The sequence below is a fragment of the Corvus moneduloides genome, chromosome Z (assembly GCF_009650955.1).
Source record: "Corvus moneduloides isolate bCorMon1 chromosome Z, bCorMon1.pri, whole genome shotgun sequence".
Classification (NCBI taxonomy): Eukaryota; Metazoa; Chordata; class Aves; order Passeriformes; family Corvidae; genus Corvus; species Corvus moneduloides.
The window spans coordinates 53,887,172-54,018,072 of NC_045511.1; the positions used below are offsets into that span (position 1 = coordinate 53,887,172).

At 40.5% G+C, this 130,901-nt stretch overlaps 3 protein-coding genes across 7 annotated transcripts; 1 reads left to right on the forward strand and 2 right to left on the reverse strand.

Moving 5' to 3' along the window:
* Window positions 1–755: 755 nt before the first annotated feature.
* ARSK (arylsulfatase family member K) lies at window positions 756–20,891 on the reverse strand. Its single transcript, XM_032096055.1, has 8 exons — window positions 20,731–20,891; window positions 16,916–17,045; window positions 14,846–15,005; window positions 11,941–12,223; window positions 7,676–7,847; window positions 5,586–5,810; window positions 2,546–2,770; window positions 756–2,463 (listed from the first exon to the last, which is right to left on the reverse strand). Exons 1-8 carry the CDS (start codon window positions 20,866–20,868, stop codon window positions 2,195–2,197), a joined length of 1,602 nt encoding a protein of 533 aa, XP_031951946.1. The 5' UTR covers window positions 20,869–20,891; the 3' UTR covers window positions 756–2,194.
* Window positions 20,892–20,957: 66 nt separating this feature from the next.
* Window positions 20,958–71,847, forward strand: TTC37 (tetratricopeptide repeat domain 37). Of its 5 annotated transcripts, none has more exons than XM_032096045.1 (42): window positions 20,958–21,047; window positions 21,402–21,512; window positions 22,394–22,491; window positions 23,002–23,145; window positions 24,205–24,296; window positions 24,943–25,018; window positions 26,671–26,811; window positions 29,372–29,470; window positions 29,567–29,675; window positions 31,386–31,526; window positions 33,002–33,103; window positions 35,931–36,064; window positions 36,715–36,801; window positions 36,890–36,993; window positions 37,105–37,231; window positions 38,393–38,572; window positions 39,005–39,129; window positions 39,604–39,857; window positions 42,825–42,927; window positions 43,656–43,832; window positions 44,665–44,809; window positions 44,970–45,048; window positions 45,162–45,223; window positions 45,345–45,401; window positions 46,461–46,529; window positions 47,433–47,507; window positions 48,121–48,262; window positions 49,480–49,573; window positions 50,162–50,239; window positions 51,518–51,642; window positions 53,303–53,426; window positions 54,807–55,025; window positions 55,822–55,894; window positions 56,634–56,687; window positions 56,794–56,905; window positions 58,175–58,303; window positions 58,904–59,025; window positions 60,795–60,953; window positions 63,287–63,439; window positions 65,190–65,320; window positions 66,564–66,687; window positions 68,095–70,997. In XM_032096045.1, the coding sequence occupies exons 3-42, from the start codon at window positions 22,402–22,404 to the stop codon at window positions 68,170–68,172; spliced, it is 4,689 nt and encodes a 1,562-aa protein (XP_031951936.1). In that variant the 5' UTR covers window positions 20,958–21,047; window positions 21,402–21,512; window positions 22,394–22,401; the 3' UTR covers window positions 68,173–70,997. The 5 variants fall into 5 exon arrangements, with proteins under 5 accessions (XP_031951936.1, XP_031951938.1, XP_031951937.1 ...); XM_032096047.1 differs by lacking the exon at window positions 20,958–21,047 and adding an exon at window positions 21,072–21,171 and having other exon boundaries at window positions 21,402–21,537; window positions 68,095–71,847; XM_032096046.1 differs by lacking the exon at window positions 20,958–21,047 and adding an exon at window positions 21,072–21,171 and having other exon boundaries at window positions 21,402–21,516; window positions 68,095–71,847.
* On the reverse strand, window positions 71,706–93,074 carry FAM81B (family with sequence similarity 81 member B). Its single transcript, XM_032097107.1, is given in 10 exon segments — window positions 71,706–71,802; window positions 74,140–74,221; window positions 74,224–74,332; window positions 76,440–76,572; window positions 77,226–77,383; window positions 84,615–84,842; window positions 90,356–90,531; window positions 90,534–90,580; window positions 91,486–91,498; window positions 93,062–93,074. Coding segments are annotated over 10 exon segments (1,056 nt in total).
* Window positions 93,075–130,901: the final 37,827 nt, after the last annotated feature.

A 130,901-nucleotide genomic window follows, 5' to 3' on the forward strand; every position in this document is an offset into this window, starting at 1 on the left:
TCCTCCCATGGAACCCTACAGGAAGGCCCTTCCTGCCTCTTAGCTGTCGACCCATTTTAAGGAGCTGTCCGTGTGTGTGTGTGGGTACACGTGTGAGTGTGTGGTGGTCCTGCCAAGTGGCTTCGCCTTGGAGACGCTTTTAGGAAGGCTGTGACACCTCACCATCCGGCACCACCAAGCTGGAGACCGCGATAATGTACGAGCTTCTATATTAACTCCCGCTGTCACCAACATTTATAAAGTTCTAGTCTCCTGGAAAACGAATCTTTCTAGTTTCTCTAGAGTAACAGATACTAAAACTCTTCTAAATACCACACTAGCAAGTGCAGCCTTCTGTTTTAATAATTTCTCTTTCATCTTTCTACTTTGTGTTTTTGGAGGATACATATTCCATATTACCGTCAGATTGCAAGCCATGTGACCCAGCAGAAAAATGATTTTATGTGGTGTCCTGAACAACAACAAGCTCTGCTCTGTGAGCTGGCACATTCCTGGTGTTTCCTGAATTGTCAAGAAGCCTGCCCTCGTGCACTGGGGTTCTCTGGACAGTCTGTGGCACAAGATACTGTTGTAAGGTTTTTTCCTATTTGTTCTTCCATTTCAGAGGGAATCACAAATGGCACTTATGTAAACCTAATATTAGTGAGTCTTAAAAGCTCATCTCTTCAAAGAAAGCACTGTTCATAAATGACAAAATACAATCTTCTCTACATTTTAAACATTCAGTCATTAAAAAAAAGCACACACAAAACACATCCAGTTGGCCATATTTTTATTTGATTCCTTTTTGTAAAATGTACTGCATTCTGTCCAGATGTCTGGAAAGTGATGGAATTACTTTATGCTTTTCTCTTTCGAACAAACTTCCAGCCCATTTATTTTGTTTAAGTAATTTCAACTGTACCTGAACTGATGTCAATAAGAATTATAATGGCATGTGCTACAGGGTTTGAAGATTTTTTTAATTCCATGTGGTAAGTTGCTTATGAAATGAGCGTGTAGCCGTCAGAAAATACGTCTTATTTTTATGTTTATTGTTACTGGCTTACTGCTACTACTGAGCATTCAAAAACAGATTCCAGAAAATATTTTACGTATGAAGTACAATGTCATTCTGAACTGATACTATAGCAGCAATGATGGTGACCAGGAATAAGCGAATGTAAGTGCTGCTGTAATTACATATTCCCTTAAGTGGAAGAGTTACTACCTAAATCTTACCTTCTTCCAAAATTATTTTTTTTGTGAGATCACTGGAAAAAGGGAAATAATATTTTTACGTTAACTCTTCCTGCAAGCTTCAATTGTGTCTCCTCTGTGTACATTTCAGGTTTCAGTTTGCCACTCATTGATGCACATTAAAGCATTTACTTGCAGAATCTAACTGCATTCAAGCAGTTTTTATTTTATGTCATGCAAATCACACTATCACTTTTCAGATAACTGCTCTATTTATAGCTTTGGAAAGAGGTTTTTGTTTTGTTGGGATTTTTTTAATTTCTGACAATGACCGGAGATCAGATTCCTCTTCACTTGTACGCATGTTCAATTAGGAGCCTAATGCATGTTACGAAATTTTAAACAGCAGGGAGTGGTAAGTACCAGATCCAAAAGCAAGAGGTTAGCAGGCAGATCTTGAAAACATGGGGAGTCAATCACATATAACACAGGAATGCTGACATAGTTAAGTACTTGCATAAACCACATCTATGTTCAAACCGGTACTGGTTACCAACTTTTTGATTATATTTTAACTGCTATAGCTTCTCTAAAGTGGATGAATGTGCATTCAATCTAGACTTAAAACACAACTGGTAGCTTACTTCACTAAATTTTATAATCCCTGCTTCAGTCTGTCCTTATAAATGGAAATTCCTATTGAGTTTGAATACTTAATACTCTGTACTTTTGCAATCAGCTAAATATTCCATACACACAATTAGTACTTGCATAGTACCCTTTCTATGTACATTTATGTGTTATAGAACTGTAACATCTAAAACTCTAGTTTTGTTGTGCTGGCTAGTTATATAAAATGCTCCTGGCTTTCTGACACAAAGCAGTAATTGTTCAGGAATCTTTACTTTCAATAGGTTATATAAGAAAATAATTCTAACACTTGATATGCAGTGTAACATTACAAATGCATAATGTTTTTATATCCTCATTCATATTAAATCCAGGTTGTCTGTATCTACTTACCAAGCCACTTGTCAATTGCATTCTCATACTTTTTTTGGTCCTTTAACCAGTCTTGATGCCACCTAAGGTTCGCAATAACACTTGAATAATTGTGACCCAAACTTTGTTTCCAACTGATAAACTGTTGTTTGTTATACTCCTGAACAGAAGAAGAAACCTTTGGGTAGTTTACTATAGAGCGAAGTACTTTGTCCAAGGAAAGTACAATTACTGGGAATGTTATGGCAACATTTGTAAGCTCATCTGGATCAGCAGTAAGGTCTGGAACAAACAAAAAGTCAGTCAAGATTCAATTTGCAATATAGTAAATTAATGAGTTATTCAGGACATAAAAGTAGCGTACCAAAGAGCTGGGGCGGTACTGAAGAGCCATCCGAGTATGTGATGTATTTCCACCTGCCAGCTCTCAGCATATACATGGAGGAGTTCACATTGCAGCCGTGGAACTCACTCAGCACCCATGAGGGTCGAGGCCCTCTGGGTGACGCTTGGCTCTCAGCCTTTTCATGTAGCAGCGGTATAAGAGAATATCCACTGAGGTTCTGTGGGACAGGGATTCTTGCTATATCTAAGGAAAGATATACAAAATCAAAATGCTACTGCAGTTATCATGATTCAAAAAGCCTAACAAAATTCTACCAGTGTCTGAATGTAAGTTTTATTTTGATAATAAAACGTGCACTCCTAATTATTATCCTAAAATACACAATAAAAAATACCTTAAGGAACTTCCCAAGGCAAGCTGCCCATCATCTTGATCAAATGTATTGTCTATCTGTATAACTCAACCTTTAACAGAAGTTTGTGAAAAGGGATCACAATAGCCTCCTTTGATGGATGGTGCTGTTTTATTTCTTAATCATGGGTGCAAAGATTTCTTTTTTGCTCTGACTACATAAGGCAGGAGAAAAAGAATGTCATAGCATGAAAAGACCCTAAAAGCTCCACATCCAACATGTTGTAACCATTTATTTCTTTAACAATAATGGTGCTAAGCTTCTCTGTAGCATTCTTCATTAGTGAATAATTAAATGCTTTATAAAAGGTGGCCATTATGGTTATCACGTACAACTGGTGGAGACACTTGAGGAGCAGGGCCACTTGCTTCTCTGGCAGGACTGGAGATAAAGATGATATCAGAGGTGGTATCAACATAGTGCATGTACAGAAAACACTGGATGACTCCATAGCCTACCAGACGGCCACTAGAAGATGCTGTTATATCCATAAGCCCCTTTAGCACCAACTTACACCACAAGTTTCTCTAGCTCCCAAAAATCAGGTTAAAAGCCTGCAAAGGTTTGTCAGAAACATTCTGAAAAACATAGCTGAGAATCCCAAGCATGTCCTAAAAACCATGTATGACAGTACTGCTATTTTTAATCCTCCCACTGAACATCATCTCTAGTAATTCAAAATTCAAAGCTTTCCATTTCACAGAGCGCCATGGTAGTATTTAATGTGTTCTGTGTTGAGTGGTGATACTGTATGCATATAAATCGCTCATAGGTGACTCTTTCCTTCATCAGCGCATGTCTTCCTTTTTGTCCTCTATCCAGCCAGCATCTCACTAAGTACTAGGAAGGCCTATAATGTGTAGTAAACCCAGCAAGCACCTCCCAGGCATGCATGGGCAAAAAACTTGAACAAATACATACTACATTTGAACAAATGAAAAAGGGATATAGGCTGTTCTGTCATCCTAAACCAGTAATGCTATTACTTGCAGTAACTGCATTCTCTATGCGCAAAGAATGTTCCAGCCACCTTCAGCAGCTCCTTCTTTTCCAATAGAGAGCCAAAGGTACTTCCATACAGACCCACAAAGCTAACGCTGCCTGCAGGAAAGATGATGCTACATCCTGTTACAAAATGCAAGAGCTGTTGCACTTTTGACTGTACATCCGTATGACACAGATCCTGCTGGAATCAAAACATTTGCACTTATTCTTAAAACTAGTGCAGGAGGCAGACAGGAGAAAAGCATTTGCATGGCATCTTAAGACATATTATTTCCCTGAGACAACGCAAAGCAAAGGGATTAAATCTGTCACAAAAATAGACTCAAAATCTGTTTCCTCAGTAGTCAGCAGCAGCATGCAGACTGAGGACACAATACATGATACAGATGGCTCTTCAAGTTTTCATTTTCATCACACATGCCTTTTTGACATTCAGAGTACAGGGAAGGGGAACTGCCAGAACAGAAGCAATGGATTATGCACACAAACTTCTGGGGGAAAAAAGCCCCAAACACAAAAAAAACCCCAGGAGGAAAAGATGGAAGGATGCTAAACCATCTGACCAAAGAAGAGATTTTTAACATTTTACATAGGATATCATAATTTATATAAGACCCGTATCTAGTACAGATATATATGCATAACAATTTGATATCAAAATTTGGAAGAGAAAGTCACTCAGATTTTATATCTTATTTTTAACTGGATAACTGATTCAAAAGTTTTGAGAACACACAGACAGATAAATAACTTCTGTTTAGTTTTTAGAAAATCAACCTAAAACAATTTAGAAGTGGATTTTTCACTGACATTTACTGCTAGAAGTACAGTTTTATTTACTCATGTTCTCAAGCTAATTGCAGTGACACCTCTTAGAGAGCAAGCCTTCCAGACTGGCTTGAAAACAACATTTTTCTGATTGGTAGCCTAAAAGATCACAGATAAAGCCTCAAAAGGTAACTTCACCTGATGTATAGTTCCAATCAGAATCATCTCTTGCATGATTAATCACAGATAACTGTTCAAAAATTCCCTTTTAGAAGTGATTTTAGTTTTCTATTTAATTCCCTGTCTCATACTGAGTGTTTTCCTATCTCATAGGGTAAGAATGGATATCCATTATCACAGCTTTTTATGCTTGCCCTGATCAATTGTACATTTCCTATACAAAGTTTTCATCACACTTCTTCCACATGACCCTTTACAAAAGACATTCCTTGAAGAAGCTAATGCAGCTAAGTTAATGAACCTGTCAACCTTTTGGATTTAATCTCATCTCTGGATGCACTTACACTGTAATATCTATAGTAAACGGTTGGGTATGAAGGCTAGCAAGGATTATTCATATCTAAAATGGGTTTTATCCCCTTTTTTTTTGGTAACAAATAATCCTGTATGTAATCAGTCGGTGTAATTATGTGGGTGACAGTAACAGTAATATGGAAGATCATCAGTTTATTTTATTTTTTCATCAATTTTTTACTTTTCCTATTAAGTCCATATATATGCTCCGCAGATAAATTATCTCCTGTTGTGTTACAATATTGCCTCAAAGTGGAGACATAATTCTGACTATGATACAAATGCAGAATAATAATGGTAACTGGGAAAAAAATTGTCATCTGAAATTACTTAACTCACCAAGCATAGTAGGATATATATCCACAAGAGATACTACATTTGGTATTTGCTGCTGTTCCCTTACACCTGGCCCCATAACTACAAGAGGAACATGGGAACTTCCTTCATACATGCTCATTTTATAGAACTGACGGTGTTCCATAGCAAGTTCTCCATGATCTGCAGTGAACATAATGATTGTTTTTCCAAGAACCCCAGTATCTCGCAGAGCTGAAAGGATCTCACCTGCAACAACAAAAAGATACTGAAAAGGATACATTCAAAATACTGTTTCTAAGGTCTGTACTTGTAAAGTAGCATGCAAACTTCAAGGAACCCTCGTAGTCAGAGGAGGAAACTCCTCTCTTGTTGCACATACATTTGTGCAATGAAGACACAACATATACTCCTCTCTTTTTGTATGTACATTTGTGCAACAAAGACAGGGCCAAGATCAATGAAGTTGGCAGTTAAGCAAAGCACTTAGGCATCTTAAATATTAAAACTCTAGGATGATTCAGGCCTAAACATACTGGTTAAAATATGTTACAAAATTAAAATCCCAGTGCAGTTACGTTGCAATCCCTTCATCCCCTAAAGCTGGTAGGCTTCCACTGATCTCTTTTCATTCATAAAATGAGGAAGACTAATTCTGTGTCTTTTACTTTACCAATCTAACATGCCTAAAAGATTAGCTTATTTAATCACGAATTTCATATTAGTATGCAAGCAAATTCTCGTTCATTCATGGTCACTTTTCAAATTAAGAAATAAAATACTATAAATTAAGACCAACTTGCATTGTAAATTTTCTATCTGTAGACCTTCCTGCAAACCCTGAAGAATTCTGAATGTACAATTAATTATTTCTTTAAAACTTTCAATAATATGCTGCTAAGGGACACTCCAAATGTAACCTTATTGCTCAGTTGCTGTGTAACAGCTGTTATCCAGTCTACCCATTTGAAATCAATCTCTAAGGAGAACTACTTATGCCCTAAAATGCATCTTTTCTTCCAGCTCGGCTTTTACAGTCTGTCCCCTTCACAAAAATGTTTCCATTATTTCAGTTAGCACTTAATCAAATAGATTTAGTTCCTCTTGTACATGGGTGTCCTGGGAACAGAGGAAAGGAGGGGTGGAGTTTCCAGCACTGTTTAATAACATACCACTTATGTCATGGAGGGGGCATGGTTTTCAGCAGGAAACACCAAGGTGCGAAGTTGATTCAGTCTTACCTCAGTGAAGGAAAGGTGTCAACTGCTCCCTTAACTGTTGCTGAAGCCACAGGAAGCTCGACAAGCTGTAACTATTTTGCAGGAGCAGCGGGAAGATGAGACAAGCCACTGCTGCCACCACTGCTGCTACTACTTCTGCTGCCACTGTCAGGGCCAGCACTTTTGGCAGCAGGACCTTTTCTTTGGATGAATTATCTTTCCAGGTTTTGTTTTGTCCCTGTTTTCCATTGTTTCCAGGCTGGGGGAAGGATATCAAACTGCAGTTTGCTTCATTGCTTTTGTTTTCCTGAGCCTCATGGTCCAGTGTGGAGGGGATGGGGATGACAAGCACCACCTTGCCTTTGTCTGGGTAAAACCACACTGGGTACTCTCTTTGGGGAGCGTTTTTGCTTTTTCGTTGGTGAATATCCTTCCTTTGGGTAGAGCACTCTCCCTTTGTGTCCTCTTTTGTACATAGTGTTGTGTTTATTTTGAGTGTTTCAGCAAAATTGTTGTTCCCATTTGTGGTCTTTCCTAGTATTTCCTGTGCTGTCAAAAGAGGATAGGGGAGGAGGGGCAGCTTGTGTGGGGTTAATTTTCCCACTGGGTTTTAAACCAGTGCAATGGGTTGTGCAATGTTTTGCTGCAGTTACTGGTTTTCTACAGAGCCTCTGACTGCTGGCTGTGATTACTTTTCAGAGTGCTCTCAATTCACCTAAAAGGCTAATCCATCATTTATCATATAGACTGATGAAGCAACTTCCATGACTTACTCCCAGATCTGAATTGGGGTGTTTTGTTTTCTACTTTTTTCCCCCAAAGATCAGCCCTATCTGCATTTTCTTTAAAGACATCAGAACTAGAACACCCACTGTGTAATAAGACATTTCCTACCCAGCATGGCATCCGTCTCTGCACACATAGCATAATAAAATGCTCTAATATTTCTCACTTCTTCCTTTGTAAACTCTCCTGTGCAATTCTTGGTGTACGATGAGTAATAGTCTACTGGATGCATCTCTGAAAGAGAAGACCACTTGGGTATTTTAATAGCTTCATAATTTACCTAAAAATAAGAGGAAATTAACATCACTTTAGCAACTGAATTAAACAAGTTTTCTAACACAGATTTAATTTCAAAAATTATAGCATAAATTCACAGTTCTCAATTTGTGGCCCAGGAAACACCAGCTGTTTATTTGTTACACAGTACTGCTACCTCCTCCATACTTCCCCACAGCTTCCAGAGGTAAATGGTTTTTTAAAAACTTATAACAATCAGCTAGAAACTAAGGCAAGGAGCCACAAATATGTGCTTCACCAGCTGCTGCATATTTTTAAGAGAGATAGCACAGAACAGTCTTCTAGAGTAAGTACAGAATATTGGCATAGAGTCTTCATAACTGTGCAACAACTATAAACCTCATGGATCTAAAAGATTGGGTGTTATGTGGGACTAGAGAACAACATGGAAAATCATGTATTCCAGGAAAGCTCCAGGACAAGTCTTGGCATCTTGATAAAAAGAACTGACTATTTTAATCCAATTTTCTAATACTTTCTACATGTTTCTACAGATGTCAGTTCATTTAGTTATAAAGAAATGCAAGATCAGTGTGATACTAAAATCTATTTCAAGTAGTATTGGATTTGTATATTCAAATTAGGTATAGTCACAGATACTGCCTGCTTCAGTACTAGCTTTAGAGTCTTGAAATTTGACATACACATTTAGCCTTGGCTGTCATACTTGTAAATATTCCCTTAAATAAAGTGCTGCATTTAACAGTTAATTACTTGTATACTGCAGACTTAAAGCACAAACTAACACAAAGCAGAGAATATGTAATCCTAGTATGGAAAAATTAAATTTATTAAATACTAAACCCACACCCATTGCCCTCATTTACCTCTGAAAATCTCTAACAAACAGACCTGAGGACTAGATCATAGCACAGCAACTCCAGTGTCTGTAAAGCACATCCTAGGGCTGCCCCAGACATGGGCAGCTGTCTGGGGAGCTAGCAGTACGATGTCTGTCTCTTGAGAACATGGTGTATCTTTGGCCACCAGAAATGTTAATGGCCTTGAGTTCCCACAACATTCCATCTCCCACAACAGACAATATTCTCTCTTAATATCTAGTGAATATATTAAGTCATAGAATCACAGAAATAGGTGAAAGGTTGGAAAAGACCTCTAAGATCATCGAGCCCAAACACTAAACCACTACTGCCAAACCCACCACTAAACCATGTCCCCAAGTGCCTCATCAACATGTCTTCCAAATCCTTCCAGTGACAGTGACTCCATCAGTGCACTGGGCAGTCTGTATCAATGCTTGACAAGTCTTTCAGTGACAAAATTTTTGCTAATATCCAATCTAAATCACCCCTGGTGCAACTTGAGGCAATTTCCTCTTGTCCTCTCGCTTGTTACTTGGAGGAAAAGCCCGACAGCTAAACAAGTTGATAAGACTGCAAGAGTTCAAGTGCCCACAGCAATAACACCTGTCTTTGTAACAGTCAAATAGAAACACCAAAATGTAAGTTTCCTTAGGATCTACAGGAAACACACTGCTAGAAGAAATCATGAAGATAAAAATAACACTGCTTCAGTCATTTTCTTATTGCTAAAGGTCCTTGGCTACATAAAGTTACATTTTGGACTTTGCAAATGGTATTGATTAGCTGCTTAAGATATGAGAGGAATAAGCGTCCCTCTCCATCCACGATTCTTTTCTACAGGACTACAACCTAGTTTTAAGGATTCACAAAGACACAGTCCTTTTGTCTGTCTATCGTAATGTCCTGGGTAACCCAAAGTGTTACTGTATTCCATATCTATTTGTCATTAAATTGTCACTGTCTCTTTAAGACCTGCAGCAGGGCTGGAACCAGAATTGGAGGGCAGTCGGGAGGTGCCAGTCCCTTTTAAATGTCAAGGAATGCAAGCTGACTTCCTCTTTTGCTGAGGGGGGAGACTCCCCTTCAGAAGGGGTTGATTCTGGTGGGTTTCTGGGCCTACAATTGTAGCAATTCGGAAAAACTGCATTTAGCAATCAGAAACCAGGTTTCTGGTGATCTTTGCAAACACTGTGGCAGTGAAGCTTGAGCAGGTCCCTGGGGTTTGGGCCACCCCACATCAGTGTCCAGAGACCAGTTCCCCCACTCCCTTCCCCAACACACCAGCAGGTCAGAAGGCACCAGCACCAACACCAGCAGAGTCCGGCGGGCAGCAGGAGGAAGCACCAGGCAGCGGTGCTGATCCCACACGTGTCAGCACTTCCCATCTGCCACTAGAGCTTCATAAGCTCCAACCTTCCCAGAAGGGTTGGCTGCCATCCTTTCCCTTTTTTTCCTGGAGTGCACGGTCACCCATGGCAGGTGCCACCTTGGAATGGGTCTGACACCATTGCCCTGCAGGCGGTCAGCAGTGGGGGGATGTCAGATTGGAAGGAGGCAGTACCCCACCAGTTTGGGGGTCTCTTTGTTCCCGTGGAGCTTCTGAGATTCAGCAATTTTGTATCTAGTGATTATTCACTGCTATTTTTTGCATGTTGCTGTTTCGCTTGCTAGTAAACTGTTATTTTTTCACTTATATCTACTGGTATTGGTTCCCTATTGGTGGAAAGGGATTGGTTGAAACCAAGGGGAGGACCTCATTTTAGAGTGTCGACCTTTTTGAATCGTCTTAAACCAAGACACATAATTCATAACTAGGAAAGAGGCCACGTGCCCTAAAAAATGACAGCTTGTGCAAAATACAGGGGACCATCTGCTTAACAACCCAGAGTTTCACAAACATACTATGTTGATACTCTGTCCTGTATTACAGCCCCAATAAACAAGGTATTTAATTCAGTTCTTCATCTATGTGGTCAAACTTCATGAGATTATCTTTGTGATTTTAAAAGACTGTTTCTTCCATGACCAAAAAAGAGCTACATCACAGAAAAACCAGCCAATGGTCAATAAATGGTGGCCCACACAACGCAGTATGTACACATAGTGGTGGGAAGGACCCCAGCAAACTGTGAACTTAAGGCACTCTGACTGGATACAGGATGACAAAAATTCATCAAAGATGTTATAATTCTGCCAGTGATTTGAAAAAAAGTACCTATGCTTCCCAAGACACCTCTAACCTAGCAATTAGCACCCAGCAAGTTTTTCTTAATAACTAAGCTAGACCTTACTTTTTGTAAATGAAAGGGGCTTTTTTCCCCATGCTCTTCCTCTCCCCACAAACTTCTCACCATTCCCAGAACAACCCACAACCCTCACGATTATGAAAAAATTCAAATCTCTCAATATTCATTGAAAATCCTTTTTTTTTCTAAGTATTTGTATTTTTGGTACACCTAAATAAAGAGATATAGCAGCTCTCCAGTGGAAAAGGCCATAAGTCATATAAATTGCATATGGAGGGGCTTTTTGAAGTATAAAGTCTTATCAACCTAATTCTAATTCTGCAGCTGCAGAGAATATTAATGCCTTTCTGCAATGAAAACTATCGTAATACATTTATATTTTATGGCAGATAATGGTACCTGGGGACCATACAAGACAGAGAAAAAGTATTTCTTCTTTGGAATGGCGTGCTATTTGTTAGCTTTACACATACAGACATAAGGACACTTTCTTGTGCTTGAAAACCTACAGTAGCACAGAAAATGTTAACAGAAAAGAAAGACTTCGGTTGTGTCTTATGTTGCTTCATGTTCTAGGTTCATACTGCAGAAAAAGTCAATCTGTCACTGTAAAACTCACACAAAATTATTACATATAACATCATTTCTAACAAGCAAAATACAGAATGTTCGTAACAATGAACACTCAGACCATTAGCAAAATTAATTTACAGCTAAGAAGAGCAACAATCTTATTTTTCTTAATCTGTTTCTAGCCATTGAACTCCATACTTATTTATTGATTCAATGAATACTGCTAACAAACCTTTTTCGACAACAGAGAGAAATTCCTCACTTCTTTTTGCTTAGCCTTTAATCAAAAATCTAACATTTCACTAATCTCATACTTTCTTACTCTGTAGTGAAATATCAAAACTGTGTCTGTCTTGAAAATCAGGAATAAAATACTATTTGTTAGTAAGTACAGTTACTAAAAAAATTATATTTAAATTTTGTCATCACATACCTTTTCAAGCCAATAGGGAGATGTTAAAAAGGTAGAGGATCCAAAATTTTCTCCCGCATAGGGTGATGGATACGGATGTGGTAAATTTAGTCCCAAGTAAAGAATAAATGGTTGAGTAAGATTAACAGCTTCTTCCTTTATCCAGTTTACTGCTTTATCAGTATTCCACCAATCTTTTTCCATCACTCTAACATGCTTCTTATGGCCTGTAAGTTTCACCATGGGTCTTCCTTCTTGTCGGAGCAGGAAGTCAACATCCCTAGTCCAAGCTTCCACACGGTTACTGAAAATACATACACAAGTCACATACTCAGCAGAAAATGCTTTCCTCACTTTTTCGCCAAGCAAAAAGCATTATGAATTCCTGAAGAACTTCCCCTATACTTTTACCTGTAATCTATTTGCAATTCCTGCATGAAGGAGAACTGTTATTCAATTGAGCAATAACAATTGCGCATCTATTTTATACTCAGACCTTCAGCTTTTTTATTTCTGCTTCTGAACCTTCTTTCTTATTTATTACCACTTCATGTCAGAATGGCTCTTCTCACATCTACAAAATAATACTTAGAAACAGCACTCCATCTTGTGGACTCTTCTCTGCATTCAGGCGCAGATTCACACACCATTTATTTGTAAACTGGGCCTGAGATTTTTATTTGAAAGAGTCTAGAAGGAAATAACTTGCCTGGTGAGGCTGCCTTTAGAAACAACATTCTGGATGTGGATTGTACTATTAATTAAACACACTTTAGGCAAAAATCTGTAATAACGTTTTCTCTTGTATAATTGCTTTAGATGTACTCCATAAATCCTATCAAAGGAATAACAGAAAAGGGTGTAAAGAAAGAAAAAAGGGGGGAAAATGGCAACATTTTAATGATAAAATATTTTTTGAACAGATTTTCGAGTATCATGGCAATTGTTATCTCTCTAAAACACTAGAAAATCTGAGCCGCAAATGTCCTTGTTTCTATGCTACTGTGAATGATGGTAGACACTGCTGAGAGGCAGACCATCCAAAATCTTGACTAATCTTCATCTTGCTCATGGCAATTTCAATATAACCAACCAAATTATAAAGGAAAGTATAAAACTGCGCAAAGTTTGATCACATACTTTTAACAAAACACAGCATTATTATAGTTTAAAGAGCATCTAACGAGTTTTATCCCCAAAGGAATTTTACCAGTGCACTTTAACTTCCAGAGAAGCTATTCAGAATTATCTATAACAATTCTTTTTATCATTTTAACTCCTTGCTTAGGCTCACACTTTCAACCTAAACAGGCTTAAATAAATTACTTAGAATAAATTAAGGTATCTGGTTTATAGAGAAAGCATGTTGCATAAACATTAAAATGAAATTATTATAAAGGAGTGTGTGTGTGAGTGTGTCTAATGGCAGCTAATGTCGTAACACTAATTTATAGAGAAAAAAACATTATGTAGGCCATAAGCCAGTCTGGTTATCCAGTCAGACTGAAATTAGGATCATGTTTAAAGAACAAAATCCCCTCAAAACTAAAAAACGAAATGTTAAGTAACTTAAACCTGTTTCCTATTAAAGAAAAAGCTACTCAACACTGGACATCATCATTAATCAGTGAGATAGAGCACGTTCATAAAAATGACACAGAATGAAGATTCCCCTGCAAGCCCATGGAGAAGATCTCAGTGTGGAAGGCTGTCCCTCTGCATGGACAGTCCATGGAACACCTGCAGCCTGTGGAGGACCCCAGACCAGAGCAAATGGATATCCAAAGAAGGCTGTGATCCTGTGGAAAGCCTGCACTGAAGGGGACTTCCAGCAGGACCCGTGGACCTGCAGAGAGAGGAACCCATGTTGGAGTAGGTTTACTGGCAGGACTGGGGGTACCCACACAGGAGAAATCTGTTCCTGAAGGAGCGCATCCCATGGAAGGGACCTATGCTGGAGCAGTTTGTGAAGAACATCAGCCCATGGGAAGGACTCACTTTAGAGAAATTAGTGGAGGACTGTCCTTTCAGTGGGGCAGGGACCACACACTGAAGCAGAAGAATGTGAGGAGTCCTCCCCCTGAGGAGGAACAAGTGGCAGAGACAGTGTGTGATGAACTGACCATAGTGCCCACTCCCAAATTCTTGTGCTGCTGACAGATGTGGTAGAGAATTTGGAAATTGAGCCTGGGTACAAGGGAAGTGTGGGGGGAAAGCGTTTTAAGATTTGTGTTTACTTCTCATTGCCTTACTGTGGCTTCTAATTGGCAATAAATTAAATTAATTTTCCTGAGTTAAGTCTGTTTTGCCTGTGTGCCTGAGCGATCTCCTTCAATCCTTATCTTCACCATTGAATCATTGTTTTTACTCTTTCCTGCTCAGTGGAGGACATGGAGTCATAGAACAGTTTGTTCTATCATGATGGCCCTGGTGTCCATCCAGGGTCAACCCATCAAAACAGCACAAGTCTGTGAACACTTATAACCTTCAAAAAAATCCCACAAAACTGCTGACACTTAACATTTTGTGACAGTAGACTTAATATTTATTATTAATAGTATGGGTTTTTGTTCTGCTTTCCTACACTGTTAGTAAAACCAGGAAGTCAGGAAGTCTTAAGGCAAGGCAAAAACAGTCTATGAATTTCACTTAGGGAGCAATACCAGTGATAGAAAATAACCATTCATGTTGGGTAAAACCAGTTTTTGTATCGCCTTTCGACTACAGGTAAAAGTCAAAGTGCAGCTGCATGTGATATGCTTGCTTCTCCATAAAGTTGCAGGACAGATCTCTGCTAGGTACCTAATACAATTTCTTTTAAATTAAAGCTACTGTAATTTCAACTGGAGACTGAAACTACATGACAGACCACTACATGATTTGTTCACTGCTGTCCATTTCATAGCAGGAGACTCCACCTGATTACCTTACTGAATGATGTCCAGAAGTAAAGTCCAGTTTCCCAAACTTCTGTGCACGGTAGCCATGCCTCTCCATGAGATCCATCCATGTTACATAATCTGGATCTAGACCTTTGAAGTTATTCCAAGATTCTGTTAGATGAGTGAAAAGACCACTCCACATAGCTGGGGGAAAAAAAAAGATGAGTGATCAGTATCCCCTAGCTATATGATTGAGAAGGGATTAATCTTCTCATTGTTATAGAGGTTAAAAGTCCAAAGTGTGATACAATAGAATAAGGACTACAAAGTATTACTCTTCCAAATCTTATTTCATAATCAATACAAGTAACAAAGTTTACTCAAATAATCCCCAGAATTGCAGAAGGTTCTATCTTTCCAGGTGCTATTAAATCATTAAATCAAGTTGTAACTAGATCAGAAAATATTCTTTTTGATATCTGAAAGAAAATGGCATGGTAGCACAGATCCTGATGAAATAATCCTGTATTTACATGTGTTTCAGAGTATTATTTCCCCTTACCACAGTTAGATTTAATGTGAGTTTATTTGTGGACAGAATTACAATATAGTATTTTCATAAATACTATATGCCCTTAATTTTATTCTTTTTAGGTAATCTACTTCACTACCAATTGTAGAAACAAAGCGAGAATATTAAAGAAGATACCAAGGAGAAATGAAACCAAGGGAAGAGTTGCAAAGGAACTATAAGGGAAGATTTTTTTAGTGAATTCCTATGTCTTTGCAGCTTATCAAGAATCATTCACTCTTTCCAATGCTAATTTAGAGTTAAAGGTAGTCCTAAAATGAAACTAAGTCATTCTACAAGCAATAAAAATATCCCGTAATCAAAGTGCATCAACCCCACATGGCAATACTCCTCCTTTCCCCACCCCGAAGTCCCCTTTCCCACCATCTCTTCTGGTATCATCCCTGACACCTCCACAACAGACGAACCCTCAGTTCCTTGCAGGTGTCCAAACTACTGGCTAAAAAAGAGATATCCTGCTGGATCAGAGCCCCACATATGAGCTCAGTGGTCATGGCTACCTATAATGCTACACATTATTGATGAATTACTGAATTCATTATGCAGATTTTTTCTCACAGGAGTACTAACCTGCCATTTTCACAAACTTATTAAAATTAAATAACTTAACACAAAGTTATTGCTCTTAGCAACAAAAATTGGCCAAAAGACTCAAGCATAAAGAAAAAGAAAAAAAGGCTGACAGCTTGTTCATGTAACGTCACTCACTTAAAATGTGACTGTGACAAAAAGAAATGGGGACTAGGTTATCAATAAAAGGAATATTAAAAATGTAACAGTATATTTGACAGCCTTTGCCTGCTGCTTCTTTCAGCATATGCTTTTAGAGAAAGGGGGATCTCTTTTTATAGCTGCAGATGAAGGTCAAGGAGCTGTTGCAAAACAACTGAAAAAGGTAAAAATGTTTTAAGATGCAACATTTGGTTGAATAACATAGTTTCCTTCTATCTTTCTAGCAAATTCTGCAAGTGTGAAATTGAACAGAGAACAACAATTGCATTAAGTAAAGAAAAACATGGAAGTATTCAATTAAAGCTACCGAAAGATACATCGTGTGTCTAGAAGACAGTGGTAACAGCTACCGCTTCTTTCAGTTGTTACTATTTCTTGCTCTCTGCTGAATACAGGAAAGATATTTATTAACTTTGTATTGGGAAGAGAGAGTAGTTCTGAGGGTAGTTTCAGCACTGCAGCAGAACAAATCAATAATCTCTCTATAAATCCTCAAGATTTTCTAAAAATCTGAAGCTTCAGTGGGGTTCATAAAAAGATTTGTGAGCTTACACTTAACTGAGAAAAGGAGAACAAAAAAATAGAAAGAAAGAAGGAAACAGAAGAAACAGAAGAGATAAACAGATGAAAGAGAAGAACACCATAAAAATCCAGGCACAAACAAAAAAAAAAATGGATCTTACTGAAAACCAAACCAAATCCCTCCCAATTAAATAATTACCCTCCCATCATTACTGTATGTTTAAATTAACATGTGCAAGCATTTATCTGATGTTTTACTTGGTTCTACCTGCGCGGGAAGGACAACAAATTGGAGAGTTGGTGTAGGCATTGAGAAAGACAGTGCCGTGTCTTTTCATAAAATTTATGGAAGGTAAATCCACAGTCTGATTCCCTGGAAAAAACGTCAAGCGTCCATCCTGCAATTAAACAGACAAAAGCAACACATAAACAGCATCAGTGCAAACTATCAGCTGCGTTAATTAATATACTTGTTACCTTGGACTTGTGTTGCTCAAATGCTGCCAATTCTACACAGGTATGGAAAACAGAGTTGAGAAGCTCTAAGTAGATCAATATAAAATGGATCACTTTTGAAAAAGTGCAGTGGAAAAGATAACCGGGCTTCTTTATAGTTAAATTAATTCCCTTGTATCACTACACATATTCCAAGCTGCAGTTCTTCAGGGGTGGGGTCCTACAATGACACATTCCATGGGAATAGGTATGGTGAAAGGTAACAAGGAGTAAGGCTGAATCCCAATGTAGATGTGTGCACTAGCACATATTTCTGTGAAACCACCACTGAACCCTCATCCTTTTTAAAAGTTTATCCACACCATTTCTTTGTGAACTTCTTTGGAACTATGGACTGGAAAAGTGATCAGAAAGCTAAAGGAAGGCTCTTCTTCCACTGAAATGCCACCCACAATGATTCCCTTTTGACACTTTCACAGCGCTAATTTCATTTTCACCTATTTGTTTAGACAAACAGATAAGTGACAGTGCATCTGCAGTTTTAACTGCAGAAAAAAGCAATTCCCACTACTGGTGGTTTCCCACTGGCAGAAATACTCTTGGATAACACAGCATTGCAGAGAGTCACTTCATTTGGCACCAGTAGAGCTAACTGCAGCATCCCAGCCTCTGAAATCAGCTCATATCAGAACATGGTAAATGAGCAATCACCTAATTTTGTATACTACTACAAATGGCAACTTGAACAAGGACTCAGTAGGACAAACCAGAAATAAAGCTGTAATATGCAACAGGAACTTGAACGAAACTTTGGGCTGAAAGCGCTCTTTGGAAAGTTGTCCTGGCTCCAGCCAGGACAGGATTGTTTTTTGCAGTAGCCAGGAAGGGACACAGCTACCACACGGAGGTTATTGTGTATCTCATGTCATTTTCCAGGAACAGGGGAAGGGGTCCCTTCCAGGTCAGGGGAGTATGGTGGCAGTCAGGTACTGTTGGGCTCTGCACGGTATAGGGATGAGGGTTCAAATGTGAATCACTCATCTCCCTTGTACATTTTTGTTACTAATGTTGTTGCTGTTACTGTTCTTTCCTTATCTCATTGCTGTTTCTAGTAAATTGTTCTTACCCCAACCCATGACCCTCATCTTTTGTGCCTCCAATTCTCCCCTCCAGCCTGCTGCAGTGGAATGGGAAGATAGAGGAGCGAGCAAGCGGCACATGGTTTGGCATGAGTTCAGTGGGAACACTAAACTGGAAAATACCATTCCTAAACCATGACAAAAGTACACAACTGCTGTACAGTCCTGTCAATAACATTCTTAAGTTTGTCCAACAAAGTCTTGTTTGAACAGCTGGAGATAAGAGTTCCTTAACTGATACTGTGATACAATATTCAATGACACAGTAGCAAAAGAACTCTGTATACTTTCTGTCACAGTATGCTTGGTATACTGCCACACGACTATTGTTTCTATAGATAACAGGGTAGTCCATGAAAGTAGTAAGCGTCTTGAATTGGCTGAGAAGGTGGAAGCTCAACAGCTATTTCTGGAAATCCATCCTCTAAGAAGGATTGTGTAGGATTTCCAGGTTTTGAAATACCTAAGGAAATAAAATTTCTTTAATACAAACAAGCACCTTTCATCCAGGAACTTGAGTTGCATTGCAAGAAAAGCCTGTCATCCATCACACAGTTAATTTCAACAATTCAGGAGTTGAATTGCCTACTAGAACATTTCACCAGGAAACCCTTGGAATAGCACAATGCCTGATGTGACACAGCAGCAGAAAGCCAGCTGTTCAAGCAAAAGGTCTCTGTTCTGCAGGCCGAACACAGTCTGGTGTCACTGAGAAGAAAATTTTTGTCCCACTTGGCAAAATAGGTGTGATTCCTTCATAGGGAGTGTGACCCACAACAAAGGCAGGCACACTGTCTAATAAAAGTCCAGATCTTTTAACAGCGCGCTGAACTTAAGCTTTTTTTCCCAGAAAAACTTTTAGTTTCAACAGATCCTTTCTATCCTTTACTAGTGATATAATCAAAACGGTTCATCTACTTCTACCTTCAAATCCATCTCAGAAAAAAGCTTACACAACACAACATTTTTTTTACCACATTCTTCTTTGTATGCACTATGTAAATATGACACTTTGCAAAAACAGTACTTTGTTCTTATTTGTTTATGTAAGAATACCACAAACATTGTGGGTTTTACCTCTCTTTTTTGTAAGGGTTTCCTCATTAATCCCTGTAATATAGTTATGAGAATCTTCCTGCTTAAAAGGGACACACAGAAGTTCACTTAAGGTTTGTCTGCAGCCTCTATTAGCATCTGAAGATAAAATGGACATTGACTAACCCTCCGGACCTTAAATACTGTAATTTTAACTATTGGTAAGTAAGACTTCTAGTAAAAGCTGAACATTTGGAGAAAAAAACATGCATTATTTTGGAATATTAAGAGACACGATTTACTCATAATAAAATTAACAGAGAATAGAGTTAAAGGAAGGAAAGTCAATAAGGAGCTATGACATTAATAAAGAAGAAGCTATTTCTTTATCTTTGAAATCACAACAAATGTGTTTAAAGACAGGGTCTGAAAAAAGATAATACATGTTTACCAAATATTTAGGAAAAATTCATCCCAAGAAGGACAGGCAGCAGGCAAGAAGTCACCTGCTCTTTTCTGTGCAGTCAAGGATGGAATTCCAAGAAGGCTAAGAATCAAAACTTCTCAATAGTGAATGAGAAGTGATGAAATGTGAGAGCACCTGGAGCTTAACACCACAGAGCTTATGTTTGATTCCACACCAAGGAGCATTCAGTTGAGTTAGAAAAACCAAGGCTCCTCCGAGTAGAACCTACATTAAAGTGTTTCCAGTAACTGTGAAGATACACGCAAGGATTAGTATCTGTGAGTGGAAAATTTTCTATGTGTCTGATGATTAAACCAAATACATTAAAAAATCACTGTAATGAAGCCACTAGTTACCTATGGCTATACACATCTGACAAATTTATTGCGTTGTTATAAGAGCCTGAGTAAACCAGTATTTGATGCCAAATAAGTCAGTAATTTCATCTCTTATTACAGAAAATGTCTATGCCATTCCTTGTGGAGACCTAACATACTTAGGATTTACAATGGCAAGGATGACAGGGGTTTAGTGACCTTGCTTGCCATTTGGCTTTTCAAGTTAACAGCACCGCACTCACTTTGCACACCAGTCCTCTCCCAGTGACGGCTGCCCTGGCACGCCCTGCTCCCGCCTATTTTGTGGTGACAAGCCGTATCCAGACCGCGGGAGCCACCTGCGCAGAGGTTTTCGACTACTGTAATGCCTCTGATGCGAGAGTGGCGCACCCGGCTGGGAAGCAAGCTGCGTTTGGCTTGGAACACTCGAGGGCGCGCCCGCTGCCGCCGCCCCCGCCGAGCCTTCCGCCCCGCGGCGGAGCTGCGGGTAAACGCCGGCCTCGTGTGCGCATGTCTGTGGCTCCGGCCTGGGCAGTGCATCCGTATGGGAAGGGTCTTTAATCCTCCAGTGGTTCCGTCCAGGCCACCGCCGAGGGTTTCCCCGCCCTCTCTCACCTGTCAGGGTGCCCTTCCACGCCCGTTCACTTACCAAGGAGTCGCAGGCCACCAGCACCACGTTAGACCGGGGCTGGTCCCCGGGGGCAGTAGGCCGCGGCCTCGCTCCCGCCCCGGCGGCCATGAGGAGCAGCGCCAGCCTGGCTCGCCCCAGTGGCCCGCTGCCTCGCATCGGCCCGCCACCGTAGCCCCAGCTCCCGGACCGAGAGGAGCAGCGGCTCCGAAAGCAGATTCCGGAGCTCTGTCCACAGCGTAAGACTTGACCCGCCGCACGCTACCGCACATTGCGGCCTACAACTCCCACAGTGCCTCGGGCGGCGGTCTGCAGTTCCCAGCGTGCCCTGGGAGACGGTAACTATATCTTCCGCAGTGCCCCATGGAAAAATGAGGGTGGGTGTTGCGCGTCACTGCCCTGCAGCCGAGTGCGCATGTGCGCGGGCGGCGGCTGAGGTGGCGAGGCCGGCGGTGGCTGCAGGTGCGGCAGGAGCGAGTGCCGAGGCGCCGTGGTCGCCTGGCTGGGTCCGCCGCGGCTTTTCCTGGGGGGCTGCGAGCGTGCATTGCCTCCCCAGGCAGTCCGCGGCCCCGAACCCCATCCGCGGGCCCCGGACCCCGCCCGCGGGCCGGGCTGGATGGCCTCGCTCCAGGGGCTGGCGGCCTCCCCGGTGCTCGGGTTTGCGCCGAAGTGGTATTTTGTGGTCTCTGTAGGTGACAGTGGATCTCATGCTGGACAGTGCCCGCGGTGGGGTGCGTTTGTGATGGCCGAAGCGTCTGTTCCCTCGTAGGAAGCAAATTTATCTCCAGGAGCTGCTGAGCAATGCAAGTCCGACAGGTTTCTTTATAGGTTCTGAGGAAATCTTTGAAATTCGGTCTCATCTTGTGTCTTTTCATTGCTAAATTAGCACTGGGCTCTTAAACGTTGCTTTATTTTTGCTTTTAAGCTTCTAGAAAGTTTTTTTTTGTCCTTTAGCTGTTTGCTTTTTTCATATTTTTGGGTGCTGGCAGCAGCACTGTTGTTTCTCAGCCTCATCCCTCTCGGCAGCTTTGACTGTGGTGTTTCTAAAGTTCGTTTTGGTGTACCACATACACCAAAACAGTGCATGATTGTGTTCAAAAGCGCAAATGCCTTTTTGGTGTGTCCTTAAATGCTTTTTCTTTTTTGATTCATGGCTGTGGTCAGAAGCAGAGTCTGCCGTAAGTGTGTGTGAAGGGAGGGGAGCAGGGTGGGCCACACCAGAGTGTAAGTGACAGATGGCCGTGGTGCTGCTGTAGAAAGCACACAAGAAAAACCCTGATTCTTAGCAGCCGCTGGAACACGTCTCGGCAATAGGGTTCTTAAACACAGTTTACTGCTTAGTTTCTTTTTAAAGAGGAGCTACTATGTGTAGGGTGTTTTCTCGTAAGTCTAACTACAGGCTCTGAAAACACCTCTCCTCCTACTTAAATTTATCTTAACCTGTAAGAAAAGTTTCATTCTTGGATACCTCCTTTGTATGATTTAACTGTTTGGAATAATGACTTAATCCTGCATTGGAGCTAAATGTGAATAATTTTAACCATGTCATTTTTTTCATCAGTTTCTAGTGCTGTGTGCATTTTGGCATATTGCACTACATTTCTCTGTTTAAAATAACCTCTGTGCAGTAAAAGTATATACATTTTGTGTCAGAATATACTGATGATATGTTCTTTGTATTTAGTAGCCACAATGTCAAATAAAGAAGTGAAGGCAGCCTTAAAAAGTGCTAGAGATGCCATAAGAAATAAAGAGTATAAGGAGGCATTAAAACATTGCAAGGTAATTAATTTTATACTTGGAAGGTAAGTTTTGGGCTCTTTGCACATCTTGCTCTCATTTCCATACCCCTACAGCTGTATGATAGTGCAGAGTGAAGAGTACCTTGTTGATGTGATAGTTGAGATGGATTTTCAGATTTAACTTAATTGATTATTTGTATTAGTTTCCCACGTATAAACTTTCATTCCTCTTCCTTTTGAATTTGCTTACATGTGGCAATAAGAGTATTAAGTCAAGAATGATAGAGATAAAAATCCATTTCTAATCCAAACCTCAGGAATGCTTTAATTGCTGAGCTGCAAGTACAAGTTACTAGCTCAACACTTCAGGGATGAAGCATCCTCTGGCATACGAAGTTGAATTTACTAATCTCAGTCTCTTCCTAAAAAGTACATAACTTCTAGTATTGCCGTATAAAATAGTCCACCAAACTGTAGTGATAAAGCTCAGTATGTGGATCTATAAGTTACATTTCTTTCATCAGTTTTACTTAAAATTGTGTGTTTTTAGGCAGTCTTGAAGCAAGAAAAGAATAACTACAATGCTTGGGTATTCATTGGCCTGGCAGCTGCTGAGTTAGAGCAGCCTGATCAGGCCAAAGGAGCATATAAGAAGGCTATTGAACTTGAACCAAACCAGTTGCTGGCGTGGCAGGTATGTGAATGTCCACTTTTTGTTTCCCTCAGAAGTATCACTATGGAGTTAAATATAGGAACAAAGCAGAATTAAGAGCTGTATCTTGTTTTCTTGAGGCCCTTAAGTTCCACAGAAACTTTGGAGTAGCTGAGGTTCATATTAGTTGTGTGTCCAATGTAAAACCATGGTGAACTTTATTTTCAGTATATTTGAGTTTGTGCTTCTTGTGTTTGTATTTCTACATAGCTGTGAGACATGCAGTGGAGAAGATGAATTCAAACAAACACAGTAAATTTGTCCATATAAAAATTTCTGTGCTTGTAGCTCAAGAAACACTTGACAGTTCTTCTCTTATGGAGAGAAAATGTTTTATCTAGTAATGTCTTTTTCCAGCTTTCAGCATCAAGCGAATTGTTAATGAATTTTGTCGATACTTGAAAGCAAAAGTATACGTTTAAAGTAGCTGTGTGCTGGGTGGTGTGTGCATTACACACACCTATTGTAGTATAGATTTACAACATACAGTTGTGTTATTTATTGGTTTATGAAGCATAAGGTTGCATATTAAGTCTGTTGCTGATAACAATAATCAATGTTTTTCTAAGGTAGTAAGGTTCTTACTATTTTCAGTGTAAATGCTATTTTAAAGTATAAATGTGCAACATAACCTGAATTCAGTGTATATTGACATTTCCTCACTTTTGTAATCAGATTCTGGCTTTCTTGAAACAGTACTTGGGTGTTTATATATATTATTATACATTTTGCATACTATATATATTTTTTTCCATATGGCCTAGTGAACTTTTATATTGTCTTTTGTGCAGACAAGGTCATGTATTATATACAAGTTTCAAAGAGTTGTTGGTATTAGTTAAGAAAGTGAGGAAAGCTTTTCATTTAATGTAAGTAGTGAGTGGGCTGTGCAGAATTCTGCAGTGATTACTGCATTAACACTTGACCCCCTTGAAGGCAATGGCATCATTTTTGTGGGCAGAACAGGTAGTGTTCTCATAAAACATGACTGTTGGCATAAAATCTTATTTCCTTTATTTTTTTTTGCTTTTTTCTGTTAAGGGATTAGCAAATTTATATGAGAAACCCAACCAAATAGATGTCAAAGGAGACTTAGCACATGTTTACCAAAAACTCTTGGAACTCTATGAAAGGTAAAGGATATCGAATACATAAATTCAGTCTTAAGATTTCTAGTTCAGTGAATACCATTGGTGATACACAGTATAGACTTGGATTTTTTAAAGCCTTCTCATATCAGTGGTTTAGCCCTTTTTACTGAGGTTTTCTCTGCTTAGGTAAGGTTTCTTTTTCCTGTCCCTTTTGGTAGAACAAAATCTCCTTTAGTTTAATTGTACTTGAGGCTAGTAGTTTAGGGAATTCCACGTCATTCTAGTTATATGTCTAAACTCACTACCTTGAAGCATTTATCTCTGACAGTTCACTGCCTGCATTAATAAGAAGGCTTATTTTTCACTGCTTTAAGATCACAGAATATGTGTCATGCAATTCATAGAGGCACAGTTCTAAACAAATCTAACTCAGCTGTCACTGTAGCTGACTAGTGTTTGGTTGTTCCCTTATGTTGAAAATTGATCAGGAAGTCCCTAAAAGTAATTTTTTTTTTTATTCAGAGCAGCAATGAGTAAAACTTCTAGGGCTATTTGTAGATTTATTCTAAATATTAGTTTGGCAACTGAACCTACTGAAAATTATTTGTCAGAATTTGAATAACATTATACTATTATATGAAAAACTTAACTTACCTTGTGTTGGGCGGATTTTCTTTCTCCTTTCTAGTGGTGACAAGCAGAAATGGTGCGATGTATGTAACAAGCTGGTGGAGCTATATTATCAAGAAAAGAAATATTTAGAGGTAGGTCAAGCACTTTCTTTCTTCTAACAGTAATTTTCCATTTGATCTGGCTACTTTTTTTCAAGGAATCCCTACTTTTATGGGCCACAGACCACTTAAGATCTTGTGGACCCCAACAAGGAAGAACTGATTTTAACTGTTTTTTTTTTCTTTTCTACTGGGTAAGACTTGGATGCAATCCATTAAACTAACAGAACTGGCAAGGACGATTAGTATTGAGGCTGAAAGGGCAGAATATAATTCTTCTGTTGTATTTCTAGGAGTCAAAAATGATCCCAGATGTACATTTACATGCCGTATGTGTGAGTCAGGTGTCCCTTCACCTGGCTTGGCCAGTACTAGGTGTCTCATGAGCCCTTCACTGGTGGGGTGATCCCTTCCTAGGCTGTTCCTGATGCTTCATTCTAGAGGCTAAGGTGGGATATGTACACAACCTGAACTCTGTTGCCTGTGTCTTATGTACTGCATTCCCAGCTCAATGATAAGGACACGAAAAGTCTCTTCAGAGCATCACAAGCTTTGCAGAAATCATCATGACTCTGGTCAGTACCACTAGGTGGAGTTGTTAAATGCTTGTGTGGTTCAACAGTAATGTTTCCTGCAATCTCTATCATAATATTACAGAATGCATATTTTGGAGGTATGCTGTTCACTTTTCCTTTGCTCTTTGAAAAAGCTGTTTTCTTATAGGGCGGTGCATGGTCATACTCCATGTCATCTTCCCACCTTTTCTCCAGCAATGGAAAATGAAAAATTTTACGTAGCACAGAGCATGGGGCTGAAGACTATTAGTTAGCTCCAAAGCCTCATTGTATACCATCTTCTTAAACTAAATTTAATGCTAATAGTTTAGCATATGAAGCAGACTTACTCTCTATGGAACAAGAAACTGAAGTTAGACTTCCGGGTCATATTTTTTCTTTTCAGTTCGGTTGACTTTTCCACACTGGAATTTCAGCATGGACTGCTGCTTTTGTTCTCTTTTTGTTTGTAGTGCTATAGATTTTTAGGTCTACTTTTACTGTCGATTTCCTCCAGGAACCAGAGTCAAAATTCATATACTCTTGATGTTCTCTACCTTACTTACTGTACCTTGGAAGGTGGAGAGGTCCCACACAGTCCTTTGGGACTTTATTTAATCAGAAAGCAGATAAATCTGGATTACTCTAAATATTACTCTGTTGTCTACCCTGGTGTGATAGAGTTTGATACCAAAGGGTTAATCCAAGAATAAGGAGTTCTACTGTGTCTGCACTTTTGGCAAAGAAACATGGTGTGCAGGATCTGCTTTCTAAGTAAGGACAGAACAAAGATAACAAGAGGACATCTGCTTAGGAATATAGCCACAGCCTAATAAGAGTATAAAAAGACTGAACCAGGGGAGGGTTTTATGGTAATAAACAGTTATAATATGTATGTCGTGACTGTATGTAAGCAACGCACTTGCAGAGGATCAGAATGCACGCTAGGTGGAGTAGTCCCTCATGCAACCCTTACCCAGTAAAAAATGCCGACTTCTTAATGCTGCATTGGTATAAAGGAGTTTTATTTACTCAGTTTTTGGTGAATTTTGGTGACAAGTTGACTGGACTTGTATCGGACCTCTAGCTCTTTAAAGAGTAACAGCATTGGTCATTTGTTGCTGTTGACAGGTGGCTGAAACTTGGCAGAAACTAATACAGATGAAACAGGAGGAAGGTGCAGAAAAGGCAGAGCTTCATCAGCTTTGGAAGAAGATGATCCAGTTACTGAAGGACAGTACAAGGAACCAGGATAATAAGACTGGGCAGTTGGTAATGTTTTTCACTCCTTGTTCAGCTAGGTACATATATAGGTACAGTGCAGCTAGTAATTGAAGCCTGTTTGTCTGAGTTTACTGTCTCAATGTTCAGAGGTACTAAGCCTCTCAGGGAAACGCTGGGCAATTTTACCTTCTGACATAAAGAGCAGCTGTGCAGCAGTCTGAGATGAGTCTTAGCTGTAATGAGTCACATAAATTCTTCACCAATTTTTCCAGCATGGTTTGTCCCACAGGGTGTAGTCCTTCCGTAACAGACTTCTCCAGCATGGGTCCTTTTCTTGCTCTCACATATTCTCACTCCTCTCTCTGCCTGTAATTGCTGTTGCACCAATTTCTTCTCCTTCTTAAATCTGTTATGCCAGAGGCACTACCACCATTGCTGCTGCTCTCGACCTCAGCCAACAGTGTGTCTGTCTTGAAGCCAGCTGGGATTGACTCTGTGGGACATGGGGGAAGTTTCTAGCAGCTTCTCATAGAAGCCACCTCACTTAGCCTCCTGTGGGGTGTGCCCAGCCCCCGCCCTGGAGGGACATCTGCTGAGATAAGGAGAGTGCCTAAACCTCCCAGCAGAACTCCCCTGGAAAGGGAGCTACTCTTCAGTTACGACGAGAAGAAGACAAACCCAGAATCCTCTGGGAGACCCTATACAGATCCTTTGTAACCCATTGGCCCTTACCCTCTGACACCCACCCCCAGTATCCCTATAAAGCTAGCCCCTGCTCCTGCAAGGGCAGAGAGAGCCTGTCCCTGGCCTCCCCTTTGCCAGACTAATAAAGCTGTCTCGTGCGGAACAGCTACACGGGCCTCTCATCTCTCTGCCTGGTCTGGACTGGAGGCTGCCCTGCAGAGCTGAGCTGAAATCACAAGCTGACAATCACTAAAGAGCTGACAGTCTCTGCATGGGCCCTCCTGGCCAGCAGCTGAGGGAAGACACTGGGCCCTGGGAAGACGATCTCTTTTGGGACCATCTCTCTGGACTGGTCATAGCTTCCTTGGTCAGAGCTACTGACCCCACACCAGCTGCCATAGCCTCCTGCTAGCAAAACCTTGCCACACAAAAGCAGTACAGACGTTCTTCAAAACAGCAAATTTCCCTTTGCTGTCATGCAAGTTAAAAGAGGTGGCTTTGTGAGGTTTTTCCATTTCGTTGTGCCTATTCTTTATCCTAGATAGAAATGTTTTGGTTCAGATTTTCTTTTCTTCTCGAGATGTTAAGCTCTCACTTCTTAGGAAAGTGTCAAAGCTGATTGAAACAAACAGAATGATCATGAATTATACTCATCCTGTGTTCTCTGCGGACAAAGTTAATTTTGTTTTATCTGATTGATCTGTTCTTGCAAGCTGAACCTCATCTTCAACATGAAAGGTGGAAATTTCTCATCTCCAGTCTGCTTGTAGCAGTGTTTCAGAAACGAGAAAATACAAATTGAAGTAATTTCAGATGGCAAAAAATTTGATCTGGATCTCTGCTTTTGAGAAGGCAAAGACCTTAACTTACAAGCTGTTATAGAAAAGAGGTACTGCAGGCAGCACTGCTTTCTTTTTTGGAAAGAAAAAATAACTTGAAAATAGAGAAAAAAAGGGCATAAACATCAGGAATAGGTTTCACATGCAAACGTAGAGTTTACTGTGGTCTTGAGTAAAGCACCTGAACCAGGAAGGATGTGGGCCTGAAGGCAACACACTTCAGTATTTCTCTTGTGACAAGCTGTGTACAACTTTTTGTTTAGCATGCTTGTTTGTAAGCCTGCACTCCGGTGTCTTTGTTCTCCAATATATAAAGAGTCAAGAAAAAAAAGATTAGATTTCTAGACTAGAGCAGAGAGAAGGGCTGACAGCTAATCCTATAGGATAGTAACCTAATTTACTTCTTTGAACTGGGATTAGGTTTGAGGAAGAATGTATGTTCTTACAAATTTTACCTTCTTTTTACCATCTTATGTTACATGGTAGCATATTATTGCTTCATTTTGTACTAGAAAATTTACATGCTTTAGAGGCTGAGTGCTGCTTCATGATAAGGAACTTGCTTCATGACTTTCTCTGTTCATAGCACTAGTGTAAACTTAATGACTAGGACCAAGGTAATAACATGTAACTATCCACTTTAATATGGGAGGGCTGGAAAGCATGTCCTCTTTGGATTTGCGTGGTTTGGAGAAGAGTGAGGAGTGACCTCTACTGTCTGCAGCTTCCCGAGGAGGGGAAGTGGAGAGGGAGGCACTAAGCTATTCTTTCTGGCATCTAGTGATAGAATTTGTGGGAATGGTTCACAGGACTTGACACGTGTCAGCATTTCTTTACCAAAAGGGTGGTCAGACATTGAAGTGGCCTTCCTAGAAAGTCAGTTGATGCCTGAAATCTATCAGTGTTCAAGGGGCATTTGGTCAATGCTCTTAATAACATGCTTTAGCTTTTGGTCAGATCTGAACTGCTGAGGCGTGTGGACTAGGTAATTGTTGTATGTTCCTTCCAACTGAAATATTCTATTGTATGAAGGTAACATTTCCCTAATTTTCTTTTTTCTCACTCCTAATTTTTTCTTATTTCAGCTTTTGACCGCATTTGAACATGCGCTGAACTCTGCTGACGTGGTTCCTGGTGAAGACCACCAAAATCTTTACAAAGACTTCATACAGTGCTTGTCAAAAGTAAGGTTGTGTTAAGGTGTCTTAGTAAGAAAATAGATGTATTATTTCATGTCTGAGAATTCACACAATTAACTGTTTACTTTTTTTCCTTTCAAGTTTCCTCATGAAGTAGCTAGGTTGGAAAAGGCCTGTCATGATATGATGGCTTTGTACCCTACCATGAGTTATCCTTTGGAAGTACTTTGCTTGCACTTTATTCATTCAGGTGAGTAGGATGGATTTAGGCATTTCTGGGGCTTAAATTTTGTCTTTTGTAGTTGGTTTTGTGACAATCTGTTTACAAGTTTTTACCCTTCACAACCCAGTACAAATACACTCTTTACTTCTATGTTATCTTTCTGGAAATAAAGTGTTTGGTCTGATCCTAGCCCTGTAACTGAATAGTGACTCTAACTGCTCTCCACTCTTAACTCCTGTGAGTCAAGTCCAACTCTTTGAAGTCTCAAAGAAAGAATCCCTTACTTGAAAGCAGCCTCTCCAGATAAAATGGAGATTAGCTTCTTGACCTTCTAAGAAGAAATGGAAGAGTGTTAGCGAGTGCTCTAAGTCTGAGGATGGACTACACTTAGGTTATTCTTCACACAGATTCTCTTTCTGCACAAAAAAACCCCCAGATAAACATTTGTGAAACTTTGTTAGAAAGTGTGCCTTGTGAATAGGGAATAAACAGATCTTTTTAGCTGCATGTTCTGAGTAGAAAAAACCAAAAGGGGTGTGTTCAGAAGTGCAGGGATCTGAAAACTATGCATTACTATTTTGAGTCATTTATGAAACAACATTGCAATAGTGTTGGACATATTCGCATCATTTTCAAAGGTAATTATTGGATTTTGGCTTTTCATTTTATTGTTTAAGGCATCAGAAGTTGATTTATTTATTTTTAAGGCAAGGAAACAACATCAGAAAAAAAACCTCCAGAAATAATTTTCAACTTAAGAGAAAAAGGCCTTTTCCTGTTTTGGAGAAATGGAATAATGTAGCAAAATAAAGCAAGTGAGAATTTTTCACTTTGATTTGAAAGTATGAATACAAATGAGGCCCAGACTCTAAATTTGTAAAGCATTTGAAAATGCTTTAGATTTTGAAGAAACAGGCAGAAACTAATTTTCAAAGGAAAAGGTTGGCACAGTTCTTGTGTACCAGTGCTCTGACAACATCTCGCCATCCTACAAGCTTTTGGAGTGGGAAGGATGCTGCTTATGCTTTAGTAAGGCTGTTTGTTTACATCTGAGTCATACGTTTTAATCCTTCATGTCCTGCACTTCACATGTTTGTTAACTCAGATGCATTGTTAAGTCACCTTTACCAAATGCAGATCAAAGCAACTGTTACGCCATATGATTCAATAATTTCTTTAAGAAAATAATAGTTTGAAGGTTTTTGCAACAAGTCACAAAGTTCCTGTAAGCATTGCCAAGTCTACAGTCGCAGCTAAACACAAGTGTCAAAAGTTAGTGGCATCAGTTAAAATTAAGCTGAAATATTAAATTATATGGTTTCACAGCAAGGTAGTTTCAGCAAGCTCATCACATCAAATTGGTAGGTACACAACATCTGTTCTGGAGGGAAATTACTTTGATTTATTTGTGGCAGATTTTGACATGTGGGCATTCAGCTGGACTTACATGAAAAGCATGTGAAAGAATATTTATTAATAAAGGAAGTATACCTGTAGTAATTTAGCAAAAGTGGTTATTCAGGTTTCAGCATGTCCATTTATTTTGTTTCACAGTGCTGAGTATTTAGATTACTTCTTGGGTTTCGTTTTTTTTATATGATAGAGGATGATAGGTAAGTAGTGCCTTTGGAAAATCTTGTACTCAAAGGATAATGATCATTCACACAGATAAAGTGAGATGTTGCAGTTGCTTTTTTAATCTAAAACTCTGTAAAATGTGTCTTTTTCTGAAACCAGGTACTTTGTCGGAAAAGGCCCTGCACTGTTTCTCTAGGCTTTTGGAGATAGATGCGAGCAGTGGTCCAGGCATCATTGGTTTTGGTATAAAATGCCTCAAAGAAAAGAAATACAAGGAGGCTGTTAAGAGTCTTACTGAAGGTAAATGTGTAATATGAGGTGTAAGTAGTCTGTAAGTCGAACACCAGCTTTAGTTCATGTTGAATAGTTAGGGAATCTTATACTTGCATAGTAGTTTGCCAATTCTAAGACCAGCTAGAATTTAAAAGAATGCTGAACACTTTGACTGTGTTGAAATATTTTAAGTACAGCTTTAAGTATAACATCTCTGAAGCCTTTCATTTGTACTAGAGTCAGCTCTGTAGTGTTTTAAGGTAAACTATTTTTAATCCTGCTGTTATTGGGGAAATAACTGTAGGAAACACTATATGGAGCAATAGCCATAAATGAAGGAATGTGGAATTTATGAAGTAAAATGTAATGCAACTTCTCTAGTAGAAGTTGCATTACTGCATTTCTCTGAACAAAGATGACTTTTCTCTGAAGTTATTTCATTTTAAAATTTCTTTAACACTTACACTAGGTAAAGACTTACATTGAGTATCTAGAGAAAAATATTGTAAGAATTTCTTCCTTTTTTTGTTGTTGTTTTACAGTAACGATATTTGTTGAGGAGTTGGCTTACTCATCTATAAATTAACTTGCTTGTATTGAAATGGTAAAACTCTTTGCAAAATACTCATCAGTATACTCGTGGGAAAGCAGGACTGCCCACTCTAACTGTGCTGCTGTGGCAGCTTACAGTGAAAATTGGGTAAATAACTGGGATGTAGGCGTTCATGAGTCAGTCAGACTATGCTGTGATATCCTGCATCCATTCTCCTAGGTTTAGAATAAAATTGTTTCTGAAATGGAATTTCAGAATATTCTACAGTAGTTTACAGTGGAACAACAACTTGCCTAAAATATGAAATAAAAGTTTCATGTGCCTGAGAGCTCATGAAGAAGAAAAACTGTTCCTTGGAAAACAAATTCTTCTGGCTTAAATGGCCATTGTATGTTTTGACAAAACATACATCCTGGTTTTGACCAAAGATAATACTTTATCTTAGATAATATTAAGTTGCTTTTCTATTTTTATTTTAACACATAGACTTTGCTCACTGCAGAGAGAATGCAAAGACAAGGGTCTTGGTATAATGTGTAAATATATAGGTTTGGGAATAGTGTCTTTTGCAATGAGATACGTGTTTGCATCTTAGACATTGAGACTTCCAGGCATTACTTAGTAGTTACATATCAGAAGGCAGAAATTCAGTTTTATTGGTGAGTCTTTAATTAGGGCGGGTTCATCAGAAAGTTTCAGTGTATGTAATGTTATATGCAAAATTAAGCCTAACTGAAACTTACATGCTTTCTAGTTTTTGCCTTGTTGCGTGGAGACCTCTATGTCTAAAACAGTCTAAAATAAGACTCAGAAAAAATTAACTGCAAGTCTTACTATCTGATTGATAATATGTTTTTGATGGCATTATATGGAAATACAGTATCTACCAGCTGCAGTGTCTGCAAGCCTAAGCAACTTTTTAAAGTGTCTTTTTTAAACTCTTTACTAGGTTTGCAGAAGACTAACCAGTGTCCAGCAGCATGGCATTATTTAGCAGAGGCACAGATGAAGATTCACGAACACAGGAATGCTGTCCTGTCCTGCAATCAAGGTAACTGCCTGCTAATTGGAAGAGCAACTGCAGAGGTACACTGCTATATGTAGTCCAGCCAATGTGGCCTTTGTGTGGTAGGTCTGAGTTAGCGGTAGTCACAGTCCCTTGCTTATTGCAGTCTCAAGCTTGTGCTACCTCTCTTTATGATAGCTGAAAAGCACCTTATGCTGCTTAGTCTCAGGAACAGAGAAAATACTTGGCTAAGTGGATCCAGAAAGCTGTCTGATGGTTAATATTTAGAAGGTTTACATGTTCTGATGTGCTGCTTCTGCTGGTGGTTCACCAATCCTGGCAAGCAACAGATTGCCTGAAACCACAAGGGTAGGTGTCACAAATATTTAGTCTGGTAGATATCATGTTTCAACCTCTAAGACAAATTTTTAATCAAGTTAATGTAAAATGCAGAGGTTATGTATAGTACAGCCGCATCTGAAGAAAACTCACTAAGTGTAAAACTTGATCTGTGCTAGCTGGCAGTGAGGGCAATTATTGTGATCTAGTGATGCATATCTCAACTGAACAGAACCACTCTCTGGTTGTTAAAAGTGAAGGGGAAGATAAAGTGGACTTTTTTTGTGGCAGGGACAAGTTCAGTGAAAAATTTCTCAAGAAAGACTTGAAGACGTAAAAGTATACAGACCTGGCTAAACAGTCATGGGAAATCAAGGGAAAAGTACTTGCTGGCAAGAGAAGTTCAAAATACCTATAAATTTGGGTGGAGGAAAAATGAAAACTGAACAAAGTAGGTAAAAAAGAAATTTATTGCAGAAAGAATGAAAATGGGGTAATTCTTTTCCTATCTGTGTTCAGTGTGGAAGAGCTCAGGGTAACTTTGTACCATGACCCTTCTTTTCAGTAGATTGATCTAATGACTTGTCTGTGATGAGTGTTAATAGCAGTGTCTGTAAAACAAGACAAGGAAACATAGCATTAAGGAACTATGAGATACCAACTTAGGAATTCACTGAGGAAGATAAAGATAAAAATGCTGAAGTTTTAAGGGGTTACATAATTGCGTGCTGAACCTGTCTTGCCACCCAAAGGCTTGGAAGTAGATAGCATGGCTCTAAGTTTTAAAAAAGGTTCTAGGAAAGTTCAGGGAAACCACTGACAGGTCTGGTATATTTAGTGGTCGAATTGGTTAAAACTGAAACAACAGAGTTAAAGAATTTGTGTAGAAAGATATTTTGGGGGTAGACAGCATGGCCTTTTAAAAGTTGCATATTTAGAACTCCTTCAAGGAACTTAGGAGCACTTGGATAAGGGAGATTTCCAGGTGGTAATTTGTAAAATCCCTTACATACTGTTAAGGAAACTACTTCTTAACCCAAGGCTATTTAAAGTTGTAACATTGAGTGTTGAGTTTTTTTAAGTAAGTTAAAAAGTAGAGCAGGGTATAGTAATTACATCTGTTTTCAGGCTGGAAGGAGGTGTCCCATGCATTTTCCCTAATACCTGTGCTGTTTATGAATGCTGAGTAATAAGGTTACAATTTGCTGCTATGCAAAGCAGACTGCAAAACTTCGAGGTGATTACCAGAGTGCATAACTAAGTGTTAAAGCTGTAGAATTTTACGTATTATTTTCAATGCAGAATGATAGTTGTGGGAAGAAGTGTTCTTACAAAGCTGTCCTACACTCTCGTTGAAGTAGAGTGCAGAAAGTCCCTGATCTGTATGAAAAAATAGGACTTTCCTCTGCTCTGCTTTACGGGCATGCCAAATATTAGCAATTTCAGAAAAGGGAATGGTTAGTGAAACATACCATCCACAAACAGTAGCTTTAAGAACTTCAGCAGCATAATAAAATCTGTGTGTAGTTTTGGTACCTATGCACCCCATCTCAAAAAGAAAATAAGAGTAGAAGTTAATAGACTAGAAATAAGGTTGATCAACTGTATAAAAAAAATGCAGCATATGAGAACAAGTAAATAGCCTGACAAGTCCTTTTCCAGCCTGGGGAAGAGATAATTTTAACTCTGTGAAGATGCAAATGGTGTGGAATACAAATGAAGATCAAGTGTTTTGTTTTCCTATGTGGGGTCTGGCTAGTGCCAAATACAGCTAAAATGGCAAGCTCAGAGCAAACAAAACAAGTTTTGTTTTTCAATGCAAAGGGTAAGTTAAGGTGTTGTTCCTTGCTAAAAGATGCTTTTGATGCAGAAATTTTTCTTAAGTCCAAAGCATATGTGGAAAGTTGGAGACAATTTTGGGGAAACATCGCTTTTTACTTGTCTTGTGTAAGTGGCTGTATCAAATCAGACAAAAGTTTGTCCAACATTAAAATAAAGAAATAAAATTAATTGAGTTATGCAGGAAGTTCTTCCCTTTGGAGAATGGTGATACTCAACAGAGAGGTCTTCAATCTCTAGGACTGAAGATCCCAGAGATTATTCTCTGTATTGGAAAAGTAATCAGAACTGCGTTAAAAGGTACAAAGTACAGGCACGAAGGTAAATCCCTGGTTGCAGTAATATTCTTTTATTTGAACACTGAAGTGCAAAACAACTTGTTTGTTGAATGGAGCTCTAAAGAAGCGATGACCTGTGGAAAAAATGGTGACACTCTGTTTGTAAGGCCAGCAGGTAGAAAGCAATCAGTATCCATCCATCTCAGCATCTGAGACAACCTCCTAGAATTGACTTAATTTTTAAACTTGAATGAGTAGGAATTTTACAGGACAATTTCTTATATATGGGTGAGAGCACTCTGAATGGTGTTCTATTAGACAGAAAAGGAAAGATTTTAGAAATATTTGGAAGAGTGCTGCTCTCTGTACTTCTTCTTTTCTCATTTAACTTGGTGAAAGGTTCTTCTTGTCAACAGCTCTTGAGGCTCTTGGAACTCCTGAGGGTCCTAATCTTCGGTGGAAGAACCTTGCCCTTCAGTTGAAAGCAGAGACTTTGATTAAAATAGCTGATGCTGATGCTGCAGAAGAAGCCATTAAAGCACTTGAGCAGGTATTTTTATTGGCAAAAAGGTCTGGGGTTTTTAAAATATTAAAAAGTGCTCTTATCTTTCTGTACTTAAGCTGAGTATTTCTACTCTGGCCTCCTTTCAGCTTTGTGGTTTAGACCATTCCTACTAGCTGTTGTGTTATTCAAACATTTCTTCCATCCCTGCTTTTTCAGGCTTTGCTGCAGCTCTTTTTAATTTGCAATTCTAATTTTAGAAGCTGTCACTTTTGACTTTGTCCGGTCTTGCTCACTGTTGCTGGGTTCTTGCTAGTTCTGTGCTGTTACTCATCTTAATTTTGATTCATGTTATAATTCTGCCTCCCATGTCCTTCACCCACTTGTCATTAGTCATGAAGAACGTACTACCTTAAGGTTGAATGGTTAAGCTTTAGGGGAAGTTGCTTCCCCTTGTTTTTGTCACACCGTTTCATTCTTTTTTGTTGTTCTTCATACTTCTGTACCTTTGTCCTTGCTCTTTACAGTCTTACGCTTGATCCTCATCAAAATTATTTTGAGTCTTCTCAGGGGTAATAGAGAAAACATTTAAATGCTTTCTTGTCTATATCTTCATGCAGTCTGTCTGCTTTTGATGCCTTTGACTTCTTAATGTGGGGACAGAATAAGTTAATTGTGTTTATTACATGGTTTTCTAGACCGTAGATGCAAGCAGTGACCCAGTGGTTTCAGCTCTCAGGGGTCAGGCTTATCTAAACAAAGGTTTAATGGATCAGGCTTCAAAGGTTAGTGCTTTTTGTCATTCCTGTAAGCTAAGCACAATTCTTGTTTTCATTGAGGAAGTAACTAGGGAAAAATGACATCGTTTTGCAGATTTCACAAGAGCTTCTGTTGTCCCACCCTGATCTGGCTGAAGCCCATGCTTTAGAGGGTTTCATCCATTATTCCCAAAAGAACTATGAACAGGCAGAAAAAAGGTAGACTTTTTTTTTCTTTCCTCTAACAGGGAAGTGTGGTGGGAGAGTAGAATATAGTATTTTGCAGCTTTTGAGAATTTGTCTGACCTGACCTGTGTTCATTTTGTTCAGTTTTCTAAGTGCTATTGAAAAAAAGGCTGGAACTGCAGAGTATCATCAGTACCTGGGACTCACATACTGGTTCATGAGTGATGAGACAAAAAAAGACAAAGGAAAAGCACTCACTCAGTTTTTGAAGGTAAAGACTACTTTAACTGTTGATGTAGAATTAGTGTTTTCCTGCATCAGAAGCCAAATACGGAAAATACACTGGCTGGAATGAGAGATTTGAATATTCTCCTTGTTACAATGTGTGAGCCTCCAGAGCCTGTAAGCTAGGTTCTGCTGTGCAAAAAGGCATTGCAGGGAACTGTGCGGTTACCTGGAATCTCCCTGCTTTTGTTTTCAATTGGTTCTGGAGGCCTTTGAATTAGCAAAACTTAGTGATGATCCTCTCCATCTTCTGTCCTTGGGGGTTGGAAAGTGGAGGCCTCTAGATAGATATGCAGCATATGCCTTTGAAGACCTTTTGAAATGAGGAGGACAGAATTCAAATTAGAAAAACATGAAGAAGGAAAAAAGTTGAGAATGGTGTTGGGGTTTCACTGTCTGTCCAAGGATGTGAGTTGGTAAAGCCCCATAATTTATATTTAGTGACTGTGGCTTTTTTTCTGAACATAGATCATAACATGAATCAAAAAGATTTAATTTGACATCTGTATTAGTAACTTGGAAGTATACGAAATAAAACTCCAGGCATTGTAAACTCACCATGTAACTTTATGTTAGGTTTTGGCAACTCAAATCATTGCCTACTGTCTGCACTTCAGTAACAGCATAGTATAGTGGCAAATGTAGTTGAAGGGAACAGTTCTTTTGGTTCTAAACCATTTTATGTGATCTTTATTATTATCGACAAAGCTGTTTCCTGCTGCTTGGAGGCTGTGGGTTTCTTAACTTTAAGCAAATCTGCCAAGTGCATCTAAGAAGGAACTGAAACTTTAGAAAAGGCTGGAGTTAATTGTGGTGTAATATGGTAAGACTATGAACATAATGACTGAAACAGAGTAGAACATGAAAATTATGAGATGTCATAAAGATTTGCTTTCTCCTATCACAACTATTTTAGTGCTTTTTATACAAAATGCTTTGTGTCATGAGATTTGTAGCAGATTTTCCAGCTATTTAAAGCTCAGGTAATCTGTGCAATTTTAAAATAAAGTTTGACAACTCAGATATATCACAGAAGGGGCTTAAAAAATATGATAAGCAGAGACTGAACAAGCAGTTATCACTGGACCTGTCTGTAAGTATAATCCTTCAAAATGCTGTCTGATGTTGTGTTTGTATTTCCTTATAGGCGGCAAAATTTGACAGCTACTTGGGAAGTGCCTTTTGTTACCTAGGTAACTACTACAGAGACATTGCTGGAGACAAAAGTAGAGCTCGTGGTTGCTATAAAAAGGCTTTTGAACTGGATGAGACAGATGAAGAATCTGGAACAGCAGCTGTAAACTTAAGCATGGAACTTGGAGACATGGTATTGTACATTCAGAATGTCAGATTACTGCTGGTTTGTTCTATTAATCCTCCTCTTTGAGGAATCACTTCAGGTTTCCTCTGTATTTAAGATCTGAAAACAAATGTTTTGTCATTGCTTAGCAGCTTTTATAGTTGTACCTGCTTCAGTTTTATGTTCCAATTCCAAATTAAATTTGGAGAGAAGGGTGAGAGAAGATTAATGAGAAGAGTAGGAGAACCAAGCATAACACTGGAGTCATCACGTGTGATATAGATGAAGGATTTTTTCAGCAGGAAACATAAAGAGAAAGTTAGGGGGTTTTCCTTATTTAGCTTTTGTTACTTCTTTTTTTCATTCTCCACCTTGCTACTTTGAGGAAGGCATAGAAAGTCATAAGAATATTTTTTAAAAGTTTCTTGTTTACTAACTTGGCATTTGGTACTTTGTTAGGACACTGCTCTGTCAATCCTGAATGAAGTAACTGGAAAAGCAAGACCTGGTACAGCAAAATGGGCCTGGCTTCATCGTGGACTTTATTACCTGAGAACTGGTCAGCCGTCACAAGCAGTGGCTGAGTAAGAGAACTGGTGGTTGGTTTAAATCCTTTTCTACAAATCCCAATGAACTGGTCTTTGCTCATAGCAAGTTTTCAAAATAAGTTAGCTGATTATAGCTTGTACTAAACAATGGGAAATGGGTCTGAGCAAGCTGCGTCTCTCTTCAGTTCTAGAATTCACAGAATGTATTCTTGTTAACATAGCAGTGTTTTGTACTAACAAGCCTGGTGACAGGCACAGACAAGCCTGCTGTAGTGCTGAATAGCCAGGGTAAGGTACAATGCCTAAAACTGTATAATGCCCTCGGAAGATGAAAAAGCTACTATGCTGTCTTTAAAAGTTCTATGTAATTGTATGTTTGTGTTCTGAAGAGTATATAATGCAGAATTAGTGTCCTGAGCATATACAGTGAAAGGAAATAATTTATGTTAATAATTTATGTTAAATTGTATCATATTTCATTTAAATAAATGTATATCTTGTTATCTTCAGTTTGCAGGCAGCTCTCAGGGCTGATCCAAAGGATTCCAACTGCTGGGAGTCTCTAGGGGAAGCTTACTTGAACAGAGGTAGCTATTCAACAGCTCTGAAATCCTTCAGGAAAGCAAGTGAGCTGAACCCAGGACTTGTGTACAGCATTTACAGAGCTGCAGCGCTTGAGCAGATTCTAGGCAAATATGAAAATGCTATAGCTACCTATCAACAAATTTTAAAGAAGACAGAAAACTATGTGCCTGCACTGAAAGGTAACATGTCTGAAAGTGTTCACTTTTCCTCTCTTTACATGCTGTAGTGTTTCAGACTTGTATTGAGGTTTTCTTGCATGGAAGGATAGAATTTATTCTAGGTATGTAGGGCCATGTGGTCCCTTGCATGAAAGCTAGTTTGTAGTAGCACAAGTATCTGAAAAACTCTTCAATCATGATGAATGTGAGTGATTATTTCTCTTTCAAGTAAGTATGAAAGGTAATTAATCCTGTGTGGCTACCAAGCTGAATGAGTAGAAGAATTGAAGATATATAGAGGAAGCCAGCTAACGATGCTGTAGTTTCACCTAAGCAGTAAGACACTGGCTCAGCAGGCAATGGAGTCAGACTGCCATTTCAAAGACATGGGCTTATACTGATTTTCTTCTGCTCCTGACCATGTGTTCCTCACTTCTCGTGTTAGTGTGGTGATTCAGACCCCTCTGAGCTTCTCAAAGTAATGAAAAATAGCAGTAAATCCTGAGAGTTCTCACAAGTGTTACAGGTGGCAAGAGTAGAGACCTTCAGGATACAGGTAGGAGCAGAGAGAAGTGGGGCAGTTGGAACTTCTTCCTGTTGCTGGAACTGTGATTCTGAAGTTACATAATGCAGGGAGTATTTAAAATTTTGATAAAAAATGAATAATTGCTCTGTTTGCATTCTCCCTGCCACTTAGTCTTCAATCATTCTCACCGCGTATACCCATCTGAAACAGGTGCTGTTTGCTACTTGATATTGGTTTGAATTTTTAATTATTTTTTTCATTGTATGTAAAGCCTTTTGATTTTTGGATGAATCTAGACTGATTCTGCTAAGACTTAATTCAGAAATGGTGGGTTATTATTGCAAAAGTGGGGTTTTTGTCTGAAAAAGTTACAGTGTGGTTGACACCTCTACCTCCTCTGTGAAACTCCATTTGAATGTTTTCCAGACTAAAGTGACATGGCAAAAGGTCCATAGTGGAGTTGGAGAGTATTGTATTGAGGCAGTTTTACTGGTTGTTGAGCAAGAAGGCAATAGCTGACTGCAGCAGCAGTTTGCAAAGGTGCTGTATAGATGTGTGCACACACGTATGGCTTTCTCAGCGTCTGTAGGTAACAGTTGACAGTGTTACTAGGAATAAAATGCTTTCAAAGTACTTAAGTCCACAGGACCAAGATTGCCCCCATAGCTGCCGTTATACTTACTCTTTTCTTACATCTCCCAAGTCTTCTTTTGTCATTGCTCACATACAAATCTCTAGTTTGTTAGCTCTAAATCCTTTTGCGTCTCCAAACAGCCTTCAGTTTCTTAGAGACTTTTTATGATGTTTGGTCCGATTCTTTAATTTTTGTGGACGTTCTTAAAACTCTGTGAAGTTCTTTGGCTGTCCCCATCAATGTTCTTTTTCTAGTGTTCTGATCTATTTAAACAGTATCTGTGTTGAGTTATTGGAAGCATAGTCTCCAGTAGTTGAGAGAATAACTGGTGTTACTTCAGTGCATCTTTTCAATGTGTTTTGGTGTTGTGCTACTAAATGTTTATTCTGCCTGTGTTCTAGCATATCTTTTAATGAGTAATTTTGGGGAATAAAATCAATTGTGTTTTTTGATTAAGAGCATCTTGAAATCTGATAAGCTCATGATCTTGGGATTTCTGGGGGGGCCAAGATAAAGGTTCCTGCAAAGCACTATTTTGGTATAGGTGCAGAATTACAATAGCATGAGGAGGATAGCTTCAGAACTGTCAAAATAATACTGAAAATGAATGGTACTCATACCCAGTGCCTTACTGCCAGACAGAATCACTGCTGGTGCCAGCAAATATATAAACCAAGCAGTTGTTATTTCCAAAATGTTAGCAATTGTGGCATATGATGCAGTTCTTTTTTAATAGTGGGAATTATTTCCAGTTGTGGTGGGTTGACTTTGTCTTGACATCATAAGCTGCTCACCAAGCTGCTCTGTCACTTCCCTTCTCAGTAGGATGTGAACAGAAGACAAAATAAGATTGAAGAAACTCATGGCTCAAGATAAATGCAGTTTAATAAAGCAAAAGAAAAGGCCCCGTACAGAAGCAAAGGAAAACAAAATTTAATCTCTACTTCCTATCAGCAGGTGACATCCAGCCACTTCTCATGAAGTAGGACTTCAGTCTGCCTAGTGATTGCTCCAGAAAACAAATGTCATAACAAGTGCCCCCCCACCTCTTCCACATTCCTCTCAGCTTTTATGGCTGAACAGATGTGATATAGTATGGAATACCCCTTTGGTCAGTTTAGGTCAGCTGTCCTGGCGGTGTCTCCTCTCAGGATTTTGATACCTCCCCCAGCCTACAGCTGAAGCAGGGAATGTTGGAAAGACTGACTTGATGCTGCTCCAAGCACTGTTCATCAGCAGCCAAAACACTGGTGTGTTATCAGCACCTTTCCAGCTATCAGTACATAGCACAGCACTATGAGGGTTGCTGTGGGGAAAGTTAACTCCACCTCAGCCAGACCCAATACACCACTGGAAGTAAATTCCTATATAAATAGGATTAAATAATGTTGGCTTCAAGTTTTCTTCATTGAAGACTTTCCCTTTTGCCTACTCTGACATTCTTTGTTCTTTTTGGTTTTCAGGATTGATTTTTGACACATGTAAACTGGAAGTTGAAGTATTTGTCAAAGACTTAATGCAGATTTCTCAGGGGGGTTTACTTAATATTTGAAGACAAGCCCAAGCTTAAATGCTGTATTTTTTATAATTAATTAGGTTTATTTTTAATAGCCAAATAATTCTACAGTTCACACTTGACGAGATAGATTAAAAGCAAAGGCTCTGTTGTGAGCATTGTGGATCTTTTGATTTTGTTACAACATATGCAGGGTATCAACTTTTGCATAAGGCAGAATGTTGACCAGGCTTCCAGCCTCCTTCCACACTGGACTTTAAGCATATTATAAAAGCATTTCTTTTCATAGGAGGTATTTTCTCTTACTTTCAGGACTTGGTGAGTGTTACCTCATGCTGGCAAGATCAGCCCTTGATAACTATTTGGATAGGAAGGCTGTGGATTACATAGAGCAGGCCCTTGCATATTTTACAAGGTTGGTACTAAATATTCACCTGTTTAATTTTTGATGGGACTGTGGGTTGACAGGCAGAAAAATAAGATTCAAGCATTGGAGAATTTTCAGTTAAACCGAATCAAATGGACTAGGGCTTCCATTCTAGAAATAAGAATGTGTTTATTAAAATGGTTTCAATAACAGATTCTAGACATAGGCTGCTTAAATCAATTGCAATTACAGAGTTTTGGTTTTTTTCTTTTCAAAGATACAGAGTCATTTCATTATAACAAAAGTGTGAAATGACACAGAGTTCTCTTGTGTAGTCCTCGTGATATATGTGTTTGAGAGGAGGGTATTCCTACCATAAATAACAGATAAGAGGAAAATAAAATATTCCTTCCTTCTGTCTTTTTGTTTTGCATTTCGTACAAAATGTCCTAAATCAAACCTTTCAATAACTGCTGTTAGAGGAGAAAGTCCATTAAGTTTCTGCAGATGAGTCGTGTTGTAATATGACAGTGCAAGAGTGCATGTAGTCAGCTGACATGTTGGGGTATTTTTTGGTTGGTTGGTTTTTGTTGTTCTTTCTTTTTTAATTTTTGATCTTTTAGACCTATAGGTTGAATAGGAAGAAACTGGATTAAATCAAACAGCTCACAGATTAATTGCATGTGAGGTGGTGACACTCTTCAAAAGTGGCACTTCCAGAAAAGGATGTTGAAGTGTCTGAACGAGTGTTGTGTGTGTTTTCTTTGTAATTGTAGGGCAGTAAAGCACCGTGCTGATGTATCTTGCCTCTGGAAACTGTTGGGAGATACCTGTACTAGTGTGCATGTTATTTCGCCAACCAAAGTGAATGTTCAAGTACTAGGATCCCTTCTGGGTAAAAATGCAACCAAACAGATGCTGAAGAAAAACGATCTTCTCGTACTGGGGGGAAGGTATTATTTTTTTATTATCAAGAGCTTCTCTGCAGTTTAAGACTCTGTAGGGTCTCAAGTATTTTAGACTATTTAATTTGTAGAAAATAAAAGACATGCTGATCTGTTGATACCTGCATATTGGGTAGATAGAGTCTCATGCTTCTTCCAGGTTACACTACTCATTTCAGGGTATGTTTCCTGTATTGCCACAGTGCTGTCAGCACCTGCTCTTCTCCCTTCTGTCTCCAGGCACATGACTTCATTCTCCCTGCTATTCCACAAATCACACCTGTTTAAATGCAGTGGTTGCAGTATTTGCTAACTAATTCTCCCAGGACAACTGGAGTCTTTCAGCTTTCTGTGTGTACCTCTTTCTTGTAAAAATGTCATCAATTCACTCTGCTGTGACTCCCTTTGAGCTTTTTTCAGCTGGATCTGTAAGGCAGGAAATGCAACTGCTTGGTGAATCTCAACCATGATCCGTAAAGTCAGATACTTCCTAGGGGAAGTCTGAACTGTAAAAATGACTCATGTTTGTTTTAAGTAAAAGCATGCATAATGTAGCTGGCAGAGCTTTGATTTAATGCACACCTACATAACCACACCTGTGGCTTCATAAGTGGTGGGCACTATAGATAGCTTTTAGCCCAGAATGATTCTGATTCAGATGCAGTAAGTGTCTGAATGAAAATGTGTTATTTTTTTTGCTTTCAGTTTTTGTCTGGTTTTGTTTGTATTTATGCATCTTTACGTGGTTTAGGTTTTTCATCGCTCTTTTGAACGCTTTTTCAGCTTTCTGCTCTTTGTGTAGAGACTTGGAATAGTGATTCTGTGATTCATGTTTCTGTAGGTGTTATGGCAGAGCTTTAAAACTGATGCCTTTGCCTAGCATATGGTGTGATCTTGGAATAAATTATTATCGACAAGCGGAGTACCTCACAGCAGTGGGCACTGACATGAATGAGATCAGTGAACTGCTAGAGAAGTCTTTGCAGGTATTGTCTGTATTTCCTGGTGTATTCTTTAAATTTATGTTCATGCTTCTTTGCATACTCTCTCTTACACAATAAAACCTACATCACTGAGTAAGTAAGCACATAAAGTCTTAATTTTTGCTCTCCTAATCATCATAACCCACATTTGATTTTCTTCCAGTGTCTCAAAAAAGCTGTGAGACTTGACAGCAAAAATCATCTTTATTGGAATGCACTTGGTGTAGTTGCTTCTTGTAGTGGTAAGTCTTCAGTGACAGCCCTAGATGTCTAATATCCTAAATTAGGAGGCAGCCTGCGTAATGTTTTGAAAGTCAGTTACATCTAACTCTCTTTTTTTTCTTTCTCCTTCCAGCTATTGGGAATTATGCTCTTGCTCAACATTCGTTCATCAAATCTGTTCAAGCTGAGCAAATTGTAAGTGCTGGAGGCAGCTGCCATCTGTTTCAAGTGGGCATTTAAGACTTTTCTCCTGATGCACTGTTATTTCTGAAGAGTGTAGTAATATATTGGTTTTAACTTTATTTGTTCTATTTAGAATATTGTTGCCTGGACCAACTTGGGGGTTTTGTATCTGGCAACTGGAAACATTGAGGTAATTTATTTCCCATCCTCAAGTGTAATTTTCCTTTCAGTTTTTTTTTAAGGGTGTATATGGGGATGGGAAGGTCCCTTTCAAATGTCCCTTTCTAATTCAAAAAATGTATATCCTTTGAAAGAAATTAGATTGGCACTTGAGGAATGCAGATAAATTAAAAATTTGTTCTGGCGGGGCTAAGGTTAATTGAACTGTGAATTGTGAACTCCTGCTGAATTTGCAAAGCTGCTTTCCAGGTACCTAGCTGGAATGAAAACTTACTGGAAGGACACAGAAATGGTTAGTCAAATCAGGGCATGCCAGGTTTTGCCAAGAACTTTTAGTTGTACGTCACAGACTGAACTTCCAGTGTTTGAGTTCATCTCAATCAGCAGATGTATGATTTACTGTAACACTCTAGTCTTCAGGGTTTCTATGGAGAAAAATTAGAGTACATTTTAAGTGAAGCCTGGAGCCCTCATGCAGCTGAAGTACATCCTGTCCTATTTGCTGGCTGGATTTACAGAAATTTTGTTTGATTGGAAATGTGATGGTCAGAATTATTTTTAAGACAAATAACTTGATAGTACAGGCTGCTTACTGCTTAGACTAGTAATGCTAAGACTTAGCTCACCTTGTGCCAAATTGAGGGAGGAACTCTTAAGCATATGTAGGCCACAGGGAGCTGACTTGTGGGTGATCATCAGTTTCATCCTTTTGAAAATATGTTTGTATTATAAAAGCAAATTTTCAAAACTGGATCCTCCAAGAGTAAGATTTTTAAATTGTTCCAAGGGTTGGTTCTGAACTCTTTAGCTGGGAAGGAAGTGTCTTTAGAAGGGAGGGAAACTTTGATATTGTGAAGTCTTCTGGGTTTTTTACATTTTCTTTAAACTGGTTTATTTCTCCGGGTGATGCGTTGTTCTGTGTGGTACAGAAGATGTTTTTAGTAGTGACCTAATTCGGTCTATTAAATCTCTTCCAATATGAGTGCATGTTAATGTACCTGTGTGTGCTCAGACGTGCTCTGTTACTGTGCCAGGCAGTTCAACAGCAGTGTTATCTTTGGTTCTACAGCAAGCTCATGAAGCCTTCAAGGTAGCCCAGTCTCTGGAGCCTTCTTACTTGTTGTGTTGGATTGGACAGGTAGGACGAAAAATCATAAAACTGCGCACAAAAAACAGTTGTTGAAGAGCAGACTTAAACTTCATCCTAATAACTGGCAACTTATTCATGCTCCTAAAAATTGTTTAAATAAAGGGAACTTCTACTTCCTTTGTTTCCATATGGTAATACAATGGAAGCTACTATGTTCATCAGACACACTCATATGATGTTTTTGTGGCTGATACTGTGAGTTCTCTAACAAACTATTAACAGTTACTGTGCTCTGAGGCTTTTTATAGACAACTGTCAACAAATTGTCTTTATTATGTCTTTATTATGTGATAGTTATTTCAGCTTCAGCTATACCACTACTTCATTATATGGCACTGCCTAACTCTCTTCTCAATTCCCCTTTCTAATGCCACTGTTAGACCCGGTAAGTTTCTAATGTATGTTCTCATTTTCTGGGAAGTCCCTTTCTCCCCTGCCACTGAGAGCTGATGTGCTCCTTCAAATATCTAGGCCATCTGTGAATAGTTGAGACACTTTTACGATCATTATAGGTGAATTTCATAATCCCACACTGCTCACCTGCTAATGTTACCTAATTGAAAACTGGACTCTAGGAAAGAACTAGCACCATCACATGTTGAAATGCAGCTCCTGTCAGATGTTGCTATAAATTGTCCTAACACACACAAGTCTTTGTCCTGAAGAATGCAGAGTAGCAGCCAAAGACTTTAAATTACTGATACAGTGGAAACTACTTGTGTTCCTTTTGTGTTAATGTTATTTTTAAAACCAATCTTGCTTGGAGAATATGAGAAGAAAGTGTCTTCATGTTCAGTGCTTAAGATACGCCTAACATAATATGTGTCAAGGTTTTTGTCAATGTCACGATTTTTGAAGTACATGACCACAGCAGCTCTTGCTTCTCTCTAGGCACTTATTGCAGAGACCGTAGGCAGCTATGATACTATGGATCTCTTCAGGCACACGACTGAACTCAATATGCATGTAAGTGTAACAGGTGTATTTTATCTGAAGTTTTTGTATATCCAGTCTCTCTACTTACTTAAAAATAGGCATGTCTTGAATAGTGAAACTGCTACAATTATGTTTCAGGTGAGATTGTCTGACTTCCATATTGTTGTTTCTGACTTAAGCTGGTATTGTATAGTAGGCAGTTATTTTATATAATGCTTTAGTCCCAAGGGTTCAAGAAATCAGCTCCGTAAGTCATGAAGAAACATTCTCCGTGTTCCACAGAGTTGGACGTAGATCAAAGGCATAAATTATTTCTGGAGAGAGCGAAGATATTGCCAGGACCCTGATTTCTAAAACAGTGGAGGACTTACTCTTTCATAGCTTTTTTTTTTTGCCTGTCATCCCTACAGTGGTGCAGCACATTATATGAATATGTAAGAGTTTGCTTTGCCCAGAGGGAAAGTTAAAAGTATGTGTGGAGTAACTCAATTTGGTATATTCTTCTCCTTAACACTGATGCAGATTTTTAGCCAAAACTCTGTCCTAAAGCATAGAATTATTATTATAATCTGTGATTATTTTGCTGTATTTTGAGCAGGTTTAATGATTCCTATTTTGGGGGGGTGTCTGTTTATTTCTTGAGACTGAGGGAGCAAAAGGCTATGCCCACTGGGTATGTTCAACGCTGCAGGATAAAGCCAACAGAAACACTGAACTGTATCTGTACAACATTGTTCAAATGAATGCTATACCAGCAGCCCAAGTGGTCTTGAGCAAATATACAGGTAGGTGATTTAAATGCCTCTCTAACCTGCCACACCTAACATGCATTCAGAATTAACAGATACGCCTGTAATAGTTCTGGACAAGGGAGGTCTGGCTGAGTTGGGGAGAGGCTTTTGAGCTGTACAGTTACTGAAATAGGATAAGCAGACCATTGTCCAATTTTTAGTATCACACAAAGATGAAATAGATGTGGGTTCTGTCTGCCTACTCATTCCAGCTGTTTCAAAGACCAGCGAAAATAGGGACCAGAGCCTTATCATGCTCATCCTAGAGTGTTTGCTCTCAGACTCCCTTTGCATGTGTCTCTATGCATAAGTGAAGATAAATGCCAGATCCTCTGCCTCTTTGGTGTGATGCTTGGCAGAAATTTGTTCCTGTGTGCTGTGTAACTCTATATGCTCAAGCATGTGATTTTGTTAACCTTCAGCAGGTGATGGACTCTGGTTTTATGCAGGGTTCCAAGCCAGCCTCCCCACTGGATATGTCTAGCCTGGAAGGTAGATAGAGCAAATGCAGATTTTCATTAGTCTGCAAGTATTCCTGTAAATAAATCATTTGAGTAATCTGTTGCTGACTTTTGAGTGCTAGAAAATACATCTCACTGTAAATGAGATGAATGTAAGACTGTATTTCTTCCTGCCTTGTTCTTAAGGGGACTCTGGAGAGGCTTCTTTCCTAGTCTGGGAAGAAGAGTTACTAGTCTGAGATGAGTTGACAGCTGACAAATTTGTGCCTTGTCAATTAATTAAAATGACAAAATGACTCTGGTTGGAAGGGACCAGGTCATCTGGTCTTACCTCCCTGCTCAAGCAGAGTTACGCTACAGCACATTGTACAGAATTGTTTGAGTGTATTAAAAATAAAACGTAAGTTTCTACTAGTATTTTACTGAAGTCAATGCAAGATGAATACTTTCCCATTTCATGACAAAAAAAAAAAACCAAACAACTGCATGCTGAAAAAATACATTGAGTGCATTAATGTTACATCATAATATTTTAAACATTTTGAGCCAACCTGATGTCATGTTTTGGGTCATTTGTCTCTTCTCTATTTGTCTTCAAGCCTGTCAAAATTATTCTAGTGAGCAACTGACAGAAGCATTTGGCAAAGGGTTTAGTGCATACACTGTAGCTTCCATGTAGCAGTGTTTTTGTAATGCTTTTTCACAGCTTACTGATGTTGTTTTCCTACACTGTCAATCCTAATTTTCTAGAAAGAAATCCAGATGATCCTTCTGCTTTCACAATGTTTGGGTTTTTGAATGAGTATCTACATCTAAAACAGCAGGCAACCTATGCCTATGAGAGGTAAACTGCCCACCCTTGGAAGGCTTAGACAAGCTCCTTGACCTCTTTTCCATGCACCAGCTGAAAAACTTAAAGGGTTTTTCTTTTCCTCAGATAAACTTTACTTTCTCAGTTCAACAGTACGTTTTAACTAAGTGTTTTGTAGGGGTGGGTGTGGGGATGCTTCTATACCAAATTTGGAAATGCAGAACATAGAACTGAAAAAGTAAAGATGTTCTAAGTCTTGTATGTCTTACTAGGACATTAACAAGTTCATTGTGGGATTTAAATTAAATTGTAGAAGGCAAGCTTGGTTTTAGTTTTATTCTCTATCCCAGTCTAATTAATGGAGGTGGTTGGCCTTCGGGTTTGTTTGAAGTTTTTTTTCTTCTCTCTTGTATTTGAATAGTAGGGGAAGGTGGTAAATGAAACAATATTTGGTGAACGTGTTTGTTGCTTCATTAAAACAGTAAAATAGGCTCTGTTTATGTTTAATTAGCATAGAAGAACTTCTGCATAAAACAGTTGTCCATTTTACTCTGAGAACTGTTCTCAAAATATGCATGTTACAGTCAGATGATAAGTCACCCTCATTGTGGTTAATTTTAGGGCAGCTTCACTGCTGAAAAACTCAGAGGATACTGAGAAATACAACACAGCAGTGCAAAACTACGGCAGGTCACTGTGGTAAGTGTCTGTTGACATTTTCTGAGCCTCTCACTTCAGCTTTGGAGGTAGTGAATGCAGTGATACAAAATATGGTGAGGCTTAAGGTGAAAGACGGTTTCTAAAGATAATATACTAAACATTATTCTTAGCTGTAGACATGCTTGACTGAACTTTGTATTTGCTCCAGAAATGGGTAGTATAATAAAAAAAATCATATTGCAAGAAATTGCTGTAGGTCTTCACAGATGTAATATATCAGTGATTCCTTTATTCTTTGCTTGATACTAATGTGCCTTAATGCAGTCTATATATGTAGCTGTCAGATTGTCTCTGCAATAAATTCTGGGGGCTTTTTATTTTTTCTTTTTTTACAATCTTACCCTTGAGCCATAACTCAGGCTTAGTCTGAATAAAATTGTTGCTTCAAGATTTATTCAAAATCCCTTCTACCTACCCTTTGAATTTGTATTGACTTTCACAACCTGAAGCATGTGAGGTTGGGGTGTTGTGTACATGTGTGTGGTTTTTCTGCTGTAGTCCTACTCACAATTCTAAGTCGCCTTTGTGATGCCCTTCTGGTTCTGAGGGAATGCAGGACACAAGTATGTAGACTTTCAAATTTCTCTTTGATATGAGGTACCTCAAGCTCTGCTAATTAAATATTTGTTAGCTCTCTAGGGAAACCTCATGTATTCTTAAGTTTCTGTACATGGCACTGAAACTTCTAGCCTGTGACAAAGTGATAATTCATTAACTTCAGGGAAGATTTTAGAAGCAACTCTTTAGACTCCTGAAGTCTTGCATCAAAGCTGTATGTGTTACTGCATGTGTGCAACTCAGACAAGACCAAATCTCTTGTAACTAATAAGTAGTTCTAATAAACACAATCCTGTATTATTTTTTCCATAGTGGTCTTAGAACAAGAATGCTGTAGTCTGTCTGTGTGTGCATTGTGTGCCTATGCACAGCTTGATTTTCTTTTTTCATATTTTTCCCTTTGCTGTTTTTTCCCTCTGCACTGTGATGACCATTAAGTAACGTCCTTGTATATAACTGTCGTGCAGAAAGGAGGACTTTCCCTATCAATTGTTCTCCAAAAGATAGTTGGAGAGAGTAACTACTGTAACAGGAGAAGGGTGGGGAATACTGCACTTTCTTGTCGTAATATTCCTGTTTTCTAGGTGTCTACTTAAAACTGCTGTGGAATAGAGGACACCGGTCTTCAAGGACATTTAGTCTGAATCATAGCAGCTATTGCTGCATCCTTCATACCAGTGACTGCCTTTTTTTTCACAGTGCTCTTGGGCGGTGTGATGAGGCCATTGAAGTTTACACATCAATACCCCTAACTGAGTTTGATGGCATTGTGGGGCTAGCGTTAGCTTACTTCAAGAAAGGTCTATTAGAAGAAAGTATCAAAGGTAAAATTCAGAGCATTATGGAACTCTTCTCTTATGGTTAATCTTAACAAAATTTATCTAACCAACTTAGCTGACATTCAGTTTATTTTGCTATTTCAGTCCTAATGCATAAGTATAAACGCCACTACTGTTTTAATACCTTGAGTACCATGTGCAGTTTTGGGCACTGCAATAAAGAAAGACATTAAGCTGTTAGCATCCAGAAGGGGGCAGTGAACATGGTGAAGGGTCTGGAGGGGAAGCCTTACAAGGAGCATCTGAGGTCACTTGGTTTGTTTGGTCTGGAGAAGAGGCGACTGAGAGGAGACCTCATTATGGTCTTCAACCACGAGGAAGTGAAGGGGCAGGTACCAATCTCTTCACTCTTGTGACCATTGACAGGACTCAAGGAAATGGCATGAGTCAGGGGAGGTTTAGGTTGGGTATCAGGAAAAGATTTTTTTACCCAGAGGGTGGTTGAGTACTGGAACAGGCTCCCCAGGGAAGTCATCACAGCACCAATGCTGTCTTCTGTTCAAGAAGCTTTTGGACAATGGTCTCAGGCACATGGTGTGAATTCTTGGAGTGTCCTGCGTAGTTGTACTTCATGATTCTGGTGGGTCACTTCCAACTCAGACTATTGTATAACTCTGTGAAAATCATTAGGCTGTTCAGTAGGGTGCTAGAATCATTGAAATGTAGTAAGGAAAGATAAATTTCTTCAAGTGTTTAATTCTTGTCCATTAAGCTGTTTTCCTCTGAGCCTCCCTTGTTCTCAAATTATTTTCCTGGAAGAATCCATTAGTCTAGAGAAGAGAAGATTGAGAGGTGATGTCATCAATGTAAATTCCTCAAAAGTGGGTATCAAGAGGATGGTGCTAGTCACTTTGCAGTGGTGCCCATCAACAGGACAAGGCATAATGGACATCAGCTAAAACACAAGAAGTTCCACCTCAACATGAGGAAGAACTTCTTTACATTGTGGATGGCTCTGGAACAGGTTTCACTGTGAGGTTGTGGAGTTTCTCTCCTCTGGAGATATTCAAAACCCACCTGCAAAGGTTGTGTGTCACCTTCTCTAGGTGGCCCTGCTGTGGAAGAGGGGTTGATCTCCAGAGGTCCTTTCCAACCCTAATTATTCTGTGATTCTTTAACAGGAGATTAATGTGTTGTTCAAAGCACTTTATATAATTGTACTTCATGTTCTGTGTTTCTGAGACGTGCAACTTCACGAAAAGGTATATGCAATAATCAGTGTAGAAGTGTAAGCACTCACAAAGGAGCAGTAAGCTCAGTGTTTTAAATAATTTTATATTTAATTGGAGTGAATGTACCCATCTGAAGTACGATTTCATAAATGAACTATCACAGGAAAGTATTTATATGGTGTTCTTGCAGGCTTTTTCCAAATATCCTGATGCTGCTTTTCATTTCTGTTTCTACGTGCTACATGTTAAACAATTTCCAGGCTCTAAACAGTAAGTGTGGTGTTTCCAAACATAGTTACTTCCGAGGTCTTAGTCAACTTTTTTTTTGTCTTCTGCTTATGATTTGAGGTGGGCAAATACAGTGAACCTGAACCTAAATTGTCTCTCTGTTCTAATATCATCCTATTCTAAAGGCTTTACAAAGGTTGTATTTTTTCTTGTCCCTCAATTCTGAGTTTTTGAATTTTTACCAGCCTATGAAAAAGCCTTGTCTGTTGCTGAGTCTGAAGAAGATAAAGCACATATCCTGACTGCCTTGGCAATAATAGAATATAAACTGAACAAAGTGGATGCTGCAAAGACACTGCTGTTTAAATGGTGAGTGAAAGAAATAATCAGAACATGATATTTTATTGTACTGTTGAATCTTCAAATTTCCTTTTTGTGGGAAGTCAGGTGGATATTTTCTTTGTCTGTTGCAGAATGAAAGTAGAAATGGATGCAGTTTACTTATTAATGTGGTATGTCTGTTTCTGTTTTATGGTTGGTGTCTTTCACATTGTTAAAGCAGTATTGAGTGGAAGGGCTGGGCAGTTTGGATGTCCAACATCCTTGAATGGTAGTCTTAAAAACTTTATCTTTAAAGATAATATTACTTTGTAGTTGTCCTGAGCACTAGGCAGTATTTTTGCTCTTTAGCTGTAATGAACTCTGAATGACCAATGAAAATAATTTCAGTTTAAATAGTCAGAAATCTCCAAAACTGTTGTGTTCAAAGCAACGTAAACCAGGACAATCCTGTAGCTTTCCCATGAAAAGAAACAGATCTCTAGTAGTTGTGCAATTAAATTGTGAATGTCTGTTATTTTTCATATCTGTGGAGGCTAGTAGCCTGTGCATCATTGTTAGGCTCCTGTTAGCTAGAGATTAAGAGTTATCATCTCATCCTCTCAGGGGCAACTCTGTCAGTAGAGAACTGTAGTAGTGGCAGTACAGCCCTCATCTTACCAGAAGACTTCTGAAGTTACTGAAATAGTGAAGGTCCATTACTTAATACACTCTAAATCCCAAGTTATCGATGATTAGCTGTCTAGGAAACTGATATTTCCTACATCCTATAAATCACTGGAGACTTCTGTTTTTGTCATAAACATGAACAATGAGAGTTTTCTAATGACGTTGGTTTTTACAAAAAAAAAGATAGTAAATGCCTTAGAAAAACATCGCAGTGAATATATCTAGATCTGAAATGGAAACAAAAATGGTGCCTTCTGGTCCAATAGTCAGATGTCTGTCTTGACTGGAATTTGTGCTAGATGACTTAAAGTGCCTGAATAGGACCTTGAAAATGAAGCCACCTTCTTCATTTCTCATAACCGGCTTAGCACAGAGATTTTTAACAGTGAATATGTCTGGATAGCTAGTATGGTAGAACACCATTTCCTGCTTGTCAAACGGTCCTTTAGCTGGCTGTTCAAGTTTGCTTAACAGCTGTTAATTTTTTCTTGTAGGGACTGAAACCAAAACATAGAATTCTTGTCTTTTTTTGAAGGCAAAAGTAATCATTAAGAGCTTGATTAGGTGCCTGTAGTCACCTGGTCCTCAAGAATATAGATCTAGCCTGATCCATGATCCCGTGGCAAGAGTCTGTTAATTCTGTATACCTTTCATGATACATAGGAGCAAGAACTCTAATGTTAGGTGAGTTTAATTTGTGCTCCAAAATAGTTGTCTCTTTTCCTCTTTCTGATTCAACAGCTCATTAAAGGAACCTAGTACGGAAAGTCTGAAGGCTTTGTGCACACTGGGATTGGTGAAGCAGGATGCAACACTTGCAACAGCAGCCCTAAAAGAATTACTGAAGCATGAAAAAGGGAATGGTGGGATTTATGAGAGATGCCTTATTGCATCTGCTGTTTATGCATTACAAGGTAGAAATGTGGCAATCCAGAGGGAAGTCTCCAAAGCAATACACAGGTATATAGTTTGTCTTGCTTTAAATTGCCTTGTAAATGTATTGCTTTGATTACATTGAAGAGTAAGCAAACCTGTTTATTTGAATCATTATTCTAAAAAAAAAAAAATTTAAAACTCATTTTCAAAGGTGAAGTCCTCACCTAAGGTTGTACCTTTAGTTGACAAGTTTGCTTTCTTATTTATGGAATCAAATAGCAGAAGTTCCATGGCTTGTTCAATGTTTTCTGATTTTGTTTGGCTGGCTTCTTTGATAGGTAGGTTAGTTTACTCTTCCATGAAAGCATTTTTCATCCTATGTAGCATAACCTTCAGCCTAGAATAGTCTCTTGGGTATTTATTTCATATTTAACAGCCTTTGAAGCCATTTGTTCCATTAGCTAAGTGTCTTTGTTTAAATGTGATTTGATTAGTCTTAGCATCCTGAGCCATTCAGGAAGGGACACAGCATAGTCTCTTCAAGTGTTTTCAGAAACTATTTTCATGCAATTGTTTTTTTCCAACTACAATTAAAATGCCTTGTTCTTCATATTATGAGGAGAAGACCTGTAGCCCTAAAGTTTGTTTTCTTTCCATGAATATTGATATGCATGCTGTATGTTTTATTTCTTTAGCTAACAGTATTACTTCAGTATTGTGTTGTTTATTTTACTTATTACCCATGTCTATCTTCTATTACGTTGCATTGTTTTCTTAATAGAAAAAGGCCTGCTTGGTATTTATAGCATGTGCCTACTAAGTCCTGGAAGACAAGGTGCATATCTAAACCAGAAAATCTAATACTCTTTTCTTTTCCTAGTTACCCTGATAATCCTGCCCTTTGGTCTCTTCTGTCTAGACTAGTTCCACTGTATGCATCAAAAAAGCCAGAAGTAAGTGCATTGCTGTAACTCATGTGTGCTGTTTACATTCCAAGTAGTATGTGCTGTTTCTTAACTTAAAAAACCCCACCCTTCAGTTGTGTGAACTTTCCCCAGTTAATAAGAAAACTTAAGGCTTACATACAAAGCAGTGCACAGCCACATACTGAATTTATATACCGTTATTTGCATACTTCATGAGGTAACAGTTCTTGAAATAAACTTATAGGAAAAATCTGCTAGAGTTATGCCAAAAATAAAAGGCTGTACGATGTATAATTTCTTCTGTTTAGTTTTATAGAACTGTATTTATGTAAATAAATATATATTAAGATTTACCTGTGTTTAATCTGGTTAAGCTAGTCATCTTCACTTTCCACATTAGTCAGTGTTTCCTTGCCACTTTTCTGCTTTTTGTTAGCTTTCCTCCAAATAAATACTCTGTCTTAATATATGTTAATTATATAAACAGAAAGAGCACCTGAAAACAAACCCTTTTCAATATGGGGCTAAAACTGGAAGCCAATCATAAGGATAAGATCTAGTCTGGAATGTCTCCTGCTAATTTTTTATAAAAAGATTATGCTGTAAGCATAATGTTTTTATTTTAATCTGTAAGCAAGGAAATTCCCTTATTGTGCAAATTTTGTACTTGTGAATAACAAAGATAAAAAGATTTTGGCATTATATTTTGCATAAAATTAATTATCCATGTAATGAAATAAATTGTTTGGTTTTTTTAATCTTGCAGGGAGGAGCTGTGGCAGGAGGTGTTGCACATACACTTGATGTAAACTGTGGAAAGGTTTGGCTTTCTTAAATTGAAGATTCTGTAATTCCATAAACAGTCCTAAAATTAATTCCATCTGATCACTCACAGTGTTAAGTAACTCTTATGTTCTGTTTTATAGGAAGTCCTGCTGAATATTGCAGTTAATCAGCTGGTAGCAGGATGTCACATGTTAGAAGATAAAAAAAACAATCCTCTGAAAAATATTCAGAAGGCCATCCATGTCTGTCCAGGTTACTCTTGTTCTCAAACACAGTAGTGATTTCTGTCTTTTTATCCATCAGAAGCAAAAATTACTGGACTAAGAAAAAAATCTACTTTTGTTGGTTTGGTTTGTTGTTTAGGGTTATCTGTGTATGTTTTGGGGAGAATGCTTAGATTGGAAATTTTCATTGTCATTCCAAATTTAGTGGAATGGGAATTCAACCAGACAATGAGAAAATTATCACTGGGTTTTAAGGCTTCTTCTAAACTATAAGCAACTTCTTAATCTCTCAACAGGAAAAGATATAAGTATTATTTCATATACTAGACAAAATTGAAAAACACATTCCCTCAGTATGCAACATCAGACAGAAGAGAATTATTCATCTACCTTGAGATTTTGGATTAGAAAGGTTCTGTTAAAAAGTGCGGGTTATAAACTATAGACAATTGTTCTCTTACTAAATGGTTTTCTTCCTTAAGCATATCAAGTGCAAGCCTAGTGGGGTTTCCAATTGCTAATTTGTACTTGATAGTGAAATACCAAAACATTGCTTCTTCTAGAGTCATTTAGCTCTGATAGATAAGGCTGGTTGCAAGTTAAAAATTTCAGTTACTTTCCTACAGGAAATACAAGGGTATGACTGCTATTTAAAAGCAGAATACTTTACATTTTACTTTGTTAGATCTTCAAGCTTTGTTTCATTTTGCCGGCAAAATTAATTATCTTAGGGATGAAAATTTACATAAATAAAATATTTAACTGAGCTCTGTCCAGTTCAGGATAGAGATTGCTCTTACAGTAGTAGGTGTTCTTCACAGGGCTAGTTAAATGTGAAGCTGACACAGGAATTAGCTGGCAGTGGAAGTTGGCACCTATTGCTGAAAATTTCATGCTGGTGGTCAGAACAGACTGAGTCTGTATGACTGAAAGCTGTGGATGGCGTCTAGGAATTTTTGCTGCCACTTTGTGTTTTGTTACACTTTAAGTGATAGCCAAGATTAATCTCTGTAGTCATAAATAAACTGGCAGTTTCAGGTTAACACACTGAAGCTATTTATGAAAAATACATTAGCTGACTTTAGGAACAGCATCTTCCTTTTATATCTGATGAGTCTTACTAATTAGAAGCAAGTAGTTACCGCCTTCCTTGGTTTGAGCTCAAATACTTACTGCTGCTCCTATTTACACCATATGGTTCCGTTGGTAGCTATGCTTTATCTGGTAAAGACCCTTCTAAGTGAACTACCAGCATTTTTAGAATGGGCATGAGTTCCCTTTGACCCTTCTTTTCTAGATAATCCTGCTGCTTGGGCAGTGCTAATGGCAGCCTGTCATGCTGAAAACACTGTTGTCTGTCTAAACAACACTGAACCGAAACGAACAGGTCTAGAGATGACACTTGTGTCTACAGTTTCAGCCAAAAGTAAGCTATACAAGTTTTCTATTTTAAAAAAGTAAAATAAAATTGAAATTATCTAAGCTTGCAATGCTCTTCTGAACTTGCAAATAGGCTGAGGATTACTCAATAGTGGCTTGAGCTGTAACTGTATTTTACACATAAAAATATTAAATTCTAATGTACAGCTAGGGTTAGATACTTAATGGCAGCTTACTTCCCCTTCCAAGGCTTCAAATGATTTTCTAAAATAGTATTTTTGAACTCTGATGCCTACACCCATGAAGGTTGTGGGTGTATAACATACTTACAAGGAAGGGCTAAAGTAACTTTGAGTTCTGTAACTCTTCCAGTAGATGCTCAGTCTTGCTTAATGTCCATAGTGTTTTGAAAACTGGAATTAAAATTCCATGTTTGATTGATCTCGAGCCATTAACTTAAATGGTGTATACTTTTTTCCCCTCATGCTTTTAATTTTGCCATCTTTCAATGTTGCTACTAATGACAGGAGCCATGTCAGGTTAAAACTCATAGAAGTTCTCCCTTACCAGATCTAGATCCTGTGACCATGGTATGGTACTGCAGCATAAACGCTAATCTGTTTAAGTGCTTTGTCTGTCTTTGCAGCTGGAGAAAGTAACCTTCCGCATAATTATGTCCATACTCTTGAAGACTGGTGTCTGTGTCAAGCTATTACCAGTCTAGAGGAGACTGGTAAACTGTCAGAAGCTGAAGCTCTTTGTAACAAGGTATGATGGTGTCACACTGGCAGACTGCGGTAGAGTTGTATAGAAACCACTATTAGTGTGCATTTTACAGAAAGGTAGTGTTTGAAGTGGCAACTGTCTGTCCCATCAGAGCTACAAAATACAGTAGTTCACAGAATCACAGAGTATTTGGAGTTGGAAGGGACCGAAGAAGACCATCAAGTCCGGCTCTGAAGTGAATGGCCTGTATGGGGATCAAACCTTCAACTTTGGCATTATTAGCACCGTTCTCTGACCAGCTGAGCTGGTTGGGTTCTCCCCTCCACGGTGTACAGTTTGCAACACCAAAACTGTGTTAATAGTTGAAACAAGTAGTGCGTGTCATGCTAAATCTTAAGTCTGTTCTTCCTGCCTAGAGCTAAGCAAAACATTACCAAAATTCAAGGCGAGAAGTCAGGGTAGGAGACATGCATGGGACTTTGATTTCTTTTGGGTTGTGTTGGTACTTTGTTTCAGAGCCCCAAGTAGAAGCTACAAGTTTAATTATGCAAAAGAAAGGTCTTGAGGCAACACAGCTGGGCTGTTAACAACATTCAAAAAAGTGTTCATAAGCAGAAGACTTGGCAGAAGATAAGCAAAAAAGCACACATCCCTGATTTTCATTAAGGAAAATGGTTAATCACAAGCAAATGTGATTCTTGGTTTTGGTATATTTTGTTATAGTGGATGGGAGTTAAAAAAAAACCCAACCAACAAAAACTCAAACCAAACAAACAGATTCATTGAATGTGCTGGTTTTCAGGAAGAAGTTCTTTTTTGTCTCTTTGTTTGCTTCGTGAGGTGTTTTCCTTTTCTGGCCAACGTGTCTGCTGACCTATCTTATATTAACAATGATCAGAGATTTCGAGACATTCAAGATCTGTCCTTCCCCAAATCTGGGTATGGGGGAAGGATGTGGTGTATTTTGTTGATTTTTGTTTGGTTAAATAGCTTGGGGAGAGCACAGTCAGTGCCTGCAATTAGTGAAGAAAAAAGGATAGTATTCCCTAGTACCACAAACTCTCAGTGGTAGTTTTGGACCCCAGAGTTCTCAGAAAGCAGTATAACTGGGGGGTGAGTCAGACACTGCTGTCATTCAGTTGTGAAGGATTCACAGGAAACATCCTTTGTTTTTTTAAAAAATGTGTGAAAAGTACAAGTATAGTTTCTTAAAACAAATCTGGTTTGAGTTATAATTCTTGGAATTACTGTGATTTCAGCGGGGAAAATAACATGCTGTGAGGCTTGCAAAAGCTTCACATGCTTCATCTGAGAAGGGTAAAGCAACAGATAGCTAGTTTTCTGTCTTTGCTTTTTTGTGTTTGTTCAAAGAAATACTCTCTGGATATCTGCTGTTACTGAATAGGAAATGTTTAGTGAAGTGCTTCTGAAAATAAAGCACCTTATCTGGGAGAACTGAAATTGCTTGAAGCATAATCAACCCTTTTAGCCCCAAGATGGGCTTTTGCCTCTGTTAATAGGCCCAAAACTTGTAATAATTATCAAACCAAATGTGAGCTGTTTCAGAAACTTGTAAAAGTAGGAAATGTTCAAAATTGATCTTAGACTTCAAATGTATTTTGAAGACAGAAAAAATGTTACCTGTTTTTGTGGATCAGTCCCTGGAACACTCCTTTGTGCAGAGGTGGAGAAAAATGCTATGTTCAAGCATCCTGAGAATGCTTTCAATGTTGTTTTATGTAAAGGACAGAATGGAAAATCTAAGTATCTTTGATATTGGGGGGTCGTAATTCTGATTGTTTTGGTTTTAGGGTCTAAAAAGCTGCCCTGAGCACCCAACTCTGTTTTTGCTTTTGAGACAAGTTCAGTGTAAGCAGCTGTTGCAGACTCACAAAGAACTTCCAGACAACATCGTGGAGGAACTTCGTAAGACAGTCATGTCCAGTTCATCCTCAGCCGCAGCATGGCAAGTAAGTGTGGATCCTTCCCCTGACTGGTGTGCCACTCTCACACCTGCTGTAAGAGGGTGAACATTTGTTTCACTGCTTGATTTTATTTATCTGCTGACAGTCAGTGACAGAAAAAAGAGCTTAAATTCTATTTGTTCCACAGTTGAAACATTATGTTAACTTTATATAAAGTTGAAATATTAAGGGCTGCTAGTAAGACCAAGCAGACATGGAGGTAGGAGAACTAAAAACTTGAGATGAATGCCTTGGTGTCCCTGTCTTTAGAGATCTATGATTTGACATGGGAGCGGAAACCAATTAAATATTTCATAACCCGTAAGAATAAATGGAAGTAAAGAGTTTCTTAATGTAGTAATATACAATTTCTTATTTAGGGTCTGAAAACCTGAATAAGTCTTTCTCCATCATGTTCTGACTGCAGGTGTCACTGTTCTTTTGAGTAAGTTGATTCTGCAGAGAATCACGTCCAGTAACACTGTTCACTAACTCCCTTCCGTGGCACGATGAGTGATCATTTTTAGTTGACATGAAAGTGCTAAAGCTCACTGCATATGCTGCTTCTGTGAGTCGATCTGAGAAGTCTCACACATGCCAAGAGATCCTTTTGGTGGTGCAGCACATATATTTATCTTCGAACAGCTGCTTTTTAGTTATCAGTTATTATCTGTCTTTACCAATGTAAGTAGTGCATTGTTTAGAAAAATTCTGTGAACTTTCAGAGTCCTTTATGTAGCTGAAGGATTTATGATGCTCCTCTGCCTGTTGATAAAATAAAGCTCTGCTTGTAGTAAGAATCAGTGAAGTTGATTTCACTCTTAGAAGATCAGTGCAATGCTGCTGTATAGATCATTATCTCACTTCTTACAGGGCTCTGGATCCTCTTCAGAAACACAGGAGCATTATTTCTGGGGAAGGTGTTTTTTTGATGCATTTTTTTGTGATGTGTGAGGCTTCACCTTTTGAATATAGAACTCATTCAGATGGAATTTGCAAAATAGGGAGCATGCAAGACACGATTGTATGCTCTATTTTAATAGCATTCTTCAAATTAAATTAGGGGTTGTATACGTTCTTCAAGCATCCCTTGCATAGCCAAGTCATCTTGCTTACAAGCAGGGACAGTAGGTGAACTGAGTGCATGTGATGTGGGGAGTGGGAGGGGATGATTTGTTTTGGTCTTCTTAATCCAGGCCACAGATAAGATACCTCTGAGGAAGATCTTTTTAGTCTTCAGTTAAAGGAAGTATTTCTCAGGGCTTAGATAGCAGTCTGAAAATGCCTGGCTGCTACATCTCTTCCTAGTGGATAAATTTATGCTTTTATGTTTTCTGTCTCTAGACTTCCTAAGGGTTTGATTTATCCATTGTGATACCTTACAGTTTTACTATGTTAGAGGGGCCATTAACTTTTCTTTTTGGTTTTTGTCTAAGTGGTTGTTTTTTGGGATTTAGGAGTGCTGCTGAACTGCTGTTCTGATGGCTGTTCTACTTTTTGTGCTGTGACTTACCAGAAAAAGAGAGAAAAGCAGATCTGGCAAAGCTGCCTTGTGCCTTTGCATGAGGGTTCTCTTCTTTACTTCTTGAGTGCTAGACATCTTCAGCTGCAAAGAGTTGAGGCCAAGGGAAGTTTTTTTTTCCCGCCACATGAATGAATGTTTTCCTTTAAAGAGCAGGTCTGCAGCTTGATGTCAAGAATGCACAATCTCACTAGTGCTGATTAGTACTTTATAGTGTGTTTCTCTTTGTAATTTGAAGTAACTTCTGTGCACCAGAAAGGGTTAATAATTTCTGCCCCCTCTAACACCAGGCAGTCTTTAGCTAGCAAAGGTCTAGAGGCCTTTGCTCAAAAGTAAGGGAATTGCTTTACTTGGTGATCCAGAAAAGAATATTTCTAAATATGGCTTGCACATCTTCATGCATATCATGTACATGTCACGGCTTTGCAAATATGGCTGCATCTGCTTCAAAAAATGTGTGATGACTACAGAATTAAAGATAGAATCCTTTTCCTTCTCTTCATGAGGAAATCCAGGACATCTTGTGCTGGCAGAGAACTTACCAAAAAAAGCAGCTGAGAGAACTTATCAAAAAAAGTCCATGAGTGGGCTAGGGAACTCCCAAAATAAGTTACTGTAGTGAGGTGTACTGCCAGCTCTGCAGCAGAGTAATTTTTCTGCAGGGCAATGCACAGTATGTTGTTGGACTGAGGACTGGGTGCATGGTTTTAAGTAATAGTATGCTGTGGTACTTTCATAAATTGGACTATATGATACTACCTAATGGATGTGTGTTTTGGTGGCTCTATAACTGATTTTGTTGGATGTTTATTTTCAGTGGCTGGCAAAAGTATATCAGTCTCAGAGAATGATGACAGGAGCAGAGATGTGCTACAGAAAGAGTCTGCAGTTGGCATCCCAGCAGGGCAGCTGGAATGGGAAGTTATCCAGTCTGCTCAGGCTAGCTATGCTCGCACTGGAAATCTGCATGGTAGGATAATCAAAATAACATAACTGCATGATACAACAGAAGTTGATGGGATACAGGGCTTCTGTAGTCTTTAAATGAAGTCCCTGTTTAAATGGCTTTACATTGTATGAATGACAGCTAGAGAATAAAATAGCACTTCAAGGGGCAGTGGAGTATTCTTAAAATGTCTCTTTGTAAGAGAGGTTGCAGTGTAATATTCACATAGAACCACTTTGTGCATAAGAGGCTTACTTGCTCAATAAGGCTTGTCTGTTAACAGCTTCAGTTTGATCATCCAAATTGACATACCTTTCAAGTTTCTGTCCTCTTGTTCAGACAACTGCCTCAACAGACATTTCTTCTTCACTGGTGCCTGGAGAAGTCCGTCAGTCACATTTCAAATGTTTTTATGCTGTATGGTCATTTCCAGACATGATGCCTTGCACTGAACTCTAGAATTGTATCTTCTGGAATAAAGAAAATAACTCCATTCCTTGCACTGCTGGGCAAGGTGAACATACCTTAGGGTGTTGGCAAGTGTTTATCCTCTTCAATCAAGCAGTGTCACTAGAAACTTGAAGTGCACTACTAGAATTCTAAGTCTGTAGTAAATTGTAGATCCTGCTGTGATCTTGGCTAATGCTTTTTCACATTTTAACACATGACCCGGCTTTAATCAAAATCAGGCAAAGCAACCCCATATATCCTGAGATCTTGTGTAAGAAAAGGCAGTCAGATTTACTGAGGATAAACCTGCAATGCTGTTTCTCCTTTTTGGAGAAGAGAGGTGTCCTCAGTTTTTCTCAGAAGCCCATTCCTTCCAAAGGCAGAATGTGTCAAGCAGCAGTATTTTTCCTGCTGTTTTTCTGTCAGTTTTCTAGTGTTCTGGTTTGTTTCCTATTGCTCCTAAATGCTTCCACAAGTCACAAGATACCTTCTAGCTTAATTAACACTATTTGTTCAAGGGCTGGCCTGAAGTGCCTAAGAATACACAAGACTTTTGTTTAAAAATGTGATCAGTATGAATTCGATTATCTCCTCTCTACTTTTTGAGTGAGCAGAGAAGCCAATAAGTGGATTTTTTTGGGCATTTCTAGTCTGTACTGGTTTGTTAAATGTATAAAAGCCAGGTGAAAAACTTGATCAGGTCCAAGAAAGCTCTGTATTTGAAAATTGCTTGTCTTCTAATTATCTTCCGAGTGAAAATTTGGTCACCCTTTCCAGTACAGTAATTTGAATGCTATCCAGACACAATGAGGATAATAAAGTTTTTCTTAAGCCAGTTTTTCTTTCTTTGCTTGTATTCTTTAGATATATGGCTTTGCTCAATAATTGTTCTATTAGGTAATTACCATCTAGGTTTTGACTTCTGGTAAAAAATTATGTCACTTCTGGGGATAAATTCTACATTCTAGATGAGTTTTATGTATGGTACCAACAGGAGTTTCTGAAGCACTACTAAAATTTGTATGGAAGAACAAAAAGATGTGTGCATAAATTAGCAAGTGGAATGCTGGCAAGGCTGCTCCTAAATAAGTTAACATTACTTTTCCAGGCACTTCTAACAAGTGTTAGTCTGGGGTTTTTTTTAAACAAGTATCTTTCTAACCTGCCAAATACTCCTCAGAACAGCTTAAATTAAACCTGCTTTCTAGAGAGATGCAAATACACTACAATAAAGTCCTTTTGTTCCCTGGTTTTTTTTCCTGTTTTTTTTAAATTTCTTTTATTACTATTCTCTTTCTTTCTTTTATTTTTACTTTTATAATAGGCTAATATCTCAAATGAACATTGGCCCTCATTGGTTCAGGAGGCAACAACTGAAGCTTTGAAACTTTCTCCTTGCCCCTTGGCAGCTCTGCTTCAAGCACTGCTACAGTATAATCGCAAAATGGGAGCAAGGTATGCATGGTCTGTTAAGTTTTCAGTGGAATACAGTGTCTAAAAATACAAGTGGTCATTATCTGCAGATCTCACTTCAAGAACTTAAAGAAATTTGAAAACGGAAATTAATTCTTGAAATAGTATGGCAATTAAAAGGGGGAGGGGAGAAGGGGTTAGTAATGTGGGTAGCAGCCAAATCTTCCATTATTTGTCAAAAAAAAAAAAAAAAAAAGACCTTCATACCCAGAAAAAAACAGCTGTAGGATAACTTTTATTTTAAAAGCATGTTATCTAAATAAATTCATCAAGAAGACTATACATTCTGAAAAATCTTCTAAAATAGCACAGTGAAAACAGAAATCACTACCCTATCTACTGCTGGGATTAATTTGGATCCTAAATTGGTCTCACAGTGAAAGTTCGTGCCCATTCCTGAACAGCCAGGTGGTCATTGTGGCTTTTCGGGGAAGGGGGGAAATATTTATGGAAGGGATTCTTGGAATCTTCCTGTGTTGTGAATTTGGTTGTTATGGTCATTTTGTCTTTTATAGTATTTTTGCTTAAGCTATGGAAAATTTGAGGGTTTATGGTTTTGTTCAATAATTCACCTGTTTTCTAGGTAATACTAACAAACTGGCTTACTCTTTTTGTTGGCTCTTCAGATGACAGACTAATGTGATTGTGATGGTTGTCATTTATAATAAAATTAAGATAAAAACTCAAAATCAGTCTTACTACAATTGTAGATATTAACTTACATGAACAGTATATCACAAGATCTGCCTAGGTGCTTCAAAATCCTGAAACAAGAAAATCTTAAGTACAAATAGAAAACAAAACCATGTAACTTTTCAACAGCCTATTAAATTACAGTGTACTGGAATATCACATTGGTTATAAAGGACAGAGTTCTTGGAACAAGAACCAAAGCTGATAGAGCACCAGTGAATGAATATGACATCCCTGCATGTAGTTGCCAGTTTTTACCAGATTTCTAATGACACTGTGAATTTGAAAATCCCTTTGTTAGGTATATGGTGTGTTGGTGTTAGAAGGTAGTATCAGCCAAACAGAATTTTAGACTTTGTCTAGTACTCTATTCCAATTCTCTTCTTCAATTTCATATATTGTCTCTGTTTGCAGGAAGTGCAATCAGGGCTTTCCCATATATTACTTCTGGCCATTGTTGCTTGCTTTGTTATGTTACATGGGGCCTGTGCAGTTGAATTTGATTTGGCTTATGTTTTGATTACATTTCCAGGGAGACTCGGCGAATGTTGGAGAGAATAGTTTATCAACCAGCGAATCCCAAAACCATTGTGTCGGTGGCACGCTGGTATCTCCTGCAACATCTGTATGCCAAAGATGATTGTGAACTAATAGATGTAAGGCAGTCCATCTCATACAGAACTTCTATTTACATTTAATAGTATACTTGCAGCTTGGAAATGGGGTAGAAGGAGACTAGGAAGGTGCTAGCACACCTACTCTTGAAGTGCAAATGTGCTTCAATTTTTGAAATCAACACCAGTCTGTTTGAATGTCTTCCATTCCTCCATGCAATAATGAAAAATAAACAGTAAAGTCTCCAGTCCGAACTTGCAGGAATTCTACTGGTGACTGTTCAGTAGACATGAGGACCATTTAATCAAAGTTTTAGCACTAAAAATGTTAATTCCCTCTAGCCTGGCTGGAACACGTCATGTCCCTGACCCAAAAGATCTGAGCAGTAGAATGCTGTATGCTCTGTATTGAAGACCACATCTGTAGTGGTACATTATTTTCAGTACAAAGTAAATGGTGCATTAGTTTCTGTTGACAGTACTTTGCTGATATATTTGATCAAACTCAAAAATCCACGCAGCTCTTTCATGTAGTGTGAGTGCGCTGTCATTTATTTTAGCTTACAGTGAGAACCACTTTGCTCCTGAAAATCTGAATACACTCTCCTATTGTCAGTGCTGCCACTGGCGCAATGAGGTCTTTGACCCAGATTATCAGCTGCTCTCTGGTGAAATGTTGAATCCAATATAAAATACATTTGGAGGTACAGTATAGAAAAAGGTGTTGACAAAAATCCATACAGAGAAGTGCAGGTTGATTAAAAAAAGCTAGATTTAATGGGTTCTGAAGATCTTGGTATGATCTCATTGCACTTGCTTCTGCAAAGTCATTTATAGTCCCTGCTGCTGAGTATGATAATAATAGCTGGTGATTTGCTTGGTTCTGCTTAATGGCTTTCCTTTTCAGTATGTATAATGTCATTGGATTACAGGAGACATGCCAGAAGCTTTTCAACATTAGGCTGTTGTGGGACCTTTTTTATCTAATAGAAGAACTCCAAGTATGGCGTGTGGAAAATAAATCAGGGTAGTGTGAATTTAACTGGGGGAGGGAAAAGGATGTGGCAGGTTTTTTAAAGCAGCTGCAAAGAATACTCCAGTTTTATGTTTTAATGGAGATTTATACAAAGGTACTAGCAGGAGACAAGTGTCTGTCAGCAGGAAAATAGGTCTCCGTGTTTAATTGCCAGTGGGTAACTACTGTCAAAGTAACAAATGATGCTTCTAGAGAGTATTGGAAGTGACCAGGTTTAGCAAGTCACTATAGTGCAGTTTGGATCTTTTAAGCAAGTTGACGTGTAATGTTGAATATTTCGTATCTGGGGTTTATGGGTTAGGTGATCTTTTAGGGAAGCTGTCTAGCAGGAATTAAGATACATTTCAGGCTGCCATTAAAACACTAGCAGTAAAATCTTAAATTCTCAGGTCATTCTTTGTTTTTTTCTACAGGTACTTATAGAAAATGCCAAAGCTAATGGAGATGTTAGAGCTCTGGAACTAAATGAGAAATTGTCAGCAAGTGCATAGAATGGACTGTCTCAAGCAAAATACTCTTCCATTCATCCAATTTAATTAGTTCTCCTTCCAGAAGCATATATAGTTTGGGCTGTTTTGTTTGTTATGTCTGATTTTTTTTTTTTTTTTTCTGTTTCATCAACTGCAGCTTTGTCTTTAGTTTTGCTTTTTCTTGAACAAAAGTAGGTTACTTTAATGTTGAGATAAACACATAAAATCACTTTTATTTTGAAAAGAAAACCCTGAAATTTGCTTTTGTTTGCTTCCCCACTTAAACTTCGTCGCTATTCACAATAGAGTCTTTCCCCCTAGGACACACACAGAAGTACAATATTAACTCCACTGCCAGCAATGCCAGGTTTTCTTGCCACAGAATCTTAAGAGCGAAGTAGCAGCCAACTTCTGTCATCTCTTGGTAACTCAGCTGCTGATTGCTTAATTGGATGAATCATGACAGTGGTTCTTAAGACATGTTGTTACTTTGCTTTTATGTACATGAAAATAAAAAATAAAACAATGACTCCAACCTGTAAAAGTTACCATGAGGATGTTCACTCTCTTGACAAGAGTCATGATAGCTGTCCATTTTCTCATTTAAAGCTTCTTAAAATTTCTGTCCAGCAAAGTCTTACAATGGCTTATATGATCCCATATTATAGGGAGCAAAGGGCACTTCAAAGGCAGGCACTGGTACTGTATTGAACAACAGGTACTTGCTTTTGGAGCCAGTCGTTCTTGGGCTTACAGAAAACAGGATGCTGAGCTGGGGTGCAAGTCACACACTGTGATCTCTGGAGAGCATGCCACTGTCATTTTAACAGGAAACCTCAGCTCAGTAGGCTGGGGCTTCTAGTCTGCAGAAGTATGATGAAACCTCTGAATAGCAAGAATCTCTGCTTATTTTCCATGCTTTCATTCTCTCACCTTCCTTAAAAAGACTTTCTGTAAATTTAGATTGATTCTATTTCCCTTCACAGCCTGCTCTCAAATAGCCTTGAACTATCAGTAACTGCAAATCTTAAATGGAAATGCTGCAAAAGCCAGACTTGTGATTCTCAAGAGTAACTGTAACTTTTTTTAGCTTCCTGCTATCAAAAACCTGGAAAAAATTCTTGCAGCCTATGGTTTGTATCCTTGGCATATGGTCTTGATATGTGTGCCACCCACTCTAGTGGTGGAAAAGCTGTCATCACCAGCCTGCTGGCAGCACAGTAAGCAACTGCTTCTCCCTGTTAATCCCTCTGTGTGAGGGTTAGCCTAGACTTTGCTAGTTCTGAGCCCTAAATACCTTCCAACATCTAGGAGAACCAACAGATGACAACAACCCAGAGCAGTAGTATGGTGTTTTTTCTCTGCAGAAGACCATGAACTTACTTTTACTGTGAACAGTGATGAACTCCTTGAATAAGATAATTATACAGCCCAAAGTTGTATTACATACACTGTAGGAAAAAAACTCCACAAATTTCTGCCACCTACTCAGTGAAAAGTGCTCGGGGAAGATGAGTTTAAATTTAAGCTGCTTAACATTCAACAACGTGAGGTAAAGTCTTGCTCTCCTTATTTTTAACAATGTATAGCCTCTACAAAATTAGCACCTTGTAGCAAGTGTGCTGTAACAGTGGCAAAACTTGTAAATTCATGCAGGTTGAGGCAACTGTGTATTTTATGCTAATATAGAGCTCAGCAAAATAGTGTACAAAGGCACATAAGAATCACTGATTTGGGGAATTGAGACTTGTTTATGGATTTCACTGGCTAGGAAGTCATACCTTTGGCTGCCCTTGCTATAAAGGGGAGAACAAAACATTCTCCAACTATATTATGTTGGCTTATGCTGAAGGCAGAATGGAATGAGATCTAACGAATTGAACGTAGAACTTTCCACGGCTTCAAATACAAAGGATTTTATACACTTCTTACATTTCTTTTTATACAAACATGAGAAAAAAAGCTTGCTTCTGAGAATTTTACTGAGTTTTTTGGGTTGTCCATGTTCATCTCCTCTGTTTCTTGAGATTTCCTGCATTTGATTTATACTCAACTTCTGAGCTCTCAGAATGGTATCACGTATAGAGTGGGCAATTGCATTAACGTTGTCTTCCTAACCTTGGAGTTCAATGACAACACTTTCTCTCCAATGTTTTTGTTTGATACCTTTTGTATTTAACTTTATGTGCAGAGGAGCTCAGAAATGGCTGCACGTTGTTGAGATTTCAGTGTTGTGGCTTTCCTGCTTCTTCTAGGAAATGCAACAAACACAGACTTGGCCTGAAAGCAGGTGTGAAGCTGGGAGTCTTTCCCATGCAGTTTATCTGTAAGGAGCCTAGCCACAAACAAAATGCAGAAAGGTCACCTGGAATTTTTGTTGTCTTGTACAAGATTGTACAAGTGAGTGATTTCTAGGACTTTCTACACCATGGAGAAAGTTTGAAAGTATCAAAGTTTTGTCTGCGGGAGAAACAAGTTTAATTGTTGAAGTGATACTCCCTACTATCTGCATCAATTTGCTTTCAGCTGTCATGCTGTGCAGGTCTGACTTCTCAGAGTGGGCATCTGCAACCCATGTCTTGAGAAATCTGATTTTTTGTAGAGCAAGAAGCATAAGAGATTTGAGATACAGATCATTAGAGGAGAGTTATTCAAGTCCCCTTGAATTTTGTTCTCTGGGCAAGAGATGATACTGGACTTCTCAAAACATGTACTGTAAAAAATGAGGGGTTTATTGTATTGTGTCTACCTTTCTTATGTCTCCCTGCCAAAGAACTCTATTAGCTTTTATTAGGAGATTATACTGCTGTGTTTCCTTTGTCCTGCTCCCAGAGTTTTTCTCCTTATTTCCAGACTCTTTTTCTTGTGTTTTGAAGCAAAAAAAAAAGCGACAATGTCAGTTACATTTTTGAGTGTTCTGTTGCAAAACACCACTAACTTTTATTCAGTCAAACAGAGAAGATGAGAATAAAACTTTCTAATAATGCATCTACTAATAATAATCTGGCATTTTGTCACCTGTACAAAGTTTATTGACTATTTTTAATAATCCAGTAACTCAATAGATCCAAATCATGCAGCAGTAGATACTCCATTACCAGCTTTGATAAGGCTGTGTGAAGCTGTAGGAATTTACTAGGCCTGATTTCAATATTTTCACCAATCTAAAATAAGTGTAGCTTATGCCAGGACACAATAACAGAGTACTTGCTGTCCTAAAGTCCTTTAAATAATATGAAGACTTCTGTATGAAATCTGCTTGATAAATTTTAAGGCAATCCTAAAAGTGTAACTTTTCTTCTGTAGCAAAGCATTTTGTTGTAAAATGAAACATGAAAACAGCTGTTGGTGTTCCAGAGCTGTAGGTTTTGTGGCTGCACAGTGTCATATGTAACAATAACATCCTTCAGGGACAGGGGAGAAGAAAGTCAGCTGTTTCTTCAGGTTACTTTTTTTAACCCCATGCTAGTTCTCACTAGAGGGAGCGCCTGCAAGACTTGACAAGGCTTGCTCTTGGTGATCGCTCTTCTAGGAGATCACTTGGATAGCAATTTTTATATGTCTTTATGAATTTTCTTTTTTTTAAGGTTCATCTTTGTGTTCTGTATTTGTTTGAGCAGCTCCAGAGATTCGTGAATAGACTGAAATCCTGTAAAAGAATAGGAACAATTAATTAAATAGTGGTTACTTTCAACACATTAAAAGATGATTCTTTGTCTCTGTGAAGGTTTCTGACCCATGTTTAATACAGAGCACATTAAATCCAATATATCCCATTATTTTACTGAATAGCATGGAAATGCAATAGCCGCTTGGATTGCAAGCTCCTTGTTATTAGGAGCTGTCTTCCAATACACAGGACAATACAGTGATTACATGATTACAGCCAGGATTGACCTCCAGCATGTGATGTGGCAGAAAGAAAACCCTGTCTGTTTTTAAAGAAAGGGGGGTTGTTTGCTTTTAAAACTATTTTTTTTAATTGAGCATTGGGAGTTTTTCTTTGCACTGTTTTCTTCAAGACCAGAGTCAAAACCTCTGTATTTTCCATCAGGTGCTGATACTGGTGCTCTGCAGTTTGCCTACCAGATCACAAAGATAGTGCTGTGGATTTCCCGGAGTTGTAGTGTCTGTAAATAGACTTACCCCTCATCTGGGATGGACACTGTGTTGTTGTGCACTTCTGGGAGAATGGGAGCTCAGCTTCACCAGCTGTTTGTGCTGTGTATAAGTGTATAAAAAGGGAGAGATAGTACTGTGCAGACACAGCTTTTTTCCAAAATAGAGCTACAGAGCACCTGAGGCACCTTTTTTGAAGCACTGTACAGTCAAATACTGACAATAAAGACTGGAGAATTGTAGAATTGCAAGCTGCTGTTACCTTGCTGATTACAATAACTTTCAAATTACGGTGTAATAGCTCTTTGTGTTTGTTCAGCAACTCACTTAGGTGTTAACTTCTCAGGAACTAAGAACTAAGCAGCTTTCTATTTTTTTCTTAAAGTGTTTATTGTAACATGGCTGCCAGTGACATGTCTTTCTTTCTGGAACAATTGTTTCATATGGATTCATTTTGTCACTGCTGCAGTCTAGTTAGTGTTCAACTGAATTGCTTCATAGTGCTTAGAATTTTACAAATTCCAGACACGTCTCTGATTTCCAAGATGCCAATCTGTGCTGAAACACAAACAGCTGCTGAGACAGTGGAGAGGCTGCCTCTGTCCCCTTCACGCTGCTCTGCACCTCGTCAGCAGCCTCCTTTCCCCCTGTTGCAGGGTCAGCCCTGCCAGAGGACTGTCAAGGGAAATCAGTCCTTGGACTTGAGTTTGAAGACAAGCACGGCCAAAGTTTGGTATAAACAGATCTCTTCTGTCCTTATTTTCCACAGGCTTATTTTCAACTTCTTTGAAGTAAAGAACTCTCTCAGCACCAAAATCTATTATTCTGAAATTTCTTAGCCATGACTTTCTTTGAGAGCTATCTTGTACTCACTCAGGTCTTGTAGACAGCTAAGACTTGTCCTGTCAAGCTTCACAAAGGCTTTAACAGAGAGCTTGGTTTACTACAGCCTTGGGGCAGGGCTTATGGGTGCCTTGCAGATGATGAAGGAATTGGAGTTGAAGTAAAGAGCTGGAGTACTTGATCAGTGCAGACAACCTGGAAGATGAGAACCAGATGCTTAGGCTTCAGTTGAGAACATGTAACGTGAAATACTTGCACAGTGATTTTTAGGCATCTGTTCCTTTGGAGCGAGGACTGAGTGATTTTTTTAGATAACCTGCTACATCCACTGTGTTTCCACGATCAGCTGCAGATGGGAGGGTATTATAATAGATTAGGTTTGAGTCACACAGAACAGATTACAGTGAATGAAATCTTCTTTGTGAAGACCATGTACGTAGTGACTCTGGAGAAAGTCTTTGTAATTGCTGTGAACATCGAGAATCATCTGGTGAAACAGCTCACGATTTGTGAGATATATCACTATGACTGTCCCCATAAGAAGCAGCTGCCAGGTATCAGCAATACCATCTGACTGTTTCCCTCTTCATTTACACAATGCATGCTCTGTGTTGGGTAGCTGCAACTTACCCAGTTGCCTCTTTCTCCAGCTACTGTTGGTGGAGAATAGGGAGTAAAGCATTGAAATCATGCAAAACCATCAAACATGATCACAGCAGCAGGATCTATGCAAGAAGGAATGACTGCTGTCTCCATATGAAAGTAATGGGTGCTCTAAAAAATCTGGAAAACAGATCGTGAAGCTGCCTTTATATGGAAGACCATTACCTTGAAACTCTTGTGCAAAAGTCATGCTGGCTGTTTGCAAAGACAGGTGGGCTAAACCAATACACCTTTGTGTCTGTGGTTTGTGAGAGTGAGTAATTTTATTATCTTTTTGTCTTTGTTGGAAAGTGGTTTCTGCAGCAGCAGGTTACTGTAGAAATACCTTTTTAGAATAAATTGAGTGAAATCCCATTCTCACATGATCTCTATTCACTTTGCACTTCCTCAAACTCTTCCCAGATCTGTCTTTTAAATCTGGCAATTCTTGAATACAGGTTTTTAAATCACTTTTCATCTGATTCAACTGCTTTTCATATTTCTGTGGTTTATCCATTTGTTCTAGTTTTAGTGAAAGAATTAGAGGCTTTTCTTCTGCTCTTTTTGCTGCTCTTTCCTTTAAATACATAGTACATTAACCTGTCTCCTGCTACCCATATGTTCAGTTGGTCTTGGTTTCTAATCCCATGTGTGGCAGCACTGCATAAAACACAAGGAGAGGTCTGGTATCCCACAGAACATGTGAATCCTCTCTTCCACAATGAACCAAATAAAGTGGGAAATTTATTTTCCTGGCTGGACCAGGATAAAGATGCTTTTAAATTTTTTTTTTTTTTTAATTTATTTAAATCCAGTGATTGGATCTCACACTGTGCAGTGTGAGACTCTGAACACAAACAACCCTTTTCAAGTTGCTTTCATGGGCCTATCTCAAGCCCAAGCGTTCCAACCAAAAAAGTGCAATGCAGTGGTGTAAACCCAGCTCAGATGCTGGCATGAATAAATGAGGCTGAGCCCTGTAAGAGTTAGCTGCCTAACTGCAGGACAGCAAGCCAATACAGCTCTTGGAGGCAATTCCCCCTTGATGGTATGGTCAAACCTCAGCTGCCCATCTGCCCACCTTTTGGTCTTCATGTTGCACTGAGTCCTCTGGTCAACTCCAAATCAGTCAATATGGTCAAAATCCTCTGACCTTCTTTAGACCTTGCAACACAAGGGAGTCCTGTGGCTCTGCCTCCCAGGGAAGGTGTTTGCAAACCTGGCAGAATTGTGGTGTTGGAACGCACTCTGAGTTTACAAACACTGCTGTGTGGTGCAGGTGGCTGACGGAGTGAGTCATTTCCGTGAATAACTGAGCTGCTGCCCTGTGCTTCCAGGATGGCTCCTCCACAGTGGATGGAGCCTGCCAGCTCCATCGTTCCTTGGGATGGCATGTCTTCTCAGACTAATGTGCAAAGCAGCGTTGCTGAAGACAGCTGCCAGAGCAGAATCTGCTGAGCAGAGCTGCCCTCCTGGTGCAGGCTGAAGCTCATCACCTGCATTTCTCCAGCACCCATGCTGAGAATTCCGTTAGCTCCCAGGGACTGAGCTGTGCTTCCACTGAAACAACATGCAAAGGAGCACCATGCACGCCTCTGTGTACATGTATGTGTGCGCAGAAAAACAAATGCATTCCTTATTCAACTTATTTAAGAGGGCTCAGGAAGATTTAACCCTTGTTAATGCTTGTTAATTTTTTTGTCACAGCAGTCTGTCTTAGGGGAGAGTAACCACATTTATTGGTGTGTTTTCTGCAAAATAATCACAAAATCTGTTAGTGGAGGAAGGAAATTCAAATGATAGCTTTGAGATACCAGCTGAGAAGTCAGAAGTGTTTTTAATATCTTCCTGGCTGCACTAAGTGTTGGTTGCATTGAGTACAAGAGATTATCATCAGACAGAATAAATGGAGATTGAAGTCCAGGAGCGTAATAGTTCTAAGCAATTTCTGAATCTGTTTTGATCTGCAGCCTTCATCCTGATGCGAAGATACGGTGATCATGTTTTAGTTGCTTTTGAACTCTGAAGTGGAATTAACTCTACATGGCAAAGGAAGAGAAGCTTTAAAAGCTGTGAAGGAATTAATTAAAAGGCTTGGCCCTGTGCCAAGCACTAACTGCTGCTGTGGAACAGAAACATGCCATGTTGTTACTGACCACACGATGGTGAGGGTTTATTTAAGTTTAAAGCATGGCACAGACAACCCCTTCCTTTTCTGAGCTTGTCAGTGAATGATACTGGATGGTGTCCCATGATGGCACCAGTGCTCACCTTGGGACAGGGAAACACCATGGGGTTACACAGACATAAAGTGGTGCCATAATCCAGGATGACTTCATTTCCCAGGAGGTCCAAAGCTCTGTGGGATCTCTGTCTTTTGAAACAAAAATCACTTGGATGAGGCTCAAGCCCTGATTTTGCTGTTGGCCCTGCTTGAGCAAGGGGTTGAACCTTATCTTGCAGATTTCCCTCCCAAAATTAATCTCTGATTATACTCTGATTATAACTCACCATTTTGCTGGCTGTGTCATAAGGCACCTGGTTTTGTGTTGGATCTCAGTTTTTGTGTGTGTGATTTGGTACCTCCTGGGATCAGGGTGACACGAGTGTTGCGTCTCACTCCTGCTCCTGGCATGACTAGAGGTCATGCCAGTGTAGTGGGATGTCATCCTGGAAAGTCTTACCAGTCTTTCCTTCACCAAGTTAAGCAGCCAGTGCCTGTCATTTTGATTTTCCTCAGACCATATCACCTGTGCTTCTGTACACATCTGGTGAGTGAGTAGCTGATCCCTGAAGTCATTTAGAATACTTGTCAACCTAAAATTATGACTACATCTTAAGTCAGTGTTATGGAGTAGTCTTGAGTCACTTGAGTAAATTGTTTAAATTACTCCAAATCTCCTCAATAGCTTCCCAGTAACCCCTAAATTCAATTTTTTCATCAGTCCTTATCTTGGAGGTTGTACCTACAAGCCAAATACTATTTCTGCAATGCATCTACTTTAGGAAAATATCTGAGGAGTGAAAAATGTTAATTTTGCATTTGAATTAACTCTGTTTGAAGAAACTACACCATCCCATTTAACACAGACAGAATTGCTGGGCATCAGCGAGTGCAAATATCTTGCAGTTTGAAAAATTAGGTTTGTAAGGATAAAAATCGCTTGGGCTTAAAACAAAAAGAGAATGCCGGGTTGCCTTTAAGGCAGTAGTTGGACAGACATGTGGAAGCCCACACAAAGGTATTAAAGCAGGCAGCACACAAAGAAGACAAGCCAATGTGCTAGTTTAAAAACATTCCAGTTTTTGGTGGGTGGGAACAAGCTGCTCGAAGTTTCTACGATGTCCGGCAGAGAGCCAGTCGCTGAAGGCTCTGACAATGGGCAGGTTACTAGCCCAATTAGAAAAGTTGGTAACGCCTCTGTGATGACATATTTAAGAAGGGAAAAACTGCAGGTAACTCTCTTTACTTCTCCCCAGGGGTGGTGAGGTGGCTGCCAGGGCCCATCCCAACCGGGGCCTTCCCGAGGCTGGGGCCCTCTTGAGGCCAGGACCACACAGGCAGGGCCACCTGTGCGGTGCCGGCAGGGACCATGTGGCCAGTGATGAAAATACAGCGAACAATTCCCTGACATGGAGCACAGACAAGATTAACCTTTTCAGTGCAGCGAAAGTCTATAAGAACTTTTCAACTGATAGAACTTGAGAACAATAATACCTACAGACAACAATTTTGTTCCGAGTCAGAGAAAAGGGAAAAGTGAGAACATGTGAGGAGAAGACCATGGCGGCACTAAGGTAGGTGCGAAGGAAAGAGGGGGAGGAAGTGCTTCAGGTGTCAGAGCTGAGATTCTTCTGCAAGCCGTGGGGAGGACTATAATACAACAAACTATTTCCCTGTAATTCATGAGGTGCATGGGGGAATGCAGAGATCCACTCACAGCCCATGAGAAAGAGTGCCCACGCTAGAGTGAGTGGATGCTGAAAAGCTGTAATCTAGTGAGAAACTCAAACAGAGAGAGAGGACCCTTGCTTCCAGAGATAGAGAACCCTTGCTTCCAAACTAGAGCAACTTATTCTTAAAAGACTAAATCCCATGAACTAAAATGACCCGTGCTGGGCAGCTGTGGGAAGACTGCTTGGCCCATGGGAGGGACTCACGTTACAGCAGGTTGGGCAGGCTGCTGTTTGTGAAAATTAGAGCTACATTAGAGAAATTCACAGAGAACTGTATCCCGCGGGAAGGACCCCATGGCACAACAGAAGAACTCCTTTCCCTGAATGAACTGAAGAAAGATTCTTAGAAAGTGAAAGACTGACCAAAACCCCATGTTTTGTCTCCTTGCGCTGCTGGTGGGAAAGAAGGAGGGGCTGGGAAGGAAAGGTGTTCGAAAGATTTATTTTAGTTCTCATTACCCTTTTTACTTTTAATTCTGTTAATACATTTTCTTTATACTGTTTAAGTTTTGAACCTGTTTTGCCTTAAAGTGTTTTTCCCCTAATCCTTATCTCAGCTCATGAAGTTTTTCTGTTAATTTCCCTTCCTCTGCTCAGCTATAGCAGAGGAAAATAAGTGGATTGTTTTTTGTGGGTTGCCTGGCAATTAGACAGCATCTAACCCTGACAGCAAGTATCACAAAAATTTTAATGTCATTGTGTTAATTTCTAACACATGCCTTGAGGAGAAACGGAGAACTGGGGAAGTAATTGACTTTTCATAAAGTTATTTAGCAAATACTGAAAATGATAGCTATGAATGATGCCAGCAGTTGCCTCATGAGGTTACAGGGCCTCCATGGTTCAGATCAAAAGAGCACAATGGTCTCTAGGATGCAGATCCTGCCAACCTCAGCCGAGGTGCTGAGGAGGATGAAAGCGGCTGGGGTCAATCTTGAGGGACACACTTGACAATGACAAAATGATTATGATTTATAATGCAATTATAAATATTAATAACATTAATACTTTATATTCTAGCGTGAATGATTTCTTATTAATAATACAACAGTTCCATTTTAATTTTATTTTGAACTTTCACCCATTAGTATCCCTCCTCCACAGAGCTTACAAAAATATATGTAGCAGGAGTGAGGCCACAGATACAGATAGTTTGCCACACTCTTTGGCCCAGCAAAGATTTGAAATATTAATAAAGAGATGCTTGTGGATATTTAATAGGAGCATACTCCAGTAGTACTACAGTGAATTTCCATATGTGAAAATAGATCTATTGGCAGTTGAAATTACTTCAAGCAGTGGAATGCAGCTATTCTAACCTAACTGACCCAAAGAAATAAGAGATAAGCATCCACTCTTATGTGAATGGTCAGATTTCTGAGCAAGGCTCAATTCCCATGAAATCCTGCAGTATGTTTAAAATTCATCTGGATTTCAGTAACAGTATCAGCTTGTACATTTACAGCACAGCTGCAGACTGCAGTCAAAGAGGACTGGGCTTTAAAAATTACTTTGATTTGTCAAGTTTTATGCAGAAAATTCAGTCTGTTCCAGAAGTTAAATTTTATTTCAGTTCTATAAAAAGAGCACATAAATCTGGTAGACTTCTAAAGCAGCAATGTAAAAGGAGACAGACATTCCCCAAAGGACATTGATTTTAAGTAGATTTTATATTAACTGGAAAAAATCTCAATATTTAGTAAACAAATATTTTGTATTTTATTTTAAATATGCAATGCTAACACATCTTAGTATCTAGAAAGCCTCCTTTCTTCAAGATCCTATTTCTGGTCACAATTTTAGTAGGGTCTCATTAGCTCAGCTTTTACTTCAATTCAGTTTTCCAGTTTCTTTTCTGACATTGTTCTGGTTTTATCTTTCCTCTTACATTGGTTACATTTCTTGTCCCTTTCACATCATCTTGACCTCTATGATTTACTGCTCTCTGACTTCCTGTTTCTCCTTCTCTTTTCCCAGCTTTAATTTATTGACTACTTTAGCCCATTATTTCCTCATTCACCTGTATTCATTTTCCTTTCTCTTGATGAGAATTTTTTTCTGTTAAGGTCCCAGCCTATTTTCACTGCTGAATAGAATCCGATTTAAATCTTACTTAAAATAAGTCTTTACTGAATTGCTTTATCATTTTAAGGGATGGAACTATTGCCTTTGAAATACTGTTAGTGAAGGATCATTATAATTAGATTTTAATTTTTTTGCACTAACTCTGCTATTCAGTGCTTAGCTGTTTTGCATTGTTCTGAATATGGGTGCCAGATACTTTTGTTTATTGCATCCTTCCCTGGAGCTCCCTCCTCTCTGAACCTTATCAAGATTAATGTCCCACCCCAAAGGTACTTCTGAACCTGTAATAGCAAAAACACACTAGGTAAGTGATAAACCACAAAACTGTGGGCACATGAGCTTGTGCAGCCATTCTGACTAAGGTGTGCCCACAGTTAATTGATTTATATCTTTCTTCTTACAGGTGGCATTTAGTGCCTCACTTTGTCAATTAACTTGTGAGACAATACACTTTCATTTTGTGTTTTCATTATTTTATGGCATAGACCTTCATTAACTTTCTCTTAGTGTTTAGAATGGATGTTGATTAACGGGTTTGTTCTGCTGTTTCATGGCAGCCTGTCCACCACATTAAAGCAGTCAGAGTGAATTACCATAATGAAAAACCCTCCATCACCTAGCTGACAGCCTAAATAGACCAGCTTTTTGTCATCCCTTGATGATGTATAGACACTGCGGTACACCTCTGGAGTGCATAGATCAAGGAAATGCAAGTTAGCTGCCGATAAGAGAGGCAAAGGCCAGAACTTTGATCAAAAGGAGCTATTGATTTGAAAAACAAGGGGACCAGGGCTCACTGCTCCCCTAGGAAACCCAAGGCATGAGTTGCAAGACTCCACAATCAGGACACAGCGTAAGAAAGAAGGGGATTAATTGAGCAGACATAGCCTCAGTTACAAGAGAAAGAACCTGAATATTCTGTACAGGGAATGCTTAAAAATAGAGGGTTTGAAGGTAGGATATTGAAGAGCCCGAGAACCAGTTTTTCGTATGGGGTTAATGCAATACACCCACATTACTGTGTAGCTGGAGGGGTGAGAGCCCTGCCTGAACCCACAGATGTGGTAAGCTTTGCAAAGACCCTCAAGTGTTTTTAAAGTGTCTCAAGACTTGATGCACCTCAAGTCTTTGTGCCTTCTCAGGTCTCATTTTCCCTTCACATAACATCATTATTGTGTGAAAAGTGGTTAAATGCATTATTGTTGTTTGGCAGATTGAATGAGGAGGAGAATGGGGACACTTGGGACTTGCATAAATGTAACTGTAATTTGTTATTTACCAGAGGACACATTCCACAGCTTACAGTGAGATCATGATTTTCCACTTATAGAAAATGGAGTCTGAGGAACATGCAAGCAGCAGTGCAGATGGACTGAGAATTGTACAGAAAGTGCAAGCTTGGAATATAGATTTAAAAGTATACAGAAATAAAAGCCTCTGATGCTTATATCAAAACACTTCATTAGAGATGGAAGTATAGCTACCTGCTATATATATATTTCAAACAGCTTTATCATCCTAAGTCATTGTACAAACACTGTGTATTGGACTCCTGTACTTCTCAAAGTATTGCATTTTATGAAGGGTTGAACAACCTCACAGGTGCACACCAGGGCTTTTGATTGCATAGTATTATGTTGGACCTTTTCCCTGAGCAACAGAAATGTCCATGAGATAAACTAATACAGTTGTAACCATTTGTGGATTGCTTATTCATTTGTTCATTCATTTATTATTTTCTCAGTGTGTCTGAAAAAAATGAATAAGTATTTATCAGAAGTGTGGCTTTTTTTACAGTTTATTACCTAATTCTTGTTAGTGTAATACATATTCCCATGCCAAAAGAAATTCTTATTAAGAGGTAGAATGCAAATAAAATATGTATTTCATTCAGTGGGAATGCCAGCATAGCTAGGATGTTGAAGGCTGTTTTTTAAAAGATCACTGGTATTTGACACATAAATATTTACGTGGTGTAGAAATGTACTCAGAAGGTCTGAACATTAACAAAAAGCACCATAGCAGTCAGCAAGTATTCATCTATTTTTCAAGGAAAGAATAGACACAATTTGAATTAAGAACCAATCCACATTAATCCTTTGTACATGGCAGAACACAGGAGGATATATCATCTGCTGTGAGAGAGAGCAGTGACTCCATTTAAAGTTTATTTTATCCCAGATAGTATTGGATTAAGGTTGGGCTACAAATAAAGAGGAAAGCTGTCATCACAAGTTTGCATTTGGAAGGTTTCAACTAATTCAGTATGTGTAAATTACATAAACATGAGCATTTGTCTCCGATCACTCTGTACTCTTCTGAATGTACATAGCAATTTTAAATCCTGAAACTCGAGAACAGGAAAATGTGAAAAATTAATGATGTAGTGGCAGTCCTCTGTCAGTTCTGGCTTGCTTCTCAACCACAATGCTAGGGGCAGGTACACAGTTACAGCTTGGCATTTCCCAAGGGGAAATTCAGCAGCAAGAAAAACAAGAAAGCGCTGATGAATCCTGAATCACGTAAAACTACACTATGCCTTAGCTTAATGCCAATCATCCACATAAAACTGCATTATAATACTGCTGTTGAAATGCCAGTAAAATGGCAGGTCTGGCAGTGCAATTCCAGTAGCTTTTAATGGAGCTTTCCTTTAAAGTAGTTTTCCTTTTCCTCATTATTAAAAAAAAAAAAAAAAAGGGGCTAAGGACTTTGTTTCCAGCATCATAAGATGATTACTTTGGTGTCTTCATTGTAGATTTTCTAGCTTCAGTATTGTTCTGAGATCCCCCTTTTCAGATGTGGGAAACACTAACCAGTGCACCTAATATCTGGACAAGGAAGGAAGAGGAAGAGGGGGCCTCATAATGTTGTTGTGGCCCTTTATGAGTGCTCAGCCTCTTGTTTTTTCTGACTGTGGGTTGGTTTTTTTCTTCTTCATGCAAGTAGAAGTGGACTGGTCATTTTTCCACAATTACCCTGTTTTCCTGCTTTCCCCAATTGCTTTTCTTTCCTCTGCTGCAGGCAAATACGCCAGCACAGAAGATGGGACCAAGCTCCAGTGCAGATGATGAAGAGAAGCATCACACCTAGGAAAACACTGGGGAATGAGGTCTTGGCTTTGCTAAAAGCATGTTGTCTAGGGAGTGTGTCAACCTGAATTTAAAAACATCAGGAGACTCTTGCAGGATCACGTACTTTGTTCTAATGCAAATCAACCACAGTTAAAATGCCCCCACATCTTTCTCTGCCAACTTTGGATGTGTTGGCTTCAATTTCTCATCTTGGATTCCTGGGTCTCTGGGAAGTAGTCTGGAATCCTTTGGTACCCTACAATTTTTTTCCTTTCTCTCCTGGTAATTATACACAGAAACAAAGACATCTCTGGATGCATTTTTTTTCTATAAATTATGCAGAGATACTCAGCCAGCAATTTTTCTTATCCCACCATCATATTCCTGGCTCTTCTTTATACCATATCATTTTCTTAATTTCAAAAAGGGGACGCTGGGCTTGGTACACTATTCTGGTACCAATCTCTGTGCCATACAAAGAGTGTATTTTAGCTCCCTGTTTCTCTGTGCTTCTCTTGCCCACAGCCATACTCCTGGCATTTCTGATGCTGCATCATGTAGAAGTTCATGCTAAGTCATTTACGTGCTGTATTCCCTAAACTTCTCATGGGAGACTCGGTCATGAAACATCCCCTGTTTGGAATCTAAAGCAATGTTTTTCCTCCGTCAGACTACCTTAACAACATTTCTGGTTATTCTTTATTATTGCCTCATCCTTACTTGACCTATTTTTGTGTTATCCTTAAATGTCAACTGCAGAGTTTTACATAAAAAGTGTGTAAGTGGCCTATGGAGGTAAAAACAAAACCAAAAACAAAACAACCCAAAAAAACCAACCAAACAAAAAAAACCAAACAAAAACCCAAAAACAAACAAAACCCAAAACCAAACAACAACACAAAAAACCCACAACAAACAAAAACAAAAAAGGCAAACCAAAACAAAACCAACCCCCCCCCAAAAAAAACCCAAAGAAATATGCTACTTCGAGAAGATTTCTTCTTTAATGATTGTTTTTCTGATATATCCGTTCAAACAACTGTTGATCTATGTACTCTCTTCCATAGCACAGTTCAACTTTGTAATCATAGTACTTGTGCTACAAAGTGCCCCATGGAAGTCCACACATGTTAAATACATGGAATTACTTGTACCAATGAAAACTTATAATCTCACCAAACGAATAACTCAAGTTTACTCAACCAGAACTACTTTCCAAAGAAAAAGTACAGATTTTATTGAAAAAACTGGAGAGGGTAAGTAGGAGGAAATAATTACTTCAGATGAAGTGTAGACAAGCTGGAAAAGAAAAAAGTCACCAAAATTTTAAATGTGTGATGAAGAATAACACAGGAAAAAATATAGTTATTTTTCCCTGGCTTGAGATTTTTTTCTAACATGGAGAGTGTGAAAGCTCATATCTGGGACTAAAATGGACATATAAAATGAGTGTGAAATACTCTGAATCGGCTCTGCATCAATGGGCTAGCAGAAATTAAAATGAGTGTCCTAGTTTAACCCAAAATGTTGTTGTATTCCATATTCACCCGTGCCCAAAAATTGGTACTTTCATGCCCAGCGGTGCACCCAGAAATGGAACTGCAAGACTGGGAGGTTTGCCAAGGTCCCTTTAGAAGGTCAAAGCACCGGAGAAAAGCTCTCTCCGCTTTGTTTTATATTTTTAATCTTTTATTCCTCTCTCGCATCTTGTACTGCCTCAAGGCAGGTTCCGCGAGTGCTTGCCTGCAGCTGCAGCCCCGCTGGGCCAGGTGGCTTCACTGCGGGCCGGGCTGCTCCAGGGCCGGGAGAGCAGGCACCGAGCCGTCCCAGCCGTGTGGCTGTGCCGTGCCTTGCCTGCCCTGCTGTCTCCGGCCACCAGGAAGGCGAAGTGCCTCCACGAGTTCCAGCCCGTGACCGACTACAGCCGCTGGAGCGTTCCAGGCTGCCTTTCCCAACGGAACTGCTGCCGTCCTACGGGATAAGCGGTGAAGGGGGGAGTAAGGCTGATTCCACCTTCCCTTTCTCTCCCCACACAAGGTTGCCCGTGGCAGCCACCCTGCCATTCTGGGTTTCCCTTTGTTCCTGAGGATTTTGTGAGATTTAGTGATTTGGTATCCTAGTAATTCTTTGCTTTTTTTCACTGTTGCTACTTTGCTTGTTAGTAAACTGTTATATTTTTTCCACTTATTTCTGCTCGTATTCATTTTCTCCTTATTTGTGGAAATGATGGCTTAAGAGGCCTCCTAGAAACAAAGACCAGACAGGAGTAAAGGATTAAAAGAGGTAGTTATTTGAAAGGCCTTCAAAGGTACACCCTGGGGACCCTGAAGCTATTCTCAAAAATGGAGCCCAAGATGGACCCCAGGTCACGAGTTCTTCACTCTTTTATAGGTTTGGTTCATTTGCATAGCAGGGTTAATTCTCCAATTAAAGCTTCAGTTTTCCCCTCAGCTTAGCCCCCCCACCCCCCCCCGACCCCCATTAGCAGCTCTTTGGTTTATAACTTTTTGCCTAGGACACTCTAAGTGTCCTTGGAAAGCAGGGCTGCAGAGGCTTTGTTATGTCTACCTAGCATGAGAGAGCAGAAATTAACAGGCTACAAGAAACCTCAGAGTCACACACCAAGCAGTACAGAATTTGAAAAATATAAAGGTTAAAACCTAAGGCATCAGAAAGGCATTGGTTGAAACTGAGGGGAGGTAACTCATTTTAGAGTGTCCACCTTTTAAAGTGTCTTAAACCAAGACAGCTTGTCACTCTTCCACATAGGTCTCCAGTGCTAGATGTATTTATGGTCAGATGTTGAACTGCCAAATTAGTTTCTGTAGCGTTCTCGTTTGCATCTCAAAATTAGCATTTCGAAATAGGATTCAATAAACCATTTATGGGAGCAGGTCATAAAATCACAGAATCACACAATGGGTTGGAAGGGACCTTAAAGATTATCTTATTCCACCCTCCCTGGGACGCCTTCCACTAGACCAGGCTGGTCAAAGCCCCATCCAGTCTGGCTTTGAACAAATGGGGCATCCACAACTTCTCTAAACAACCTGTTTCAGTGCCTTAGCTTGTTTTTGTTTCTTGGGGAAAGTAACTACATTTTTTCTCAGAAATCTATATCTGCGTAAATAATACATCCATTTTCTCTTTAAAAACATGCTTTAGGTTGAAAAGTGTGAAAAAAATTAAGAAGTGCAAAAATCGGGATATTAATTTTCTTCTCCCCATCAAACACCTGCAGTACAGTGCAGCCCTTAAAGAATAACCTACTATTTTGTCTCTGGGTGTTTCCTGGCGGGGGTCAAGAGCTAAGTGGAGAAGGCATTTGCACGAAGGGATGTCCTTAGCACACCCAGTTCTGTGCAGGGCAGGGTTTGGTTCCAGCCATAGCACGGACCTGCTGCCAAAAAGCTTTACAGATACGCCCAACCAGCCCTGAACGAGGATGCAGGCCAACATAAGCAGCTCTTCAACATCTTGTTCTACCCTTATCATTCAGCGTGTGGCCTGGTATCTGAATCATTGCAGTTTTAAAAGTCTGATCTAAAGATGGAAAGAGTAGGTTCTTCTGAAGTGACTCATCCTGATGGTATCTGAATAGGTCACAAATATTAACTTCAGGAAACCCTTGTGCAGTTTCTGTGACCTTTAACAGACACAGAGAGGAGCCAGGAAATTATTTTTAAAATCTGATTTTACTTGTCAGGCTGAAAGGAGAGGCCTGGGGCTGATATTTCAGTGTAATTCAGCACTACGCAACACTCATCTGCATGGCTCTTACCCCTTTTTAAATAAGTATTCTATTGTGTAAAAATAGAGTTTCTTTTATTGGCATTTTGGTTCAAATGTTCCCCACTGAGTGGATTTTATTTTTTAATAATATAGAAAAGGACAGATGTGAAGGAATATTTCAACTGTCCATGCCTAAATTTGCAAGAATTTTGCTGATGGGTTTGTTGGTCCCACAGGCTTGTACCATGACTGGAGCTGTGGGAGGGCACAGGGACAGTCCTGCTAGGTTTTGTCATAGTTGTGCCAGTCCTGCTTTTCCAGCAAAAGGAAACGGTTCAGCATCTACCAAAACTGGGGCACAGGTGAAGGAGAAAGCTGTATGTCTTGGGGTGACTTTATGACGTGTATCCCATACCGCTACCCCATGCCCAGAAATTAATTTTGTGCCTTTCTATGCCTTTAAACTGAGCCTGAGAGGGGGGAGGAAAAACTGAGCAAAACTTCTTCAAAGCAGTTTGCAGCTTGTTCAAGGTCACACACAGATAGAGATGGCTCTCTGCATTCAGCTGAGGCAGGAGAGCGACAGCGGAGGAAAGCACCTGGCTTGCTCATTTTCCAGCCAGTTTTTGGCTTTCTTTTTCTCTGAAGAGAGATGGAGAGTTGAACTTTTGTTTCCTGGGACTTTGGTTTTTTTTTCTTTTTTCCTCTGCTGGACTGTTTCAACATCAGAATACATCAGGAGGAATTTCCACCGAGGCCTTGGCCCTGGAGGTGGGCCCCACCACCCTGTCCCAGCTCCAAGGAGGGGGAGAGAGAGATCTACGGAAAGACTCTGAAATTTTCCCAGTTTTCTCTCTACAGTGAGAGGTTTCATTATTTAATATTTGTATCGTTTTTTTCCTGTGTGTTTGTTAAATAAATAGTTTTTATCTCTTTCACTTTTATTCGAGGAAGAAGTTTCTTTTCCCGAACCTGGTGTGGGAGGGGTGGCTGTAACCTGCCTTCTCTCAGAGGATATATTTCTAGATTTGGCCAAACCGGCACACTGTAATAACTCTGAAATAAAATGTAATTAAAAATATGTCCTTTATGCACCTATTCCTTGCCCACCTTGCACACAGTGTATGGATAACCAAAATATCGAGTATACTGGGCTTTCCCATTTCTGTGCTGCATCAGAAAATAATGTTCTCAAAGGAAGGGATGTACTGCACAACTCAAGTGTATTTCTGGCAGTGTGTTTAATACTGATGCAAGCCTGATGCCACAAGCCCATGAAGACAGAGGCACAGAATGGGACCACCAATCCCTTGCTGCCACAAGCAGTACAAGACACAGTCATTCATTAGGGTGGAAAGCAGCTGCCTTGTGTTTATTGAGGGAAATCAAAATTCTCCTTCTCCATCTTGTTCCCTGGACTCCTGGCAGCACACCTGGAGCTTGCCACCCCTGGGTAAAATGGAGCCATCCTGCTTATGGTTGATGGTCACTCTGAGCCTGTGTGCAGATTCTGAACTGAAACATGATTATCTTATGGGTGAACTGATGGCAGACACATCTCTCCTCTACCCCAAGACTTTTAGTAGAAATATTTTTCTCTTGCAGTTTGCAATCCTCTCCTGGCATGATGAAGGATGTCTTTATCAAAGGTCTGATCTTTAAGACCCTTTCCATGCACAATGATTCTATAATTTTCCACTTGACACTAATTCTTTTGATGTCCCTGGGACATTTCTCTGGCTCTGGCAGAGGAATGTGTTTAGTCAGGCTCAGTTTCATTCTTAGTGGCAACAAGCATGCCAGCATTTTCTCCAACAGAGTCTTTTTTGAAGGATATTCTTCCTGCTTTGGGGAAAATTGAGAGTATGAGTCAATCAGATTTCCTGATGGAACCTTTCTTTTTATTTTAATGCTTGATAAATTAACATTGCTCAACCACTCTGATTTGCTACATGCCAAAAGCAATTCTCCAAACCTCTACTAATTCTTTAAAGGCTTTGACATGTTCTCACTTCAGTTTTGTGTGCTGTCAGTGCTCTACCCTTATAAAATCCTCACAACCATAATACACTAAGCAAACACGCACCTGAGATTAGGACCTAGAGAAGTGTTATTTACAACCTAGGGAAAATATTACCTTTAGATGCTTACAGCATGTTTCTAGCAAAGCTGTACTGCAGATGCTTGATCTGGATAGTGTTAGGGGAACTGTTTAAAATAATAGTTTATATCTTAGGGTAATTTAAAATAATGTCTTAGGTTACAGTGTAAGATGTAACCAAAAGTATGTATTCCATCACCATCTGTTAAAACCACATGGGGCAATGTTCTTTATCTCTTCCATGACACATCCCTGATAACTCCCTCCGGGAGATAACTTCTGTTAATGGGCTATCAAGCCTCACTGCATGACTCACAGAATTACATCATCCCTTTGTGAGATGCTCCGCCCAGGGGGAGGAGCCAAGCATTCCTGCCTGGATATAATCTGGGGTTTGGAACAGCACACTCAGCCCTTACCAACTGGATTCCCGGAGGACAAGAGCTATATAACGACCACTGGACCTTCCGAGGAAGAGCAGACCCTTCTACAGGATCACCACTTTGACAGAGCCATATCTATCACTTCAGGAGGACTGCAGCCACCATTTAATGAGACTGCTACCACCACCCTGACCGACAGGGTGTCAGATTGTATTCTGACTCCGTCAGTTTAACCCAGTGTTTCTGTATTATTGCCTTTATCTTAATTTTCCTATTAAATTGTAGTTCTGATTTTGAATCTCTCACTGGTTGGTTTCAAACTAGTACAAATAAGTAAATGGTTTTATAGCATTGCTTACTACCATAGTATCAAAGTCTTGAAAATAAAATCAGTATGAAATTAGCCCAGACCCTAAGTTTAACTCAAATTAAATTCAGGTGAGCCATGATTGCATAGTTCTTGACATAAATGTGTAGGAGATCAATTATTTCTTGAAGTACAAGAAAACCAATTGTATGGTGAATCTAGTGGCATTTGCAAGACATTTGAGGCTTCAAAGACAAAAAAAAATCTCTGAAATTCTATTTCAGAATATTTTTGTATTTTGCATCTTTGCCTGAAACAGGTGTTGGTAAATGTCACATATAAATCTGACAGATAATAGCAAATAATCAAAAGTCTTCAGGCAGAAGAAGGGCAACCCATTATGCATCTCCAGTGCAAAACCATCTATCAGTTTCAATAAAAGGTGAGCCTGAACCTTCATTGCCATCTGTACTGAACTTTGAAGAGTTTCCACAATTTTTGATTGTGCAGAAGTTTGTATAGTTTAGAATATTTTCATAAGTAAAAGTAAGAAGTAAACCCTGACTTGAGTCTTATATATTTTACATTAGAAAGAAATACACTCACTCTTTATTTCCCTTGAACAAAATATCCTGCATTATCTCTATTTCCCTTGAGCTCAATCTCCACACTCCTACAAAACTGAAGGCAAATACAATCTAAGCCTTTAAATTAAAACACCACCAGAACTCATAAATCTGCTTTTTATTTCGTATCATTTTTTTTCCTTTACTTTCCCCAGCCCCCTCCCCTCTGTTTTCATAAGTAACTGCAAGTGCCACTATACAAGAACAAAATCAGAATCCAACAGCAATGTAGTGGCCATGGTGAGAACTTTGCTGCTTCAAGCCAATATTAGTGCTGGATGGATCATGGGCTAGAGCTGCACCACTAAAGCAAGGGAAATGCTCTTCCCTATAACTTCAGTGTCCTGGCTGAGCTTTTTAACAATGCCTGTGGTGTGGTTTTTCAGCAGCCACTCATCAGTCCCCCTGTGCTGATAACCTTTGCTTTCCTGGAGGTAGGAGACAATGTCATTTTTGATTTGGAAAGCCTGATGGAGGAGGAAAGCCGTGGTCCTCTCCTGACTGGATAATTGCTCTCCAGCAGGTGAGCTCTGTCTCCAAGGCAATGAGGAGGGTCTATCCTATGAAAACAAAAAACACCTGTGTCATGCTAGACATGGTCAGCATGGTCTCCTGTCTGCAGTGGGGCCAGTCTCATCCCAGCTGTCAAGGCTGACTGTTGTGCCAGGGGCTCTGATACTCCCCCACACTTCTTATGCATCTCTGCAATACCTCTAGTAACAGCAGCCTCTCCCTGGAGGGCTAATTTGGGCATTGGCTCCCTTAATGGTCTTGGAGATGTAAATGATATTTTGGTAGCAATTATGCAAAACCCATACAGCATAAGGATCTAGGCTGATGTTCAGAGGCAGAGGCTTTGAGGTACTTCTGTAATGTCATTATTGCAGTCCTCATTTTAAGCTCTTCCTGTGTCACTTCAAATAAAGGCAAAAATAAACACACTCAGTGACCAAGGTCAAAAACACCGTGGTGGATACAGTGATTACAGAACATCCCCAGGTTCCTGACTGAGTGTGGGCAAAAGGAGAGCTCATGCCAAGTACAGCAACTCCTGTGCTTGGCTTTCCTTTGTTTTATATACAGCAACCCACTGTAAAGAAGTCTGAAATCCTACAAGTTTTCTTACAACTACTGCCTCTGATTGTGCTGGCTAAAACACCTGCTGAGCCAGGGGCACAAATATGCTCAATGAAACAGACATAAATATAGAAGAGAGGAAGGATATGGCAAGGATCTGAAACTGGTAGCTAAGATTGAAACTCCATTTAGATCAGTATAACCTGGAATTTGAGGGAAAATGTAGTCACTATTTACTTTTTTTTTTTTTTTTAATTAAAGCCAGAGAGAGGTTTAATTACTGCAGCATGTTGTCCTGGAAACGAGGTTTGCTTTATGTCTTAGTTTAACCTAAAGTGTGTATATTTTATGCCCTCAATGTGAAGTACCCTTTGACCCTGCAGCTTACCTAAAATCTGTAGCTTAAAGGTAAGAAAAATACCCAGTTAGCCATTTGGGAATGAAATCATTGTTATTTTCTCTCAATCTCTGTTTTTACATTGCTGTAAATAAGAGATTTGATGTAAAGATAATTTAAGAAATAATAATAATAATTAAAAAAAGGTGGATGTCCTGGGTGCAGAAACAAGTGGTTGGAGTTTTCAGCGCTGTCTCTTCGATACCACCTGCATCACTGCTGAGGGGGCAGTTTCAGCAGAAAAAACAAAAAAGCGCGGCCAGAAACAGAAGGTTTGGCATTGTTCCTGGGCTTGCACGAGAGGGTGTGCGCGACCAGGGGTCAGGACCCTGTTACTGCTCAGCTCCAGGAGACAGCCCTGTTACACCTCAAATGCAGCCACCACTACCAGAACTGTCAGTGCAAGAGCCACCACAGCTGCTGCCACTGGAGAGCTGAAGTGGGCCTGAGTCCTGCCACGTGGCCTGAAGTCATCGTTTCAGCAGCACAACTCCTTGTTTAGACAAACTAGCTTTCAAAGTTCTGTTTTGTCCCTGCTTTCTGGGGTTTTTTCTGGGGGGGAAGGAGGCGTTGGTTTTGTTTTGGGTTTTTTCAGACTGGGGGTGGAATTTAAGATGCAAGAGCCTCCCTGATATATTGTCTTTGTTTTCCCACAGGGTGAGCATGCAAGAATGGTTGCCATTTTGCCTTTGTTTGGTGATCAAGTTGGGCACTGTCTTTCAGAAGCGTTTTTGTTTGTTCAGAGGTGAATACCCTTTTATGGAAAAAACACTCTCTCTTTTTGGACACTATTTTATTAATATTGATGGATTATTGCAACTTTTCAGTAAATTTTGATTCCAGTTTAGAATCTCTCCTAGTTTTCTGTTCCTCCACTCCATCATTGGAAGGGGCAGGCATAAAAAGGGACAGCTTGAGTGGGTTTACTTTTCGAGGAGGGTTTTAAACCAGCACAGTGAAGAAGAGAAAGTTCAGGTACCCTGTCCTATCAACACACGAAATGCTAAGACAATAGTTTAGTGACTGAAGTGCACCTAAGTTTACTCTGCAACAAATTTTATATCCATATGGGCTGTGATGATGTTTTGCAGCTGTCTTATGTCTGTGTTTATCAGGATCTGCCTTATGTTCTCCTGCACAATTAAAATTTGAAAATACACATGATCTTTGGCAGCTATGATGTACCAACAACATCCAAACACTTAATTTCAATCTCTTCTTGGTAAAACCTCTAAATATCAAAATGTGTGAGCTCTCTTCTATTGGTGGCAGCAGAAGTCACTGGTTGAAAATGAAGAGTGTAAGAGTAATTAAAATGACTATCTATTTTTCCCTTCGGTTTTGAAAAGCATCTTGTTTCTTAAAAACACAAGCAAACAAAGAACAACAACCACAACTAAACCCCCACCCCTAAAAAAAAAAAAAGATAGCGTTTCAGAGGAAAATAGTTGTGTGAGAATATAAGTTCAGTAAAGCTCACTGGTGTAAATCTTGCCCTCCATAGTAAATCTCAAGACCTGAGCTTGGATTCTGGCCATGGCACCTTGACATTGCTACACAGTCTCACCTGGCTTGTCCATGTCCGTGACTGTAGACGGCAGTACATGTGGAATAGAACACCCTAATTCAGGGCAGTCTTAGATAAGTCAGAAACGAGTTTTACCTACCAAATTGCAATTTTTTGTGCACACAACCAACCTCATGCACTACAGCTTTCCTGGTATACAGCAATGCAAGAGCAATGGCCCAACTTGAGCCTGTGCTCTGCTAAGGAGCTACAAAGGACTTCAACGTATGAGGTCTGAAGCTTTATTCCTCTTAGCATCTCTGCCTATTCACCTGTCTTGCAGCTAGTTTCTTCCTGAGCAGTCACAGGTGGTTCCCCTTGGACCCTTAACAGGTAGCTGAACTGGCACAGTGATTCATGTGACCAGAATAGAAGGGTGTTGCCTTCCCATCCCTCTCCCCTGTTCTTTCCTCAGATCTGCACAGGTAGGAGAGTTGAGGAGGCTGCAAACGAAAAAAATACACCTGAAAATGGAAACCAGTTGTGACTCATCAGACCAACAAGAAGTTTTGCTTTCACCATTACTGTTTCATGAAGGGTTGAAGACTGATAAATGCCAGTCACAGGCAGCATCCAGACCTGGGGGCTTCTGAGTCTTCATGCCACTGTCCTGGAAGCCCCCACTAGCTGTCCAGATTTGCAGCAAGCTGTTGTCAGCTTGGATAGCATCTCTAAATGTGAGCATCTGGCAGCACAGCAGCTGGCTACTTCATGTCAACTTCCATAAATATCTTCCTCGTTAAGAAGGCCGGAACTATGAGCACCCTCCTCTACCCTCTGCCAGCTTGTGTCAGTGTGAAGACTTGTATGCATAATTAGGGTGATACGACACTCAATTCCTCTTTCAGAACCAGGAGACTTACCAAAGATCTAAATCCATCATTTACAGAATGTAACTTCTGCTACAAATATGTAATGTACATTTTTTGTTTGATTTTGTTTGGCTTTAGTAGAGCCCACACAGGTTTAGGAGGTTCAAACAACTTTATTAATGACCTTCTCCAAAGACACTGAGCGTGTGCAGTAAGCTAGCCCTGTAATCCAGTACTCTAAATGCATCCAGTTTTATTAACAGTCATAATTAACTCCTGTGTGGGAAATGTTTTCAGATTCCAAGGACTTCGTAACCCAAAAGTACTTTTCACCTCTCATTCCTCCTGTGCTAGGGTGCTTTCAGGAGGCAGAGCTGTCTCCTGGGGCCCAGAACCAAGGCAGATGAGATGGTCTATTCTGCAGCTGAAGTGTTAAAGCATACACACTAATAGCTCTGAGCATCCAGGTATCAGCCATCAAAGATGCTGCTAGAAATTGGAGGAAGCTAATTGTATAAGAGGTCCCTGGTCCTGGACAAGCCACAGTAGCTGCTCCCATGAGACTGAGGTTTAGAAAGCTAGGAGGAAATAGCTATATCCAACCCTGAGCTCAGGTACCTACGGGATTGTCTTGGGGTGACTTTATGATGTGTATCCCATATCGCTGCCCCATGCCCAGAAATTAATTTTGTGCCTTTCTATGCCTTTATACTGACCCTGAGAGGGGGGAAGAAAAACTGAGCAAAACTTCTTCAAGGCAGTTTGCAGCTTGTTCAAGGTCACACAGACATAGTGACTTCTTTTCAGGTGTGGCAGGAAAGCGAGGAAGCACCCGGCTTGCCGGTTTTTTTTCCAGTCAGCTTTTGGCCAGTTTTTCAGCTTCTTTTCTCCGGAGAGAGACTGAGAGTTGAATTTTTTTCCTTCCCTGGAATTTCAGATTTTCTCCCTTTTCTGCTGGATTGCTTCAATATCAGAGCACATCAGGAGGACTTTCCACCGAGCACAGAGGGCCTGGCCCTGGGCCAAGCCCCAGCTCCAAGGAGACCAAAGGGAGGACTCGAACACTTTCCCAGGTTTTTCCTCCACAGCGAAAGATTTTACCATTTAACATTATTTTCCTTTCCCGTGTGTTTGTCAAATAAATAGTTTTATCTCCTTCACTTTCCCTCGAGGAAAATTTATTTTTCCTGAACCTGATGGGGGAGGGGTGGTTGTGCCTTCTCTCAGAGGATATATTTCTAAATTTGACCAAACCGGAAAAAAAGAAAAGCATGTCGAGCAGTTGAAAGAAGAGAAACTGGAGAAGCAGGACCAGTGGGATCAGATCCACAGTCTGGGTCTGCAGATTGAGGCTAGCAAAGATGGAGGTAGGAAGAAGAGAGTAAGAGGTAGGTGAAATCAATATGGGTCATACTGCTCTCTAGTAGGATACACATGGAAGTGCCTCTTTGTGACAGTGCCAGCGCCTCTCCTACCCTTGACAAGTGACACTGACTGACATATTCATATCCCTCTTTTGGAAGTCTCTTCAGGACAATCAAAACCAGGGCTTGCCACAGGCTGCTGGGGTCCACACTGTGCTCATACCAAGCAGAACACCACTCAAAACAGTGCTCAGTGAACAGAATGCCGTTCCCAAAACCTGAGGCTTTACAGCCTCTTGCCAAAATAATCCCTTTTCCTTTCCCCATTTTCCATCCCTCCAGCTGGGGTGCCCTCATTCTCCCAGGGTGGCCCAGAGACCTTCTCTCCCTCCTTCCCTCCCAGAAATACAGCTGGCAAATCTCCACCAGCAAAAGGGTAGCACAGCTGGGGTAGCTTCAAGCTGTGTTTCCACTTCTATCTGGTCAGAAGACCAAATAAAATTAGGCAAAATTAAATAAAATTAAATAAATTACCTTCATGCTGAAGGTCAGTGGCACTTCTCTGCAGCCCTGTATGACTAATAATTCTCTCTAAACTTGCAGAAAATTCAAGACTTTGAAGTTGCTCTGCTGTTAACAGATTTTTAACACTTTTCTAATTTCTTGGGCATGTTAAACAGATCTCATGGTAGTTTAGTCCTCACTTTCCTCAGTGAGAAGACTAACAGCAATGTAGGGATACTTGCAAGGAACTACAGCACATAAGGGGGAAAATATTCAAATTGGGCATCTAGATTTTCTCTTTTTATTATTATTACTTCTGAGAGTGCTTTTGGAAAAAAGACTCGGAACATTTCCTAACAGACTTTTCTGGTGTCACAGCTGCATTTTCAACTTTGGGAAACCAAGTTTAAGTCAGGAGCCCTCAGGATTAAAGTGACAGCATGAAATTCAGAGGAGTGTGTGACATCAAGTGGAGCTGATCAATTTGTCCGTACTTAAAGTTGTTCCCTCAGTTTTATAAAGGGAAAGGTAAGCTACTGTGATGACACTCCAAAAAGGTATGAGAAACCTGTGTCCTCAACTCACAAGAAACTTGGACAGTTCCATCCTCAGTTCTCTGCTTATTCAGCAGAGAGCAGGCAGGGATATGGCTAAAAGAGAATCTGGACTTTTTTCTGGTCAAGCTGCTGACAGAGGTGTAGGTGAAAATGTATCCAAAATATAAACATTGTTCCAGGATGCTGCTCTCATTCCTGACACAGAAACTTTCTCACCAGTATGTTCCTTCCCGACCAGCCACCTCCACCATCCCTGCACGGTGTCAAAAATGAGTCTTGCCCACTGATCAAAGGACAGGGCTGAGGAAGTAGATATGCTCTTCAGAAGTGAAAAATAGCTCCTGTCCAACCCGAGTTGTTGACTGAGTTAATCAATATTTTGCATAACTGTCCTGGGTTGCAGTGTATTCTATTACCATCCTCAGGAGCCGTTGAAACCAGGTGGGGCAGTGTTTCCTTGCCTCCTCCCCCCAGACTATCTTTCTGTTAATTGCCCATCATTGTCCTGCCGCCTGACTCAGAGATAACTCCCTCCGGACTATCTCCTGTTAATGAGCCTAATCAACACTTGGCCTCATGACTCGTTACCCCATTGTGAGATGCTCCGCCCAGAGGGAGGAACCAAGCATCCCATCGTGGATATAATCTGAGGCTGAACACCAGAGACACCGGCTTCCCACTGGATTTCCAGAGGACAGGAGCTACACAGCCACCATTGGACTTCCTGAGGAAGAGCAGACTGTTTTACTACAGGATCACTGCTTCAGAGGACTGCAGCCACCATTCTACCAGACTGCTACCACCACCCTGCCTAACAGGGTGTCAGGTTGTATCTTGACTCTGCCAGTTTGACAGTGTTTTCTTTTACCTTTTTTTTCCCCTTTTCTTTAATTTCCATTAAATTGTTATTCTGACTTGGTGCCTCCCACTGGTTTGTTTTCAAACTAGTACATAATTTGGCGCCCAATGTGGGGTGGCTCTGAGGAAAAGTCAGAATTACAATTTTGTATAAACAGAAATCTATTCACCATGGTGCTCAGCTGGTCTGCATGGGTACTGTATCTTGCTCTCTATATTTTTCCTCACATGGGGAACTACCTGCCTGTTGTATTACTCCTGTTAAAACCAGGGAATGGTATGAGAATTGCTTTATTGGTTTTTTATGTCTATAGCATAATAACCTGCGAGGCGATGAATACCATTCGGAATATATACTCAATTTTGTTTGGCTGTCCTAGTCTGGGCTCCTATGTCTGGGACCTCTTCAACAATCACAGCCAGCCCCTGGTGGGAGGAGTAGAGAGTGGTTTCTTCCAGCCTTTCAGGCCAGGCACAGCAGTTTTTGAAAAAATTGAGTTCCCTCTGGATGTTAAGGATGGTATAATCTTCTTGTCAGTTCTCTTCTCTTTTTTCTCTATGGCCTGCATTGTGTACACCATGCTTAGAAACAAAACACTACTTAGTGTGGTGCAACGTCTGCTTGAGGAGGAGGTAAAAAGGAGCAAAGCAGCAAATACCATGTCTACACAGACTGTCACACAGAAAGGAGCCAAAAGCAAAGCAACCGCATCCATTTCTATGCAGACCATCACAGAAGAGAAAGGAACCAAGAGCAAAGCAACCGCATCCATTTCTACGCAGACCGTCACAGAGGAGAAAGGAACCAAGAGCAAAGCAACCGCATCCATTTCTACGCAGACCGTCACAGAGGAGAAAGGAACCAAGAGCAAAGCAACCGCATCCATTTCCACGCAGACCGTCACAGAGGAGATAGGAACCAAGAGCAAAGCAACCGCATCCATCTCTACGCAGACCGACACAGAGGAGAAAGAAACCAAACAGAAAGCAACAGTGTCCATCTCTACACAGACTGTCACAGAGGAGAAAGGAACCAAATGCAAAACAACAGCGTCCATGTCTATGCAGACTGACTCAGAGGAGAAAGGAACCAAATGTAAAACAACAGCGTCCATGTCTACGCAGACTGACTCAGAGGAGAAAGGAACCAAATGTAAAACAACAGCGTCCATGTCTACGCAGACTGACTCAGAGGAGAAAGGAACCAAAAGCACTGTCAGCGTCCCCATGCAAACCATCACTGAACCAGAACAGCCTAAACCGATTGCAGTTGCCCCTGTGCAGAAGAAGAAATCAAAAAGCAAATCAGTCCGCATAGTGACTGACGAGGATGCAGCAGGACCTTCGCACCCAGCAGAAGAGGCAGAGCCAGAGATCATCACTCGGTCGCTATCCCTGGGTGAGCTGCGAGACCTGCGGAGGGAATTCACCCGCCAGACGAACGAGTCTATCCTGACCTGGCTGCTCCGCATCTGGGACGCTGCAGCCAATGACACCATTCTGGACGGAAGTGAGGCCAGGCAACTGGGATCTCTGTCCCGGGATGTGGTCATTGACCAGGGGATCGGGAGAACCCAAGAAACCCTCAGCCTCTGGCGGCAACTGCTTACAAGTGTAAGGGACAGGTACCTTTGTAAAGAAGACCTCCAGGTGCACCAAGGAAAATGGAGCACAATGGAACAAGGTATCCGGTGCCTGAGGGAATTGGCTGTGCTGGAGATCATTTTCTCAGAAGATGAGAGATTTCCTAAGAGCCCAGATGGTGTCCAGTGCACGTCACAGATGTGGTTGAGGTTCGCACGCCTTGGACCAGAGCTATACTCCCGTTACCTGGCAACGCTGCAATGGAGGGAAGGCGAGGACAGGGTGGGCGTCTTGGTGAACAAACTGAGGATTTACGAGGACACCGTCACAGCCCCGTTTCGCACCCATGTCTCATCCGTGGAAACAAGTCTTTTGGCTGAGCAAGTCCGGAGCTTGATTGAAGAAGGCCATCAGAAATTGAAAAAGGAACTTAAGGAAGAGATTTACCAGATCTCACCAGAACCAACAAGAGTCTCTGCCATTAGGAGCCGGCGACCCCCAACCAGGGAGAGAGGATACACCCCACAAGGTAATCTCTGGTTTTTCCTTCAGGAACATGGAGAAGACATGAGTAAGTGGGATGGAAAACCCACCTCCTCCTTAGCAACTCGGGTACGTGAACTAAAAAGAGGGACAACTACCACAAGAAGCGCATCTAGAGTCAACATTGCTCTGGTCTCCCGCACACAGAACTCCAGACGGTAGCGGAATGATACTATGACCGATCCTCTTGAAGGGACCTCAGGAACGTATTCACCGGAAGGGAGCAACATGCAACATGACCAGGAATAGAGGGGCCCTGCCTCTAGCCAGGTAGAGGAAAGGGAGAATCGGGTCTTTTGGACTGTGTGGGTCCGATGGCCTGGCACATCTGACCCACAAAGATACACGGCTTTGGTTGACACCGGTGCTCAATGTACTTTGATGCCATCAAGGTATGTGGGAGCAGAACCCATTTCTATTTCTGGGGTGACAGGAGGATCCCAGCAGCTGACTGTACTGGAAGCTGAAGTGAGTTTAACTGGGAACGAGTGGCAGAAACACCCCATCGTGACTGGCCCGGAGGCCCCGTGCATTCTCGGCATAGACTATCTCAGAAATGGATATTTCAAGGACCCAAAAGGACATCGTTGGGCTTTTGGGATAGCTGCTGTGGAGACAGAAGATATCAGACAACTGAGTACATTGCCTGGCCTCTCAGATGACCCCTCTGCCGTGGGACTGCTAAGAGTTGCAGAACAACAGGTGCCAATCGCCACAGCAACAGTGCACTGCCGGCAATACCGCACCGACAGAGACTCTGTGGTTCCCATCCATGAGATGATTCGCAAACTGGAGAGCCAAGGGGTGGTCAGCAAGGCCCGTTCACCTTTCAACAGCCCTATATGGCCAGTGCGTAAGTCCAGTGGAGAATGGAGGCTGACGGTGGACTACCGTGGCCTGAATGAGGTCACGCCACCATTGAGCGCCGCTGTGCCGGACATGTTGGAACTTCAGTACGAGCTGGAGTCCAAAGCAGCGAAGTGGTACTCCACTATTGACATTGCCAATGCCTTCTTCTCCATTCCTTTGGCAGCAGAATGCAGGCCCCAGTTTGCTTTCACCTGGAAGGGTGTGCAATACACCTGGAACCGACTGCCCCAGGGGTGGAAGCACAGTCCCACCATTTGCCACGGACTGATCCAGACTGCATTGGAAAAGGGTGAGGCTCCAGAACATCTGCAATACATCGATGACATCATCGTGTGGGGAAACACAGCAAAGGAAGTGTTTGAGAAAGGAGAGAAAATCATCCAGATTCTCCTGGAAGCTGGCTTTGCCATCAAAAGGAGCAAAGTCAAGGGACTTGCTCAAGAGATCCAGTTCCTGGGAGTAAAGTGGCAAGATGGACAACGTCAGATTCCCACCGAGGTCATCAATAAGATCACTGCGATGTCTCCACCGACCAGCAAGAAGGAAACACAAGCTTTCCTAGGCGCCATAGGTTTCTGGAGGATGCACATTCCCGAGTACAGCCAGATCGTGAGCCCTCTCTACCTGGTTACCCGCAAGAAGAATGATTTCCACTGGGGCCCCGAACAGCAGCAAGCCTTTGCCCAGATCAAGCAGGAAATCGCTCATGCGGTAGCCCTTGGCCCAGTCAGGACAGGACCAGAGGTGAAGAATGTGCTCTACTCTGCAGCCGGGAACAATGGTCTGTCCTGGAGCCTCTGGCAGAAGGTGCCTGGCGAGACTCGTGGCCAACCACTGGGATTCTGGAGCCGAAGCTACAGAGGGTCTGAAGCCAACTACACTCCCACAGAGAAGGAAATCTTGGCAGCCTATGAAGGAGTCCAGGCTGCCTCAGAGGTAATCGGCACTGAAGCACAGTTGCTTCTGGCACCCCGACTACCGGTGCTGGGGTGGATGTTCAAGGGAAAGGTTCCTTCCACGCATCATGCCACCGACACCACATGGAGCAAGTGGATCGCCCTCATCACACAGCGTGCCCGTATTGGAAACCCGAATCGCCCTGGGATTCTAGAAATTATAACAAACTGGCCTGAAGGTGAGACTTTTGGATTATCCTCTGAAGAAGAGGAAGAGCAAGTGACTCGTGCTGAGGAAGCCCCACCATATAATGAGCTACCGGAGACTGAAAGACGTTATGCCCTCTTCACTGATGGTTCCTGCCGAATTGTAGGCGCTAATCGAAAGTGGAAAGCTGCAGTATGGAGCCCCACACGACGAGTTGCACAAGCTACCGAGGGACAAGGTGGATCGAGTCAGGTTGCAGAGCTTAAAGCCGTCCAGCTGGCTTTGGATATTGCTGAACGAGAGAAGTGGCCGAGGCTCTATCTCTACACCGACTCATGGATGGTAGCCAATGCTCTGTGGGGATGGCTGGATCGCTGGAGAAAGGCCAACTGGCAGCGCAGAGGGAAACCCATCTGGGCCGCTGAGATTTGGCAGGACATGGCCGCCCGAGTAGAGAAGCTGACTGTGAAGGTTTGACACGTGGATGCGCACGTACCCAAGAGTCGGGCTAATGAAGAACATCGCAACAACAAGCAGGTGGACCGAGCTGCCAAGGTGAAAGTATCACAGGTGGATCTGGACTGGCAGCACAAGGGAGAATTATTCCTAGCTCGTTGGGCCCATGATGCCTCTGGTCATCAGGGGAGAGATGCAACATACCGATGGGCCCGTGACCGAGGGGTGGACCTTTCCATGGACAGCATCTCACAGGTCATCCACAGTTGTGAGACCTGTGCTGCAATCAAACAGGCCAAGCGGGTGAAGCCTCTGTGGTATGGTGGACGATGGTCAAAGTACAGGTATGGTGAAGCCTGGCAAGTTGACTACATCACCCTTCCCCAAACCCGCCAAGGCAAGCACTACGTGTTGACCATGGTTGAAGCAACCACTGGATGGCTGGAGACCTACCCTGTGCCTCATGCTACAGCCCGGAACACCATCCTGGGCCCGGAAAAGCAAGTCCTGTGGAGATATGGCACCCCTGATAGGATCGAATCAGACAACGGGACTCATTTTAAGAATAGCCTCATCAACACCTGGGCCAGAGAACATGGTATTGAATGGATATATCATATTCCTTATCACGCACCAGCTGCCAGAAAAGTTGAAGGCTGCAATGGACTACTTAAAACTACCCTAAAGGCACTTGGTGGGGGGACCTTCAAAAATCGGGAAGTGAACTTAGCAAAGGCCACCTGGATAGTCAATACCCGAGGGTCCATCAATCAAGCTGGTCCTGCCGAGTCTGAACCCTTGCACACAGTGGATGGAGATAGAGTCCCTGTGGTACACCTGAGAGGTATTTTAGGAAAGACTGTTTGGATTAATCCCACCTCAGGCAAAGACAAACCCATCCGTGGGATTGTCTTTGCTCAAGGACCTGGTTGCACTTGGTGGGTAATGCAGAAAGATGGGGAAACCCGTTGTGTACCACAAGGAGACCTAATCTTAGGTGAGAACGGTGTGTAGGTTTCATTGTGTATATATATATATATATATGTATGTGTGTTTTAGAGTTTAAGAAGGTATTGGTTTGGGATAATGTAGATGGTAATAGAATAAGGGGTGGATAATGTCCTGGGTTGCAGTGTATTCTATTACCATCCTCAGGAGCCGTTGAAACCAGGTGGGGCAGTGTTTCCTTGCCTCCTCCCCCCAGACCATCTTTCTGTTAATTGCCCATCATTGTCCTGCCGCCTGACTCAGAGATAACTCCCTCCGGACTATCTCCTGTTAATGAGCCTAATCAACACTTGGCCTCATGACTCGTTACCCCATTGTGAGATGCTCCGCCCAGAGGGAGGAACCAAGCATCCCATCGTGGATATAATCTGAGGCTGAACACCAGAGACACCGGCTTCCCACTGGATTTCCAGAGGACAGGAGCTACACAGCCACCATTGGACTTCCTGAGGAAGAGCAGACTGTTTTACTACAGGATCACTGCTTCAGAGGACTGCAGCCACCATTCTACCAGACTGCTACCACCACCCTGCCTAACAGGGTGTCAGGTTGTACCTTGACTCTGTCAGTTTGACAGTGTTTTCTTTTACCTTTTTTTTTCCCCTTTTCTTTAATTTCCATTAAATTGTTATTCTGACTTAGTGCCTCCCACTGGTTTGTTTTCAAACTAGTACAATAACTCACCTATTTTTGTTTGGCTTTTGGAAATCAACACCCAAGGAAGAACTTTTATAACCAATGAAGCACAGTTCACAGTGATTATGCATACTCTAAGTTCTGCCTGCTGGGAGTAGAACAGTTTGCACTACTGATGTAGGTCATGGTGCCCTTCCTGCAGTGTCTCAGTCACTCTGTCTTCCTCATTATAACCCAGCTGCAACTTTTTTCCATCTTCTCTGAGAACCAAGGGCCATTCCTGCTGTGCAGAAGCTCTGTTAAAAAACACCAAGATTAGTTTTTAGGAACTGTCTGAAACACACAGTAAATCTGCCCACACAGAATGGTTTCATTGGAGCTATTTTAACTCTGATCTTGAAAGAGCCTTCCAAACCTTGCAGGAATTCACTACATAACAACATAAATTATGTGCAGCTGCCGTTGCAATACAGTGACTGACATTCACCTCCTTGATCAGTTACTATAAACATTTACAATACTTCAGCATGGGGAAAAAATGCCTGTACAAAAGAACCTGAAAGCTGGCCCTGTAGCTGTTTTTCCCTACTCATAGAAATTATCCACAGCACCTTCCATGCTTGCAGCAGCGCTGGAAAAATCCAGAGAGGGAGCCCAATTAGCTGTGAGACTCAATTGCTCTGAGACAGATAACCTTGAAGAGTCATTGAAGCTTAAAATTTCATACTTTGGCCAATAAAATAAAGAGATGTAGGTGCCAACCTTTTAAAAAGAGTTCTTGTTAGCTTACTCTTCTGTCTAGTGAAATTAGCTGGTCAAATGTTTCAGATATGCGATAGAGATTATTCCTCAAGCCACATGATGTCAACAAAAGCATGGACTTTTGGGGCAGTCAAGGGGCCATGTGTCAGGAGTGCTCAGCATCACCACAGGGCAAGAGCTCCAGCAGCATCCAGCACGGAAACCTGCAGCACCTAGGCAGGACATGGGTCACACCTATCCTTGTGTTAACTCCAGCATGAAATGAGTGCCTTATCTCCCTTGGTCACTGTGATGTTTCCAGCAGAAAACAAGTGCAGTATCTCTGCTGCAGACACATAAAGGTAGACATGAGTGACCCTGAGAAGAGGGGAGGGGAAAGGCATCGGTGGCCATGCAAGATGGCTCCAGCAGCTCTAAAATGAATGTGCATAGGAGCATGCAGAGATATGAGCCTATCTGGGAGACCAGCATTCCGAAAACTCCTAATATATATTGACTGTCTGTGAAACATGTCTGGTCTAGTGGTATGAGATTGCTCAGTGGCATGACAATAAGCCAGGAGCTTTGTATGTCCCTACAGACAGCACGGGAAGCCAATCCTTGCCCAGTGCTAGTGTCCTGGTTCCATCCAGGACTGGGCTAACTTCTGCAGCAGACAGAAGGAGCAGGACCAGGACCCCGAGATTATTCAATACCACCTCACACTGTGTACTGGGGAAATGGAGTGGGGCAGTGTTTTTCCAGTTTTGCTGGGGTGTGTGGTCAGGGGGTGCCAGGTGCCACATGGTGGGCAATTGTGTGTGAAATGACCCTTACACATATAAATATTCCTTTATGCTGCTTACATATGTTTATCTTTCATGGTAACAATGCCCTGCAGAGTAGTGGGATGATAAGGGTGAGATAGGGAAGACCTTGAAAACAATCATCTATCATGGGCAGAGTAGGAGCTTCAGACAAAGTTTATTAGAGAAGCCCTCCCATCGAGTCATGAGGTGCGGAAAGGACACCTTTGTTTTCTAAACTCCTTCTCGGAGATGAGTCTAGGTGCAGCTGGATCTTACTGTTGTCCCTAAAAGCCATATTCATCACTCAGTGTGCAGTAAGTCAACCTTACACACACAGCTGAGGTTTTTACTTATTGAAGATTTGTGTAAAGAGAGTGCTAGGTGGTAAATCCACAAAGCTAGCACAACAAAACTTTTCAGTATTTTACATTTTATCTATATTTTGGAAAACAAACAAAAAATCACAATTCATTGGCTACCAGTTACCTAGTTTTCTTATTAATTAGTATTCTACCTTCTATTGGTTGAATGATTCTCTTGCTTCTCATGTTAATTAGTCTGCATGCTCAGTCTTCTTCTTTTGAGTCAGGGATCTGTGGGTTGGTGGTTGCACTCTCACCGTGCTAGAACCTTCTACCCAGCTGGCTCCATGTACACACCGCACACTGAGCTCCCTCTGTGTGGCAGGAGCCTGAGGCAAGACACTGTGAACTGGTGCCAGTTCCTTGAATTACAAAGGACACGGAGACCTGTGGTACCAGCCAGGTGGCAAGAGCCACAGCAGGAGTGGCAACTCAATAGGAAGACCCCAGCATATGTATGAAGGGTATAAATGCCTGGGTCCTCCTTTGTTCAAGGTCCCTCCTTTGAAGTTATGAGGTCTGTTTCACTGACAAAGCAAGCCCTTGTTTCTCAACTCCCTTCTCACTCTTTGTAACTCTCTGGGCAAATTGTTAACTGTTTCTGACTCTTGAGATGTCACAATCTTAGCCCCAGTCTTTGTCAACACTTTATGATCTAAGGGATTACACAGATGGAAGTAAACCTTTAGGCAAATTTTTCCTGCAGGATTAAGGATGGCAAGTTGTAGTTACATTGAAACAAATTATTTATTATAATAATGGTTAGACTAAAATATCTTAATCAAAATAATTTCCTACACGTTACAGGTAGCTGTAACTACTAGTACAGTATAGTGTGCCATGTTTGAAGCAATATTGAATTATACTAAATTAATTACATTGAGATTGTTCTTACTCACCCATACCAACACTCAGCCTTGATGAGTAACCTTGAGGTCCCTGCTCAAGGGAGGAATCTCCACACACTCCAAGGAGGAGCATGTTGGAAGACCCTGCCATTAAAACGTGGCACTGGGTTTTCACAGTGGTTCAGAGTCAGTCATTTATCCCTGGCCTAGCTGCCTAAGCTCAGCAGCTTTAAATAAGTTGTCAGTAGTGCCACTTGTTTGTTCCTTTGTCAGGTGCTTTATCAGGTCTGCCACACCTCCGCCTTGCTATCAGGATGTTTAACTATGGGGTTGATGAGTCAGGTTGGTCCCAGCATTCTTCAACACCAAAAGCCCTTCTTCATTCACCACTGATAGCTTTGCTAATAAGGTATTGCATGAGTTGTTTTCACCCCATTCCTGGCAGAGTATCCTGCCTAAAAACAAAGAGTAAGAGCAGAAGTTTTTCACATGGAGTCAGACTGTCACAAGTAGTTTCTTTCTTTGCCTCTTGGAAAGGAATGAAGTGATTGCTTGTCGGGTTTGTTTTGTTTTGGTTTTGGTTGTTCCTGGAGTAAATTTAATGCCAAAGGACTGTATTTGATGACAAACAGAACCCAATAAAAACCCTGAACAAAGAACATGAAATCTAGCCAAAATCCTGTATTTTTCTTTTTCAGAGCAACATAGAGAAACTGAAAACTGTTATGAAATGTAGCAATAGGTATTGCACTCTGAATATCAGGGAATGAATTTAAGAATTACTAGTTGAATGACACACATTTAACCTTTCTGGAATATGTCCTCATCTTACTGCTCTCTCAATGGGTTCCACTGTTTTCAGATATCATTTACAAAAAAGCAAAGAGTAGTGATGATCAGGAAATCTCAGCTTCTGAGAATAAGAAAAACTGGAAGTAAATACAATAATAAATTATCTTATGTACCCAGCTGATCATTCTTTCATGCCAAAAATTGCTCAAGAGGTGGAAATTCTTTTCCCAAACAGAAAAACTAAGAAAAAATTCATCACACTTAGACAATAAATTGAAAAGCCTTATGTAGCATTAGAAAACTCTGTATTTATTATTAAAGGAGTATCTCTTTTTAGTTATTTCTAGTTATCTAGTTATTTAGTTATTTCTAAGCAGCTCCACCCTCCATAGTAGGAATTTAAAGATACCATTGTTCTTACCTATTCAAATATATTGTTATTGATATAACATCTTTTAAAAAAGAGGAAAAATTCAGACTTGTACAACAGTGGATAAGGGGAAATTTTTTATGACCCCTCCTAAGAGGAGAAGGAATGTACTCTTAATGAGTATTGCTATGGACTTGCTTTAAATTCATTTGTACAGGAAAACATTTGAGTGCAGTAGTGTCATCTGTCACAATCTGGATATTAGGGTAAATATTAATGAAATATGATGGAACAGTCTAGCCTAAAGCGGATAGGATTAGAAGACAATAGGGTAGAGGAACTGGTTTCTTCACTTAGTGACTGAAACACCTTGGTTTTAGGTATCTGTCTGGCAGAGTGGCACCCAAGATGCTAGCTGGGTGGGCAAGTCCCAGGCCTTCTGAGGCTGTGCGTGGGTTTGGGTTTACTGTTGCCCCGGTGAGTGCACAAGTGATGGACTTCTGGCACCCAGCACTGCCCAATGAGCCCTTCTGTTCCATCTCCCCTGTGAGTCACACAAGGAGTGTTGCTCATGGTGTCTGAGGTAAGCTGTATTTTCAGACAGATGGGCTTCCACATATCTTGCACCTTAGAAAATTATCTGGGGAGCTGTTAGAGCTGTCAGATAACCATGTGTTTCTGAAGGCAGTCCCTGCACAGCAGGATCCAGCACACTGTTTGGTGTGGGGAGGAACAGATGGGCTGCTTACATGGCATGTGTGAAAATAACGCATATCTTGTCTAGACAGGTATTAAATGGAGACAGGGACAATTCTTGGGGAAGAGATGCTTGAATTTCCCATGCTGTGTTTTCATGATGGTGCACTTCTAACAGGAATGTAGGCTGCTCCAAAATCAGGTTTCTTGGAAGCTTTCCATTTACTGAAACTTTTCTCATCAATATCACTGTGTTCTGTGTAGATAGTCCCGTCTACTCTGTCACGTGGCATCCTGTACTTGTACCTTTGTTTCTCTTTCTTCTAGTTTTTCAGACTTACTTTGGTATTTTATTCTTCACCACAAAACATAATGAAACTCGATCTCATGGCTTCCTTAATACAGCTGGGCATGGTAGGAGGTAGTCACAGGCAGGAGCAGAGGCACGGATGAGGGGGTGTTGAAAAGCAGAGGGGCCATTGGTGGAAACAATATGGTGGCAAAGCTCCCATGTGAGGACCACAGGTTACCTGAGCCCCAAGATTCCCAAAGTCTGCAGGAGTCCACTGTTGGGGTCAGGACACAGACTCTGGAGAAACCCTCAGGAAGAAACACCAGAGAGAGTCCCTTGTACAGAATCTAAAAATTTACACACACTTACTGTGGGTAAATGACTGGGGACCCTGTGGACAGGTAACTGGGCATACAGTTAGAAGAAACTGAGGAGTTGTATTGGCATCTTAACAGGGGTTATAACAGTATGGAAATTATAGGATAAATCACAGTTGCTGCTCCCTGGATGGAATGTGGTTGGCATGACTTGAAACCTGTTCCTTGGTGATTCCCCATATACACATCTGCTAAGGGGAAAGGAATGGAGGGTGGAGCTGTGTGGAGTTACCACAGGCAGGCTCTGGAGATCCTTGCAGGGAAGGGAACTGGATGGTTCTTTGCAGCTGATAAACTGCATAGCACCTGGCAACCAGGGAAGGGAGGGGAACATGTCCTGCTGCTGAGACAACAACTATGGCTAAATCACTCTTATCAGATGAACTTGGTTCATTAAAGCCTAATAATAATCTTAAAGCACACCTCCATCCCAAAGTTACCCACCTCCAAGGTGCAGCCACTCCTCCTCACTGGCCAAACACTCCATACTCTTTTTGATTGTGTCTTTAAAAGCAAAGTGAGAGAATTTGACACCAATCAGTAACAAAGGTATGTATGACTGGAGTCACTCAAGCTCCACCTAAACACAGAGAAATAGTATAAAAATATGTCGACAATGGGGGAAAAATTAGGGAATACTCCATCGTAACTTCTGAGATCAGTCAATGGGCTGAACCTGTCATTTCCTCCACAGGGACACCTATTGGTAAGAATCATATTCTGTGCACACTGAGTATTTTACTGGGGATTAGAGCTTGTCTGTGTATTGCTTTGAATACATTTTTGTAGTCAGACACTACCACTGACAACCTTTGAACCTTAACGATTTTACATTAATAAAGAGTGTTGGTCTATAAACTGTCAGCGTGATCCCTCCATGGGCACTAGCAGTTGCTGGCAGTGTGTAACACACTCTAATAAAGACAAAGATCTGCTGGGGAGTCTCCCTTTGTTGGGGTTTTTAATAGATCTAGGTTTTTTTTCTGTTAAAGGAATTTTCCCCCATTCTGTTACTAAGATACAAATCGCTGGGTGCTTAAGAGAAGACAAAAGACTTGGCTACTCTTTTGTTTCACCACCTGGGTGTGGGGGCAGTTCGCTCGGAGTTCGGAGAGAGAAGCTGAAGAGAAAGGAGCTGCTGGTTATTTAACCCTTCCAACACTTGCTAGTCCTCACGGCAGGCAGCTATGGGAGTGAGCAGGATCAGACATGACAGGTCACCACTGGCCACTGTGGGAAATGAGTGGCTCTGGCTCCAAGACCTCCTGGTGTATGCGTGAAGACAACTCTCCATTGAGATGCTGTCTGTATGGTTCAATTTGGGTGTTAGGCTGCTTACTGCTTGCATTCCTACTATTTATTGCAAAAATGTCATCACAGTTATTTTAGAATTTTCAGTACTTGCAGCAGTTGGGGCAGGGTCAGTTTTAGTGTGATGTCTGTTGGTCAACACTTTACTCACATTACATCTTTTCAAGATGCTCACACTATGTCTTTAAGAGATACACATATTATGTTTTTGAGAGACCCAGTGAGTCACTCTGTCTCTCTCAGTCATGAAGAATTACTCTCTTGGTAGCCATGGAGAAGAACAAATAATGTAGGTTAGAGCTTGAAATACATGCATGTAGTCATCTCCACAGAGAGAGCAGACGTGGCCATGTTCTTCTAAAATATCTTGCGACACAAAATATGTCAACATGAGCAAGCTTATTTTTGTTAGTGGAAGAAGCAAGAGTTGGCTCAGAGAAATGTCTTGTGGGATGTAATTGAAGGAAGCAATTTGGTTTGCAGTTGTTGGTAGGAATTAAATACATTTGGTTCAAATATGTTTCAATCAAAAAATATAGAATATTTTGTTGCAACTAAAAAACCCAAACAAATTAGACAGAAAGTGTCACAGAGTTCAGGACAGAAAAATCATGAAGAAAAATAATCATAGGGGAGTCTAGGAGTACTGCCTATGTAAAAATATTGAAAGTTGCCAAAGAAAAGGGAAATTTGCCCATTGCCTTCATGCTGAATGAAAACAGAAGAAAAAAGACCTTTTCAAATCCCATCCCGATTCCAGAATAGTAAAATACCAGAGTTAGGTTTATCAAAAATATCAGCCTTCCTCATGACTCAAAAATGACTGTCAGGAGTCTCTTAGGAAACAACTCTGAGTGTATTGATTTTGTAACTTTCTTCCATTTATAGTTCTGGGGGTTTTGGCTGAACATTGTGATGCCTAACAAGAATTATGCAATTTTATTTAGGGAAATAAAAAGCTCCTGTGAAAATCATAAGGAGGTTTGCTGTACTCATAAATACTGCTTCACAACATCCTGTCTTTTTAATTGACTTCTGTTTAAACTGATGGAACATGTAAATATAAATTAATACTTTTATTGTAAAAAAATAAGGAACATAAATAAAATGTGCAGTCTAATGAAGATAATGTTACTTCAAATGACCTGGTATTCCTATAGCTGGAAATACTTAAGTCCCTGTCAATGACAGATCATCAGCTTGTGAAGATCAGAAAGATTATGTAGTCAATTCAGATGAATTACTAAATAAGCATCTCATCAACACTTTTGGGTAAAATCTAGGATATTTAATCTACTTTGCACACGTCAAACAACATTTCACTGCAGCTATTACTCCAAAAAATGTTGATGGTTGATTCCGCTAAGCTTGTGCAAACCACTGACATGGTGACCCTTTCAAGTCTTTCCTACAGAAGGTCACACAAGACCATAACCAAAGGCAGTGACTAGCCTCTTCTGCTGTTCAGGAAGAAGTGACATATTGCCTTTCCTATCCGTAAGCACTGCTAGGACATCTGGGGTAACTAACTCCTGGTGCAAAGTACAGCAAGGAGAGCCATGTTATTTTTTCCTACCTGACAGTGAGTTTCTAAAGTTATGATGGAGAATATTTGTGTATTCCAGGTGGAAAATTACTCATTACCTCCATTCCTGTTTTAACACATCTTCATAATTTGGTCAAAAATCTACATAGGAAATTTGCAAAGGACTGGATTTGTCATTTTTATTTGTGCTGTCCCAAACCACTTGATGTCAGGTGGTGGTTTTATCTTCCTATACATAACAAGACAGAAAGCGCTGTTATGCGTATTCACTATGGAAAATGTGTCCTGCATTAAAATGCCATTTATCATATATTAATTCAGATGTTTGCTTGAAGATGTCTAAGAAGGTTTCATTGGCTGCAACAAGAGAGAAAAAATGGAAAAACTCACTACAAATTCCTCCAGAATATTGCTATTTTTATTGTACTTCATGTTGGCTTAACCCTAAAATGTAGGCTGGCTGGAATTCAGCTAAGAGAAATGTCATTTTCACTTAGTGCAAAAGGGGATTATCCTGCTCACTGCCCACATCCAGGCAGGTGTACAGTCCGGAAATCTCGGTGTATGGCAGGTTATTGAGGTCTCTGCAAGGAAGAGTCACGGTAGACAATCCCCTGTGAATTCTACTTACATGAGCTGCAAAGCAGTGGTAATGATGGATGTGGACAGCCGGCTTTCTCAGCATGTGACAGTCCGCATTTATTAAATAAGCAAGCCCTGCAGCCTTGTCCACACATGTTATTGGTAATCTCAGCCAAGCGCCACAGGGCTGTTTCAGGTGGGGAAAAATGTGGATGTGGGGTCCTGTGGCAGCATTACTTATGTAGCAGTGAATTTACTAGTATACTGAAAAATTTCCTCATATAGTATCATGGTACTCAAATTCTGTTTCTTACAAAATGTTGCCCTCTTCCCAGTAGACACAGCCATCAATTCTGAACAAAATACTTGTTGGCAGTATTTTGTCATTACTCATTGCTTTCTACCTGACTGTGAACAAAATAGAGACAAGCTTTCTGTGTATTAATGAAACCAAATAAGGAATGGATCTGTACATCAGATCATTACAGTGATGAAAGTTAAAGGCAAGGAAGGGCTTTTTATGGACTCTATTCCACACCATCATTTTCCATTGGAAATCCAGTTACAAGACACTAGAAAGAGGAGGTCAGAAAGATCTACTGTAAACCTTAGATTAAAAGTGAAGATTATGGACTTTATATCCATGTTGACTTCTTTTTTGGTAAACTAATTGGTCAGTCATTCTTGATCCAAAATTAAAAATTATGCATGTCCCAGGGAACACGAATTTTACATGTTCCTTTGTTCTTAAGTGTTTAGAAACACAACTTCTCAGAAACAGGTTTTTGAGGCTAGCAGGTGAGGGTCATGACAGACTAGGATCACTTCAGCATCTCAGTCCCCACGATCAGTAAAAGAGGACATTATTTATTCCTATGGTGTTTTTCCTACACAGTTTTTAGGCCAATTGAACAACTTGCCAAGGGACATTTTCAGAGAGGAAGGATACTAATCTATAGCATCTTCCATCTGTTGGGGTTTTAAGAGTTCTAGGTTTTTTTTCTGTTAAAGGAATTTTCGCCCATACTGTTGCTAATTGCTGGGTACTTCAGGAAGACAAAGAGCTACCCACTGGGGGTGGGGTGCGCCTGGCTACTCTTTTGTTTCACCTGGGTGTGGGGGCAGTTCGCTCTCGCGTTTGGAGAGCGAGGAGCTGCTGGTTCTTTTTGGCCGCTTTTCTTTCTGCTGGAAACAACGCCGGGATCCCAAAGCCACCTTCCCTGCCCTGCTGGAGGCTGGGCTGTGGCCGCCCTGCCGTGCTGCTGCTTCCAGCCTTTCGCTGCGTTGTAGCCATGCTCGTCCTGCCTGCCCAGACCTCCAGGGGGTTCCCCGCTTGGATATATTGCCTCTGCCACCCGGTACTTGTGCTCATCCCTGCCGTTTCAGCCTGCCGTTCCAGCCTGATGTTCCCAAGGGTCCAGCCAGACACTGGGGCCAGCTGCCCAGCGGTTTGTGAAGCCTTTGTTCCATCTTTCCCCGGGATCCCAGGCCACCGGTGCCGCGTGCTCCCCGAGCTCGCTCCGGAGCGCCCCCTGCAGCCGCGGGGGAACCATCGCACCTGCCCTGCTCACCGGGAGCCGCCAGCGCCCCTGCCGGCTGCGAGCGGAACTGCACCCGAGGGGAAAGGGCCCAACAGCCGAGAAGGCTGGGACTGGGTTTGTGATTGTTTGCTGTTACTGCCAGAGTTATTGTTGTTTGTTTGACTGGTTATATATATAATAGTAAAGAACTATTTCCCACGTCTTTGCCTAAAAGCCCTTGATTTCAAAATTATAATATCTCGGAGGGAAGAGGGTTGCACTGCCATTCCAAGGGAGGCTTCTGCCTTCCTTAGCAGACACCTGTCTTTCAAACCAAGACACCATTTAAGGTGTTCCAAGTCACTAACACCTGAAGTAGTGTTACCACTAAACCAAAACATCAGAGATGAAAGATGCTACATCCTTAAACCCCTAAAAAGTACAGTGTTAAAGGACATATATATCCAACCCATATTTCAGCACAAGGGAAAAAAACAACAAAAAAGGACTGCTCCTGTGGTGTGTAGTTATTTTTTGTCCTACTGAAGACAATGTGACTGATCAATAGACTTTTTTTTGCCATGTGTACAATGTTTTCTTCACAAACACTGAATTCAGAAGTAGCTGCTCTTCCACAAAAGCTGACACAGCAGCTGTCCTGTCCTATAATGCAAGTCTGCACAAGACCCTTGAAAACAGGAATATGTTGGTTTGACAAAGATGTATAGAAATGTAGGTGAGATTCCACTGGGGTGCCCTTGATGGCACTCCTGAGGCTGCAGGTGACCCTGGCTTCCCACAGCACCTCAGCAGGGGCATAGGGACACCAACTCCTCCCAGCCTAGCACTATCTGCACTATCTGTCTCCCCTCTGAACCGGGACCCTCACAGATGTGCAGGGCTTCCAAGATTCTGGAAGCAGAAGCAAAGGCTTATAAACCCCAGGAGGTGCAGCTATCAGAGAGCTTTACAGCTTAGCTTCCCTGGTGTAAATTATTTTCCAGGTTTTCCTAAAATTTGTCTGTATGTTTCCTGTATGTGCCAGTGTATAATTAAATACCTTGAGATCAAATGATCAGGAATTCATGGCATAGCTCTGTCCCTCATTAGCTAAACAGGGCACACCAGTCACCCTCCAAGAATATACAAAAATGTGAACATTGGGGTAGTCATCAGGGATCCTTACTTGTAGCTATTTGTATGTGTTTTTAAATACAAGTGAATACTTTTTAAATCAATTTGTTTCATGGACTGTATTGCCTATTTCTGGGATGCACAATACATCAAATGATTTTCAACAACATCACTCATTAGCCCTTTTGATCTACTTGAAAATGTTCCCATTAATTTCATTAGACCAAAATTGTTTTTTTTCTATGTGTAATTAACTCTTTGACCAGCTGTTGTCATGGGTTCTTTGAGAAAAAGACATAAAAAGAGCTCATTATGAAAGAAAAATCATTAAACCTAATCCTAATTTCCTGCAAATGAATGTATTTCTCATGGATACTTTGAAGGATGGAGAAAATATCACCAGGAGAAAAAGCACATCTGTCATAAGTAAGAAACAAAAGAAATATTTTTTCAAAAAATGGTCTTTAAATATCTAGGTAGTATAAGCAAGTAGGGAAAAGTGCAAGTGTTGCTTAAATGGATTTTATCCTTTTACTTTTTATCATAATATTCCCTAAATTGTTCTGACACTTTGAACTTCTTACATCTGGCACTCAGAGTTGAAAGGTGGTATGACAGACCCTGCAACTGATTTTGACAGAATTTCTGATTTCACTTGAAATGAAAAGGCAAAGACAACTCTGAAAAACCAAACAAGTCAAAAGAAGAATGAATGAGAGAGATTAAATAACACAGATAAGAATAAACAGAAAAAGGCAGTGCGTAATTACAGTGCTTGGAAGGATTAGTGGGAGTGAAATGGTGGAAAGGGTATTTGGGCAGTGAGAGCATTAGCAATGTGGTTAGGAAGTATCACAAGAAGAACTTGGGTATTAGCAGATAAAGGCAGCTTGGCCAGGTTCCATATTTTAGGATGCTGATGGAAGATCTTACCATGCTGTAGGAGAGAGCTATAACTCAGCACAAATATGTAGACTTGAATCCCTATCATATCCCATATTCAGCACACAATGGCCCAAAAGAAGAAAAACAAATATTCACTACGCTCTTTCATGGGCACTTGCAGAAGGAACAAATCTCACTGGGGCAATTTATCATCCTGCAGCTACTAGATGCACAGAACAGCAAGGGCAGCAGTATGTTAACCTTGAAAGACCAAATCCTTCCTATGCAACCATAAGGTGTGTAAAATCTTTCAAGTAAAACAGTAATTTCTGGTTTCCTTACAAATTCCCTAAAAGACTGAGTGCTAATGAAACCTCTTGCATGTAGCACACCCAAATTGTGTCGGTCTTTGAATAGAGGATCCATGACTGTTTCCTAAATGCTAAATACTTTGGCTTTTTATATAATTCCAAACTCCTGCCATAAATAATCAGGACAACTAGGGTGACTCTTCACAGGTGAAGGTGCGGGACTGGTACCTTGTACTCTCAGAACAGCTATAAGACAGCTGTTATGCTTTTCAGTTCTCTACAAATCCAGTCCTTGTCCAGCACAAAACACAGCACAAAGTGGGAAAACACAGGCAAACCCTCTTAACTGGGTTTCCTCTGTATATACATGTACAAGTTTGAAAACAAACCAGTGGGAGGCACCAAGTCAGAATAACAATTTAATGGAAATTAAAGAAAAGGAAAAAAATGTAAAAGAAAACACTGGTTCAAATGGACAGAGTCAAAATACAACCTGAGTCCCTGTTAGGCAGGGTGGTGGTAGCAGTCTGGTAGAATGGTGGCTGCAGTCCTCTGAAGCGGTGATCCTGTAGTAAAAGAGTCTGCTCTTCCTCAGAAAGTCCAGTGGTGGCTGTGTAGCTCCTGTCCTCTGGAAATCCAGTGGGAAGCCCGTGTCTCTGGTGTTCAGAGTCCCAGATTATATCCACGATGGGATGCTTGGTTCCTCCCTCTGGGTGGAGCATCTCAGAATGGGGTAATGAGTCATGAGGCCAAGTGTTGATTAGGCTCATTAACAGAAGATAGTCCAGAGGGAGTTATCTCTGAGTCATGTGGCAGGATAATGATGGGCAATTAACAGCAAGATAGTCTGGGGGGAGGAGGCAAGGAAACACTGCCCCACCTGATTTCAACAGCTCATGAGGATGGTAATAGAATACACTGCAACCCAGGACAATGCATAAATATACATACATATATGGTATAATTCCACACATTTAGAGGAAAATAAAGTGCCTTTATAGTTCTTTGTTTCAAAAATAAACATTATTTATTAAGTTTATAATTCTGCGATTCTGTGATTTTTTTCATTATTGTGAAACATTATCTTTTTTTTCACTTGAGAATATTCCCATTATGGATGACATCAGTTAAGATCACCATGCCAAGAAAATCATCTTACACAGATTTTTTTCTCCTTGTTTGATATACTTTAGACTACCTTTTGTTCAGCTACTCTACTTTTGTTAAATTTCTGCTTTTCCAACTCAAGTTCTCTGATCGTAACTTTCCAGACAAAGGGGACTTCGTAAGTTATTTGAGCAAAGTAAGAATGCTGCTCTGCAAAGTAACAGACAAGGATTGGTAATAGTTACTCAGCTCCTGTATAACTGCTAAATTTGCTTTTAACAGCTTTGCAAGTAAAATTATTTTTATGTTCTGCAGAAAATTAGCTCACCTGAATTGAATTACGAGGCTGCTGCCAGATTAGGTCATCTTCTTGGCGGAGACTATAGGTTGAGGTAACAATTTAATGAAATGCAATACAAAAAGGAATAAGAAACACCTAGTAACAAAAGCAAGAAGTATTAAAATATTAATTTTAATACAAAAAGGGAAGGTGCTTTACTTATACAAAAGGTGTTCACCACCTCAGCTTAGTTTCGTGTGGCTGCTGGGACAAAGACAAGATGGCAGATGCTCCCCCATGCCTTGCATCCATATGATCCACGGGACAAAGACAAGATAGCGGCCACTTCCTGTGGCCATCCAGCCACACCGGCTGGCTCTCCTTATGCCCAACAATGGAAAAAACTGAGGGACAACCGCCCAGGAGCTAGAGAGTGTGTCGTGAGGCACCATGGTTTCAGATGCTGGGCTCAATCCCACTGCTACTGGCAGTGCTGCTTTTGAGCACTCCGCCCGGCTCCACTTGGCTTCCTTTGGCTCGGCAGCTTCAGCTCGGCTTGGCTCCTTTCGGCTCTGGCCAGACTCAGCTGGGCTTGGGCTCGCCTTCCCCACTTGGCTTCACGTGTCGCTTCCCACACCGGTGCTGATTTTCAGCCCATCTTGGAGCTGTGTTGCCACTTTTAACACCACAGCTTAGAGCCGCGTCTTGAAGCAACAGGTAGAGGACGGTCAGCAGCAGCAGAGGAGGGGATCTACAAAAATCCCAACAACCTTCCCACTGAAGAGAGAGGTAAATAGCTCACTTCCCCCTGCTGAGGGGGTTGCTCACCTTTACTTCCCCTGGGACAACGCCCCCAGCAATGATGAGAGCGGTGCAGAATAGCAACGCAGCCACACGCACGTGGCACTAAGCACTGCCCCCCCCTCCCCCACCCCCAGCAACCAAGACAAGAGAAAAATCAGTTTTATTGTGGTTTTTCATTTGCAATGCCGCACCTGTACAGAGATATGTGGGGATAAACAGAGATACGGAGGGGATATACAGAGATACAATGTTGGCTGCCATGGACTACAGAAATTCTGAAATGCTGAAGTTTTGAAGTAGGAAATAGTTTTATATTTGTGTGTTTTGTTGAAATAATTAAAATCACTCAGGAAAATGTCAGACAGATCTAGATCTATCAATTCCATCATGTTATAAAAGCATCAAGTTACCTTCTGTGTTGCGGTGAACCTGGGCCAAAGCCGGGGTCAGCTGGATCAAGTGGACCCAAAGGTCCTTTGGTTTGATGCTGCCCCAGCCCAAAAGCCCTGAGCATTCAAAAGGCTGTGAAAAATACATAACTCTGTGCCTTACCATTGGCCGCAGCCCTCCCCGCCCCTTATTTCTCATATTTGGTTGGATTAGAGAGTTCTATGTTCTTCAGTTGTTAATTGGCCCTTGTTACTCCTCCCCGCCTACCCCTTCTCACATTTGCTGTAATTCCTTCTCCCCACCTCAGTAACACCCCCTGGCTGATGTTCCATTGGTTACTGTGTGTTTTCCACGCCCAGATCGGGGGAGTAGAAGACTCCCTGCAAGCCACGTGGCTTTGGCTTTCTGTGTGGATTTCCCGTTTCTTCAATAAACCCCTTCCTCCACGAAGAAGTCCTTCCGCCTGTTTCCTACCTCTTGCTTGCACCTTTGCCACCGGTGGGCAAGGCGAACCTGACCCAAAGCTTTGTCTGCCCTCCTGCACCGCGGTTGGCTCCATCCACCCCTGTTTGGAGCAGGCAGAAGATTGCCCGGTGCCCGGGACACGGTGCTAGCCGGCACAGCACCATAGCACTTCTGCAAAGTAACCATGAGTTACTGCAACTGCGACACGCCCCAGTGATCGATGCACCAGCCCAGCTCCATGCTGCTTCACAATTTGACAGATGTGAATGGGCCACAAACTTTCAGCAACGCTCAAGTGCCTCTTCCTGAGGCTTTACAGTATTCCTTAGTGTGTAAAATTGTTCAGCCAGAAGCTAAAAGGTTTTTCAGCTTCAGAGTTTGTCTCAGATGTATTTACACATGTAAAAATTCTGTTCTCTTAATTCCATATATGACAAAACTACAGTAACTACAAGAATTGTTTAAACACAATTGCTTTGGTTTTGTCTTTTATTTGTGCCTTTTTGTACAGGACAAGGAGTTCGGCCTGTCTGACAACAAACTATTTCAGATCAGTAATGAGTATAAAGAAGGATAAGCTGTAGTTCTAATACCACATCAAGGAAAACAGGTGCTGAACATTAGTAGGTACACCTATTCTTGATTGTGTATGACAAAGTTCTAGGTTAACGTGTTGGAAGGTATTTAGATTGCAGTTAAAAAAGAAGCTCACGTGAGAGTGTACATACCTAGGACTCAACACATAAAATGAAGTGCCCATTTTGCACCTTGGACTACACAGATTTCACAAGGGATCTCAGTCACTTGAAGGCCACTTCCATGACACTGATCAGCTTCCTGATATTTTTGTTTGGTGGGAAAATCCCAGGAGTCATGCCTAAGTGGGTAATAAGAGATTGAAATATTCAGATTACAATTTCCAAAATGAGCAGGGGAGATAAATTTGTTTGTGGTATGAGATTTAAAGGACTAGCGTTAGCTTCATGATGCTCAAAAAAATTATTTCTCTTCTCATAAAGACACTCATACTTTTCAATGTATACAATGCAGATACTAAATACAAAACCATCTTAACATTCAACAGCATGGAATACTTACAAAACTTAGTTTAGGTAAACTTTTTGCATAATCAATCTCCAGCTACTAACCAGATAATGGGATTAATAATGGGCTACAAATTCTCTTATTTCTCTTCAGAAGTCTTCCTCAACTGGTGAGATTGCAAAAAATTAAATTTCCCAAATCATAGCATTCGTCACTCAACAGAGACTTAATTTTTCAGATGTCCGAGACTTAACATTTTTTGTGTTGAACCCTGAATGTGGCTTGCAGTTTGGGAGTTCACACATGCAAATAAAGTGTGTGCAAATATGAGTTAATAGACAACCAGCATGACATATTTAATGCCCAAATCAAAAATATAATAATAAAATATGTATGTTCCATCTATTTTTTTAGAAGTTTGCATGTGCATGCGGGTAATTACATAACAAACTACTACTGTGTGCGTCTGTCATTTAAAAATGAAATGCAAAAGAGTACTGAGAAAACATGACATTGCACTCATAGCTCTGAAAATCTGTCTGTTGATTAAATTTGCCATCTGGCTTCTGCACTGTAGGTGCCTTTGCAAGCCCTCAAAAATCAGTTTTGTTTGGGCTTGTGCAGAATCCTGTGCACCAGATGGCTTTTTTATTGAACTTGGCTCTCAAGTAGTTGGCCACAAAGTAATATGCATTTTACCGATGCTGTAAAACTGCTTATCGCGTTAAGCAACTCTAGCTTACCTTTGAAAAACTTTGAAGTTTTTTACTCCTTTTTTATAATCAGAGGTTTCCTCTGTCATTCAATTTAATAAATGCATTTATGGACTTAGAAAAATTTGGCATCAGAAAATATATGGTAAAAGCAGATGAACAAATCAAATGTATAAACACTGTATTTGCTATGAGCTTCTTATTGAAGCTGTTAATGAAAAAAATTAAATTCAAAATTGTATTAGGCAATATTATGCACAAAAAAAATACCTATTATTTGTAAGTGTCTCAGTCCACTCAAAGTATACTGAAAGTATAATGGGTATTTTTAAAGTATTTATTCTAAATTGGAGAAATACAGACATCACCTGAGGGAAAAATCTAGCAATGTAGGTGGAACATAGAGCTGGTGCATCAAGACCACAAAGTTTTTGCTTTCCAGGAGTCTAGGTAATGTTGTCCAATGGAATTTGTCTTTATCAGAATGGACACCTACATTTCACACTGACTAATTTACATCAGCTATGGATGCAGGCACTAGTAGTTAAGTATTTAATTATCTATTCCCACATGTGCATTCCCTCAGCATGAATTTGGGATTGTATTTTTAAGACTCTGCCCACTGCAATTACATCTAGATCAAGAGTTTTACTTTTGTCTGCTGCTGTATGTTTTATGTCTGCAATGAACACTGTGGATATAGGCTTGGTCCAAAAAAATTATTAATTTTATCAGATTAAGTGTCTATTGTTCAGGAATGGTCAAGTCTGTGTAATGTGGTACTAAATAGATGGGAAACACATTTCAAAAACGTGACAGAAATCAGGTTTTTTGCATCCTCTTCCTTGTAGCAACAAGCAACAGCTGTTTAAAGAGTGAACTACAGAAGGCTCAAAGCAAGCTCATTGCATTTTACTGTTAATAACCACCTGACTAGTCTGCAAAGCTATGGATGTAAGGTATGCATTTATATGTATATATATATACACACGCATATACACACACACACACACACACACACACACACATATACTTCCAGTGTGTAACGCAGCCTCGGTGTGCAAAGCATACTCCTGTCTTTTCTCCCACCCACACATAAGGGGAAATTAGCGGTGGGAAGCTGCTCCATCCATCTCAGATGCCCCGCTATTCCCAGAGACATCTTGGCATGCCAGATAAAAGCAATGCCAGCGTTAGTTATCTGTGACTAAAGTTATTCATCCCAAGGAGACTTTAGTGTTTTAGACACATCTACCCATTGTAATTTTATATTACCTTTCCTAGAAATTCAACTCACAAATTATCCATTGTCTCCCTTTGTCCCCTGTTCTTTTTAACTTATTAACATACCACAGATTCCTTCTGTTGTTTTGTAGTCTTGTTGCTCTCCACTTCTTTTTCACTGGATTTTGCCTCATGAGCACTGAATTTTCTATTTCTTGTTTCATTTTGTCTTCCTCATCTGGAATCATGGAAGACAAATGACTGCTGAATCTCCACATGTGGAATCACGGAAGATGAATGATGTTTGAATGACTGAGGTTTTGAATCCCACCTGACTGAACACCAACTTTAGGCAAAATATCTTTGCCTAATTTGCCTGCATGTTGTAGTAGGATTTGTTCTGAAGATCTTTCATTCAAAAAACCCAACCTAACCTGATCCAGCCCCCAGACCACTGCCTGAGATTATTATTCGTCAACCCCATGATAATGCAGAATGTGTTTTGTCTTTTAATCTATCAAATGCTCCCAATGGAACAATATTCAAAGGCACTTTTGCAGGAACAGTTGATACTGAATTGTTTGGTTGTTTTTGTGATAAAAACTAGGCTGTCTCCAGCCTTGTTTGAACTACTAGTAAAACAGTCTTTAGATGATAATGGTTCTTTTATTATCAATTTGTGTTGGCTAACTTTGAGATCATGAAATTCTGTATCATATACGGAATTATCAAATAAACAAGTACATCAAGTTCTTTCCCTCAGAAAGCTCTAATACTCACCTAATACCATATAGTATTGGCCTGGAGTTGATTGTATTGCCCTGAATGTTGTGTTCATCTTTGCAATCACTGGTAATTCCTAGATGGGGCTCTATTAGATTTTTGTAAGAAGCCTGATATAGAAATAGTTTATAAGTGAAATATCTGTGTCTATCTTCCATGTCAACTTAAGTAAAAATAAAATTGTTCTCTTCTACTTTACTAAGAGCAGCACAATGCTGCAGTGTTTTGGATAAGTCACTAAGACTCTTTTTACTAGTGTATTACAGAAAAGTATAGTTGTGGCTTATAGCAAAATGCATTAAGGAGATATGAGGAAAACCTTCTTCATTTCCAGCCGTAGTCACTTAATGGGCCAGTAAATGTTCTCCTTTCTCAGAATAAATGCCATCCAAAAGGAGACATAAATTACAGTGAAACTACAGAATATTAAAAAGCTGACTCAAATGCCAGAAGGCAAAGAGAAAATATCCAAAATACCAACAAGGCCCACAGCAGAATAATGGTTAAAAAAATCATATCATAAACACTTTAAAACAACTGAAATCATACAGCAGTTGTGTACCTGAAAAAAAAAAGGAATTGTTAGAACTTAGATTTACTAGTTATGATCTTCAAACAAGATTTTACTAAATAAATTACCTTCTCTGGGATTACACTAGGACATGTATTCACATTTAATTGCAGTTCCATTACTAAAACAGAAGCTTGCATCTTGGGGATGTTTATTTACAATGTTATTTCCAATTTCCCTACTCTAAACTACAACACAAGGTGCAAAAAAGACTTAACAGTAAGAACTTCACAATTTTGTGAATAACTACAGGATTTCCAGAAGGCAAACGTGTGGGAGTAGGCGCAGACAACACATGAGAGGTGTTGTCTCCTCCCTGATCAGAGAGGAGGAGAAGCACTGATTGTCTTTTCCCCACAAACTGCTGGAGGTTTGTTCATCTGACACATGGTGCTGTCTGAACTACTGACAAGTGGTTCTTGCTCCAGTATCATCTGCACTGGGGTTAGTTTACCTGTGAATGTCCTGTAGCATTTGAGGAAGCAGTTTCATTGATCTCTAAATCCGTCTCAGTCTCGGCATATTCCTAGTGAAGCTGTTTAGGCATGGGGCACCCAAAGATGAGGGATTATGGCAAGAGTGGGGAGTGGATCTGCTCTGAAAATCTCCACCTCAGCCTACAGTACATGCTCACGGAGAAGCAAAGGAGGAGGCTGAACTCCCTCAGTTACCAGAGTTTACAAAGAAAAGAGAGCCTCCCCTTTCCCACAGCTTCCAACTCCCTCACCAGTGTGGGAAGAACAAGTTGGTAGATAACTTGGTTGTGGAAGACAGTTTCCTTGTTGAGCAGATCACAGAGCAAAGTAGTGACTAAGGAGTCTGGGGTCCATTCTGTACTTGTATTAGGAGGTAGGAGGGCAAGGTGGGGCACCTTTGGATGAAAGCCTCCTCCGACCTGTGCTGTTTGTACTGCACAGTGTGCACTGCTGGCACCTGCTGGCATGAAACCTGTGCACCAGAAGCACCACCTCATAGCATTTCCCACTGATACGGGACACTGTCTTACCTCAGGATAGTCAAAGTGGCATGTCTCATGCCTAAGGGCCCTGCCCTGTGTCTGCCACTGTTGACACATCCACCACAGTGTTAGCAGAGCTGGGGGACACAGCATGCATTCTTATTACTGTTTGAGCATTAAGGAAAGGAATAACGTTATCATTTGCCTTCCCTAGTCTCTGGGGACAGAATATATGCTCGGAGCTATTTCTGCTTTTATCATTCCGAATTCACAGATTATGTGATAGCAGCAGGGAGCATTGTGTTCACAGTGGATCAGTGAATGTGGTGCTCATAAGGACTTAGTTGGCAGAAACAGTTATTTTCTTCCTTCCTCCCTTCCCAGATGTGCTTTATGTTTGGATAAATGCAGTCACAAGGGAGATGGATAATGGATGCAGACCAAAGAAGAGCAGCAGATGGTCTTGTCATTTATCCAGCATGCAGGTGATCAGCAGCTCTGAAAGAGGTAAAGAATGGGGAGAACAGAAAAGCAACAAGGTAAACTCAGGAAACTGCCCAAGCATAGGCTCTGTGGCTATGGGAATGGCAATACGACAGTAGCGTCAGTAACTTTTGCAAAGGTGGTCATTGTTCTGGGAGCCAGAAAAAAATAAATGTAAAATAAAATAAAACAAAACACAGCACCCAAATATTTTTAAAGAAGAAGTAAAAAAGAGAGAAGCTCATAGTAGTGAATAAACTAGCAATGACAACTACAAAGATGGGTGCTAGTACTGAGGAGGACTTTGGAGATGAAAGATAAAGAGAAAATAGTAGCTTTGTCATGTCAGAGACAAATACCAGACAAATCTTGGGGCTGTGTTTAAAATCTAGTTACTCTAGGACTGCAACAAGTGGCCACTGTGGCTAGAAACGAAGGTTCTCAAAGCCTGAAAGGTGGCAGTCATATAAGATTGCAGTTGAAAGGATAAATCAAAGCAAAAACCGTATTAGAGGATATTCAATTAGAGCACAGTTATATAGTAACAGAAATCTCTTATGACTGTCAGTGCTGCCAGAAATTTGGAAAAAAAAAAAAAAAAGTATGGAGACAGCCAAATTGAACAAAATAAGGACAGAAACAGCCAAGTGATCTTTTAGTTGGGTAACTTTATAGGCAGCTATAACAAGAAGTCTGAATTGGCAGACAAAATAGGCACTAAATTTTTTTGTTAAAATTAAGAACCAAGGTATTTTTGAATTCCATACCAGGTAGCTTTCAATGTCCTTAGACAGGGAAACAGCTTAAAGAATATGACTCAGAGGAAAAAAACAGGCAGCTGTATACAACCAGATTTGTAGTCTGTAGAAGCCATGTAATATAGCTGCTAGATTCACTCCTGGTTGAAACAATTCATAATGTGCCAACAGCAAGCAGTAGAAATGCAGACAATGGTTTTCCTAGAACAGAAGTTTTGCAAAGGAGAGGGAAAAAATGTATTTAGAATACCAATTACTGTCTTAGAAAACCCTGGCTATCCAGAAGGAAACAGTTAAGGACTTTTTTTAGGAAAAAAGCAGCAATTAACTTCTTCAGGAGATGCAGAGCAGATGGGTACATAAACAAGGCAGGTCCAGGGGTAGTATCATGTCAGATCATGGTATGTTCAGACTGAATTGCAGTAAAGAGAGATATTTGAGGTCAAACAACAGGGGAAAACAGACACAGTGCTGAACTCATTAAAATAACTGAAGTTTAGAATTGACACAATTGTATCTCAAGCCAGTACTCCAGAAATCTTAGCAGTTAGGAAATATTGTTTATTCCTTAAAATACACTAAACTTGCTAGTCTTCTGTAAAGTGTAACATAAGATCATGTGATGAACTCTAAAGACTGAAAAATGAAATATTTACATTCTGTGCCTGAAATTACTATGGTCTATGGAAGAATTTATTTAGGAAAAGATAATCTGTCTAATACATAGATATATGTAATATGTTCAAAACAAGAAAGAGTCATAATGTGGGTTTATACAGGTTGTTTTCTTTATACTAATAAAGAATTTATTGCTTTGTATTTATACTTTACTACTAGTTCCTGAATAGAAAGAAACCAAAGTAGAAATTTTTACGAAATTATAATTAAAGGAGCTTGACAGTTTGATGAAAGAATAGAAAAGACTGTGTGATTCAGATTATATGTATGTACTTACATGGAAGCTCCAAATGATTATCCAATCAACCTTTTCCTTTCTTATCCTCCTAAAGCCAGTGCTGGGATGAGGAGGAAGTGAAAGAAATCACATGAGTCCTCTACAGTCTTTCATTTCAACTGGAATTGAAATTGCTCACTGCATTATAGCACCCCAGTGTCACTTGCAGAATCAGGAGGCAATTCTGAATGTCAGCAATATTAATGGAAAAAACACTATAATGCTTTTATCTCCTTGGGATGTTGAGAGCATAAAAGGCTGTTGGGGGCAGAAATGATTTTAAGCAGAGATTATCTGTGATTAAGTAAAAGTTTAAGAGAGGAAAAAAACATTCTCTCCAAATTTATTCAATGGTAGTTGAAATAAAAATAGGTTAGGTTTAAAGATCAGTAAATGTTCTGGGTATTGCAATGTTTGGTGCACATACTCAGTTCCTCATATATCTTTGCAGAGTCAACAGGAGACACCTGAAAGAACTAGCAGAACCGGAAAAAGAGGTTCACCATTGGTGATGCTTCAACAGAGACACGAAAGCTGTCAGGGACTACTGCCAAAAAGATTGACTCTGAAAACTTCTAAATTAATATTACAATTTAACCCTAACATTACTGGTATTTAGTACTAATTTAGTACTAATACTGATGATGAAAAACTGGGTGTTCCAGTTTGGGCAAATTTAGAAATATATCCTCTGAGAGAAGGCACAACCACCCCTCCCCCACCAGGTTCGGGAAAAAATAAATTTTCCTCGAAGGAAAGTGAAGAAGATAAAACTATTTATTTAACAAACACATGGGAAGGAAAATAATGTTAGATGGTAAAATCTTTCGCGGTAGAGGAAAAAACCTGGGAAAGTGTTCGAGTCCTCCCTTTGGTCTCCTCGGAGCTGGGGCTTGGGCCGGGGCCAGGCCCTCTGCGCCCGGTGGAAAGTCCTCCCGATGTGCTCTGATGTTACAGCAATCAAGCAGTCCAGTAGAAAAGGGGAAAAATCCGGAATTCCAGAGAAGGAAATCCAAAGTCCAACTCTCAGTCTCTCTCCAGAGAACAAGAAGAAGAAAAAACTGGCCAAAAACTGACTGGAAAAAAAACAAGCCGGGTGCTTCCTCCCTCCCCTGCCCCAGCTAGGGAAAAAAAAAAAAACCTGCTATCTTTTTGTAACCTTGAACGAGCTGCAAACTGCTTTGAGAAAGTTTTGCTCAGTTTTTTCCTTCCCCCTTTCAGGCTCAGTTTAGAGGCATAGAAAGGCACAAAAATTAATTTCTGGGCATAGGCAGCGATATGGGATACACATCATAAGGTCACCCCAAGACATTCCACCCCTTATCCCATATTGTTGGCTCAATGCCCAAACTAAGATATTCCAATTTTACACACACATTAATACATATGTAAATATATATATGCAGCTATGTATAAACAGTGACAGTGATAATCAGCAAGCAGGGGTATACTGGCATTTCACACTACAGGTGGTTGTCACACAACAATCAGATCTCCCTGTGGTACACAACGTGTTGTTCCATCTTTCTGCATTACCCACCATGTGCAACCAGGTCCCTGAGCAAAGACAACCCCACGGATGGGTTTGTCTGTACTCGAGGCAGAATTTATCCACACAGTCTTTCCTAATAGACCTCTGACATGCACTACTGGGACCTTATCTCCATCTGTTGTATGCAGGGATTCAGATTGGGCTGGACCAGCTCTATTGGTGGAACCTCGGGTGTTAACTAACCAGGTGGCTTTTGCTAGATTCTGTTCCCAATTTTTGAAAGTTCCCCCGCCCAGTGCCTTCAAAGTGGTTTTCAACAATCCATTGCACTGTTCCACTTTGCCTGCAGCTGGTGCATGGTAAGGGATGTGGTACACCCACTCAATGCCATGTTCTCTAGCCCAGGTGTTAATAAGGCTATTCTTAAAATGAGTCCCATTGTCAGATTCAATTCTCTCAGGGGTGCCATGCCTCCAAAGGACTTGCTTTTCCAGGCCCAGGATGGTGTTCCGGGCAGTAGCATGAGGCACAGGATAGGTCTCCAGCCATCCAGTGGTGGCTTCTACCATTGTGAGCACATAGCGCTTGCCTTGGCAGGTTTGAGGCAGTGTGATGTAATCAATCTGCCAGGCCTCCCCATACCTGTATTTGGACCATCGCCCACCGTACCACAGGGGCTTCACCCGCTTGGCCTGCTTGATCGCAGCGCATGTCTCACAATCATGGATCACCTGGGAGATACTGTCCATGGTTAGATCCACCCCTCGGTCTCGTGCCCACTTATAAGTGGCATCTCTGCCCTGATGGCCTGAGGCATCATGGGCCCATCGAGCTAGAAACAACTCTCCCTTGTGTTTCCAGTCCAAGTCTACCTGTGACACTTCTATCTTTGCAGCCTGATCTACCTGCTTGTTGTTTTGGTGTTCCTCATTAGCCCTACTCTTGGGGACATGGGCATCTACGTGGCGGACTTTCACAACCAGCTTTCTTACTCGGGCAGCGATGTCTTTCCACTCTTCAGCAGCCCAGATTGGTTTTCCCCTACGCTGCCAATTAGCTTTTTCCCACTTTTCTAACCATCCCCACAGAGCATTGGCTACCATCCATGAATCAGTGTAGAGGTAGAGCTTTGGCCACTTCTCCCTTTCAGCAATGTCCAGGGCTAGTTGAACAGCTTTGAGTTCAGCGAGTTGGCTTGATCCACCTTCTCCTTCAGTAGCTTCTGCAACCCGTCGTGTGGGGCTCCATACGGCTGCTTTCCACTTTCGTTTTATCCCTACGATGCGACAAGAACCGTCGGTGAAAAGAGCGTAGCGTGTGTCTTCTGATGGCAGTTGGTTGTACGGTGGAGCTTCTTCAGCACGTGTCACTTGTTCTTCTTCATCAGTGAGACCAAAGTTTTCACCTTCAGGCCAGTTGGTAATTATTTCCAAAATCCCAGGGCGATTCAGTTTTCCGATACGGGCGCGCTGTGTGATGAGAGCAATCCATTTGCTCCATGTGGCATTGGTGGCATGGTGGGTAGAGGGAACCTCTGCTTTGAACATCCACCCTAGCACTGGTAGTCGGGGTGCCAGGAGGAGTTGTGCCTCAGTGCCAATTACCTCTGAGACGGCTTGGATTCCTTCATAGGCTGCCAAGATTTCCTTCTCTGTTGGGGTGTAGTTGGCCTCAGACCCTCTGTAGCTTCGGCTCCAAAATCCCAGTGGTCGACCTCGAGTCTCACCGGACACCTTTTGCCAAAGGCTCCAGGACAGGCCATGGCTTCCGGCTGCAGAATAGAGCACGTTCTTCACTTCGGGTCCTGTCCTAACGGGGCCAAGGGCTACCGCATGAGCGATTTCCTGCTTGATTTGGGCAAAAGCTTGTTGCTGTTCAGGGCCCCAATGGAAATCGTTCTTCTTGCGGGTAACCAGGTAAAGAGGACTCACAATCTGGCTGTACTCAGGAATGTGCATCCTCCAGAAACCTATAGCGCCTAGGAAAGCTTGTGTTTCCTTCTTGTTGGTTGGTGGAGACATTACTGTGATCTTATTGATGACCTCAGTGGGAATCTGACGCCGTCCATCTTGCCATTTCACTCCCAGGAACTGGATCTCTCGGGCAGGTCCCTTGACTTTGCTCTTCTTGATGGCGAAACCAGCTTCCAGGAGAATCCTGATAACTTTCTCTCCTTTCTCAAACACTTCTGTTGCGGTGTTCCCCCACACAATGATGTCATCAATGTACTGCAAATGTTCTGGAGCCTCACCTTTTTCTAGTGCAGTCTGGATCAGTCCATGGCAGATGGTGGGGCTGTGCTTCCACCCCTGGGGCAGTCAGTTCCAGGTGTACTGCACACCCCTCCAGGTGAAGGCAAACTGAGGCCTGCACTCTGCTGCCAGAGGAATGGAGAAAAATGCATTGGCAATGTCAATAGTGGCATACCACTTCGCTGCTTTGGACTCCAGCTCGTACTGGAGCTCCAACATGTCTGGCACGGCAGCGCTCAGCGGTGGAGTCACTTCATTCAGGGCACGATAGTCCACAGTCAATCTCCATTCTCCTTCCGATTTGCGCACAGGCCAGATGGGGCTGTTGAAGGGTGAGTGGGTCTTGCTGACCACCCCTTGGCTCTCCAGCTCACGGATCATCTTGTGGATGGGAATCACAGCATCTCGAGTTGTCCGGTACTGTCGGCGATGCACTGTCGAGGTAGCAATTGGTACTCTTTGTTCTTCCACCTTCAGAAGGCCGACTGCAGACGGGTTCTCTGACAGCCCAGGCAAAGTGTTAAATTGCTTAATGCCCTCTGTCTCCACAGCAGCTATTCCAAAAGCCCACCTGAGTCCCTTTGGGTCTCTAAAATACCCGTTCCAGAGGAAGTCTATGCCCAAAATGCACGGGGCCTCTGGGCCAGTCACAATGAGATGTCTCTTCCACTCATTTCCAGTCAGGCTCA

Bases quoted from the DNA above. Each gene is read 5' to 3' on its own strand.
- TTC37 (XM_032096045.1), top strand. From the start codon at position 22,402: ATGTCAAATAAAGAAGTGAAGGCAGCCTTAAAAAGTGCTAGAGATGCC. The intron at 36,994-37,104 runs GTAGACTTTTTT...CATTTTGTTCAG, and splicing joins TATGAACAGGCAGAAAAAAG to TTTTCTAAGTGCTATTGAAA. The intron at 42,928-43,655 runs GTTGGTACTAAA...TTGTAATTGTAG, and splicing joins GCCCTTGCATATTTTACAAG to GGCAGTAAAGCACCGTGCTG.
- ARSK (XM_032096055.1), bottom strand. From the start codon at position 20,868: ATGCGAGGCAGCGGGCCACTGGGGCGAGCCAGGCTGGCGCTGCTCCTC. The intron at 17,046-20,730 runs GTAAGTGAACGG...GTTTAATTGCAG, and splicing joins TGGTGGCCTGCGACTCCTTG to GATGGACGCTTGACGTTTTT. The intron at 7,848-11,940 runs GTATGTGATGAC...TCTTATTTTTAG, and splicing joins CTCCCTATTGGCTTGAAAAG to GTAAATTATGAAGCTATTAA.